General features: G+C 34.9%; 1 protein-coding gene across 2 annotated transcripts; it reads left to right on the top strand.

The window, feature by feature from the left end:
- Positions 1–84,944: 84,944 nt before the first annotated feature.
- LOC149540379 (C-type lectin receptor-like tyrosine-protein kinase At1g52310) lies at positions 84,945–140,008 on the top strand. 2 transcript variants are annotated; one of them, XM_089801472.1, is made up of 5 exons: positions 84,945–85,209; positions 85,557–85,643; positions 126,347–126,769; positions 127,006–127,576; positions 139,039–140,008. In XM_089801472.1, exons 2-5 carry the CDS (start codon positions 85,583–85,585, stop codon positions 139,607–139,609), a joined length of 1,626 nt encoding a protein of 541 aa, XP_089657598.1. In that variant the 5' UTR covers positions 84,945–85,209; positions 85,557–85,582; the 3' UTR covers positions 139,610–140,008. The 2 variants fall into 2 exon arrangements, with proteins under 2 accessions (XP_089657598.1, XP_089657597.1); XM_089801471.1 differs by having other exon boundaries at positions 85,380–85,643.
- Positions 140,009–144,179: the final 4,171 nt, after the last annotated feature.

Genomic DNA, 144,179 nt, shown 5'->3' with positions numbered 1-144,179 from the left:
ATCAATCCCTGTTAAGAAACTTTGAATCCCTATTAGGAGTTGTGCTAACCTTGTTAGAAGTTGTAGAAGGTAGATGAACTACTATCTAGGCAACTTTAGGGACAAGACAATGAACCCACTATCCAAATTATCTTTGTATTATTCCTTGCAGAATAATAGAATTGAACTGTACTGCTCCCCTCTTTCTCTTTCCTGTCAACTAAAATTCTGCTCCTTTTGATCTTAATACCAAATCACAAACTTCACATCAAATAATCCCTTGGATCACTGACTTGCATTCACCAAACACTCTGCTCCTTTTCACACTTCCTTGATTACTTTGCATTCAATACATTAATCACACACTTACAAACAAGGAATAAACTTTCCTTTATACCATATCTTCAAAATAATTCCTTGAGTCGGTCTTGAGGCTTTCCCAACTAATTATAATAAGATTATTATTATTTCATAATTATAATAACATTGTCAGATAACGATTTATACAACTTCTCACACATGAGACACTAGGGCTTGTGTCTAACATCACAATCAAACTATGTTCTATCACTAACTAACTGATGATCTTCAGATTATATCTCTGTTAGAAGATATAATGCAATCCCTAGAAATTGCTTCTTAGGTACTTGTCTCTATACTGCTTATTATAAATTAGGCATAATTTTTGTACATTTTCAACTTATTTTACATGCATTGAACCTTATCATCATGACATAATGTGGAAGATGTCCTTACGTGCGCATCACCAAAACATTAAACCTCTTTCTGTACAACCTTGATCTCTATTTTCTACTATGACAGTCTTCAAAGAATTACTCCTATGTTGACATCATTGACAAAAACAATCATGAATGCAACACGTCAATACTTCCACATGTTCACCAATGCTTAGGATAATCCCCCAAAGGAATACCATCAACATTCATGTTAACAATACATTCATCTCTTATTGCATCAAGCTTACCAATATCATCATCTCTCTTTATGTAACACTTACTTCCAAAAAATTTGAAATACTTTACTAAGGGTGCATGTCCAAACCATAACTCATAAGGAGTTTTATTTGTGCCTTTTCTAATTTGCACTCTGCTCATTGTGTATACTATTGTATTGATTGGTTCTCTCCAAAATGTCTTGGATACATCATGGCTCTTGTTTCTTATGTTACATATCTATCTCTTCTTTTAGCAATCTCATTTTTCTTGATAATCCTAGGGGTTAACAGCTGTCTCTTGATGCCATTTTCTTCACTAGAGGTGTTAGTCTCCCTTGAGGTAAACTCTCCACCTCTATCTAATCTCAAACATTTTATCTTTACTCTAGATTAATTCTCAAATCTGTTATTACACAACTTAAACTTTTTAAATGTCTTAGACCTTTTCTTTAAGAAATGCTACCCACATCATCCTAGTGAGATCATCAACAAAATCATAAAGTAACTTTCACCATAGAATCCTCTTGTTCTAGTAGGACCACTCAAATATGTATGGATAATCTCCAATTTTTTTGTGGTAGGAAACTTTTTACTAGGAAAAGAAACTTTATTTTGCTTAGCCATAACACATTCTTTGCAAATAACATTAGTAGGCTTCACAATTTTAGGTAAATATCTAATTGCAAATTCACTACTAGCCTTCACAATATTATCAAAGTTTTTATGAAAAAATATTCTATGCCATAACGAATTTTTATCCACCTATGCAACCAGACAATTCATGTTTAAGGGTTCAACTGGAAAAACATTACCTTTGGATCTTGTAGCGGTGCCAATCAACTTACCATCTTCATACTTGAAAATGCATGACTTTTCTATGAATTTCAATTGATAGCCTTCATCAACCAACTATCCAACACTCAATAGGTTATTCTTTAATCCATCAACAAAATAGACATCATCATATTAGTCTTTCCATCAAGAGTAATAGATCCTATTCCCTTGATATGATAGGTTGCATTGTTACCAACTCTAACAATTTCTCCATCGTGATTACTAAACTTAACAACCTCATTCGTGTCTCCATTCATATGATGTGAACATCCACTATCTATAATCCAATAATATTTCTTTTCAACTTTTGAAACTAGGGCTTTTTCTTCTTTAACTTCTTTTTCAAGATTTGATTCTTTTATAGCTACAAATACTAATTCATCATCACTTTCACTTTGAACTCTTTCCTTAGACTTGTCATCTTCATTTGCATATAAAAACTCTTTAGGTCTTCTAGACTTGGAATTCTTCTTATATTATTTCTCTCTTTTAGGAAACTTAAAAGCATAATGACCAAATTCATTGCATGTCCAACATTTAAAGATTCTCTTACCATTTGGTTCACTTCTTACAAGTAAGGAAATTCATTCTTCAATTCTTCTATCCTCCTCAGATCTTGATATGTTGCTACTAGCATAGTCTCCACTAGTGCTTGCACTTCTTGTTAAGATAAACCATGAATAGAAATTAAAATTACATGCAAATATAAACAATATCAAAAAATAATAAATCGCATAGAAGAGAACACAAGACACCAAGATATAATGTTCACCCAATCCCTAGGCTATGTCCACCAAACAACAAGTCCAATATTATTATGATCCAATGATTACAACCTGATTACAATCTGTAATCCCTTAAAGTTCAATATCGCTACAAGAAATAATTTTTGCATCACACCTTATGAAAATTCCTAACCCTGAGCTCTTTTATACAAGTATTTTTGTTGCTTTAGTGTTAAAATTAGTTACGACATGTTGGCCCAAAAAAGATAATAAATTATGGAGTATCTACAGTACTTCCCTAATTAGTCACCACAAACTAACACTTCTTGATAAAGAAGGGTTAACACTTAATGTACTAAACGTTGTCTCCACTCTGGGAAAATCTTTGGATTGCTTCTAGCTTTCTTCTATTTCTTCCAATCTTCCAAGTAGTGTCTCTTTGGAAAACTTCTCGGTGCAGGGTATCACTAGCTCAATCATATGTGATGTTATATATATATATATATATATATATATATATTAATGACAATGTTATATATGTATATATATTATATAATATAAGGAGGTTATTTTTATATGCATGAAATTATCCACTTTACTATCTTGTATTATGAAAAATTAAATCAGAATGGAAAGGAAAAGAAATGAAGTTGTTATATGATATGATCTAATTATGTAGGCAAAAAGCTAGGGACATATGGTATAATATAAAATATAATTAGATGGTATTGGGAGTGAATATGAATATTTATTATCTACATATCTATGTTATTAATTTAATTCATGAACCTATATTAAATAAGAACTTTGTGTACCACATTTATAAATGCAAAATTTACTTACAAGATTAGGTTGTAAAACTAAATTGATGTCTCATATCAATGCTTACACAACAAGGTCTCATAGGAAAACATACCCTTTTTGGAATCTAGTATTTAGTAGATATATTTTAACTTGAATTATAATAAATGTAAGCATTGGTGAATCATAACATAAATAGATCTCCCGTTAATTTATTGGCATTGTGATACTAGGTTTTTGAATGAAACGATTCATCCAAACCTGACACCTAACAAGGACAATCCATTCAATCCAAGGTGCCCTATAGGTACCTTTATCATAATTACATATATCCATAGTACCTAAGGCTTATTTAAGGATGTACATTAGTACAACACATGGTGTTAATATTGTTAGATATATTACTCCATGTTGGTTCAATCAATTAAAGTGATTACTTTTAGTTAGAATAAGGATGTAAGAGAGTGATGATTTAGTTCATAATGCTACAACAATGGTTTTTTTAAGACTAGAACAATTATTACAAAGCTTACTCTATCATGATTTTTTTGCAAACCTTCAACCCTCTTGCTTAGGTGTAAACACTAGGTCATTATGTATTCAACATACCAACAACCCAAACGTGATTTGTTAGATCAATGTATGATTATCCTAAGTTTCCTTTCAAAAAAAATTGTACTTTTATTTTTCCCTAAATTTTTGGGCATGACAAATTCCTTCTTCAATTCTTGTATCCTCCTCATATCTAGATATGTTGCTACTAGCATAGTCTCTACTAGTGCTTGCACTTCTTGATAAAGAAGGGTTTACACTTAATGCACTAAAGGTTGTCCCCACTCTAGGAAAATCTCTAGATTGCTTCAAGCTTACTTTTGTTGCTTCCAATCTTCCAAGTAATGTCTCTGGTAAATTTCTCAATGCAGGGTATAACTATCTCAATCTTTTGTGATGTTTTCTTGAATGTTGGTGTCAAAGTTTTCAAGATATTCTAGATAACCTCATCTTCAATTTTAGATCCATTGGAAGACTTAATACTTGCAACAATTTATGATATTCTACCAATATAGATTCATTTTCCATCATTCTAGCATCTTGAAACAAACATATCCAATTCTATAATATGATTCTTTTAGCATGTGCATTAGTATCTAAGGATTTTACCTTACTATATTCATTCTAAGGAAATGTTGAAAATAATGCTTCTTTGGCAAGCATATTGCACATAAATAGATCTCATTCAGCTTCATTGCATTCCACAAGGTTTCTTTCTTCCATAATTTTCTTTCCATTCTTTTTCATTAGCCAATACCCTAGACCCATACATATATAGAAAATGAGTCTTCATCTTCTCCTTCCAACCGTCATTGTTTACTTTATCAAATTTAGGACTTTTCTTTTTGAAGTAACCCACCATTTATCTCCTTAAGTTGTTAAGATTTTTTTTCAAGGACTTGATGCTCTAATACCAATTCATAGAAAGTAAATTCCACCAAGATAACTGGGGGGGCGAATTAGTTATCCAACTATTAAAACATTTATCAACCTTATTAATCCTTAACCATGTAAGCAATATAATCAAAAACCATTAGAAGATATACATACACAATAATACCATATATGTTAACTAGGGAAACCCTTGATAAGAGGGAAAACCTCGATGGGGATGGTACCCTCAAAATGATGCACTAATATAAAAGTTCCTTGAAAGAGGATGGATTCTATTAGGAACAAATGAAATAAATTCAGTACAGATTAGTCCATGTTAGGAGACTTTGAATCCCTATTAGGAGATTCCAACCCTATTAGGGTTTGTGCCAACCCTATTAGGAGTTGTGAAAGATAGAAGGACCCATTGTCCAAACAACTTTAGGGGAAAGACTATTGAACTCACTATCCAACTAGTCTTTGTATTATTCCTTGCAAAATAATAAAAATGAATGATCTCAAACTCCTCTATCCTCTTGACCAAAAAAATCCTCTTATGATCTTAATACCAAATCACCAACTTTGCATCCAAATAATCCCTTAGATTGCTTACATGCATTTACTAACTTTACATGTCATTTACTCAATTTATACATCACACTTTTAATCACACACTTCACAACAAGGAAAATAACCTTCCTTTATACCATGTATTCAAAATAATTCATTGAGTTAGTCTTGAGGCTTTTCTAATTAATTAGAATAGGACCTCATTAAGATATTACAAGTACACAACACTGTCATCTCACAGTCTTCACAACTTCTCACACATGCAACCACTAACCTTGCACACTTAGTGGCGTAATCATCAAGTTATCTACTATCACTTTCTAACTATTCTCATCATAATTCTATCCTTGTAAAGAGATACAATCCAAACATCAGAAACCACTTATTAGGTACTTTATTTTCTTATTGTCCTCTATAAATCATGAATAACTTTTGCATTTTTTTGACTCTCTGTATGTGCATTTGTCCACTTCATCAAGATACAATGTAAAATACATCCTCAACTGTGCTTGACCTGATCATCAATACATAATCTGTACAACCTTATTTTATGTATGCTACTCTGTCAGTCTTCATAGAAACAATATTATGTTGACATCAATGACAAACACAGTCATGAATGCAACATGTCAATCATGCTACACCATCTCTCCAATTCTTAGGATACTACTCCAAAAGGAATACCATCGGCATTCATGATAACACAACTAATCTAGCTTTAAATATTTTCTTACCTCCATCCTCTTATTTCAACCTATAAACTCATTTATTCCATAAAGCCCTTTTACTTATAGGTAACTTACTTGAATCCCAAGTCTGATTTTTAGCAAGGAATCCATTTCTTCTATCATTGTAGACTCCCACTGAATCTTAGCATCCACCTTCATAGCTTCATCATAACATTCAGGTTCACCAGCATCTATTAAAAAAATAGAATACAAAGAGGGAGAAAATATTTATGGAGGTCTACTTAGCCTTGTGGTATTTTTTGTTGCAGTTGTTGTAGACCATGAAGGATAGTTTGAATATCATCCTTTTGAGTATCATCCAACACTAGACAATCATTTTCTTTCTTATCATGTTGCTGCAACAAATCTTTGTACAACACTTTCTCATTGAATATAACATCGTTCCTTCTTACAATTTTATAATTATAAAAATCACAAAGCCTATAACTAAATCCATCAAAGACATATCCAATTAATGCACATTTCTTTGACTTAGCTTCCATCTTGGTTCTATTTTTAGAATATATATATATATATATATATATATGCAAATGCTTCACAACCAAAGGTTTTGAGAAAAGTGTAACTCACACTCTTACCAGTCCATGCTTCCTCTAGAGTACCATAACCCAAAGGAGTAGAGGGACCTCTATTGATCAAATTTATAGTAGCATTAATAGCCTCCACCCACCTGTTTAAGGGCAACCCAATATGCAACCTCATACTCCTTGCACGCTCCATTATTGCCTTGTTCATGTGTTCAACCACTCTATTATCCTGTGGATTGCTTGAAATAGTTTTATATCTACAAATACCATTAGTGGAACAAAAATATTCATTTTTTTTGCTACAATAGTCATTGTCATTATCATATTTGAGAAATTTTATCTTTTTACTAGTTTCATTCTCAACCAAGCATTTCCATTTCTTAAAAGTTTGAAATTCACCTTAAAAAATTCTAAGGAAATAAACCCATACTTTTCTAGTTGCATCATCAATAAATGTAACATAATAATGAGATCCACCAAGGGAAGACAATTGATTTGGTCCCTATACATCTACATGCATGAGCTCTAATTTTTCATCTTTCTTTTCCTTCACACTCTTCACAAAATTAACTCTGTTTAGTTATTCATAAACATAAATTTCATAGAAATCCATATTAACACATTTCAGATATGGTAAAAATTTCTTTGAATGAAGTAATTTCATACCTTTCTCACTCATGTTCCCAAGTCTGTTGTGCCATAGTATTGTTTCAAAATCTATAACAATTATTTTTTCTTCCCACTCGACTACAGCAATTGTTCCTAAACATTCACTTTTCTCTCAAATAATTAAAGTAGAAGGAACAATATGACCTATACAAAGATATAAGGTACCTACTTTCACACCTTTTACTACTACTAAGAAACCTTTTGAAACCTTCCAATTTTTATCATTAAAATTAATTGTGCAACCCTCGTCACTTAGTTTCCCTACTAAAATTAAATTCCTACTCAGCCATGGAATATGTCTTACCTCTTGTAGTAGCCAATGATTCCCATTCTACAACTTAATCTTTATTATGCCCTTTCCAAAAATCTTACAAGATTCATTATCCCCCAAATAGACAATTCCAAAATTCCCTTGGACATAATTAATAAAATAACCTCTATTGGGTGTAGCATGAAATGAAGCCTCTGAATCTAAAACCCATGAATCATCAACATTTTCTAAGGAAAGAAGAAAAACATCCTCTTCAAATTTGTTATTTGCCACATTTACCTCCTTGTTTCCATCTTGTTTATCTCCTTCATTATTCTTTCAAGTCTAGAAATCTTTCTTCTTGTGCCTTGATTTCCAATATACCAACAATCTCTTGGTCCTATGGATTGAGATCTCTTTCCTTTTGATTTTCCTCTTATTTTTCTATGATTTCCAGAATTACTTCCTTTCTCATTTGTTCTACCTCTTCTTTGATGTTCAAAACACTTCCTAATGTAGATCCACCTAAGGTTTTCCTACGATTTTGCTCCCTCAGATTAACACTAATCATGTCATCAAATTTTAGGGTATTAGATCCAAAAACATAATTACTCATATTCATTCCAACTTTTAAGAAAAGAACACAAAATCAAGAGAGCCCTAATTTCTTCATCAAAATTAACATTTACAAAAGATAATTAATTGGTAATCGTATTAAATAAATGATCTACAAAATATACACCTTCTGCCATCTTCATATTAAATAAATGCTTCATGAGAAATACCTTGTTTGAAGCGGAGAGCTTTTCATACAACCTTGATAGGGTTTGCATCAACTCTTTAGTCATATTTTCTTTTGTAATATTAAATTCTACCAATTGCACTAGGCATAAACAAATACTTTTGAGTTCCTTTATGTCCAAAATATCCTAGTCCTCATCTTTCATAGTTGTCAGTTTCTTGGATTTTCCTTGCAATGGCCGCCATAAATTCTTCTGATAAATATAGTCCTCCATTTGTATTTTCCATAATTGAAAGTTCTTCCCATTAAACTTCTCAACCTTTAGCTTACCCTCATCTACCATCACATTCACTTAACCATGAGAGCTTCCTGCTGAGGATAACTAAAAAAAATTGCTCTTATACAACTCGTTAAGATTAATGAGATAGAAATAACAATTACATGCAAATATAACCAATATTAGAAAATAATAAATTGCATAGAAGAGAAAACAAGACATAAAAATTTAGTGTGGTTCACCCAATCCCTGGGCTACGTCCACCAACCATAAGTACAATATTCTTATTATCCAATCATTATAACCTAATTATAATCTGCAATCCCTTATAGCTCAATATCACCACACGAAGCTATAATCTCATCATACATTTTGAAATCCCTAACCTTGAGCCATTTTATTCAATATTTATGCCAATTAAAAAATTAGGGCTAGAATAAGTTGTCCAATAGAAAAATAGTAGATGACATCTTTTACAATAATAAATTTGGTTGAGCCCTTGTGGGGGCATTTCCCCCAAAAACCCTCATTGGGGGCATTGCCCCTTGACCCCACCATGTAATGTCATAGGGAGTGCACCAAATAAAGTTAGAAAAATTAACCTCTGAGTCTGATTATGCTCCACATCACAACATTGATAAGGAGAACCATGTTGGCCAAACATGATGTTAAACCTATAGAAAGAAAGAACTTATTTTGAACTATTTGTAAGTCTAGAGGTAAATTTTGTGAAGTTATTATGAATGGAAGTAATACTGATAATCTTGTTTTTTAATAAATGGCTAGGAAACTTGGTTTGCAAAGATTAAAACATCATACTCCTTATGATATTAGTTACTTTTAAGATGATCATTAAGTGCAATTTAGAGAACAATGTCTTGTTAATTTTAGTATTGGACCTTTTAAGGATGAAATATTATGTGGTGTAGACATGAGTGCTTGTTGTGTTTTACTTGGAAGACCTTGGCAATTTGATACAGGATTTATATATGATTGTAGAAAGAATACTATTATAGTGAGAAAGATGGCAAGAAATTTTTTTTGATTCCTTTAAAGGATGAGGAAGTTATCAAAGAAAAGAACCTAAGTGTTTTTAGAACCTTTAGTTTGAAGATCACATAACATGTGGTTGAGGTTACTAGACAGTTTGACTTGAAGTTATTTTATCTTTTGACTGAGAGAAGAGGCAAACAAAATAAAATTCCTAATTAGATGAAATCATGTAGGAAGTATGATTCATTTGATCCTGGTAGTAGTAGTAATAGATCTGAGATTTCTAATGTTACAGTTGATTATCGCAATGAGTTTGGGAAGACTTATGTGCTAATTGGTGAAGAGGATTTATGGATTAAGAATGAGCATGGGGTTTATGTTCTAAATTATTTTAGATGTTCATAACTCCTTATGCAACATCTTTGGTCACATTAGGTGTCTGATGCATGAGAATCCTTGGGTTATTGGCAATCTTGCATCACGCAAAATTTTATTTTATTTTTTTTTTTTAATTTATTGTTACCTATCTGGAAATTTATATTGGCAAACACTTGTTTTTTATTTATAGATTTTGCAAGATTAGCTTCATATTGTCGACATATCATGAATCCTTATCCTAAGAGTGCATACTTTAATGTGACAATCAATGAAAGTTATGCTTTATCCTCTTCGGTGCTAATTTCATATGATGCCTGGTAGTTAACATGAAAAGGTTCTATAATTAAGAGTTAGCTTACACACTCTTGGATCTAGGTAGTTGGTTAACATGTGGACCTATACTTGAGGTTGCATAATGTTATCTTATGTATTATGTATTTAGTCATTAATTAATTGAGTGTTAGACCTATGTTATAATGTACGTTTCCTATTATTAGAGATTTGAACTCTAAGATGACATGTGTGTCATAATGGCTATATATGTAATGTCTTTGAGTCTTAGAAGGTGATATACAAGTGAAAAATGAGGTTACTCATCAACAAGAAGATAGATATTGTAGTAGCAAAATTTGGTCTATAATCTAGAATGTATTTGGCCATAACCAAGAAAGCATTACAACCTAACATATATTATATTTTAACATGTGATCTTTCTTATGAATTAGTGGAATGGTTAAAATTTGATGTAAGTAAAGACTTGTTAATATTAAATTTATTTTCTTGCAATTATATCTTGTATAGTTTTGTTATGTTGCATTTTTGGGGGCCTTGGTCATCTCCTTTGAAGGTACACCTAGCTTGTACTGCATCTTTTTATATCCTCCAGGGAAGTCTCAATACTTGTGTTACAAGCCTTGTTGAATTCCATATTTATCTAAATTACTCCAAAATGGTTTCATCCTATTATTTATGACTATTGACATGTCAGTGATCTACATCTTCATTTGGTTTCTAATCACTGTAAATATTAGCCCCCTACAAGAATTCTATAAAAAATGAAGAAATTTTTTTTCTCTGCTCTTCTTTCATGAACCGAGTTTTTGGTCTATGAAATTTCTTGAATCAATTTGTAGGTTGAGTTTAGTGTGAACTTTCATAGTTTCCATAGCATATAACTTAGCATTCCCTCATTTGGGATTTGAAGAGTTTTTTATTTTTTAATATTGCAAGTTCTCTTTTTTTCTTTTATCAGTATTTGGGGTTAGATTAAAGTGATTGTGATAACCCATGTGGGAACAAGGAAAGGAATATGGAGTAGATTTACCTGACTAATCATTTCCAAAGGGAATACCTACAGTACTTTCAAACTGGGACCTTAGGAACATGGTATTGCATCCATCAAAGCATTAAAGAGAGGATTTTTTTAGATATCATTGTAACTACCCTGCTAAACACACATGCAAAATGTGAAACCACATATAAGACTAATGAACTGTTTGACAAAATGCCTCAAAACATTTGTCTATTCATGTTTTTCATGATTAGAAGACAAAAAATAAAATGGAATTGAAACTTTCAAAAAAATTCAATAAGCATGTACAAAACCAAATTTGACAATCTTTTTCAGCATCCTTCCTACCTATGCCAAAATGGAAGCTTTGGAACATGTTATGGACATTCATCAAAGCATGAATGAAGTGGAGTATTGCAATTTAAAATGGTAGACATGTGTGCAAAGGGGTGATGTGGAATCTATGCATCCAACACAGTCAAGCCAGTTTATATCACTTCCTTCTTTCCTTTAAATCATATTTTTTCATCATTTCATCATCACAATTTTGTCTTTCTTGGGTAGTCTATGTTGTTCACATTTTTCTATTTCTATTTACCGTCTCATTTGTAAGTTGTATGATTTACAAATTATTCCTATGATTTAACATAGCTTGTCATTTTTTAATTGAAGCAAAAGAGAATTTATTGTTTGTGTTGCAGGTACATTTGGGGAGGTTGTTAGGAGAGGAAAATTTTGAAGTTGTAGGAATTACCAATGACGATCATCATTCTAGGTTACATGTATTTCTCTTAATTTTTAATATCATATTTTTAAAATGTATAATATTGATCACATTTGATTTTAAATTAGATTGTTAGTGAAAGTCTCAAGAATTTGATTATTCAAAATTTGATGTTATTAACTTATAAAGTAATCTAATTAGACACAGCTGGGGCTATAATAGATTAGCAAATATGATGAGATTTAACAATTGAAAATGGTTTTAAAAATGCAGAATTTGCATAGACCTTATACATTCCACCAAATATGATCGGAAGGTGCAAATTTGGACCCTATAGCCTTCAGCAACGTCCTCCCAAGTTGTGCCAAAATGAAAGTGTACAAATAGGGTATGGACATCCCCCACATTCATGAGTTTGTAACATTTTGTAGTTGCAACTACCTCGGTGTATGTATATATATATGTACATATACACATACATATATACATATATATATACATACGTACATATATGTGTGTGTGTATGTATCATATATGTGTGTGTGTGTGTATGTATCTATACATATATATGTATATGTATGTATGTATGAATGTATATATATATATATATATATATTTATATATATATATTTATATATTTATATATATATATTTATATTTATATATATGTGTGTGTGTGTGTGTGTGTGTGTGTGTGTGTGTGTGTGTGTGTGTGTGTGTATGTATATATAGGTATATGTGTGTATGTGTATATATGTATATATGTATGTGTGTGTGAGTGTGTATAAACATTGGCAGGGTGCAAGGAGTATTTGACAGAATGCGTCAAGAAGAAATACTCCCTTCCTACAAGAGTTTGGCAAATTATTTGGTGTATGCATATATTACATATACACATACATACATATACCCATACATACATACACACACATATATTCATACACACACATACATATATACATACGCACACACACATATATGTATATATATACACATATATACATATACATATTATTGAAAACTATAATTGGAACAATTGTTATGTTGTCATTGATGCCAAACCTTACTAGTGAGACAGTTGCTACTGAGTAGAGTGTCATATCAAGATGATTGATGAAGAGGATTTGAGAAGATGTGATAAAAAGAAGACCTAGTGGAAAGGTTGAGTTATGTGAAACTAAAATGAGCACTTGATCAATTAGGCTTTGACAAGATAATGTATTGTTCAATCATAACTCAAGTGAAGGAGTTAGTTGTATTGAAGCCTAGAAGATGTGATCAATGAAGAACAAATATAGAGGATAAATTGAGCTCCAAAGCATAAGATTAAAGAACTTATAGTTGAATTAAAGTTGTGTTAGAGTCAACCGAGTGAACAATAGAATCCAAGAAAAATATAGTGTCGATCGAGCATCAATAAAGATAGAGTATTAGAAAATTTGGATGGAGCGAATATAGTAGAAGTTGAGCAAGACAGTTAGTGAAGACCAAGTTATCTAGTGATGACCAAGGCTGAGGAACACAGTTTTGGCCAAGTGTCAACATTTGTTATTTTATGAAGGAATTGAGATTCCTAGCCAACATAGTTGAATTCTTGAAATATATAAAGTATGTTGAAGATGAGGATGGATGTGATCGATGAGATGGATCATTTAATGCAAGAGAAATTGTGTTTGAGCATTTCTAGGGATGGATTCAAAGAGAATTTTTGTGAAGTTTCTAGAAAGAGAAGGAAGAAATGAAATGATGGAAGGATTTGATGAATCTGACCTAAATTCAAGATCAACGGTGATGTTTAAGTGAAAGATCAAGCTACATATTTAAGGAGGCATAAAGATTAACCTAAAAGAGGTTAGCAGTTATTGATTTTATTGACTAGAAAATTTGAGAAAATGACTGAGAAGAAGGAGAAGATTTAAGGTGAAGAGTGATTTCTTGAAGGATTTTCTAAGTATATTATAGATAGTGATGGAAACATGAAGGAGTTTAGTCAGTGAGTTAGTTGTGATATTTATTTCCAAAGTGGGTTATTTTTATCAGATAAACCTGTTGTTACTTTCTAACCATTGTATCAGTTAAAATCCTCTAATCAAGGTTAACCTAATAGTCATTTGTAAATCCTTTAATAGTGTGACATTCTAGTGGAATGTTCTTTATTTATCTAAAAAGGCCACTCCTACAAGAGTGATTAAATCCTCTAATAGGGTCACACCTAACAGTGTGTATCATAACCTTTGACAGGGTTGGTCCCTAATAGAGCTCATTTCAGAAGAGTGAAAAATTGGTGACATGCTATTGGTGTTTTTCCCAAATTGGGTTTCCACATTAAATCTTGGTGTCTTACTTGTGTGGATTTTATTTGAGATTTTTACAATTTAATGTTTTACATTTTGCAAGTTAGTCATTACCAAGACAATAGACATCAAGTTTATGTTACCGATAAGTTGCTATAGAGATCAAGCTAATTAATTATTAGATATAAGTTGTTTGAAGAGTTCAAAAGTTTAATTGGTACATTTGGACATGAGGATAATTGATTCAGCACCACCCCCCAACCCCCCCCCCCCCCCCCCCCCCCCCTTCCTCTCAATTATTCTAAATCATTTCAACAATTGCTTGATCCACACTATGTTAGAATGTTTAGAATAACTGAGAGGGGAGGGCAAGTGAATAACTTATCCAAGGTTTAGATGTATTAATTGAATAAAAAACACTTAAACAACTTTAAATATTATCATTCCATTGTTTGGTCTCTATTGTAAACTATTAGCAACATTAGCTAGCTATCCACTGTTCTAAAGCTAATAGACATGTAGAATGTAAACTTTAAATAGTAAACATCATAATAACATCCACACAAGTTTTAAACTAGGATTTAATGTGGAAACCCAATTTGGGAATAACCACCAGCAACATGTCGCTAATTTTCACTCTTCTGAAGTGAGTCATGTTAGGAGCCAACCTTGTTAAAGGTTATAATACACATTGTTAAATGTAACCTTGTTAAAGGATTTAATCACCCTATTAGGAGTGGCCTTGTTAGATGACTTTAGAACATTCTATTAGAATGTTGTCTTATTAAAGGATTTACATAGATTGTTAATTCCTTATGACTATTAGGTCAACCTTGGTTAAAGGATTTCAAATACTATTAATAATGGTTAGAAAGTAATAGCAAGTTTGGTATGTTAAGTACAACTCACTTGGTATGTACAGATCTTTGTTTAGCTCTCATGTACTAATTCATTATCCGGCCTCTATTGTCATCTCAATCTCTGATTCTCTTGGCAACCCTTCAAGCAATCTTCCTTCATTTCTTCTCAGCTCAATTTAGCCTTTTTCTTAGATTCACAATTCAATAACATCAGTAACAACTCCAACTCTCTGTAACTTCTTCACAAGTGCATAGCCTCTATGCACCATACATATAATGTTTTCCTATGTGCCTCCTTAAATAGGTAATTATGATCTTTTGCCTCTTAAACACCACCATAGATCTTAGGGTTCACAATATGATCCATCAAATATAATCTATTTTTTCACAATTTTGTTTGTCTCTTCTTTTCTTGAAACTTCTCCTTGAATTTATCTCTTAGGTTGTTTGCTTAAACCTCTCCTAGAATTAAACAATCCAACTCATCGATCCTTATCTTCAACACATTTTTCATATTCCAAGAAATCAACTTAGTTAAAATGTTGTTCCTTGTCCAACACTATGTTTTGACACTTGGTCATCACTAGGTTACTCAGTCTCTATAGAACTTCTTGCTCAACACATGCACTATCACTTGGTCGATATTGATGCTCGATCAACACTAGCTTTACTCACCAGTTACTATGGCTCGGTTGACACTAGCATCATTCAGCATGTACATCAAAATTCATTAGTCTTCTTCTATGTTACTCGGTCAAGCCTATACATTTGATCTATCTTTGTTTACACTTTGAAGACTTTAACATCATTGTCTTCTCCACTTGTAACATGATTTGAAAAATCACTTTATCTTGTCAAATTTCAACTAATCAGATGTCCATTTTTAGTTTCCTCTTCATAACTCAACCTATCCTTTAGATTCTTTTGTTATGAAAAAATTATCAAATCCTCTTCATCAATCAAATAGATTTGACACTTAGATTAGATAGAAAATTGTCTCATCAATAGATTTCACATCAATGACAACATAATAATTGTTCCAATCGTAGTTTCCAACAATCTCACTCTTTGTCATTGATGGCATCACCTCTTTAAAATATTTCAGGAATACTTCAACTTACAATACAATCAAGAAAATTTACAGTCTCATGAAATACTCACAATGTATCATATATTCATTAATATCCTTAGTTTCATTCTGATTCATATCTCAAATATGGAAATTCCTCTAAAATATTATGAACTTCCTCTAAGTAATCACTTCCTCATACTTGGCATTTCTCTGCCAGCTTTCACTTTCTCCCACATGATTTTTCCTTTTTCATAGTAACTTAGATAATCTCTCACTCTAGATATTCTCTCCCACTGGATTCGAATTCTCCCTCTTTGATATTCTCTCCCTCTTGATGTCTTAGATATTCTCTCCCTTTTTGACAACAATACCAAAGACACTATCTCTATCTCATGCACCCTTATCATGTAGATACCTTCATGTCAATTTTGAATTCTTCATCTATCATCTTCATATGATTGATTTTTTGTTCTACCATTCTTCTTTACAACTACCTTAGGCAACCTCCTAAAGTATAAATTTTTGCATCAATGTGTAAGATAGTCTAATCAACACAATTGATGCAATGTGTCACAGTAGCTTAAGTAGCTTTGTCTAGGGGAATCACCCCCCAGTTTACCTCTAAGATATTCATGAGCATCCTTAGGTAAATCTTTTGTGAATATGTTAGCTATTTATTCTTTTGTATTCACATATTCTAATTTCACTTCTTTGTCTTTAACTAGCTCTCTCAAGTGATGATACTTCATAACAATATGCTTTGTCTTTATGTGCATAACAAGGTTCTATGATATGTTAATAGCATCTGTGTTATCACAATAGATAACCACTAAATCAGTAATCTCTTACTTCATACCTTTCAACAATTTATTGATCCATATAATGTTTGAACAATTCAGTGTTGCTACCCCATACTTGACTTTAGTTGTTGATTGGGAAACGCAGTTATGCTTCTTGCTTGTCCATTAAAGCTTTCCTAGAAAGAATGCACCACCACTTGTGTTCTTCCTTTCATCAACATTTTCTGCCCAATCAGAGCTTGTGAATACCTTCAATTCAAATCTATCATTCTTCTTACAAAAAAATCCATAGTCTTATGTTCCTTTTAGATATCTTAGTATCCTTTTCACTGCCATTATGTGATTGTCCTTAGGACTTGCTGAAAATCTAGCAACTATCCTAGTAGCTAATGCAATATCTAATCTTCTATGAATAACATATTATAGTTTACCAACATTGATCTATATTTTGTTTGGTTCACAGCAATAGAATCATCATTCTTAGATAATTTGTGTTTAGTAACCATAGGTGTACACACTGGTTTTGAATCTTCCATCCCAAAAGTTTTTAGTATCTCCTTGATATATTTTGATTGAGTAATGAAGATACCTTGCTTCAGTTTATATACTTTTAAACCAACAAAGAATTTGATCTCACCAAACATTGAAATTCCAATTTCCTTTTTCATTTCATTAGGAAATGATCTACATAATGCTTACTTTCCTTCAAATATGATATCATCAACGAAGATATCAAATAATAATACCTCATTTTCTTGTTAGTTTCCAATATAGATTAATGTTATCATTTTTCCTTGCAAAACCAATATTCATTCAATAGTTATGTTTTCTTTTATACTATGCTCTAGGGGCTTGTTTCAAATCATATAAAGATTTTTGTAACTTGCACACCATATTCTTCTTCCTGGGATCTACAAATCTTTCAGGGTGATCTATATATACTTCTTCTTCGAGTATCCCATTCAAAAATGTAGATTTGACATTCATTTGATATACTTTAAATCCTTTATAAGAATAATATGCAAGAAGTTTTCTAACTCCTAGTATTTCTACAGGGGCAAATGTTTCCCCATAGTCAACACCTTCCTCTTGTGCATATCCTTTACATTCCAGTCTTGCCTTGTTCGTTGTGACTACGCCTTTCTCAATCAACTTGTTCCTAAATACCCACTTTGTTCCAATAAAAAAAAATTCTTTAGGTCTAGGTACTAGGGACCATGTTTTATTCTTTTCAATCCACTTAGTTTCTTCATTCATAGCTTGTATCCATTCGTCATTATCCAAAGCATCTTTCACATATTTGGGCTCAAACTCACAAAGTATGCATGTATCACTTCTGAGTCTTTTTTTTTTGTCATAACTACATATTATTTATCTCCAATGATTTTTTCATGTGTATGATGTCTTCTCACATTATTTTCTAATATAGAGTCTTTTCTTCTTTTATCTTCAATGGGTTCATCTTGAAAATGGATTTCAAGCTCATTATCTCTCTCTTGTTTAGGTTCATGTTCAAGTTCTGCATGCTTGGCATTGCCTTCCTATTGTTCAACTTCCTCTATATGTGACTCAGCATCATTTACCTATTGCTTGACACCCACAATCTGCTACTCAACAACTGGCTATTGTAACTCAGCATTCCCAATCTTCTAACGATTTACAGCTTTGTTTTTTTATTCTGGAGTGCATGGAGCACTATCATTCACATATATGAATGAATTGTAATATTTAGGTTTTGTCTTACATTCAACTTTTTTTTCTTTGTATATTCATCAACTTTCACATTTGCACTTTCCACAACTTTGCTAGTGTTAGAGTTCAAACACTTATAAACTTTTCTCTTGGTGGAATATCCTAGGAATATACCTTCATCACTTTTAGTAGCAAGTTTTCCATTCCTATTTTCTTTAAGTATAAAATATTTTCTTCCAAAAACTTTGAAGTATTTCACATTAGGTTCATATCTATACCAAAATTTAAAAGGTGAGGCATTTGCACCTTTCTTGACTTGCACTATGTTCATAGTATATTTAGTTGTACTTATAGCTTCCCTCTAGTATCTATGTGACACATTCTTCTCCATCATCAATGTTTTATCATAGTCTATTGTTGATTCATTCCTTCTTTTAGCTATCAAATTCTGAGGAGGGGTCCTAGGTGCAAGTATCTAACTTTTGATTCCTCTATCATTACAAAATATGTTGAACTCATTGGAAATGAACTCACCACCTTTGTCAAATCTCAAACACGTTAGACTCTTCCTTGTCTCCTTTTCAACTCTGGCCAAATACCACTTAAACAATTGAAAAGCATCATATTTTTCTTTAAGAAACATTACAATCACCATTCTAGAATAGATATCAAAAAATAGAATGAAATATTTGTCTCTACAATAACCTTGAACACCAATGGGTTAACATAAGTTAGTATGAACCAATTCCAAAATATTATGGGATGAGTATGTTTTTCTCTTGAAACTAGACTTGGCCATTTTTCCCAGTTGACATTGTCTACACATAGCATTGTTAGGTTTCTTCAATTTTGGCAAACCTCTTACTCTTTTCATTTTACTACTGCTAACCAAATTGTCAAAATTTACATGACATAACCTGTTGTGCCATAACCAAATATCTTCATGTTGTGCAAACACATGTCTCATTAGATAAATCTAGATAGAATAAGTTACCTCTTGTTTGATCACCACTTCCAATCAATTTACCATCAGCATCAAATATTTTGGCCTTTCTATGATGGAATTCAACCCTATACCCTAATTTATTTAACTATGAAACACTCAACAGATTATAGTTAAGTCCTTCAACCCAATAAATATTGTCATATTTGATATTATCAGTTAGTTGAATTAACCCTTTACCTTTTACAAGACATGGAACATCATTACCAAATTCAACACAACCACCCTTCTATGGTCCAATGTCCTCAAATTTACTTCTTTCACTAGTCATGTGATTAGAGAAACCACTATCAATTATCCATCTATCACCTTTATTCACATAAGAGATTAAAGCAATTTTCTCATCTTCATCAAAATCTTCTTTCATAGAAACATAGACTAGCTCTTCATCGTTACTTTTAGATTTAGTATTAGTTTCTTCTTCAGCAATATAACAAGATTTATTACCTTTATCCTTGTAGTCCTTGTCTTCTTGAAGTCTCAATCATCTCTTCTTCCTTTGTACTTGCTCTACTTCTTTTCATCCTTGTAATCTCTGTTAGGACACCTTGCAACAATATGACCAACCTTGTTGCATGAAAAATAGATTATGGGAAGTTTTTCCTTGAATTTTCCTTTGCCTCTTCCAAATATCCTAGCTATTAGTGCTTCAAGTTCATCAAGCTCATCATCAAAAGTATCACTCTCATTTTTCACATGTTTTCCCTTTCCTTTCTTGCTAAGAACCAGTTGTGATTTAAAAGTGGATTCAATAGTAGCAGGAGTGTAATTATTAAAATTGGACACCTCAAAAGCAATAAACCTACCAATTACACCTTCCAGGGTTAGGGCATTACCTAGTATACATCTTAGTTATTGTATTGCAAAAACCCTAATAGCATTAATAGGAAGTAGAGTTCTCAATACCTTGCAAATTATTGTTTCATATTCAATCATTCCTTTAACTCCTCTAATAACATTGACAACCTCTTTGATTCTTGTAGAGTACTGAACTATGTTTTCACCTTCCGTCATTCTCATTTCATCAAACTTGCCTCTCATACTTTATGATTTGGATCTTAAGACATTTGTTGGAATACTTTACAATAACTAAGAGGGGGGTGAATTAGTTATCCAAGGTCTAGATGTACAAATAAAAAATTTCAATTCTTAGTAGACCCATATCCATTAAACCTTATTATGCATGCATCTATTAGATCATACAATACTTAAACTTTGTAGGTTATTGTCCTAGGTCAGAACAACTTTGCAGAAATGTAAACATGAAATGTAACAGATTCAATAACACATTTGACACAAGGATTTTACATGGAAATCCAATTTGGGAAAAGCCACTAGTAACATGCTACTAATTCTCACTCTTATGAAGTGATGCCCTCTGAAAGGCCAACCCTATTAAAAGTTACAATACACATTGTTAAATGTGACCTAGTTAAAGGATTTCAATCACTCTATTAGGAGTGAGCCTTATTAGAGCACTTTAGACCATTCCATTAGAATATCACATAGTTAAAGGATTTATAAATGACTGTTAGGTCAAACTTAATCCAAAGGATTTACCCTAAACTGATACAATGATTAGAAAGTAATAGTAAGGCTTGATCTGATAGCAAATTACAACTCACTTGCATATTACAGACCTCTATTTCAGTCCTCCATTATGCTTGGCATTCACACACTTCAACTTTGATAGCTTGTTCACCCTTCAAGCATTCATACTCTTAAGCCTTCTTTCTTTCCATACCAATTGCAGTCTTATGTTTGGTCACTAAATGAAGAATACCCTAGACTCCTTGTCTTCCTTAGGTTCTTGCACATAACAACCTTTATTTTTTACCATCTCTCTCTATAAATAGAGAATTAAAATCTTTGTTTGATTTTAGGGTTAGGTTTGATTAGGTAGGATACAATGAATCTACCCACTTATCTATTTGGTTCCTCTAGAAACTTCTTCCTCAATCTTCCTTAAATTTTCCACAAAATGATTTACCTTGAATTCTATGCCACCAGCTCATCATAGTTATCTTCAACATGTTTCACACAATTCAAGAAAACAAAATGGTCAGCTTAGATTAATCAAATCTTCAATCTAACATAAATACTGGTACTTGGCATCAATATGTTGTCACTCAGCTTCTATGTTGTTCTTCCACTTGACCAACACTAGTTTGCTTGGTGAACACTAACATTTATTGATGCTTGGAATCAACTAAAATTTACTCGGCATATACTAACAATCACTCAGCTTGCACTAATTTTCATCTTTTCTCGACATTTCTTGTTTTTCACTTGGCTTCCACTAATTTCTACTTGGCTTGCATTGACTACTTAGCAAGGGTTGATAGACACTTTTCTTACTTGCTCTTCTTCCAATATTAACTTGAGTAATCTTTCATTTTAGACTTTAAGTAGATAAACAATAAACTATAGTATCAATGTCTTGCTTGGTCTTATTATTTCTTTTACATACCAAATAACTCAACCTTTCTCTAGGTGTTATTACTATCTCCTCTTTTCAAATATGCTTCATCAATTAGCTAAATGGTAGCTTTTAGACCAAAAATCAATTGTCTCACCAATAAGTAGTAGGTTTGATATCATTGATAAAATAATGATTGTTCCATTACATGTTCTTCCCCTCAAAACAATCTTATACCAACAATCTCCCTCTTTGACATTGATGGCAAACCAATGCGAACAACAATATCAAAAATAAAATAAATCTTTGAAATTTCTCCCTCTATCAATGTAGTATATGTCCTTCCTTTGTATAGGGTAATGTGAGATTTTTTCATGTTCTTTTACTGTTTACTGTATCTTCTCCCTTTGACTTACATCTCCCTCTTTCTGATTTTCAAGTATCTATCTCTGTCTTTTATGATCTTATATCTCCCTCAATACTTTCTCCTTCTTACTAGGTAGATGTATTTCTTCATTTTTATATCTCCCTCTTTGAAAACAATGCCAAAGACTTGTCAGATATAATCAATTTTAGATTCTCCCTCTGTCACCTGTCATATGACTATAAATCTGCTAATTCAGCTCCTTCAATAAATTAGGCAATTCCTAAAGTAATATCCACTACATAAAGTTGTAAGATATAACATTCAGCTTGGTTGATGCAGGGCACTACTTATGCTTCTTAATTAGCTTTGGATAGGGCTATCACTACCTCTTAGATAATCATGAGCATCCTTAGGTAAAGCTTTTCTGAAGATATCAACTATCTTCTCTTTTGTATTCACATATTCCATCCTCGCTTCTTTGTCTTGAACTAACTCTCTTAAATAATGATACTTGATTTCAGTGTGCTTAGTCTTTATGTGCATCACAGGGTTCTTTGATATATTTATAGCACTTGTATTATCACAATAAAGTACCACAGGTTCAGTGATTTCCTCCTTCATACCTTTAAGTAGTTGCTTGATCCATACAATGTTTGTACAATTTACTACAGCAATTACATATTCAGCTTCAACAGTATATTGAGATATGAAATTTTGTTTCTTGCTAGTCCAGGTGACTAAACTCTTTCTTAAGAAAAATGCTCCTCCACTTGTGCTCTTTCTATCATCAATGATTTCATCCCAATCAACATCATTGTAGGCTCTCAACTCAAATTTTTCATTTTTCTTGTAGCACATACCATAGTCTTTTGTTCCTTTTAGATATCTCATAATTCTCTTAACAACCATTAAATGATTATCCTTAGGATTAGAAAAGAATATTGCAACAATCCCAAAAAATAATGCAATGTCAGGTCTGTTATGTACAACATATTGCAATTTTCCAATCATGGACTTGTACAATGTTTAATTTACATCAGCCAAATCATCTTTCTTTTACAACTTGTGTCCTACCACCATAGGTGTACTAACTAGTTTGGAATCTTCCAATTCAAAAGTTTTCAATATTTCCTTTTCATACTTAGATTGAGTGATGTATATACCATATTTTATCTGATATACTTGCAAACTAAAAAATAACTTGATCTCTCCAAACATAGACATCTCAAATTCTTTCTTCATTTCATTTGCAAATGCCTTACATAAAGTATCTTGACCTCCAAATATGATATCATCAACAAAAATTTTAGCTAGTAAAATAACTTTACCTCCTTCTATCTTCAAGTATAGATTATTGTTATCATCAGTCTTCTCAAATCTAATCTTCACAAGATAATTGTGAAGCCTTTCATACCATGCTCTTGGGGCTTTCTATAAACCATATAAAGCTTTGTGTAGTCTACATAACAGGTTCTTGTTGTTAGCATCAAAAAATCCTTGTGGTTGTTCTATATAAACCTCTTCTTCCAATATGCCATTCGAAAATGCTAACTTCACATCCATTTGATAAACTTTGAAACCTTTGTATGTAGAGTAAGCAAGCAGAGTTCTTACTCCTTCCAATCTCCATAGTCTATTCCTTCTTCTTGTGCATACCCCTTGGAAACTAATCTTTCCTTATTCCTTATGAATTTACCATTTTCATCTAACTTGTTTCTGTACACCCACTTAGTTCCAAGCACATTTTTATCCTCTAGTTTGGGAACTAGAGTCCATGTCTTGTTCTTCTCAATATGCTCAATCTCTTCTTTCATGGCTTTACTTTAGTCCTCATTTTCTAAGGTATTTTTCACTATCTTAGGCTCGTGCATGCTCAAAAAACATGTATCACTTCTCATCTTATTTCTTGTCATTGGTCTAGCATCTTAGTCTCCAATAATTTATTCATTAGGGTGATTTCTTTTGACATACTGTGATAATCTTGATTCTACTCTACTTTCCTCATCACCTATGTCAACTTTAGAATCACTATGTACTTATCTATCAGGTAATTCAACATCTCTTACATGTATACTTATCTTAGAATCAAAATGTGCCTTAGCTTCTATCTATAACTCAGCTCCTGACTACAGCTTGGTTCACGAATGAAACTCAACATTCATTGTATGTGACTCGGCAGTCACTGAAACTTGTTGTTGACTTGCAACTTGATTTACAACATCTTCATTAGTAGGTATACCTTCATAAAAGTATACAAAAGATTTTTACTCCTTAGGTTCCTTCATAGGTTCAGCTTCATGTACCTCTATATATTCATCAAACTTCACATTTGTACTTTATACAACTTTGTTAGTGTTAGTATTTAAACACTTATAAGCTTTACTTCTTGTGGAATAGCCAAGGAATATACCTTCTTCACTTTTAGCATTTAATTTATCATTCCTAGAATCCTTAAGAAAGTGGCACTTACTTCCAAATACCTTATAATATTTTACATTGGGTGAGTATCCATACCATAATTCAAAAGGTGTTGAATGAGTTGTTGAAGTTGATGAAAGATCAACCCCACAACTCCCAAGAATCACTTGCATGCCAACGCCTGTCATAGAAAGAGAGAAGCAAAAAGCTATGGAGGCTAGAATCCTCAAATCCATAGATGAGACATTCTTGATAAGAAAAAAGAAAGATTGCTATTATCAAAAGTGTGAATAAAATTAAAAAGAGATCAGTCCTTATAAAAAGGAGATCAAAACTTTAATAGGGTAAAACCTAAGTTGCATGATAATAATTAATAAAAGAATTAATTATTATATGCCTAAATTTTAGCTTAAGTAAACTAGAGATAATAATTGACTTAATTAAATCAAAATGATTTAACTAATAAGGCAATATCTTATTACTCTAAGACCCCCCCTTAAGATAAACTTAGGGAGTAGCTAAAAACCTAGAAACTACTACTGAAAGAAAATTTGGGTCCTGGTAACAAGGCCTGATGAGGTACCCAAGCACAACTAAATCTGTGCAAAGAGGAGAAACAAAGAAAACCACATGGGAAAAACCCTACTCCAAAAAGAGATGGAAAGAATGTTCCATAAGATAGGAATAAAAGGATGATCATCAAGAACAATGAAGCATGAAGTTGTAAACACTGCCAAACTATTAACCTAAAGAACCTTCACTATATAGAATATGACCAAGTAGAAAAGACTAAGTTTGAAGAGATGATCAATCAAAGATGAAAGGTATCTTCATGGCCTCCAAAAATAGGAAAGAAAGAATGTATATATGGTAAATGATCCATCTCACCAAAATGCATAAGTATCCAACCACTACAATTTCCTAGTACATAAGATCAAATATTGAATACATAGCTCACTCCATCAAAGCAAGAAAGTAATAGAACCAACATAACCCCTTATAATGCTAAGAGGTAAGACATGAACACTAAAACTGAAAGCAATCTCTCTTGTAGAAAGAAGAACCATGAACATTGAGAGTGTAGAAGAAGTACAAACACTTATAATGGCATGTGTCATTGACACATCATGAGACAAATGTCATGGAAGGAACACTCAGTTGACAAAAGAAGATGGTGGATATGGCCAACATGAAACCCCCCAAGGCACTTTATAATGTAGTGCGAGTACAACAAAACACAAAGATGTGCAAGATCCTGAAATGCAATAGAGTGGCACTTTATCTTAATGCATTTGCAAAAATACTACAAAAGGATGTCAACAAAAATCAAAAGAGATATAAGGTTGATACAACAAATAGTACAACCCATGATGCATCATCTGAAGCAATGAAATTGATCCTTGAATCTAAAACAACCAAGATATCCACTAGAATGAAAAAATGCAAAAGTCTAAATAGAATGTTCCTAGAGTATCATCTAGGTTTTAAAAAAAACCATAATCATTGGAAACAGATCTCAAATAGCTTTCCAACAATATAAAGAATTCCCAAATCAGAGACCAGATGCTTAAAATATGTCTCTGAGAGTGCAAAATAGAACTTCTAACTTTAACTACATAAATAGGAAATCAAATAGCATCAAAAGTCCAAATAACCTACACCATCATGATGGGCTTAAAAAGAGCTTTCTGACGATATAAGATTTGTCAAAAAATACTTCTGTATGACCAAGATACAGCCAAAAAATCACAAAAAATCAAAGAAGAGATGGTTTGAAGTTTGTCAAATTTTGGCTCAAAAATTGATGATGTTACACCTGTAGCTGTCAAACTTGTTGTGTCAGTAATTTTCTAATGTATGCATCCTTTAATGATGCAAGCACCACATGATTTTTTTACAAAGTAAAAATAAAAGAAAGCATGCAAGTGATTTTTATTTTTTTTGGAAAAACATGTGTTTCTATTTTTTTAAGTGCTTTCCTCCTTTTTTGTTTTGTGATTTATTTATTTTTAATAAAAAAATAGATCATCACCTTGGGAAGCATGCCCAAATCTGGGAGCAATTTTTTTGCCTCAAATTTCAACTGTGTCTAAATTGGACAAATTTAATATAAAAATAGGGGTTTTTGGGTGCTCTGAGCTCAATGGTGATGTCTATTTGGGCTCAAAGTGATCTAAAAATTAGTGACCTCCCAGATTCAATACAAAATAACTCTAAACAATGAAACCCTCTGAAAGAAAAAGCACAAATTTGAAAGCCAAGCCAAACTTCTCATAAACAAAATGGGGCATGAATATTTGGAGCTCTGATACCATGTTGAAGTTGATGAAATATCAATGCCACAACTCCCAAGAATCACTTGCATGCAAACACCTATCACAAAAAGAGAGAAGCAAAAAGCTATGGAGGCTAGAATTCCCAGATCCATATATGAGACATTCTTGATGAGAAAAAAGAAGGATTGCTATTATCAAAAGTGAATGAATAAAATTACAAAGAGATCAATCCTTATAAAAGGAGATCAAAATCCTAACAAGGTAAAACCTAGGTTGCATTATAATAATTAATAAAAGATCAATTATTACTCTAACATGAATACCTATCTTGACTTGCACATAGTTCAAGGGATAGACAATTGTACTTATAGTCTCCCTCTAGTATTTCAAAGCAACATTCTTCTCCATCATGAGTGTCATAGCACAGTCCATTACAGATCTATTCCTCCTTTCAACAATCCCATTTTTTGGAGGGGTCTTAGGTGAAGATGTTTGTCATTTAATTCCTTTGTTATTACATAACATCTCAAACTCATTTGGTGTAAATCCTCTACCTCTTATCAGATCTCAGGCATTTCAAGCTTTTTCCTATCTCCTTTTTAACTCTAGCTAAGTACCACTTAAACATTTGGAAAGCATCTTATTTTTGTTTTAGAAACATAACTGTCATCACCCTAGAATAATCATTAACAAATAGGATAATTTACTTGTCAGCCTTGTAGCTTTGCACATTAATTGGTCCATACAAGTCAGTATGAACATTCTCAAGAATTTCTTTAGAAGCATGAGTCTTACTCTTAAAATTAGATTTTGTCCTTTTTCCTAACTGACATTGTTTACAAATTATATTGTCAGGTTTCTTCAATTTAGGAAAACCTCTTACTTTTTTCATGTTACTAATTCTCACCAAGTTATCAAAGTTAACATGACATAACCTCTTGTGTCATAATCACACATCATCAAATTCAACAACAAGATAACTAGCATCATTTATATCAAGATAAAATAGATTACCTTTAGTTTGATCACCTTTCAAAATTAGTCTCCCATCAGTGTCATAGATCTTACCTATCTTGCTCTCAAACTCAACTTTGCAACCTGAACTATTCAATCGTTACACACTCAACAAATTATAGTTAAGGTCTTCAACATAATAAGCATTGTCACACATGATCTTTTCTATGAGTTTGATAGATCCCTCTCCTTTTATCAAATAGGATGCATCATTACCAAACCTTACACTATTTCCATCACAATAATTTAGGGTAATGAACTTACTTTTATCTCCAGTCATGTGATGTGAACACCCACTATCAATGATCCATCTGTCACTCTTGTTCACATACGACACTAGTGTAGTTGCTTCATCCTCATCAAAATCATCCTTCATTGCAACATGCACCACTTCATCATCATGGTCATCAGATCCATCTCTGATTTCCTCTTCTACAATGTAGGAAGATGTCTTGCCTTTGTCTTTGTAATCTTTGTTGTCCTCATCTTTTTAACTTTTGTATTTATCTCCACTTCTATTGGTCTTCTTCTTTGGACATCTAGTAGCAATATGACCAACCTCATTGCAATTAAAACACATGATAGGTAACTTACCTTTGAATTTTCCTTTGCCTCTATGAAATCTCCTTGCTAGCAATGCTTCAAGCTATTCTATATCCTCCTCATCTATATCACTATCACTAGAAACATATTTTACCTTTTTCTTCTTCTCTTTAAGTTCCTTTAATAACAATTTATCTTTGAAAGTGGATTCAACATTCTCAAATTTGAAGTTATCAAAATTAGAGAGCTCAAAGGTAGTAAGCCTACCTACCAAACCTTCAAGAATAAGATTAGAACCCAATATACATCTTAATTCTTGTATGACAAAAACTCTAATAGCATAGATGGGCAGCAATTTTCTCAATACTTTTCTTAATACAGTCTCATCATCAATTTTACTAGTAGCTCCTCTTATAGTATTAACAACATCTTTTATTCTAGAGCAATATTGAGCAACATTCTCACCTTCTTGCATCCTCATGTCATCGAACTTACCTCTAGTACTTTCAAATTTGGCTCTCAAAACATTTGCATCACCTTCATAAATGGTGTGAAGAGCATCCCACATCTTCTTTGCAGTATCACAACCCTTGATTTCATTGAACTTAGAATAACTTAAGGCAGAGGCAATCTCCAACATTTCCTAATTGTGTTCTTTCTTCCTTTTTAGATCATCAATAGTTAGGGCTCCAACATGGTTAACATGCTTAGTGGTGATGGTAGATTGTGCATGGTCTCCAAGACCTCCTAGGTGTAGCTTCATCAAACTTTTCCATGCAGGGAAGTTCTCCTTATTGAGCTTGGGTACCTCAATTTAAGACATCTTGATCTTTTTCTTCTAGTACCTTAAAACTAGTCCTCTTAAGCACTATGGCACTCTAATACCAATTGTTGGAATACTTTAGAACAATTGAGAGGGGGTGAATTAGTTATCCAAGGTCCAAATGTACAAATAAAAAATTTCAATGCTTAGTAGACCCATATCCATAAAACCTTATTCTGCATGCATCAATTAGATCATTTAATACTTAAACTTAGTAGGTTATTATCGTAGGTCAAAACAACTTTGCAAAAATGTAAACGTGAAACATAACATATTCAATAACACATTTGACAGAAGGATTTTATGTGGAAACCCAATTTGGAAAAAAACACCAATAACATGTTACTAATTCTCACTCTTCTAAAGTGATGCCCTATAAAAGGCCAACCCTATTAAAGGTTACAATACACACTATTAAATGTGACCCAGTTAAAGGATTTCAATCACCTTATTAGGAGTGAGCCTTATTAGAGGACTTTAGACCATTCTATTAGAATGTCACCCAATTAAAGGATTCACAAATGACTGTTAGGTCAACCTTAATCCAAGACTGATACAATGATTAGAAAGTAACAGTAAGGCTTGATCTAATAACAAATTATAACTCACTTGTAGATTACATATCTCTATTCTAGTCCTCCATTCTGCTTGGCCTTCGCACACTTCAGCTTTGATAACGTGTTCACCCTTCAAGCATTCATACTCGTAAGCCTTCTTACTTTGCATGACAATTTTGGTCTCTTGATCCGTTTGGCCACTAAATGAAGCAATACCCTAGACTCCTTGTCTTCATTAGGTTCTCGCACATGACAACCTTTTATTTTGACCAACTCTCTCTATAAATAGAGAATTAAGATCTTTTTCCATTTAACCATAGTCATCTATTTTAGGGTTAGGTAGAATTAGGTAGGATACAATGAATCTACCCACTTTTCCATTTGGTTCCTCTAGAAACTTCTTCCTCAATCTTCTTTGAATTCACCAAAAAATGGTTTACCTTGAATTTTGTGCCACTAGCTCATCATAGTTATCTTCCACATGCTTCACACAATTTAAGAAAATAAAATAGACATCTCATATTCATCAAATCTTCAATCTAACATAAATATTGGCACTCAACATCAATATGTTATCACTCGACTTTTATATTGTTCTTCCACTCGACGAACACTAAAGTTTATTGATGCCTGACATCAACTAAAATTTACTTAGCATATATTGATAATCACTTAGCTTACACTGATTTTTATCTTTGCTTGGCATCTCTTGTTTTTCACTCAGCTTCCATTGATTTCTACTCAGCTTGCACTAACTACTTGGCAAGGCTTGACAGACACTTTTCTTACTTGATCTTCTTCTAATCTTAACTTGAGTAATCTTTATTTTAGACTTTAATTAGATAAACAATACACTAAAGTATCAATATCTTACTTGGTCTTAGTGCTTATTTTACATACCAAATAACTCAAGCTTTCTCTAGGTGCTATTGTTATCTCCTCTTTTCAAATGCTTTGCATCAATCAACTAAATGATAGCTTTCACACAAAAAAGAAATTGCCTCACTAGTAGGTAGCAAGTTTGACATCATTGACAAAATAATGATTGTTCCATTATAGGTTCTTCACTTTGAAACAATCTTATATCAACAAAACTATCATCTCATCCATAGATGTTCTTCAGTTTATCTCACATTTCCTTTGAATTCTTCCACTTTTTTAGGTCATTAAAATCAATATGGCTAAAGGCCAAAGCAATCTCCAACATTGACTACTTATGTTATTGCTTTACTTTTAGTTGTTGACTAGTCAGAGGGACTATCATTATGTCCACATATGCATTGTCAAAAAAATCCAATGCAGCATCACTAATACTAGCTATATGTAGCCTCATCAACATTTTCCATGTGAGAAAATTTTATTTGTTCAACTTTAGTATCTCTCTTTTGTACGCTATGATCTTTAGCATTGAGTACCTTCAAAATTCTCTCTACAAGCACCAATTGTTACAATATTTAGAATAACTGGGGGGGTGAATCAATTATCCAAGGTCCAAATGTACCAATCAAACAAATAAACACTTAAACAACTTTAGATCTTATCATTCCATTTGTTGGTCTCTACTATAAACTATTAGCAACATTAGCTAGTTGTCCACTATTCTAGAAATAATAGACTTGTAGAACATAAACTTTAAACAATAAAACATCATAATAACATCCACACAAGTTTGGCACTAGGATTTAATGTGGATACCCAATTTGGAAAAAACCACTAGCAAAATGTCACTAATTTTCACTCTTATAAAGTGAACCCTATTAGGAGCCAACCCTGTTAAAGGTTACAATACATAATTTTAAATGTGACCTTGTTAAAGGATTTAATCACCCTGTTAGGAGTGGCCTTGTTAGAGGACTTTAGAAGATTCCATTAGAATATCACCTTGTTAAAGGATTTACATAGATTGTTAAGTCCTTATGACTGTTAGGTCAACCTTGATTAAAGGATTACAAATATTGTTCACAATAGTTAGAAAGTAACAACAAGTTTGATCTATCAATTACAACTCACTTTGCATTTACAGATTTTGTTTAGCTCTCATGTATTGATTCATTGTCTAGCATCCATTGTCATCTTAGTCTCTGATTCACTTGGCAACCCTTCAAGCATCCACCCTTCATCTTTTCTTAGCTTAATTCAACCTTCTACTTAGATTCATCAGTCAATAACATTAATAATAGCTCTACCTCTCTAGAACTTCTTCATAAGCACATAGCCTTTCTACACCTTACACATCAAATTTTCCTCTGTACCTCCTTAAATAGGTAATTCTAATCTTTTACTGCTTAAATACCACCATAGATTTTAGGGTTCACGATTTGATCCATTAGATATAATGTATCTATTCACCATTTTGTTTATCTCTTCTTTTATAGAAACTTCTCCTTAAATTCATCTCTTAGGTTGATTACCTAATCCTCTCCTAGAGTTAAATGATCCAACTCATCGATCCTTATCTTCAACATGTTTTCCATATCCCAAGAAATCAACTTAGTCAGCTATAAATTATAATTCCTTGGAGATAGTTAAAATGTTGTTCCTCAACCAACATTGTGATCTGACACTCGATCATTACTAGGTTACTTGGTCTCTATAAAACTTCTTACTCAGCACATGCACTACCACTTGGTTGATACTGATGCTCGGTCAACACTAATTTTCTCATAACTTACTATGGCTCAGTTAACACTAGCATCACTCAGCATGTACATCAAAATTCATTAGTCTTCTACTCTACAACTTGGTCAAGCCTACACATTTTATCTATCTTTGTATATACTTTCAAGACTTGAACATCATTGTCTTCTCCACTTGCAACATGATTTAAACAATCACTTTATCTTGTCAATGTCCAACTAATCAAATGTCCATTTTTAGTTTCCTCTTCATAACTCAACCTATCCTCTAGATGCTTTTGTTGTGAACAACTTCTCAAATCCTCTCCATCAATCAAATAGATATGACACCTAGATTAGATAGCAAAATGTCTCATCAATATATTTGACATCAATAATGACATAATAATTGTTCGAATTGTAGTTTCCAACATAGTGGACATCAAATTTATGTTATTGATAAGTTTCTATAGAAGCTAAGCTAATTAATGATTAGATCTCAGTTGTTTGAAGAGTTCAAAAGTTTAATTGGTACATCTAGACCTGAGGATATCTTATTCACCCCCGCCCTCTCATTTATTCTAAATTATTTCAACAATTTCTTAATCCACACTATTTTAGAACAATTAACTAATGCTACTACATATTCAACTTTAGCTATAGATTGGGAGATGCTTTTTGCTTCTTGCTTGTCTGTGAGACTAGTCTCTTTCCTAGAAAGAAAGCTCCACTATTTTTACTCTTTTTATCATCAACATCTCTAGCTTAATTTGCATCTGTATACACTTTTAATTCAAACTTATCATTCTTCTTTTAATATAATCCATAATCCTTTATGCCTTTTAGATATCTCAGTATTCTTTTCATAGCCATCATGTGATTCTCCTTATGATTTGCAAAAAATCTAGCAACAATCCCAACTACTAGTGCAATATCTGGTCTACTTTGAACAACATATTGTAGCTTTCCAATCATGGATCTATACAAGGTTTGATTCACATCAAAAGAATCTCATTCTTTGAAAGTTTATGTCTAGTAATCATGAGATTTCTAACTGGTCTTAAGTCTTCCATTCCAAATTTTTTTAGTATCTCCTTGATATACTTTGATTATGTAACGTAGATACCTTTCTTCATTTGATACACTTCAAAGCCAAGAAAAAAATTGATCTCACCAAACACAGATGTCTAAAATCTTGCCTCATTTGATCTGCAAATGACTTACATAATGCATCCTTTCCTTCAAATATGATATCATCAACAAATATTTATGTTAATAGTATCCATTTTTCAAATTCAATCTTCAAATATATAGTTTCTGACAATCTCCCTCTTTGGTATTGATGACAACACCTCTGGCTAACATGCAATCCAAAACACTTGACTTGCTTATGTCAACTCCCTCTATGTTTAGTATCAGGTCTTCATTAATATCCTTCGTTTCATTCTAACTCTTAGCTCATGATCCAATAATATCTTTGATCACATCTTCGTAGTTTCATTCTAATTCTCATTCATACAACTCTAATATGCAACACCTCTAGTAACAATTCTAACATCTCCCTTTGTCATATTAGAACATAATTTCCCTCTTTGATACACATCTTCTAAACTACTTTACAATCTCTCTTGATGGCAACACCTCGCTCTTATTGATAATAGTTGTATAAATAACTAGAAATCTCTCCTCTTGACTTTTTCTAGTGTTATAAAATTCTCTCGCTCTTTCATGTATAACATATTTCATCTATAATCTCATCCTTTTTTCATATGGTAACTATATAATAGATCCCTCTTTTACACTATTGATGGTAGCTTGATGGTAACTGTATATTCTCCTTGTTTGACAAAAATTCCAAAGACACTTCAACATCTTCAGATATCTAACTCATACATCTTCAACATGTAGATATCTCTTGGTCAGTTCTTTGAACTTAGTTCTTCTTCTATCATCTTGCTTATGACTCATTCAACATCTTGTGCTTCTCTCTTCACTACTTTAGGCAAGTCCTAAAGTGTGACCTTATGCATCAATTTGTAAGATATTATGATCAAAATATTTGATGCAAAGCTCAATCTTAGCTTAAGTAGCCTCAATTAGGGAAATCACCCCCAATTTACCTCTTAGATATTCATGTGGATCCTTAGGTAAGGATTTTTTGAATATATCACCTATCTATTTCTTTGTATTCACATACTCCAATCTCACTTCTTTGTCTTGTACCAACTCTCTCAATTAATGATACTTGATAGAAATATGCTTGGTCTTATTGTGCATCACAAGATTTTTAGATATTTTTATAACACTTGTTTTATCACATAATACAACAATAGGTTCAATGATATCTTCCTTCATTCCTTTCAACAATTTCTCTAACACCAATTGTTAGAATTATTTAGAATAACTAAGACGGGGGAGTGAACTAGTTATCCTCAAGCCCGAATGTACCAATTAAACTTTTGAATTCTTCAAACAACTTAGATCTAATCATACAAAGATGAGATCAAAGAGATTGTTGGATCATGAGCTGAGAATGAGAATGAAATAGGGATATTAATGAAGATATAATATTGAACACAAAGGGAGTTGATAGAAGAAAGTCAAGTGTTTTGGATTACATGGTAACTAGACGTGTTTCCATCAATGCTAGAGAGGTAGATTGTTGGAAACTACAATTTGAATAATTGTTATGTTTTCATTGACGTCAAACCTTACTGGTGAGATTGTTGCCACCTAAGTAGAGTGTCATATCAAGATGATTGATGAAGAGGATTTGAGAAGATGAGATAACAAGAAGACCTAGTGGAAAGGTTGATTTATGTGAAACTAAAATGGAGACTTGATTAATCAGAGTTTGACAAGATAATGTGTTGTTCAATCATAACACTAAGTGAAGGAGTTAGTTGTGTTGAAGCCTAGAAGAAATTATAAATGGATAACAAATATGTAGGCTAAACTGAGCTTCAAAGAAGAAGATTAAGGAACTTATAGTTAAAGAAAAGTTGTGCTAGTGTCGACGGAGCGAGCAATAGAAGCTGAGAAAATATAGTGCCAATTGAGCATCAGTAAAGCTAGAGTATCAGAAAATTTGGACTGAGTAAAGATAGTAGAAGTTGAGTCAGATAGTTAGTGAAGACTAAGTTATGTAGTGATGACCGAGGTCAAGGAGCATAGTTTTTGTTGAGTGTTAGCAATTTTTAATTTTGTGAAGGAATTGAGATTACCAGCTGACATAGTTAAATTCTTGAAATATGTAAAGAGTGTTAAAGTTAAGGATGGACGAGTTGTATCATTCAATGCAAGAAAAATTATGTTTGAGTGTTTCTAGGCATGGATTCAAAGAGAAGTTTTGAGAAGTTTCTAGAAGGAAAAGGAAGAAATGAAATGATGAAAGGATTCGATGAATCTAATCTAAACCTAATATCAACGGTCATGTTTAAGTGGAAAAATATCAAGCTAGTTATTTAAGGAGACATGAGGATTAACCTAAAAGAAGTTAGCAGTTGTTAATTTTGTGACTTGTTAACTTGAGTAGAAGGCTAAGAAGAAGGAGAAGAGCTAAGGTGAATAGTGATTGCTTGAAGGATTTACTAAGCAAACCAAACACATTGATGGAGACATGAATGAATTTTAGTAAGTGAGTTAGCAAATGAGCTACATTGTGACCTATATTTGCAAAGTGAGTTGTATTCATCAGATCAACCTATTGTTACTTTATAACCATTATATCAGTTAAAATCCTTTAATCAAGGTTGACCTAACAGTCATTTGTAAATCCTTTAATCAAGGTGACATTCTAGTGGAATGTTCTTAAGTCCTCTAATAATGCCACTCCTAACAAGGTGATTAAATCCTCTAACAAGGTCACACCTAACAGTGTGTATTGTGACCTTTAATAGGGTTGGTTCCTAACATAGCTAACTTCAAAAGAGTGAAAAATTGGCAACATGTTATTGGTGGTTTTTTCCAAATTGGGTTTCCATGTTAAATCCTCGTGTATTACTTGTGTGGATGTTTTTGAGATGTTTACTATTTCATATTTTACATTCTGCAAGTTAGTTATTATTGGGATGTTGGACTGCAAGTTTATGTTCTTGATAAGTTGCTATAGAGACCAAGATAATAAATGATTAGATCTAAGTTTTTTGAAGAGTTCAAAAGTTTATTTGGTACATTTGGACCTAAGAATAACTAATTCACCCTCCCCCTTCTCAATTATTCTAAATCATTCTAACACACACACACACACACACACACATATAGATATATATGTTAGAAATAGATAATACTGAGAGAGTGGTGAATCGGTATTCTACAAACTTTTGCCCACAACTAGATATTATTAATTACTTTATAAGTTGCATATGAAATTAAACCAACAATGTTGAATAGTAACTATAACCATACGAAAAGAGAACTCATAATATCATTATTTGTTAACTAGGGAAACCCTGGCCAAGAGAAAATCCCAATGGGGATGATACCAACAAGATGATCCACTAAACAAAAGAATCTTGTTAAGGATATTGACCCTGTTAGGAGTCTATGAAGTATATATAGTGTCTCAAGTCCTTGTTAGAGGACTAGGCCCTATTAAAAGCCTTAACCCTATGAGGAGTTGCTTCAACCCTATTAGGAGTTGGTAGATCAAATACATTGTATGCAAGAAGAGCCTATTGCCTTAACATGTAATATACAATTAAGTTTCTTCACAAGAGTATATATACATACAATATTGTCTTACTATTGTATCTCACACTTGCTCTGGTCATACATCAGATTTTGCATCACGCATGGCTCGCATATCACTTAAGCTTTCTTCACTTTAGTTTACATCACATTCATACCATGCATTATCTATGCAGATATGATCTTTACTTATATCTCGCAAATTAATAAATCTTTGCTTAGTTGGCTTTGATGCTTACACACATTTGATAAAATAACTTCAGGTTAACATCAAGGATGTTGGCCCAACATGATTAAGTAATTATTTGGTTACCAAAATAATTCCTTAAGCTATACAGTTTAATTAGTTGTTGTGTTATTTTATGCTCCATTGATTACCTGAACTAGTAATTTAACTATAACTTGTGTTGTATTGTTCATATAGGTTTGCGCATTGACCTACATCATCGTGATCCTATCAACTATCGATCCTCAACTGTGCATGAACTAACTCAAAGTTTGTCATATGTACATACCATATTTGTCTCTACACTGCTACAAATTGTCTAACACTTAGACAATTTCCTAACTCTGATAACATCATGAAATATCAAAAGTATATGTTGCCATAAATGACAATACTCATACATCTACCTAGCCATATTGCCAAAAATATATACATATATATACACATACATACACACACACACACACACACACACACACACACACACACACATAAACAAACACATATACGCAATGCCTCAAGAGGAAATATTCCCTTCCTACAAGATTTCGGCAAATGATTTGCTGATAATAATTTAAAAATTCCTATCAAACGTAGTTAGCAATGTGGAGTAATATTGTACAACCTTCTCCATTATCCTCCCAACCTATTCTAAATGAAAACGTTGGAACAGGGTAGGGACAACCATCAAAGAAAAAAGATAGAGTAATTTTCACAAAATTAGTTGCAACTATTATGGTAGAAAGGTTAGCGAAATGTAAATTCAACTTATAGAGTAATTTTCATAACATAGGTTATTCTATTAAAGTTCTCCATAGAACTAGCGAATAAATCTAAGATTAAGGGAGTTGCAGAGTTGCAGAAGGTTTAGATGAGGTATATATTTTATTTAAAACAAGTGAAAACATGTTTTGTGGACAAGTACAACACTCAAGTTGTTTATATCCAAGCTAATGTTTTAATATGTCACTTTGTGGATTTATTTGTTAGTTTGTGGTGAGTGATCAATGAACTACTAGGCATACTCCATAAGTCCTCGACAGGGTTCTTGGACTAACATGTTGTAACTAATTTTAACCCTAAAGTGGCAAAAATACTTGTATAAAATGGCTTAGGGTTAGGGATTTCATAATGTGTGATGTTATAATAGCTTCTTTTGACAATATTGAGCTATAAGGGATTACAGATTATAATCAGGTTGTAATCACTGGATAATAAAACATTGGACTCATTGTTGGTGGACATAGCCCAGGGATTGGGTGAACCATGTTAAATATTTATGTCTTGTATTCTCTTTTGTGTGATTTATTATTTTTTAATATTGGTTATATTTGCATGTAATTGTTATTTCTATATTTTTAAATCCTAACATTATTAGTCTAATATTTAAGTTCAAATTCGTGTGTAGAGTTTGATTGAATATGGACATGATTGACTAACATTAATTAATTAAATAATTGATCATCCTACTTTACTAGAGTTTTATAGTTTTCATTTAATAGAGAGAATCTTCATGTTTATTCATGCATAAATGCAGTGATTAATTTGGTGCTTATTTAGGACCAATGCATTTGCAAGACCAATAAAATGCAAAGCATTGTATGAATATGATGTTCAGACAAGTCAACATTGAAGATTAGAAATTGATGTTAAATATAGAGCCATGTGAATAAAAAAAAAACATGTATGTTTTGAATATTCATGAATACCATTATTTATGACTACCTATATTAGATAACACATGTGGAATGAGTACATTGGGCTATAGAAAAGGCATTGAGCTCACCCCCACCATAAGTCATGTCTAACTTATGAATACTTGCACCTATATCCAAATTGGACATCTATAGAGATCATATATTTTAAGGATAATTTTTTTATGCCCATTAGAGTTTTTTCAACACTTCAATATGATACACTCAATGATAAAGTATGTGCCACTAAAGATATTGTTAGTCTAAGAATGGTTTTGACACTTGAGTGCCAACACACTTAACCACTTTCTACATTAAAGCCGAGTACACTATGTATGTCGAGCCACAGCTTGTGTCGAGTCAGGAAAGCCATCAGGTGCCGAGTGATCTTCAGGTGCCGAGCAGCCTTCAGGTGCTGAGTGAAGATCAAATGCCGAGTGACTACAACTGCCAAGCATGATCCAAGTGCCGAAAAATATTCAAGTGCCAAGTCATAAACAATGCCAAGCAAGATAGGAATGATACAGGAGCCGAGTTACAGAAGGTGTCGAGCATCAGGAATCAATAAGTGCTGAGTAACTCAGAATCAGCATATGAGTTTGTAACTTCACAAACTCAGATGTAAACCATTTTCATGGTCGACATATGACAAATCTCGAAGGATTTAAGTGATAAGATCAAATCATTTATATTTCCTATGCAATCTACATGCAGCCAATAAGAAAAATGGAGAAGGCATGCAACCAATGATAAAAGTGCAAGGAATGAGCGAGAATCAAAGATTCAATATCGATCATAGATTCATGTCTAACCCAAAGTCTTTGAATGTCTTTATAAGGAAGATGAAATCTCATTGAATCATGTAGATGGATGAAGGAGTAAACGAAAACACTAGTGGAGTTCAGAGTGAAGAATAAAAAGACTTAGAGGAAGAGATTAGTAGTTAAATATCCAGTTAATCAGAACAAAGTAGGAGATACAAACGAGTATCATATCTCAGAGGATCAAGGTCAAAAGAAAGCAGATCAAGTGCCTGTATTCAGCAATCAAGGATTGTAAGCTATAAGGTTTATTATACCTAATACTCTTTAGCCATTGTATTAGAAAGGAAATCCTATGATGATAGGTTAGCTTAATAGCTATTTTGTAGATCCCTTAAACAGGTGATTAAATCCTTTGACAGGGTAACACTTCATGTAAAGTGTTTGTAAATCCTTTAACCAGTCACTATTGATACAGTGTAAAGCCTTTAACAGGGTAGGCCTTTAACAGGGTAGATCATCAGAAGTGGTCAAACATTATTACTGCAGTGATTTTGTGGGTATCATCCCCACTCCAGTTTTACCTTCTTATTCTTGGAGGGTTTCTGGGTTACCAAAATCTCAAGTGAAATGTGGTGATGCATATTTGTTTCTCATGATTTCTTAATGTTTATATGCATGCATGTTCATTTCAAAGATATGTTATTAAGGATTTTAAAATAGGTCAAAAGCTAGTACCTCTAATTCACCCACACCCCCCCCCACTCTCAGAAGCATTCTTTCCAATAAGATATTACAACAATTGGTATCAAAGCAGATTTCTCTCAAGAAGGAGCCTAACAGCTTGAGGAAAAGATCTAAAGATGGAAGTTTTCAAACTTGGAAAGATCATTGAGAACTAGGTGATAGATGTGCATCTCACTCTACAAAAAGTAGAGGAAGCTAGAGTGGAATTAAGAAAATCTTTGAAAAGAAGAAAGGATATAGCAATAGCTGAAAATGATATACACTACAAGGATATTGATACCACACAAGTGTTTGCCAATGGAGACACTAAAGAATTTGATGCAGCAATAGCAGAACTGATGGAGAAAAACAAAGCTCAAGCAAATGAGATAAGATCTCTCAAGATGGAACATGAATCATAGGCCATAATGTTATGTGAAATCACTAAACAAAAGAAAAGAGTAGTTGAGGACAGAGTCATGATGGAAGATGACAAAAGGAATCTTGCAAATAGACTGGAAGAAAAATGTACTGAATTAATAAGGACCTCAAACATGCAGATGGATACACTTGCCCAAATGATGAACCTTCATCATGAACTTAATATGAAAGATATTGAGATCTCTACTTTGAGGATGCAGAATGTACAACTACAAAATGAATTGAGAAGAGAAAAAGAAATGGCAGAGAATCTCAACAAGTCAAGCGAAGCCATAAAGTACTTTGAATAGTTGCTAAAATCCCCAAGATCCACCCATGATACATTAGGACTTGGATACAACAGCACTGGAATTGGTGAATCATCAAAGAGTGTTGAGCAAAGAAGTGACAAAGGTAAGGATTCTAAACCCATTTGTCACTACTGTAATAAAAAGGGACATACTGCTAATGTTTGTAGGAGTAGAAGGATCAATCAGCCAAACACATCCAAAAGCAAGAGTTATTGTCACAAATGCAACATGCAAGGACATATGACACAAGATTGCAGATCCAAAGTCCCAAGGACACAAAGATTTAATGGACATTTTCATAATTGCAAGAAATATGGACATAGGGCATTTGAATGCAGATCAAAACCTATGTGACAATCAAATCAACCAGCAAAAGAGAATGAAGGTCACTACCATTGGGATTATAACACCAGGTATAGTTGTCACTATTGTCAAGAGTATGGACATATACCCCAAAATTGCATAAGAACACATTTCAGGGGGAACTATAAAAGATGGTTGACCCAGACTACTTGCTTCAGTTGCTTGAAAACTGGACATGTCAACAGAAATTGACCAACAAAGGCCAAGGCACCCAAGACTGAAGTAAATAAGGGCAAAGAAAAGATTGATGTGGAACACATAAGAAAAAACATGAAGAAGACATGGCAGAAAAAGGATGGATCAAGTACATCCTATGAAAGGGTCACTTCACCCATGAGGTCAAGTGATCATTTCTCATGTAACTAATCACAAGATAAGCCTATAGGGCTAATACATAAGGAAGTATCACACATCAACCCTAAACCATGAAGAAGCACTGCAAAGTATAAATTTGAGTGAGACAAGATGCTAAGACTAAACTTGAAAGATGATGTCGAGTTGTCTTTGGATGTCAAGTGAAACTGCCTTGGATGCTGAGTTATTAAAAAAATAAGTAGATGTCGAGTAAGTATAGCTGTCGAGTGGATGTCGAGTTGAAAAACATTTGGAAGCCGAGTGACAGGTGTAGGTACTAAAATGCATTAAATGCAAAGTTTCTTTTGTCGCTTAAAAGTAAAAATTGATTCATTCTTGAGACATTCAAACAAAGAGCGATTACCTTGAGAACAACTGAGTGATTTTCAAGCTTTCAACCAGCAATTCGGCATCTACCCAAGTGATCTAAGCATTTATCCAGGTATTTCCTTCAGGTGCCGAGTTTTACAGTTTGAGAAGTTTGCTTTAATTGTTAAACTCTAGTTCAGATATAAATGGCATCTAGTTCAAAGACGACCCAAGGGATAGTGAGCCATGAGATTCAACTTGTCAGCAACGAGGTTAAGCAACCTGAGTTTAGACCTATACCAGAAGTTGCATACAAAAGTGATCCCGTTGGTGCCCTATCTGCCATCCCTGAAAAAGATGTTATAGTTCAGGATGTGCAAAAGTGTTATAATTGTAAAATAGGAGCTATAGGAGATTTGGAAATCTTTAATGCCTATGACAAACTCTATGAAAATGGTATCCTGAAAGATGAGTTTTCTGTCATAGAAAAGAAGGGTTTAACCAAAGACCTAGTTTTTCCAATCGTATTCAAAAATGAGTGGATACGCATAATACTCAGTAGAATCCATGATGGATCATTTTGGTTAGAACAAGGACCAATCAAGATTACCAAGAAAATGGTTCATAGGGTTACAGGTTTTCCAACCCTAGATCGGCCAAAGACATTGAGAAGCGAAAAGAAGGAAACAATTGAGAAAAACACAGGTGCAAAATGGAACAATAGAGGCATGACCATAGATACCATAACTAATCCCCTTTCATAATTTTTTGTAAGGATCATATCACGTAAGTTTTATCAATCTAGCAGGTTAAATAGTGTACCCTACATAGCAGTGGATGTGGTACATAAGCTTGTAAAGAAAGACCACACTAATGACCTTGCAGAGCTCTTGTTGCAACAAATCAATGAAAATCTTGGAGCTATTAGAAAGTCCAAGGGAGCATAGTGTAAATTTGATTCATTGTTGGTTTGTATGTTCTTTTATGTAATGAAGGAATTCCCTTCATTTGGCAAAATTAACTGGAGTCAGAATAGAACCATTGTTGATTAAATTAATGATTTCATTGCACAAATGGGAGATAACTTTGATGATCAAATGTCTATCTATTTCAATGATTTCAAAAATGACATGAAGAAAAGAATGAGGATACCAATTTCACTGGTAGAAAAGCATGTAAATGACATATGTTTTCTTGTTGATATTGATTATACTTACATTCAAGCAGTCCTTCCAAGAACAAGATGCCTTATACCATTGGGATATGATCTTGATGTTGACCAAGCTTCTACAGCCATCATAGCATTACTTGCAGAGGAAATGGACAAATCTACCAAGGCATTTGGAACATTTGACACTGTCAAATCAAGAGTTGTTACAAAACTCAAGACAGCCACAACAGTAAAGAAAAAGGACAAGCTGGTAAAGAAGATAAAGAAGAAATTTGGTGTTGAAGAATCAAGTGCAGTAGGCGAAGCAGAAGAAATTAGTGAAGGAGAAGAAGAAGGTGAGATAGAACAAGAGCCACTTGAATTGTCACAAAGTCAAGGTGAAGAGAAAGATGAGAGTGCCGAGGAAGCAAAAACCAAGGAAGCACCCATCAAAGGCAGAGTCATCAAAAGGAAGACAAAGACACCTCCTGCTTCTCAGCCTTCACCAAAGAAAGCTGTCGTGCAAATGCCCAAGAAGCCAACAACCAGAGCTACAACAAGGGCCTCTACCCAAAAGGCAAAAGAGGAAGCCACAAAGAAGAAGAACACAGTCAAAAAGGCACAGGAAGAGCCAAGGAAAAGGAAAAGATATGTGGCCCAACCTGATACTAATGAAGAAGATCAGACTAAAAGGGTAAGTCATCCTCCTAAATCTTCAGTTGATATATTATGTGAGAAGATTAGGAATGGAGACTTAAGTGAAATGAAAAAGATTGATTTCAACAAGTTCAGTAGAGAGGAACAAAATAGCATAGAAGAATTAGTCTATGCATTAATGACACAGTTCAAGTATACACCTCTTGAACTAGATGGACAATTGCCAAAGGAATTGTCTAAAACTATAGAAGACAGATGCCATTTCTATCTAATGATGGAGAAAGAGATGAGGGAATCAACCCTAGAAAACCTACTACCCGATTTAAAAAAGGAATAGGTAACTCAAGCAGTCAAACGACATAGTAAAAATTTTACACCTAAATATAGGGCATTCTCCATCCTACAAAACAAAATTGAAGAAGTTGTACAGAGAACTATAAGAGTTTGGAAAAACTTGTACAAGACAACTGAAGATGTCCTTGAAGAGGAATACAAAGAGGAAGCTACTACTAAACCTAAGGAAAGAAGGAAGAGGAGAGAAGAGAAGACAAAAGAAGAGAAAAAGGTTGAAGAAGAGGAAAACAAGAAAGAGAGAGAGGAGGAAGGAAAAGATGAAGACAAAGGTACTAATGAATAGCAAACTGTGTAAGACACACAACTTTCACCTCCTAGCCTACCTCACTCTACTACCACACCTGTAGAGATCATAAAGATTAAGGATGTTGTTGACACCACATGTCAAAACATCAATCCATTAACTACAGAGGATCTTACTAAGATCCTTGACCAAACAACTCTACAAGCACAATTGTGTATGAATCCTATATTGGTCAGTATGGATAATCTCCAAAAGTTAGTAGATAAACTCAAAGAAGCCAAGGTGTCACCACAAGAACCACCTCAAATCATTCAAAATACTGGGCTTACATTTCTACCACCTCCATCACCACCAAGAATAGTCATTCAAGATCATCAGGAGCCAAGTGCAACAACAGAGGTAGTCACAGGGATAACAGTTCAGACAGCGAGTATACCTCCAATAGCAGTGACACAAGAAGAAGCCAAGCAAGAAGAAGAGGACAAAGAAGAAACACAAGATAAAGAGGAGTCTGCAATACAAACTTTGGTTGAATTACCAAAAATAGGAACTCCCACCAAACCCATTCATAAGCTGAGTACTGAAACAATGACCTTACATGTCAGTACACCAAGCTCAAGCTCTACTAGGGTAGCCAGGACCATTCATTATGGTATTCTTGAGCTTGATGAAGAAATTAAAATACCCTATTATGATTCAAGCACTCTAAATGAGGAAAAGATGAATGAAATACAGAGTGCATTGGATAAGAGAAGGAGGCAAGAGGCAATGAGGAAAGACTACAAATACAAGCAGGCAATGAATGAGATAAAAGATATATTCATGGATGCTTTTAGCTTTCAACCTCCAGATGCAAACAGGCCAATACTTGAGCAACTATCTAATATAGTTGACCAAAGTGAATAATGAAGACCATGATACGAATGTTAAACTAATGGAATGGTCAGAAAGGAAGTTTGTAGGAAAAGTCAACCAGAAAATAGCTAATAACATAATTTTGGGACAGGTTGACCTAGCTAAGAAATTGGAAAATGTAAAGAGTTTATTAGGGAACATATTTTCCCTTTATAGAAAATTGTGTGATTTTTCTAGGTTCACACAAGAAATAAATCCAAAAAATTTGAACCTTGAGAGTAAATTAAAGCTCTCCAGCATGCAACTACCCTCAAATCCTGCACAAAGTGAAAAGCAATTTTCTCAAACACTTCACACTCATAGGGAATTAGCTGCATTATCAGCAGAAGAGGCCACTATCAAAGAAAAGCTGATGCAAATTTAAGCCTCCATCACTCCTCACTTGGAAGTATTACACAAGGAGCAACTATATGCAGAAACAGTTCTAAAGAAGGATCCAAATATTTCTACACATGAAGGACTTGTTGATCTAGCAGCAGAGCTTGCAATCCAACAAAAGTCATTGGATATTGCCTTAAATAATTGGGATGCAGCTCTCTAAATACTCCTTGAGGTAAATAAGACATTTTTGGCCAAGCATGGCATTACTATTTAGGACCCTTTGACATCAGTATCAAAAAGGGTAGATAATATTCTAAGGGGGAGATAATATTGTGAATATTGTGAAGATATATTAAAGAGAACATTAGGCATAATGGCACAAGACATCAAAATTCATGACATGACAAGGCATGATCAACTCAGGGGCAGTTATGATAATTTTGAGATTAGTGAATGTACTCATAAGATCAGATAAATAATGCTTAGTTAAGTGTTTTTGACACTCATGTCAAAGGGGGAGATTGTTAGTCTAAGAATGGTTTTGACACTTGAGTGCCAACACACTTAACTACTTTCTACATTAAAGTCGAGTACACTATGTATGTTGAGCCACAGCTTTTGCCGAGTCAGGAAAGCCATCAGGTTTCGAGTGATCTTCAGGTGTCAAGCAGCCTTCAGGTGCTAAGTGAAGATCAAATCTTGAGTGACTACAGATTCTGAGCATGATCCAAGTGTTGAGCAATATTTAGGTGCCAAGTCATAAACAATGCTGAGCAAGATAGGAACGATACAGGAGTCGAGTTAAAGAAGGTGTCAAGCATCAGGAATCAATAAGTGTTGAGTAACTCAGAATCAGCATATGAGTTTGTAACTTCACAAACTCAGATGTAAACCATTTTCATGGCTGACATATGATGAATCTTGAAGGATTTAAGTGATAAGATCAAATCATTTATATTTCCTATGCAATCTACATGCAGCCAATAAGAAAAATGGAGAAGGCATGCAACCAATGATAAAAGTGCAAGGAATGAGCGAGAATCAAAGATTCAATATGGATCATAGATCCATGTCTAACCCTTAGTCTTTGAATGTCTTTATAAGGAAGAAGAAATATCATGGAATCATGTAGATAGATGAAGGAGTAAATGAAAACACTAGTGGAGTTCAGAGTGAAGAATAAAAAGACTTAGAGGAAGAGATCAACAGTTAAATATCCAGTTAATCAAAACAAAGAAGGAGATACAAACGAGTATCAGATCTTAGAGGATCAAGGTCAGAAGAAAGAAGATCAAGTGCATGTATTCAGCAATCAAGGATTGTAAGCTATTAGGTTTATTATACCTAATACTCTTTAGCCATTGTATTAGAAAGGAAATCCTATGATGATAGGTTAGCTTAACAGCTATTTTGTAGATCCTTTAAACAGGTGAATAAATCCTTTGACAAGGTAACACTTCATGTAAAGTGTTTGTAAATCCTTTAACTAGGTCACCATTGATACAGTGTAAAGCCTTTAACAGGGCAGGCCTTTAACAGGGCAGATCATCAGAAGTGGTCAAACATTATTACTGCAGTGATTTTGTGGGTATCATCCCCACTCCAGTTTTACCTTCTTATTCTTGGAGGGTTTTTGGGTTACCAAAATCTCAAGTGTTATGTGGTGATGCATATTTGTTTCTCATGATTGCTTAATGTTTATATGCATGCATGTTCATTTCAAAGATATGTTATTAAGGATTTAAAAATAGGTCAAAAGCTAGTACCTCTGATTCACCCCCCCCCCCCCCCCCCCTCAAAAGTATTCTTTCCAATAAGATATTACAACAGATATGAATAATAAACATATAACAAATGTGCTTAAATTTGACTAAGGATTATTAGATATAAGGTCATTCATTTGTATGAAATGGAAGGCTACAAATAATTGTTGTGGCCTCACAACACACACCCCATTTTGTGACTCAAAATGGGGACCCCCTACTTTTAAAATTCCCTATGAGACATCTAGTATGAAGCCTCAGTCATTTTGGACCCTCCTTAAAGTGTAGGTTAAACATTGGTGATCTAAGAAATTAGTTGAAACACAATATCTGGTGACAATCAAGTACCTACAATATCAATGTTCAATTTTTGGAAAAACTTGCGAAAACTCAAAAGAGTTGTATGCAAACCAAAAGCCATCATATTATTCAAAAATGTAAGAATGTATACAATGATGTAAGATAAAAAGTCACCATAGTCATGAATTTGAAGTATATGTGGCTATAATAAATAAATAAAAATTAACTAAAATTATTCAAAACTAGGTGTTTATTTACCCCAACTTGTTGGGGTCATAACTTTTGACCTAGAGCTCGGAATTCAAAACCATTTATACTATTGGAAAGAAGAACGAAAAATCTAATTTTAATCACTAAAACAATGAGCCTTTGGCTTCCCAATTTTAGGGACTAATGAAAGTTTCAACTTGAAATTTTGAGCAGAAGACCTTTGAAAAAGCCAATTAAAAAGGCCTTAAAAAGCTTTTTAAAAAATTTATGAATTTTTTTTAAACATTTGATCATTCTAGATAATCTAGATCACCTGATCTCTAACTAGGAACGATCGAGTATTTGGAGAGAAGAAAAATCAAGGAATAGACTTCAAAGTGCATGATGATGTGCATAACACGAAGGTGTTCAAGTGCACATAACATGAAGGTGTGGTGCATAATTTGCAAGTGCACAGATTATTATAGTATCTTCATTATCAGTAGCAATAGAGATCTCACCTAAGCTGGTAACCTTCACCTTCAAAGGAGTCACATTAAGTTATGATTCATGAATTTACACTAAAGATCAAAGATACAGAGGTTGGACACATGAACCAGACCAAGCTCCTCATCTTATGCAACTATTAATGACAAGATTCAACACATGTACTTTGGGAGTTCAAATAGAAGAAGCATAATGAGTTCAATTCTATGACAAGTTGGACTATAAAGAGGGTATACATCATCAAAAAGGGAAAAATAAGTACACAAGAGTGCTCCCAGACCTCGTCTAAGAAAAACTTAGAAACTATTTTCACAATAGAGAGCTTTGATTTTTTGGTGAATTGAGCACCTTGCACAATTCCCTAAAGGTGTGCAATTTGAAGATGTGGTGAATGAATTGTCTCTAAGGTGCATAGGTGCACATTTCTAAAACATCTAGATGCCTCCTGAGGTCTTGAACATTAACATGGCTTCCTTGTCTTCTGTAGTAGCAAAGATCACACTCAACCCATGAATTTCAAGTTCTAGGGAATGCCCAAGAAGTCACACTTCATGATTTCCACAGGGAAGTAAGGGTGATGTATGTAGGTTTAGACTTATTAGCTCCTCAAGAAATGACCCATGCTATCCAAATGTTCAAATGGAAACATCCACACATCATTTTGATTGAAGGTCAACAAGACCCAGATGATGGAAACTAAAAAATTGTGAAGTTAGAAAAAATTCTAACTCTGGAAAATTGTGAAGTTAAAAAATTTCTAACCTTGGAAAATTATGAAGTTAGAAAAAGTTCTAACTCTAGAAATTTGTAAAGTTAGAAAAAATTCTAACTCTAGAAGATTGTGAAGTTGAAAAAAGTCTAACTCTAGAAAATTGTGGAGTTAGAAAAATTTCTAACTCTGGAAAATTGTGAAGTTAGAAAAAATTCTAACTCTAGAAAATTATGAAGTTGAAAAATATTCTAACTCTAGAAAATTGACACTTAGAAGAATTTTTGGATTTTGGGTCTTGTCACTAAGGTGCACAAGGTGCGCAGGTGTGTTGTTCACATAGGTGCACTGAAAATTTTGAAGAAGTAATAGTGTGCCTATTGTTAGCTGTCAGTTCCTACTTTAGAGCATTCTATGGACTGGAAACACATTTTGACGGCAATTTAACTCCTAGAAACACCTAGAGAAGGTTAAGATTCCATTTTTAGAGCTTCCAATGACTCTCAGATCCTCTTGTAACTTCCTTCTTCTTATCTGCTTCTTCCTTTATTGTTTTAAGTCATGTAAAGGATCATGCACCCATAAATTGATATAAACAACGGTGGAGACCCACTTAGCACCATTTAGAGAGTAAGTTTGTATATAATTAGATTTGTTTTATTAGTTTTTAGCATGAGTTACATTTTAAGAACTCTCTCTCCTAACACAGAGGGGGGAGATGATTTCTTATAAATACATGGACGTAATATGTACTCTAGGCCATTATTTTGATGCAATAATATATGTTATTGGTGCTCTCATTCTAAGTGTAGTTATTCTTGCCAGAGTTTGTTATTTTTATGAATGCATGTTCATGAATAATAATGATGTCAATGGTTTTGTTGTGTTGATTTGATTGTGAAAACTTCTAGTTATAGTGTTTGCCTCGTGTTAACAAATTTTGCTGACATATCGAGTTGGAGAAAAGATCATCTTATTGTTCCTACATAGCTTCTTGTCTTGCATGAGCACACTTTTTGTGGCCTTGCAATTTGATGAAAAGTGAAACATCTTTTGATTATTACTAAGTTCCCATTGATGGTTGCATCAGTGAAATTGAGGAAGTATTGCTCCTATTTTTATTGGTTTCCTACCCGATCTTTTTGATGATTTAATTCACAGACATGTTACCATGGTTTATGTCCGTTATGAATTTCCCTTTCAAGTTATTTTCTTTCATCTCTCATTACCTTATCTTTTCTATTTGTTTTTCTAACACTTGGTTAAATTAGGAATTCATATAGTTGCATTATTAAATTGCATTTCATCATAAAATAGAAAATACCAAAAATATATCTCTTTTGCGGTCCCTTTTCAAAATATTGAATCAAACATCTTATCAGAAATTGGTTCAAACCAATAAGGCCTCCTTGTGAACAAATACACGTTTATCTTCAATTGAGAAGATTCTAGTAGGTTGCAAAATCACCCAGAACCTTGGAGTTGATCCCAAATTAGCTTTTCAAGGGAGGAGTTCAAAAGTATTCCTATCATTAAGCATCGTGCAAAATGACAACTCAATAGAAGTGGTGCTAGAAGGAGGGCCTCATACCATTCAGAAGAGAAAAATAACTTGTTGTTTTGAAATTTTGAAGTTTTTGAAAGTTCAAAAAAAATTCCATCTAAAACTATTAGAAGGTGTGCTAGGTGTGCATGGTTTGTAGGTGCACTATTTTTAGAAAGTGTGCTTCTTCAGAGGTGCACTTTTCTAGAATAAACACAAGTTCCTATAACTCAATCACTTTCACAAGCATCACAATGATAAAGGGATACCAAGAACTCCACCCATTCACATTAAAAATTACATCATCATTGTTTTCTACACATTCTACTTCACACATTCCCATCATTATGCACCATGTCTTTCTTCAATGCCCAGAGTTCACCTTTAAACCTAACTAGACCATTACATGACTTGCCCAAAAATCTTGAAAAGTTTTGCCAATAGTTCATTTATGGAGAATAGCAAACTATAGAAGATTATATTAAAATTTTCAAAGAAATCTATAATCAGAACCAAATTCGGCATATGGACATGGTATGTTGCCTTTTCCTTTACACTTTAGGGGAAACAATATTTAATTGGTACCTCAATTTGCCACCAGCATCGATAAGGGATTGGAACTCTTTTGAGAGCAAGTTTCTGGAACAATTCAAGATCTATATTGACCCAACTATCCTACATCATCACTTCATCTCAATTAAGAGGGATCCCCATGAGACTATTTCACAATTTAATCATCCCTTTTATAGGATGTATCAAAGAATGGAGTTTTTGTACACTGTACCAAAAGAGGTTGCCATCGAGATCTATTTTGGAATAATGGATCCATTAGCTTCTATTTTTCTATGAAGACTCCCACCCAAAGACATTGATACCATTGAAAAAGTCTTCAAAGAGGTTGTTACATTCATGAAACATGTTGCTACTGCTCCAATGTCAACAATTACATATTCAAGGTATGAGCCCCATAAGACTGTATTTTTTGAGCAAAAGATTTCTCCACCTACTAAACTCGAGAACAATATGGCTAGAGAGGTTAAGGCCATGAAGGATAAAATGTCTCTTTTATCCAATGAACTCATCAAAATAAAGTTGAATTCCTCAAGAAACCAAGGCAATCATCCAAGATAACTTGTTGCCTAGAACAATTATTCTCAAAATCAGGTCAAATTTTTTGGCCTTTATAGTAAGATCAACAATGAGAATAATGCTATTATAGGTATGAGTCCAAGTGAAAATGGTAATGGGCACAATGATGTTTCAGATCAGCCTCCCCAATTTATGGAGCAACAACCTTTGCAGTTTAGTGCAATGGTGTTTGAATCATGTGATAAATCTATAGGAGGACAAGATGTAGATGATCAAGAGGAGTTTGTGTTTCCATTCAATGAACAGGAAGAGCATGGATGCTTATGGATACATGTTTATTGTAGCAATAATATGAACACACAAAGTTTAAAAAGAAGAGAAGAATCTATAATTAATGATGTCTCTCAATTGTTACAACCCACTCCTCTAGACGTGCAAGTTTGTAATACTCCAATGCATTATGAGGCTCCAACCAACATTACCCCAACAGTTCAAAAGGATTTACATGTAAAAGATTTCATTTTGAAAGGTTTTATGGATGACATAACAAGAAATTTGAAGTATCTTAAAGAAGTTTAGAATCTAAACATCCTTTTGCTTCCTAACTATTGTCACCTCCATCAAAGGATTCATTCAAAGTTGGAATGTGCTAGTTGTCAAGATGTAGTATCTAATGTGTTAGTACAGATAGATCAACCTACTGAAATTATTGGAAACTTTGAAATTCTTCTGAGTTTTGATGTTGCAATAAGTGTGGATATGCTAAGAAATTTTGAGGATGTGGAAAATTATGAAGTTCTAAAACTCCATGGAGTTGCAAAATTTCTCAAAGTTGCAAAAAATGATGAAAATGCAGAAGATCCCAAGGTTGGTGAGATTTTTGAGTCAGGAAGTGATAAAAAAGAAGATACAATGCTTCCTATTGTGATATTGATTCCCCATTGAGTAATGATAAGATACCTCCCTCAAAACAAGATATCTTATTAGAAGAGATGGATAGAGTGCTTAATTTGGTCTCAAGCTTGATTAAGGAAATGTTTATTTGTGTGTATTCTAGACATATATCAAACCATGTAATAACTAGGTCATGTAGAAGCCATTCATTTGGGTTCCATTCAAAAGGAAGTTGTCCTAATTTCTTGTTAGCTTGTGAGATCACAATGGAGGGCTTATATGATTTGGAACAGGTTTCTCTGGGACATGAGGGAGGAAATGCCTTGATTAATGACATTAATGAATCCTGTAATTTGAAAGGAAGGCTTATGATTGAGTTTTCTAGTCCCAAGGAGCCTAAAGGTGATAATTCATAATTTAAGGATGATGATGGTGATAATGAGGACCATAAAAACAATGTTCTAACTTTTGGGTCTTGTTTTGATAGCTATATTACATCATTGACACTAGTGTTTCCATGTGTGCATGGAGTTGTGTACCATGAGATAAGACCACCAAAAGGAGAAATTACAATGTGGGAGTGTAGCTCTATGATGGGGGACTTGCTATATCAAGTGATATCTTCCCATTATCCCTTTTAGTTTGATGATTTTCACTTTGAATATGATGTTGAAGGTAAGAGAACTTGTTTGTGGATTAATCATGGCTATAGAGAGTTGTAAGGATTAATCTTAGACAGAAATAATAGTTACATGCAAATATAACCAATATCAGAAAGTAATAGATCGCACAGAAGAGAACACAAGACACTGAGATTTAAAATGGTTCACCCAATCCCTAGGCTATATCCACCAACAACAAGTCCAATATTATTATTATCCAGTGATTACAACCTGGTTACAATCTGTAATCCCTTACAGCTCAATATCGGCACAAGAACCAATTTTTGCATTACACCTTATGAAAATCCCTAACCCTAAGCCTTTTTATACAAGATTTTTTTTGCTTACAAAATTAGGGCTAGAATAATAGAAAAATACTAGTTGACACCTTTTACAATATAAGGTCATTTTTGGCTTCAAGGGCACTACCCCCATAGGGGCATTGCCCCTCAACCCCACCCTATGCACCTAGGGCACTACCCTAAGCCCCCATAGGGGCACTACACCTTGACCCCATCTTGGAGGCGCTACCCCTAAACCCCCATAGAAATAATATGGGGAGAAAACCACGCCAAATAAACCTCCAAGTCTAATTAGGCTCCGCATCAAAACAATATCTCACTTGGAGACTAATCAAGCTCCACAACAATAACCTCCCACTTGGAGAATGATTATAGCATTGCTAAACATGTAGCTCCCATTGGAATATCAAACCACCCTGGATGTTGTTGTTCTTTTATTTTTTTTAGTCTAGAAGACCAACTAAAGTTGAAGAGGATTTCAGCTTCTCCCTTGTTACTACCTTTGTAAACATATCTTCTAGATTGTTATATATATGTATCTTGTCTAGCTTTAACTATCCATCGTTCAAAACTGTTTGAATGAAATGGTACCACAACTGAATGTGTTTTGTCTTTGAATCTAGAGTTGAATTCTTTGCAAGATGAATGACACTCTAATGATCTATGAATAAATAATTATCCCTTTGAGGGTGTCCCAACTCTTCCAAGAAGAACTAAATCCATATCATCTCCTTGGTTGCCTCTATAGTAGCAACATACTCTGCCTCTAAAGTGGATAAAGCATTAACCTTTTGTAACCTATAAACCCAGTTCACGGATGCCTCACCAATAGTAAATACATAACCTATAGTACTCTGCCTGGTATCAATATCCCCTACCAAATTTGAGTCACCATATCCCTGTAAATCAATAGTAGATCCCCCAAAGTGTAAACTTCTATTGGATATTCCTCTCAGATATCTAAGAATCCATTTTACTACATTCTAATGATCAATTCTTGGATGACTCATATACCTACTAACAACTCTCAATGCATGGGTAATATCTAGCCTTGCACATGCCATATCATACATCAAGCTTCCTAGAGCTGAAGCATAAGGTAGCTTAGACATCTTATCCTCCTCTTCTTGTGTCTTGGGACACATCTCCTTAGTCAACTTCAAATGACCAGGTAAAGGTGTACTAACAGCTTTAGCATTCTCCATAGAGAAACATAGCAACACCTTCGCAATATAATCAACTTGAGATAATGTCAATTTATTGTTCTTCCTATCTCTACAAATCTTCATACCACAGATTTGTTTTGTTGCCCCCAAATCCTTCATAGCAAATGCATGTGCTAACTGGCATTTCAACCCCTTAATATGATCCATGTTAGACCTAGCTACAAGCATATCATCAATGTATAAACATAAAATAATGTAGTTGTCATCAGCAAACCACTTAAAGTAAACATAATGATTTGAATGACACCTACTATCCATGCTCATGCATAAACCTATCAAATTTCAAATACCACTATCAAGGTGCTTGCTTCAAGCCATATAAACTTTTCTTCAATTTGCACACTAAGTTCTCCTTACCTTTGACCTCAAATCCATGTGGTTGTTCCATATATATCTCTTCATCCAAATCACCATGAAGGAAGGCTATTTTAACATCAAGCTACTCCAAATGCAAATCTTCAGTAGCCACAATACTTGAAATAGTGCAAATAGAAGTCATTTTAACAACATGAGATAATATCTCATCAAAATCAATGCTTTTTTCTGTGCAAATCCTTTTACAACTAACTTGGCTTTAAATCTTTCCTTACCTCCATTCTCTTCTTTTAACCTTTAAACCCACTTATTCTATAAAGCCCTTTTACTTCTAGGCAACTTGCATAAATCCCAAGTCTTATTTTTCAGCAAAGATTCAATTTCGTCTTTCATGGCAGACTCCCACTGAATCTTAGTATCCACCTATGCTTCATCATAAAATTCAAGCTCACCAAAATCTATTAGTAAAATAGAGTACAAAGAAGGAGAAAATCTTTTTGGAGGTCTACTTAGCCTTGTTGACTACCTAACATTCACTGGGGTGTGTGGTATTTGTTATTGCAATTGTTGCACATCATGAGGAATTGTTGGAATATCATCGTTTGGAGTATCATCCAGCATTACATAATCATCTTCTTTCTTCAAATGTTGTTGCAATAGATCTTTGTACAACACTTTCTCATTGAATATGACATCCTTGCTTCTTACAATTTTATGATTTTCAAAATCCCAAAGCCTATAACTAAATTCATTAATGCCATATCCAACAAATACACATTCTTTGACTTAACTTCCAACTTGGTTCTATTTTCAAAATCTATATGAGCAAATGCTTTATAATTGAAGGTTTTGAAAAAAGAATAACTCACCTTCTCACCAGTTCATGTTTCCTCTAGAATACCATGGCCCAAAAGAGTAGAGGGACCTTTATTAATCAAATATACAAAAGTATTAATAGCCTCTGCTCACATGTTTAAGGACAACCCTACATGAAACCTCATGCTCCTTGCACACTCCATTGTAGTATTGTTCATGCATTCAGCCACTCTATTTTCTCATGGAGTCCTTGGAACAATTTTCTATCTACGAATACCATTAGTGGAGAAATAATCTTCAAATTCATGACTGCAATACTCACCACCATTATCAGATCTCAGACATTTTAATTTCTTACCAATCTCATTTTCAACAAAGCATTTCCATTTCTTAAAATTTTGAAATATATCATATTTATGTCTAATGAAATAAACCCATACTTTTTAGTTGCATCATCAATAAATGTAACATGATAATGAGAGCCTCCAAGGGAAGATACCTGAGTTGGTCCCCATACATCTATATGTACAAGCTCTAATTTCTCATTTTTATTTTTCTTCCTAGTCTTCACAAAACTCACTCTTTTGTTTTCCATACACACAACTTTCACAGAAATCCATATTGACACATTTTAGACCTGTAAAACTTGTTTTGAATGAAGTACTTTCATACCTTTATCACTCATGTGCCCAAGTCTATTATGCCATAGCACTGTACCAAAATCTACAACAACTATTTGTTCTTCCTGCTCAGTTGCAGCAATTGTTCCTGAACATTCATTTTTCTCTTAAACAATTAAAGTAGAAGGAATAATATGACCTATACAAAGATATAAGGTGCCTACTTTCACACATTTTGCTACTATAAGGGAACCTTTTGAAACCTTTAAATCTTTATCCTTAAAAGTAACTACACAACTCTCATCACCGAGTTGCCCTGCTAAAATTAAAATCCTACTCAGCCTTGAAACATGTCTCACCTCAGGTATTAACCAATGATTCTCATTCTGCAACTTAATCTTAACTTTTCCCTTTCCAACAATCTGACAGGATTCATTATCCCCCAAATAAAAAATTCTAAAATCCCCTTGGACATAATCAATGAAATAACCTCTATGAGGTGTAGCATGAAATGAAGCACCAAAATCTACAACCCATGAATCATCAATACTTTCTAGAGACAAAAGAAAAGCATCCTCTTCAAATTTGTTACTTGCCACATTTTCCTCCTTGTTCCCTTCTAGTTTATCTTCTTCATTGTTCTTTTGAGTCCAACAAGCTTTCTTCTTATGCCCTATTATACCATAGTACCAGTGCACTCTTGGTCCTCTAGATTGAGACCTCTTCTCCTTTAACTTTCCTCTTGATTTCTAGAATATTTCCTCTCTCAGTTCTTCTACCTCTAATTTGTGCATTCAAAGCACTTCCTAATGTAGATCCAACTGAGGATTTCCTATGAGTTTCCTCAAATAATACTAATGACATCATCATATTTTACGGTATTAGATCTAGAAACATAATTACTCACAATCATTACCAAGCCATTCCAACTTTCAGGCAAAGAACACAAAATTAAGAGAGCCCTAATTTCTTGATCAAAATTAATACCCACAAAAGATAACATACTAGTAATGATATTAAACTCATTTAAATGACCTACAATAGATCCACCTTCTATCATTTTCATATTAAATAAATGCTTTATGAGAAATACCTTATTTGAAGCAGAGGGATTTTCATACAATTTCACCAGGGTTCCCATCAACTCTTTTATCAACTTCACTTTTGTAATATTAAATGCCATCGATGGTGCTAGACATAATCAAATGCTTCCAAATGCCTTTCTATCTAAAAGATCTCAATCATCATTTGACATAGATCCCTAATTCTTGGTTTTTCCTTCCAACGATTTTCATAAATCCTTCTAATAGAGATAGTCCTCCATTTGCATCTTCCATAATTGAAAGTTCTACCCATTAAACTTGTCAACCCTCAGCTTACCCTCATCTTGCATCACTCCCACTCAACTGTGAGACTCTCACTCAACCATGAGACTTTCTTATAGAGGATTGCTTTAAAAAAATTATGACAATGGTTTAGCTTAAAAAAATGATGACCGTCTAGTTCGGATACCACTTACTAGGATTAACCTTAGACAAAAATAATAGTTACATGCAAATAGAACCAATATCAGAAAATAATAGATCACACATAAGAGAACAAAAGACACCAAGATTTTATGTGGTTCACCCAATCCCTGGGCTACGTCCACCAACAACAAGTCCAATATTATTATTTTCTAGTGATTATAACCTGATTACAATCTGTAATCCCTTACAGCTCAATACCGTCACAAGAACCAATTTTTACATCACACCTTATGAAAATACCTAACCCTAAGCCTTTTTATATTATTTTTTTGTTGCTTACAAAATTAGGGCTAGAATAATAGAAAAATAGTAGCTGACACCTTTTACAATATAAGGTCATTTTTAGCTTCAAGGGCACTACCCCCGAAAACCCTTGTGGGGCGTTGCCCCTCAACTCCACTTTATGCACCTGGCGCACTGCCCTAGGACCCTATAGGGGAATTGCTCCCAAACCCCATAGAAATAATATGGGGAGAAAACTATGCTGAATAAACCTTAGAGTCTGATTAGGCTCCAACTCACAACAAAAGTTACCACAACTTATTTTTTGTGATTTGTACCCAAATTTCAAGCCAAGATTGTCCTAATTTTATTTTTCTAAGTACAAAGACAAGTTGGCTTTTTTTAGAACTATATGGGGTGGTTTATTAGTATTGCACATAATGAGAAATCTACTGACAACCACCCCACATTCTTATTATTTGAGGTTTTTTTTAGTATATAAGTTTTTGTTTTTATTTTATTTTAATAGTCTTTTTAGTTAGGTGTTAATTTTCTTTGAGTTGACTCTTTTTGTTTGGCTTTTGTATCTTTTTGCTTCTTTTCCTTTTTTAGTCTTTTGGTCAAGGAGTCATTATGTTTTGTCGGGGTTGTTCCCAACATGTAGTCCACCCTAACTAGTGTTGACTATAGGGAAGAGGTATTTCTTTATCAAAGCATTTAGATGATTTTGTTTCTTGTACCAACTGAAAATAGGTGTTTCTTGTAGTTGTAGAGGACTTCTAGTCTTAAAATAAAAATTACAAATTGATAGCTCTCAACACTTTACAAACTTAAGAATTTATTATCTAGGTGATTTTTGAATCTAGGTCGACAATAGCAAGGAATTGAAAACTTGTCAGTTTAGACAAAGGGTGTATTCAAAGAACTGCTAATATCACTGTCTAGCATGAGAGTTTCCTAACGTTGGCCACGCGGTTTGAGCATAGTTAGGGTAGAAAAGGGGAAAAAAAGAAAAAAATGAATCACAAAGGTGTTACATCTAAAGATTCCAAATGATTGTAAAATAGAATCAAATATATAGGGATATACACTCCAAAATGGCTATCTTATTCAATGAAAATACTCCAAGGATGAATTGAGTGGAAACATGTGAGCTCCACAAAGAAAGTTATAGAAGATTACCAAAGACTCAAAAGGAAAGAATTGATAACTCACTAAGAGCCCATAGAATGGATTATTTCATCTGGTCAGATAGTGATGCATAAACAAGTTTATGAGGATTCCTTGTGAATGGACCGGTCGAGCTAAAGATTTTCTCCAAGTTGCTCAATACTCATGATAGACTAAACCTCGAGACATCAAAGGAAATTGATACATTAAACATGCACCAAGCCATAAAATCTAATATTATAAAGTTTTGACTACCAAAGGACTTGAAAATTGCTTGAAATATTTGAAATCTACTTGTCATTTGACACATGTTGGAAGAATGATTTGTGATGAAGAAATGCCTTTGTCATTTCTTCCCTTTTGTTGGGGCTATTTGTTGTACCCTCACAATGAATGCCCCATTTTGAGTCACAAAATGGGGACCCCCTATTTTTAAAATTCTTATGTAGGAGCATCCTGGGTTGCATTGCTATCTTGCATGTTTTTAGTTTTTACCTTGCTACTGAAACTGTGTTTTGTTGAAACTATGTTTTCTAGTTTTTGGGTGCCTGTTGCAGACCATGTAACTAATTTTCCATAATGAATTAAAGGCTATACACTTCAATTATTGAAGAGGACCTAGAGTAATATCTACGATCCAAGGCATAAGTTCTAACTCCTTATAAGTTGGGAGATATGGCAATTCTCCCAAAGTACCAATTTATGATAGTTTTGCACGACAATTTTTTGTACTTGACTTTCAGGTTGGATTCACACTTTTTCTTGATGAATCAACCTTTGTACACTTAAGGACTTGTAGACACAATTTTAATCTTGAGCTCTAATTCAATTGGAGCTAGGATATATCACGATTTTTCTCGGATACCAATTCTTGGACATTTAATTGTTGATGTAGACCGACTTATGTATTTAATGTTAGGTTTATTTTCATTTAATATTTGTTGAGAGCTGACTTGTGGCTTCTCTATATTCTAGAATGATCTGTAAGCCATTTTGGCTAGTATAAATAGAGTGTTTAGGCTTAGAGCTAGGCAGTTTTGGAGAGATTTTTAAGAGAGAATTGGAGCAGAACTGGAAAGTGTGAATTTGCTATTGGATCTTTGAATATGAATGTATTTTGTATCTGGCCATAACTTAGAAGGCCTTACAGTTGGGCATGTATGTTGAATATTTGAAGAATCAATGAAAGTGTTTTCTCTTCCTCCTTTGGTTGTTGATTCTATGTGTTAGATTTCCACTGTGTTAACACTTGGAGGGTGGTTCAGAGAGTTGAGTGTGTCATTCGCCCTAATTTTTCTTATCCTTACTTGCATCAAGTTGTATCAAAGCTTGAGGTTCATCCTTGTGGAGATTGGATTGTGTGGAACCCTATTTTGGATATTGGTTATAGGATTGCAGATCTACAAATTTGACCAATAACTTGCAGAGGGTTACGATCTTGCAAGAACCTGATTTGTAAAGATGGTTCATGGTAGAGGAAATGATAATAATGCTATATTAGATAAATTAAGACAACTTGTAGCTAGATTAGATGTTGTGGAGATAGCCTAAAGGAGAGGAGCACATCTTAATGTAAGTGATGATGAAGTAGCAACACCAAACCATAATCCAGAACCTGAAGAAGATTAAGATGAGGAAAGATTGTTGAGAGTGTTGTTTAGGGAAAATTCAAAGCATACTGTAGAAGTTGTTCCTTATGATGGAAAATTGGATACCAATATTGTGTTGGATTGGATCTCAGATACGAAGAAGTCCTTTGAGTATGAAAACACTCTTGATAATAAGAAGGTGAAGATTGCAGTCACTAGGTTGAAAGGTCATGCTTCACTATGGTGGGAGCATTTTCAAACTAATAGACAAAGGAGAGGAAAGGAGAAGATTATAACTTGATTGAATATGGTGAACAAGGAAAAGAACAAATTCCCACCTACTGATTACCAAGTTAGCTTGTTGAGAAAGATGCAAGATTTGAAACAAAAGGATATGACTATAAAAGAGTATGTCGAGGAATTCTATAGATTGACATTAGATCTAGACATGTGGATAATGATGTTGAGAAAATTGCAAGGTACATAAATGGATTGAGATCTGGAATTCAATATGAAATAAGTTTTGTGAAGTTGGAAAGTGTAGAAGAAGCATATCAATATGCATTGAAAGTTGAGGAGATCTTGACAAAGAAGCATGAATACATACAAAGAGGTAGAGGTGGTAGATTCTAGAAAGACAGAGATAGATCTTATGGTGAAGGTGGCAGATCTGATAATTTGATGTAAGATAAAGGCATATTTCAATGGAAGAATGATGACAAAGACAACATTGAGTGTAAAGGTGGTAGTTCATACCAAGGAGGTACTGGGTTTACTGAGGAAGAGGTAATTCTTATCCTAGAAGTGGTTTTCATGGTAATTGTTTCAGATGTGGTAAAGAAGGGTATAGATCTTTTGAATGTAGATCTTCTAAAAGTGGGCAAAATAATAGAAATTTTGTGATTCAAAGAGACATTGAGAGTTCACCAAGTGGACCTGAGGCTGGAGAAAATATGATGGTAAGAAGAAACTTATGTAATAAGGGAAGTGATGAGGAACCTATCCTTAGAAGAAGTCTTTTCAAGACCAGATGTAAGATGGTTGGAAAATGCTGCAAGATAATCATTGATAGTGGAAGTTCTACAAATTTGGCAGCACAAGAGTTGGTTACAAAGTTGCAATTGCAAAGGCTAAAACATCCCAAACCTTATCATGTTACATGGATCAAAGATGAGCATAAGATATTGGTAAGTGAGCAATGTATTATGAAGTTCAAGATTGGACATTACTTCGATGAAGTTTTGTGTGATATCATGCCCATGGATTGTTGTCATATTTTTTTGGTAGACCTTAGCAATATGATAGATATGTTGTACATGATGGAAGATTGAATCAATATACTCTTTGGGTAGATAGGAAGAAACAAACATTACTGCCTTTGATTGAAAGTCTAGATGAGGTCAATTATACTACAATAAAAGTTTACTTGGTTAATGGAAAACAATTTGAAAAGGAAGTAAAGAAGAATCAAGTTTGTCTTGCTATATTTCCTAGAGGACTGAGTGTTGGTAGTAATGACCAAGTAGCAAAAGTTGGTAATGACACAGTGACAACAGAAATTGCTGAATTGTTAAATGAGTATAAATATATTGTTGCTGATGATATTCCTAATGGTTTACCTCTAGTAAGAAGCATAATTCATTGTATGGATCCAATTCCTGGAGCTAATTTGCCAAATAAAACACCATATAGATTGACACCTATAAAAAATGAAGAACTTAACAGATAAGTGCATGATTTTTTGTAGAAAGGTTTGATTAGAGAAAGTTTAAGTCCATGTGTTGTACCTATTGTATTAGCACCTAAAAAAAATGGAGAATGGAAGATGTGTACGAATTCTAGAGCTACTAACAAAGTCATAGTGAACTATAGGTTTCCTATACTAAGGATGGATGACATAATGGATTGTTTGAGTGGAGAAAAGTATTTTATCAAGATTGATTTGAAGAGTGGCTATCATCATATTAGAATTAGAGAAGGTGATGAATGGAACACTACTTTCAAGACAAAAGATGGTTTGTATGAATGGTTGGTTATGCCTTTTGGTTTGACTAATGCACCTAGTACTTTCATGAGGTTGATGAATGAAGTCCTAAAAAGATTCTTGGGTAAGCTTGTGATTGTTTACTTGGATGATATTATGATATTTAGTAAGACTAAGGAAGAACATCTTGAGCATATTAGACATGTATTGTAGAGTTTGAAAGAGGAAAAGTTGTTGATTAATTTGAAGAAGTGTTCTTTTATGTAAGAGGAGATTGTGTATTTGAGATTTGTGATTTATCTGATGGATTTAAGATAGATCTTGAGAAGGTTAAAGCAATTTTGGGATGGCTTACACTTGAGAATGTGGGTGAGGTAAGATCATTTCATGGTTTGGCTAGTTTTTATAGAAAGTTTATAAAGAATTTCAATGTTGTTTGTAATGCTATGACTAAGACAAATTCAAGTGGACACATGGAGCTAATAAGAGTTTTGAGACTTTGAAACAATAGGTTGTTGAATTACTTGTATTGGCTTTGCCTGATTTCAACAAAGTATTTCAAGTTGAATGTGATGCAAGTGGTAATGCAATAGGAGCTGTATTAAGCCAAGAAGGTAAACTTGTTGCTTTCTTTAGTTAGAAGTTGAATGATGCTAAAAGGAAGTATTCTATGTATGATCAAGAGTTTTATGCTATTGTCCAAGCTTTGAAGAAGTGGAGACATTATTTGATTCCTAAGGAGATTGTGTTGTATATTGATCATAAAGCTTTACAATACTTGGAAAGTCAACATAAATCGAATCAAAGACATATGAAGTGGGCTGAGTATTTGCAAAATTTTAAATTTGTAATTAAGCACAAGAGTGGAGTTACTGACAGAGTTGTTGATGCATTGAGTAGAAGACATTCTTTGTTGACTGCAATGAAGGTTGAAGTTCTTGGTTTTGATGAAATGAAAGAATTGTATGATGTTGTTCTTTATTTTTTTGAGGAGTGGAGAGAGTGTGGAGCACCAAATCTGACCAATCACATAAGTATGATGAGTATTTCATTCAAGAAGGTATGTTGTTCAAAGGCATTCAATTGTGTATTCCTAGAAGTTCTATGAGGTTGAATCTTATTAAGGAAAATCATAGTGGTGGATTGGTTGAACATTTTGGAATTGATAAGACATTGAGTTTACTGAAAGAGAAGTATTATTGGCCACAAATGTATAAGGATGTTCAAAAATTTGTAAAGAGTTGTGAAGTTTGTCAAATTGCAAAAGGAGTGAGTCAAAATACTGGTTTGTATACACCTATTACTATTCCTGAGAAACCTTGGAGTGACATCAGTATGAACTTTGTTCTTGGATTACCCAAGACAGTGAAGGGGTATGATTCTATCTTTGTTGTAGTGGACAAATTTTCTAAGATGGCTCATTTCATACCATGTAAGAAGACATCAGATGTTGAGCATGTTGCTAAATTTTTCTTTAAAGAGATTGTGAGATTGCATGGATTACCAAGAAGTATTATTTCTGATAGAGACAGTAAGTTTGTTGGTTATTTGGAAAGCTTTGTGGAGGAAGATGGGTATTGAATTAAAGTTTAGTTCTACATTCCATCCATAGATAGATGGATAGACAAAGGTTGTGAATAGAAGCTTGGGTAATATGTTGAGATGTTTAGTTGAGAATAAGCCAAGTAATTGGGAGATGTTATTGGCACAAGCTTAATTTGCATATAATAATTCTGTGAATAGGATTACAGGGAAGACACCTTTCGAGATTGTTACTAGAATGAAGCCTAGAGGAGTATTAGATTTGAGAGATATTATTAGTGAAGAAAAGAGAAGTGTTGCATGAGAAGAATTTTTTGATTTTATGGAGTCTTTACATAAGGAAGTGAAGTTGAGGATAGAACAAAGTAATCAGAGGTATAAGGAGAATGATGATTAGTCTAGACGACATCATGATTTTCAAGTTGGTGATGAGGTGATGGTTCATCTAAAGAAAGAAATATTTTTAGTTGGAACATACAACAAGTTGAATATGAAGAATTTTGGACCTTATAAGATCTTGAAGAAGTTTGACAGTGGGAACGCTTATGAAATTGAGTTACCTGACGACATGGATATATCTCCTATATTCAATGTTGTTGATTTATACAAGTATCGTGAGATAGATGAAGAAGTTATTGTATCAAAGGACTATCTTAAGAAGTAGATTGAAGAAGTTAAACAGATATTGGATCAGAGAATTGGTAGGAGCACAAGAGGAAAAGATTATTATGAATATCTAGTGAAGTGAAAGAATAGACCTATGGAAGATGCTTCATGGATTTCTCAATCTGAGTTGGATTTAGCTCAGGTTGTCACATCTTAATGATTTAAGAGAATCATTTCTTTCAATCCTATTTGTCTAGTGTAGGAGCATCCTAGGTTGCACTGCTATCCTGCATGTTTTCAATTTTTACCTTGCTGCTGAAACTGTGTTCTGTTAAAATTGTGTTTTCTAATTTTTGGGTGCCTGTTGCAGACCATGTAACTAATTTTCCATAATTAATGAAAGGCTTCATACTTAAGGGATTTAATAGGTACTATATTACTATCTATGGTCCAAGGTGCAAGTTCTAACTCCTTATAAGTTGGGAGATATGACAATTCTCCCGAAGTATCAATTTATGGTAGTTCTGCGCAACAATTTTTTGTGCTTGACTTTTAGGTTGGTTGCACACTTTTCCTTGATGAACCAGCCTTGGTGCACTTAAGGGATTGTAGAGGACCTAAAATACTACCCACAATTCAAAGCATGAGTTCTAATTCAATCAAAGCTAGGAGATATCGCATTTTTTCTCAAACATTGATTCTTGGACATTTAATTGCTGATGCAAGCTTACTTGTGTATTTAATGTTAGGTTTATTTTCATTTAATACTTGTTGAGAGCTGACTTGTGGCTTCTCTATGTTCTAGAATGATCTATAAGCTATTTTGGCTAGTATAAATAGAGTGTTTAAGATTAGAGCTAGGTATTTTTGGAGAGAGCTTTAAGAGAGGATTGAAGCAGAACTGGAAAGTGCGAATTTGCTATTAGATCTTTGAATATGAATGTATTTTGTATCTATTGTAACCTAGAAGGCCTTATAGTTGGGCATGTATGTTGAATATTTTAAGAATCAATGAAAATGTTTGTTCTTCCTCCTTTGGTTGTTGATTCTATGTCTTAGATTTATGTTGTATTAACTCTTGCAGGGTGGTTTGGAGAGCTGGGTGTGCCATCAGCCCTAGTTTTCCCTATCCTTCCTTGCGTCAAATTCCCTATGAGGCATCTAGTCTGAAGCCTCAGTCATTTTGGACCCTCCTTGAGGTGTAGGTCAAACCCTGGTGATCTGATTTAAGAAATCAGTTGAAACACAATATTTGGTGAGAATCAAGTACCTACGATATCAATGTTCAATTTTTGGAAAAACTTGCAAAAACTCGAAAGAGTTGTATGTAAACCAAAAGCCATCATATTATTCAAGAATGTAAGAATATATTCAATGATGGAACATAAAAATTCACCATAGGCATGAATTTGAAAAGTATATGTGACTATAATAAAAATAACAATATTTAACTAAAATTGTTCAAAACTAGTTGTTTATTTACCCCAACTTGTTGGGGTCATAACTTTTGACCTAGAGCTTAGAATTCAAAACCATTTACACCGTTGCAAAGAAGAACTAAAAATCTAATTTCAATCTTGAAAACAATGAGTCTTTGCCTTCCCAATTTTATGGACTGATGAAAGTTTCAACTTGAAATTTTGAGCAAAAGACCTTTGAAAAACCCAATTAAAAAGGCCTAGAAAAACATTTTTTTTAAATATGAAAAAGTTTCAAATATTTGATCATTTTAGATAATCTGGATCACCTGGTCTCTAACTGGGAAGGATCAAGCAGTCAAAGAAAAGAAAAATTAAGGAATAGACTTCACAATGCACAAAGATGTGCATAACACGAAGGTGCGCAAATGCAAAGATTATCATAGCATCTTCATTATCAACAACAATAGAGATCTCACCTAAGATGGTAACCTTCACCTTTAAAGGAGTCACACGTAAGTTTTGATTCATGAATTTACACTGGAGATCAAAGATATAGAGGTTGGACACATGAACTAGAACAAGTTCCTCATGTTATGCAACTATGAATGAAAAGATTCAACACATGTACTTTGGGAGTTTAGATAGAAGAATTAGAAGGAGTTCAAGTCTATGACAATGTTGGGATATAAAGAGAGTATAAGTCATCAAAAAGGGAAAAATAAGTACACAAGAGTGCTTCTAGACCTTGTCTACGAAAAACTTAGAAACCATTTTCAAAATAGAGAACTTTGATTTTTTGGTGAACTAAGCACCTTGCACAATTCCCTGAAGGTGCTCAGGTGCACAATTTCAAGATTTGGTGAATGAATTATCTCTTAAAGTGCACAAGTGCACATATCTAAAATATCTAGATGCCCTTTGAGGTCCTGAACATTACCATGGCTTCCTTGTCTTTTGTAGTAGCTAAGATCACACTCAAATCCATGAACTTGAAGTTCTAGGGAATGCCCAAGAAGTCACACTTCATGATTTCCATAGGGAAGTGAGGGTAAAGTATGAAGCTTTAGACTTATTATCTCCTCAAGAAATCACCTATGCTATCCAAAAGTTCAAAGGGAAACATTCACACATCATTTTGGTTGAAGGTCAACAAAACCTAGATGATGGAAACTGGAAAATTTTGAAGTTAGAAAAAATTATAACTTTGGAAAATTGTGAAGTTAGAAAAAATTCTAACTATGGAAAATTTTGAAGTTAGAAAAAATTCTAACTCTGGAAAGTTGTGAAGTTAGAAAGAATTCTAACTTTGGAAAATTGTGAAGTTGGAAAAAATTCTAACTCTGGAAAATTGTGAAGTTGAAAAAAATAACTCTAGAAAATTGTGAAGTTAGAAAAAATTCTAACTCTAGAAAATTGTGAAGTTGAAAACATTTTAACTTTGGAAAATTGTGAAGTTAGAAAAAATTCTAACTCTGGAAAATTAACACTTAAAAGAATTTTTGGATTTTTGGGTCTTGTCACCAAGGTGCGCAGGTGCACTATTCACAGAGATGCACCAACAATTTTGAAGAAGTAATAGTGCATCGATAGTTAATTGTCAGTTCCTAATTTAGAGTATTCCATGCACTAAAAATATATTTTGATGGTAATTTAACTCCTAGAAACATCTAGAGAAGGTCAAGCTTCCAACAACTCTTAGATCCTCTTGTAGCTTCCTTCTTCTTATCTCCTTCTTCTTTTATTGTTTTAAGTCATGTAAAGGCTCGTGAACCCATTAATTGATATAAACAAGGGTGGAGACCTACTAAGCACCATTTAGAGAGTTAGTTTGTATATAATTAGATTTGTTTTATTAGTTTTTAGCATGAGTTGCATTTTAAGAACTCTCTCTCCTAACACATAGGGAGGAAATGATTTCTTATAAATACATGGATGTAATATGCATTGTGGGCCATTATTTTGATGCAATAATATATGTTATTGGTGTTGTCATTCTAAGTGTAGTTATTCTTGCCAGAGTGTGTTATTTTTGTGTATGCATGTTCATAAATAATAATGGAGTCAATGGTTTTGTTGTGTTGATTTGATTGTGTGACCTTTTAGTTCTGGTGTTTGCCTCGTGTTAACAAATTCTACTGACGTACTAAGTTGGAGAAAAGATTATCTTATTGTTCCTGCATAGCTTATTGTCTCGCATGAGTGCACTTTCTATGGCCTTGTGGTTTGATGAAAAGTGAAATTTCTTTTGGTTATTACTAAGTCCCCATCAACAATTGCATTAGTGGAATTAAGGAAGCATTGCTCCTATTTTCATTGGTTTCCTACTTGATCTTTTCAATGATTTAACTCACACACGTGTTGTTACAGTGGTTTATGTCCGTTAGCAATTTTGCTTTCAAGTTATTTTCTTTTGTCTCTCATTACCTTATCTTTTTTATTTGCTTTGCTAACACTTGGTTAAATTAGGAATTCATATAGTTGCATTGTTAAATTGCATTTCATTATAACATAGAAAATCCAAAAATATCTCTTTTGTGGTTACTTTCAAAACAACAGATCAAACGTCTTATTCGAAATTAGTTTGAACCAACAAAGGCCTCCTTGTGAACAAATACACATTTATCTTCAATTGAAAATATTCTAATAGGTTGCAAGATCCCCCAGCTAGAGTTGATCCTAGATTAGCTTTTCAAGAGAGGAGTTTGAAAGGATTTCTATCGTTGAGCATCGTGCAAAACAAGAGCTCAACAAAAACCAAAAAGGAGATGGTCACTACCAAATTATATGTTGTTGTTTACTAATCAAAGTTTTAAGTATTAAATCAATGAATAGTGGTAGCATAAGCAAAACTTAAAAGGGCGGGCATAAGAAATTAGGGGCTAATATATGGGCCAATCAAATCAGGAATAGTGGTCGAGGACATCATCATGGGATAATGCAAAGACTAGTACAAAGTGAGTGGAGGAGATTTCTGACCAATACAATGGTACCAATTTTTAGCATGTTATGTATTCAATTTAAATAAATTTGTGACCTAGGCTGGTCAATATTGAACTAGGAAAAAATATACAAAGACTGATTTTTTGGGGTCACAATAATAAATATTGGCACATAGGTTTGATTCAAATTGTGATGGTGATGAATTCAATGAATTGAACCTAGGATATAGACCACCGACAAGATTGCAAACTTTGAAAATTGAAGAGGTAGACTTTGGGCACAAGAAGACACAATAAACATTAAATTTTACCATGCGAAACCCAAAAAATCACAATATTAGGTTCGTGTACAAGAGGAAAACAAATTGCATATGATTATGTCCATGACCCATTACATAAAACCCTAATGATAGACCTCAACCAAATACATTGAAATCAAGGAAAATTGTTCATCCATGTTAGATCAAATCATACGAGCACACCCAAAATACAAAATCAAAGACGATCCATAATATATCCTATTTTTAATAAATATTTATAGTTGTAAAATTTGTATTATGGAACAACAAAACCTTGAAACTATTGATTGAAACTATTTTCCTTTGATATACATGGAAAAAGGCTTCATTTTTACTTGGAAAATAACTAATTGATATGCAATTATAATGTGTCTATGTTTATAAACATCCATGTAAATGGACTTAGCCAAATTGACACGTTGCAGTACAATAGTGATGGAAAAAATCAAGTTGTCAAAGTTCATTAGATATTATATGTTACAATTAGTAATTGAATCTACCATTGTATCTCTTAAGGATATAAAAGTAGGAAATCTAATGTTCAAACATACGAACATAGCATGTTGGTTGGCTTCATTTTTAAAAATTAACTAACATTGTATAATGACACTATTATCTTCTACATAAAATGAATATGTATATATAATATACAACATATGGAATTTTTTTATAAAGGAAGTGAAATACAAATAATATCTTCCTTTTAAGTATGGAAAAACTTCATATATTTATAAACAAATCTAAGTGATGCAAAATGATCATATATTATTTCAAAGATTAGAGAAAATTCCTAAAACTTGTCCTATTGCAATCACACCACCATATGTAGATTTTTAGTCAACTTTAACTAGGTAAATTTGGCTGCACACTACCTAGTTGATGATCTAAGTTTATAGTAAAACATGTTATTTTTTAACTATAAAGCCATTGTATATCTATAAATATTTAACATAAGTTTCTATTTTTATTCTATTATTTTATTACTATAAAAATAATCTATTAAAAAACCCAAGAATGTTAATGAATCTTCATAATAAATTTAAAAACAATCAATTGTAATATCATTAATTGTATCTAGTGCAATTTCACGCCACAAATGGCCCTTACTCTAGCTAAATCAATTACAAAGATTTTATTTGCATTCCATCAACCACCTTGCATTCTCCTAATCATGCTTGTTTTACTTGCTAACATACACTTATATGTTGCATATACAACCTTTTGTCACACACATTCATCTAAAAAGTCTCCCAACTAGAAAGGGTTGTTAAGACACCACATATAGTAAATGATATAAAAAATAATCATAAAGTTGAATTTAACAACAACAAAAATAAATTCTAGAACCATTTTTTTATTTTTAAATTATAAGTGTTAGAAATGACTAAGGAAAAATCTTCACCAAAACTCCCTCTTCTAGATCTTTGACCTCCTTTGTGATTAGGTCATACCTATTAGCAAGTATGGGTAGTAAATCGACATCCAAGAACATAGTGGGAACTATCAATTTACACAAATCATATTCCCATGCGTTCTAAGAGTGAATTTCCCATATTTCATTGGCCATACCATTGCCTAAAAACTTCTAACCCTAAGGTTGGCATGAAGGAATCCCTAACCCAACCGTACTTATCCTTCAAATTAGTGTACATTTTTATTTCTAATTTTGTCCACTCTTCTAGAGTCAATTTCTTCATTCTGGATCCCAACAATTGATCAAGGAAGTCATTGAAAATGTGCCTTTCATTATAATTGAGTTTACCAGAATGGGTTTTCAGAGGCATGATGATAATTTTATAGATTCAACTTCCCTAGCGTTTCTTGCCACAATGGGAAACACAACTAGGAATCTAAACCATTTAATTTCAATAAGAAAACCTTACTAAAAGAAAACCCTATTATCCAATTTGTAGGAAAGGAAAATATCAAGTAATTCTGCAATGAAGGGCACCTGACTTACTTTTCTCTCTAAGATTCCTTCTTGGTTCAATGAAAAATCCTCATTTTGGAAATTGCCAAGCTCCACAAAGTTGAAACAATATAGCTGATGAATTATAACAACAAAATTTTGCTTTAAAACTTCCTTAGAAAATATTGAAAAATTGTTAAGTGTGCAAAGTTATTTCGTACATTTAATGAAATGATCATTTCTACACACCTCACTTCAACTTCAAACTTCTACCGTTGATCTCTATCTACCTCTCCATCTATGGCATAAAACTAATCTAATTGTCATTGGACATTCACTTCAATAGCTAGGACCACTACCTACAACCAATGGAAATTGAGAAAAGTTTTGAGTAAGCTATAGATTGTGTGTTTGACATTTCAAAACTCATAGGGCAAGAAATTCCATGTGGCACAATCTCGTGTTTTCATCATCTTTATCCATTGAACAACTTCACAAGAAAAAACACGGTGACCATTAGATCTTTCACAAAGTTTACCATATGCTTTTGTTTAACCTTGGTGATCATTGAAGCACTTTTTGCAATTAGATTGAAATATCTGCGTCAAAAACACCACATGAAAAAAGATGCACCTTTAGTAGCTTGTCCCTTAACCATAGTTGAATCGCCCCTCTGCCAAGATTCTAATTGAGCATTACATTGTCCAATGAGAAAAGTGGAAACTTTCACCACGAAAGGTCCCACTAACCATCATAGAATGAAGCCCAAGTCTACATGGCAAAATCTTGAGTTTTCACTAAAGATATATGTTGAGCAGTTTGGACCTCAAAAACATGACAATTGTCAAATCTTGCCAACCATTAACTCCTTTATAAAACCTGGCCCTATTGACCAAAAGATCTAATGTTGTCAAAGTTCCCACATGTCAACATTGAAATCCCAAATCCACATGGCAAGATCTTGTGTTTTCACTAAAGATATATGTGAGCAATTTGGAACCCAAAAATGTGATAGTCATCAGATCTTGCTAACCATTAACTCCTTTATAAAACTTGGCGTCAATGTTGCTCTGTTAAACCCATGAACTAATCAAGTGTAAGGAAAAGAAAAGCACTACCCATCCATCTACAAACCTAGGGACATGTGAGTGAATCTCATGATTTCAACAGATATAACCATTGAGAAGCTCTCAAGTTGAAAACATGATTGCCATTGGATTCTTTAGATCTTTAAATGACGAACGAAAGTAGAAGGCCCCAACCATGTGCCAGATGATAACATTTTATGATTTTAGGGAAGATTTTTACATCGCTTAAAATATAACAAAATCATGAGAAATGTGACACATGCACAAATGAGGCTAAACCTACATACACTCATAAAAGACTAAGGAATATCCTATGGATAAGGCACTTAGAAAAAATTAAAATGCAACCATGGGGAAACAACATTAGTCATAAGCATTAGGAAACATAAAAGGGTCCTGCTCGACAAGACTTTAAACCCATACCTTAAGTGGTATAAAAAGTAATGTTAAAACATTAAGGCCAAGGGTTTCACGAAGGTTTAAGGACTTAGGCAAATATTTTGAAGCTATGAACATGTCTAAAAACCCTAGACTTATAATATAATGAGGAGATTTTTGCAGGACTTAATTTCAAAGTTCACTTCATTTCATGACCACTAATATCATTACATCTAATCTCTCAAAAAGCTAAGTTTTCAAATCATTTGATCCACACCAAAATAAATCTCATGATATACAACAAGTACAATAATGAGAGATATGCATACATCATACGTTACTGAAAGAAAGAGTAGTTATCTAAACATCATATGTACATAAAAGGAAAAACCTAGAATTAAAAGGCATCCATAACATGCACGTCGACAAATTAAAGCATAAAATAAAGTACACAAGATAACATCAAACCCAATATCTAATATTTAATTACCATAAAGTACATGATATAGTGAGATCCAAAATTTGGGTATATTGCAATCTCAGCATGACAAGAATGTTATCATAAGCAAAATATGGATATCACGACCTAGTCCTAAGACACAATCTACATGCTACATAAAGTCTCACTCCCTCCATTCCAAGTAGGTGAAGGAGAAACACACTCTTTATTTTTTGAAAATGACAAAGTATTTACTCTTATAGTTTATTCAATATAATGCCATGTTCAAAAACATGATTGAGTTGATTTTAGAAGCAATCTTTTGAATATTATGTTGGCCTCAGATTGGTTTTGACAATTAAGTGTCAACACACTTAAGAAAATTCTAAGGTTGATGTCGAATATAATATAGATGCCAAGCTACAATATGTGCTGAGCTAGAAATTCAACAGGTTTCGAGTGAACTTCAGGTGCCGAACAAGTTTCAAGTGTCGAGTGACAATTGGTGTTGAGTCAGTATATGAGCCAAGCAAAGTATAGGTGTCGAGCAAAGTATAGATGCCGAGCAAGACAGAGTTACTATAGGAGCTTTGCAAGACATAAATCCTATATGTGTCGAGCATTAGTAATCAATAAGTTCCAAGTAACACATAATCAACATATGAGTTTGTGCCTTCACAAACTCAGATGTAAACCATTTTTGAGCCGACTCAAGATGAATCTCGAAGGATCTAAAAGATAAGATCGAATCTATTACATTTCCTATGTAATCAACATGCAACCAATTAGAAAAATGGAGAAGGCATGCAACCAATAGGAAAAGAGTAAAGAATTGAGTGGGAAAAGATGGATGAATCTCAATCATAGATTCATACCTAATCCTAAGTATTGAAAACCTTTATAAGGAGGTCGAAACCCCATAATTTAGTATTGAAAGGAAGAGTAAGGAGTCATGTGGGAATGCATAAGTGAATACTAGCAAATTTTTAAGGGGTATGAGAAGACTTGGAGGAAGAGCAGCACTGCAAAATCAAGTTGATTAGATTAGAGTATCAACACTATGAACAGAGTTACATCAGATTAGGAAGGATTAGATCAGATTGGATAGAACAAGGATCTGGAATCAACAATTGAAGATTTTAGGTCATCAAATCAAGAAATTCTACTATACTTTCTAACCATTGTATTAGGAGAATGAAAATCCTATGAAGATAGGTTGGCCTAACAGTTATATTGTAGATCCTTGACAAGGTTGTAAATCCTTTAACAAGGTAACATTCCAAGTGAGTGTTTTTAAATCATTTAACTAGGTCACTTCTAATAGGGTGTAAAGCCTTTAACAGGGAAGGCCTTTCATAGGGCAGACCATTGACTGTGGTCAAACTTTGTAATCTTAACTAGTTACATATTATTGTAGTGACAAGTTGTGGGTGTCATCCCCACCCTACTTTTACCTTCTCATTTTGGAGGGTTTCTGGGTGACCAAAATCTTGTGTTATCTATTTTCATGCATGTCTTTAATTTCATGTTTATTAGATATCTTAAATGCATGTGGTTGATCTCAATTAAAAGTTTTAGAGATAGAATACTGATGCTTCTTATTCACCCCCCTCTCAGAAGTAAACCTTCCCACTTGTAAATTCTAGCAATTGGTATCAAAGCCAAGTTCTCACAAGGAGAAGCCTTACAGCTTGGAGAAAAGATCTAGAAATGGAAGTCTACAAACTTGGGAAGATCATAGAAAACTAGGAAATTGAGATACACCTCATTCTACATTCTTTGGAAAATCCTAGGGAAGAACTGAGAAAATCCTTAAAGAGAAGAAGAGAGATTGCCATAGCTGAGAATGATACACAATACAAGGAGATTGACACCTCAAAAGTGTTTGCAAATGGAGATTCCAAAGAATTTGATGTAGCAATAGAAAACTTGATGGAGAAGAATAAAGCTCAAGCATAAGAGATCAGAACTCTCAAGCTTGAACAATAATCTCAAGCCATGATGCTTTGTGAAGTGATTGAACAAAAGAAAAGAGCTATTGAATATAAGGCTCTGATAGAAGAAGACAAGAGAAACCTTGCCAACAGATTGGAGGAAAAGTCAATTGAGCTTGCAAGAATTTCCAACATGTAGCTAGACACCCTAAGCCAGATGATGAATGCACATCGTGAACTAAATGTCAAAGACATTGAGATCTCCACACTGAAGATGCAAAATGAACAACTGCAAAATGACCTAAAAAGAGAGAAGGAGATTGCAGAGAACTTCAACAAACCTAATGAAGCCATCAAGTACTTTGAACAGCTACTAAAATCACCAAGAGCTAGTAATGATAGTTCAGGACTAGGATACACCAGCATTGAAAAAGGAGAGTCATCCAAGACTGCAGAAGAAATGAAAAAGATAAGAATACTAAACCTACTTGTCATTTTTATGGCAAAAAGGGACATACCTCTAATGTGTGCAAGAGCAAAAATGCCCATCGGCATGACAAACCTAAGCACATAAGTCACTATCACAAGTACAACAAGCAAGGACATCAAGCACATGATTGCAGGACTAGAACCATCAGAACGTCAAGATTTGAAGGTCACTGCTACAATTGCAAGAAGTACGGACATAAAGCTTTTGAGTGCAGATCAAAGCCTATGTGGACACCTAATTAACCAGCAAGGGGAAATAATCATGGGCATTACTACAATTGGGACTACAACACTAGGCACAGCTGTCACTACTGTCAAGAATATGGACACATCCCTAAAAATTCAATAAGAACACATTTCAATGGAAAATAAAACATATGGTTGAGCCAAAACACATGCTTCAGTTGTTTGAAGATTAGTCATATCACCAGAAATTGCCCAATAAGGTCAAAGGCACCCAACTCAGAGTTCAACAAAGGAAAAGGAAAGGTAGAAGTTGAACACATCAGAGGAAAGATGAATAAAACATGCAAGAGGAAATATGGAAGTAGCACATCCAATGAAGGGATCACTTCACCCAAAAGGTCAAGTGGTCACACTTCATCCAACTAAGAAAAAGAAGGTATGTGAAACTAATATACAATGCTTTATCATACATTAGTTCCAAGACAAGTAAGTACTAAAAAGGAAAGATCAACATGAATAGAGATGCAAAGTTAAGTGTTTCCAAGTTGCTTTGAGATGCCAAGTAAAGATCTAGTACATGCCAAGTTGTCTACCAAAGTCAATAGAAGCCGAGTGGTTAGTTGCAACTGAGTTAGTAGTAGATGCTGAGTGAAGGGAAATTCTAGTTGAAGTTGAGTAAGGGGAACTCTAGTATATGCCGAGTGGTGGAAAGACAATGGAAGTCGAGTAAAGTAGAATTTCTTAAGGAGTCGAGTGGACAACTATAAATGCACTAAGCATTAAATGCTATGAAACAAGGGTATATGTTTGCATTTTGAATCATTTTTCACCATCACAAACAAAAGAGCAAAGATGAGAAGAGCGCAGAACGATTTCCAAGCACTGTTCCAAGCATTTGAGTAGACTTCAACAAAGATTTAGCACAACCTCATCGATTTTAAGGTATTTATACTAGTACCGAGCTGTGCAATTTCAAAATTTCTTTGTGTTGAAACCCTAGATTGCACAAATGGCCTCTAGTTTTAGGAAACTTCAGGGGAAAGAGCCATTTGAAGTTCAGTTAGTGTCAAATGAAGTTAAGCAACTTGATTTTTGACCTATTCTTGAAATTGCCTACAAGAATGACCTAGCCTGAGCCCTATCTATAATTCCTCCTAAGGTAGTAATGGTGCAAGATGTTAGGAGATGCTAGAACTACAAAATAGGTGCCATTGGAGACATGGAAATTAGAGAGGCATACGATAGATTGTGTGAAAATGGAGTTTTGAAGGAAGAGTTCCAAATCATTGAGAGGAAGGGCTTAACCTGTGCCCTAGAGTTCCCTATTGTCTTTAAGATTGAATGGATCAGAATTGTGTTGAGTAGGATACATGATGGTAGTTTGTAGTTAGAAGATGGCCCACTCAAGATATCAAAAAGGATTGTTCATAGGGTAGTAGGCTATCCAACCTTAGATCAACCTAATACCCTAAGTAGTGACTCTAAAGAAGCCATTGAAAAGAATACAGGAGCCAAATGGAACAAGAGAGGCATGACCATAGAAACTATTAAGGATCCTCTTGTTGATTTTGCTGTCAGAGTCATTTCCCACAAATTTTACCAATCTAGCAGACTTAACAACTTACCATGCATTGCAGTAGATGTAGGCTACAAACTTGTTAAAAAGGATCATACCTGTGATCTAGTTGAACTGCAACTACAACAAATCAATGAAAATCTTGGAGCTATAAGGAGAACAAAGGGAGCCCAATGTAAATTTGGTGCAATTTTGATTTGTAAATTTATATATGTACAAAATGAATTCCCATCTTTTTGAAAAGTTAGCTAGAAAAAAAATAGGTCCATTGTAGCCTAGGTGAATGAATATATTGAACAAATGGGAGCAAATTTTGAGACATTAATGACTAGCTATTTTGAAGATTTCAAGAATTCAATGAAGTAGAGACTTGGGATTCTAGTTTGACTTGTGGAGAAGCACACAAATGATATTTGTTTTCTTGTTGACATTGATTACACCTACATTTAAGTAGACATACCAAGGGTAAGGTGGCTTAGACCTCTGGAGTATGAAATAAACATTGATGAAGCATCTGCGGCCATAACAACATTGTTAGCAAGGAAGTAGATAAGAGAGCCCCACATTTTGGCACATATGATATGGTGAGATCCAAAGTAGATATGGAGCTAAAGAAAACTTCTACACTTAAGAAAAAGGATAAATTAGTAAAGAAGCTCAAAGCTAAATTTGGAGAAGTGGTTGCAGAGGAGGAAGAAGATGATTAAGAGGCAAATGGTGATGAAGAGGAACAGGGGCAAGGGACACTAGCATTAACCCAAGGCATGGGTGAGGATGTTGAAGAACAAGAGGGTGTTGAGCAAGAAGAGGAAGCACCTAAAGCACAACCCAAAAAGAGAAAAGCACAGAAACAACTTGTTGCATAGCCAAAAGAGAAAAAGAAGGCTAAGCCAAGCCCAACCAAACCTACCACCAGGGTAGATACAAGGGCTACAACAAAGGTGGAAGCCAAGGAATAGGAAAAGAAGAAAGCTACACAACAAGGAGGGTTGGTAGAGAAAAAGAGGAGAAAATATGTGGCACCTCCAGAATCAGATGAAGAGAGGACAAAGTCTAATGATAATGAACAATTCAGAGTGGTAAGCCACACCACTAAATCTAACTTAGAAAATATTTGTGATAATATTAGGGACAATGCAGACTTGTCTGGATTGAAAACTATTGATTTCAATAAGTTAAGTAGAGAGGAGCTAAACATAGTGGAAGAGTCAATTCACACTATTATTGCCTAAACATGGAGAAAGAAATAAGGGAGTCAACATTGGCTTGTGTGATGCCTGACCTCACTAAAGGTCAAATAAGCAAGGCAAGTAAGAAACATGGGAGCAAATTTGTACCCAAATACAAAGCCTTCAGCATACTACAAAATAAGATTGAAGATGTTGTGAAGAAGTCCACTCTCATGTGAAAAATGATTTATGGCCTTCAAACAGTCAAGGAAGGACAAGAAGATCCCTTTAAGGGAAGAAATCATGATGAGAAAGAAGAGGAAAATGAAAACGAGGAAGGAGAGAAAGAAAAGGAGGAAGTTGTAGTGGAGAAGGAAACATAGAAAGGTGATATGGCAACAACTAAAGAGCAAAAATAGGAATAGAGTGTGCAAGACACACAATTGCCACCACCTAGTCCTCTACATGCATCACCTACATCTATAGAGACAATTATTGTGAAAGATGTTCCTGACACCTTAGGTCAAAACATTAACCCATTAATTGCAAAGGATCTTAAAAAGATCTTTCACCAGACTACTTTGCAAGCACAATTGTGTACTAATCTAGTCTTGGTGAGTGTAGAAGAACTTCAAAAGGCAGTAGCTGAGATAACCAAGGAGAAGGTGAATCCACAAGAACCACCTTCACAAACTCCAACAACTACAAGTGGACAACCACAAGAGCAACCAGCACAAGATGCATTTGCTAAGGTTGATTCCACAGTTATAGTAACTTCAACTGCCAAAGAGCAAGCAAAGGAGCAAACAGGATAGAAGGATACCTCTGCTCCTACAACACAAAGTCAAGGTGCACCTCCCCTTATTACAATCATTGATCAAGGCAGAGCTAAAGAAGACAAGGAGGAGAGCCCTAAGGAGAAGGAACAAGACACAATCCAAACATTAATCAATTTGCCTACTACAGGGACTCCTATTGGAACTTCACAACAGCTAAGCACTGATGCAATACCACTACAAATATCAACACCAAGCTCGAGTTCTACCCAGGTAGCAAGGGTACTTCACTATGGAGACCCTGCACTTGATGACAAAATAGTCATACCAAGCTATGACTATAAGACAATGAACATAGAGCATATCAATAAAGTGCAAGAAGCACTAGAGAAGAAGAAGAAACAAGAGATACTCAGGAATGAGTACAGGCAAAGGCAAGCACTAATTGAAATCAAGGACATCTTTTTAGATGCTTTCAACCTACAAGTACCTGATGAGACAAAGCCCATCATGGAGCAACTGTCCAACATAGTGGACCAATATATATATATATATATATATATATATATATATATATATATATATATATATATATATATATATATATATATATATATATATATATATATATATATATATATATATATATATATATATATATATAGGTACAAAATGAAGACCTAGACACCAATGCTAAATTGCTTGAATGGTCTGAAAAAAAAATTCTAGATGAAGGTAAATGAGAAAATATCTGGTGAGATAACACTGTCACAAGTAGAACTGGCTAAAAAGGTTGAAAAGATAAAAGCAGTACTTGAGAATATATTCTCACTGTACTCCAAATTGTGTGATTCCTCATACTTCACACAATAAACAAGCCAGAGGATATTGAGCTTGGAAAGGAACCTCAAAGTATCTAGCACACAACTACCAAAGGATCCAGCTCAAAGTGACAAGCATTTTGCTATAATGCTTAACACTCAAAAGGAATTAGTTGTACTCATAGTAGATGAGGCTAACACCAAGGACAAATTGATATAGATACAGTTTACCATAACCCCTCATATAGAAGTTTTGCACAAAGAAATGGCCTATGCAGAGAATGTTTTGAAGAAAGATCCCAATCTTTCTCCATTGGAAGGCCTTGTACACCTTGTAACAGAGACAACCATCCATCTTAAAGCATTGGAAATTGCATTAGACAATTGGGATGCTGCTCTAAAAATCATTACGAAGGTAAATAAATCCTTTTTGGTTAAATATTCAATTCATTCATAGGACCCTTTGACATAAGTGCCAAAAAGGGGGAGAAATACATTTTGAGGTAGATAATAAAGGGGGAGTACCCAAAAGGGAAGAAATACCCAAAGGGGGAGATAATAATTTTTTTTTGAGTTTTGAGGAGAAATAAAGAAACAAAGCCAAAAGGATTCAAAAATTGCAAGGAAGATGTGTGAAAGGAGGAGTAACAATAGAGCAAACAAGGAAAGGAATGACAAGGTAGAGATAAAGAGTATCAAATTTAGTATAAGGGATTTTGGATATAGAAATGACACATCAGCTCAGGGGGAGTTACAAGTTTTGAGGTATATAGTCTTCTACAAAAATTTTGAACAAGTTTTTGAAGTCTTGTACATATGCCGAACAAGATATATATTGTACTCATAAAAATCAGATTCATAATGTTTTGTTAAGTGTTTTTGACACTCATGTCAAAGGGGGAGATTGTTGGTCTCAGATTGGTTTTGACAATTGAGTGTCAACACACTTAAGAAAATTCTAAGGTTGATGCTGAGTATAATATAGATGCCAAGCTACAGTATGTGCCAAGCCAAAAATTCAACAGGTGTCGAGTGAACTTCAAGTGCCGAGTGACAATTGGTGCCAAGTCAGTATATGAGCCGAGCAAAGTATAGGTGCCGAGCAAAGTATAGATGCCGAGTGAGATAAAGTTACCATAGGAGCCGAGCAAGACAAAAATTCCATATGTGTCGAGCATCAGTAATCAATAAGTGCCGAGTAACACATAATCATCATATGAGTTTATGCCTTCACAAAATCAGATGTAAATCGTTTTTGAGCTGACTCAAGATGAATCTCGAAGGATCTAAAAGATAAGATCAAATCTATTACATTTCCTATGCAATCAACATGCAACCAATCAGAAAAATGGAGAAGGCATGCAACCAATATGAAAAGTGTAAAGAATTAAGCGGGAAAAGATGGATGAATCTTGATCGTAGATTCATACCTAACCCTAAGTCTCAAAAACCTTTATAAGGAGGTTGAAACCCCATAATTTAGTATCGAAAGGAAGAGTAAGAAGTCATGTGGGAATGCATAAGTGAATGCTAGTGAAGTTTTAAGGGGTGTGAGAAGACTTGGAGGAAGAGCAGCACTGCAGAATCAAGTTGATCAGAATAGAGTATCAACACTATGAACAAAGTTACATCAGATCACGAAGGATTAGATCAGATTGGACAGAACAAGGATTTGGAATTAGCAATTGAAGATTGTAAGTCATTAGATCAAGACATTCTACTATACTTTCTAACCATTGTGTTAGAAGAATGAAAATCCTATGAAGATAGGTTGGCTTAACAACTATATTGTAGATCCTTAACAGGGTTGTAAATCCTTTAACAAGGTAACATTCCAAGTGAGTGTTTGTAAATCCTTTAACCGGGTCACTTTTAATAGGTTGTAAAGACTTTAACAGGGCAGGCCTTTCATAGGGTAGACCATTGACCGTGGTCAAATTTTGTAACCTTAACCAGTTACATATTGTTGCAGTGATAAGTTGTGGGTGTCATCCCCACCCTAGTTTTACCTTCTCATTTTGGAGGGTTTTTGGGTGACGAAAACCTTGTGTTATATATTTTAATGCATGTCTTTACTTTCATGTTTATTAGATATGTTAGATGCATGCAGTTGATCTCAGTTAAAAAGTTTTAGAGGTAGAATACTGGTAATTCTGATTCACCTCCCAAGAAGTAAACCTTCCCACTTGTAAATTCCAACATATTATAATCTATTTGTAATTACAGTTGAAGTATTTTGACCTATCACTCTAACTAAATCACTTAGTTCTTGGTTAGAAAGCATATGAAGATAAGGATAAAAATAAAATTGAATTTGATCATTCTACCACATTTGGGCACGATATAACAAAAGGTGGTAATATAAGAATGACTATCAATTACATGTACAATAAAAATAATATATAACCATAATATGATGAACTAAGAACTAGGAAGGTTTTAAAGATAATTTCCTAGTTCGAATGAAAGCACATAATATTTATTTTCTTATTTTTACTAACTTTGATGCCTAGAAGAGAAAATTAAAAGAATTATTGTTTGGGTCAAAAATCATTTATCACAGTTTCTCAACACAAATCGTAGACATGTCATTCTTTATATAACAAGAGAATTTACTAGTAAAATAACTCAATGGTAGAATTATGCACAATATCTAATAATAAATCAAGGAGTATCCCACCTCAGACCAACAATTATGGATGAATTTGTAGGAGATGTTGGTAATTAGAAAGAAATAACTCCTCTACAACTTTATGCATATCCCTAAGGCACCATCGACAAACACCACTATCTATGTCATGGTCGATCAACATACATAATCCCCAGGGACTAATGCTACACAAATCAACAATTGATATAGGTAAAATAGAAAGACAAAGGTTTAACATTTACAACTATATCAAGGGTTGCATCAATAAATGGCCTTTGTATACAACCACCAGTCTCCTTGGATTGATATTACAAAATGAATAACAATCCATGCATAATTATTGATAGAAAAGAAGAGTCTTGGCTACAATATCCGTTGTTACAATGAGAAAATGTATGCAATTTTGGCTTCACCTTATGCATTATGAATTTTAATTTTTCTTTAATGGTACTTTTTACATGCACCCATCCATATATTATGTATAAAAACCCCTTAATTTCTCGTTTCAATGTGTAGGCATGAAATCAAAGAAAAATCAAATAAGTCTTCATTAAAAGCTTAATGAATCATCAACTTCAAAATCTTAATTTTTTTAATGTAATACAAGTTTTTTTTTTCATATTTCAAGCAATATTTTATTTGGATGGTTCAAATATTGAACTTCACAATAGCCTACTTTATAGGAAGGACACAATTTAATATAATGCACTTCATTTTTATAAATTTACCCTCTCACTATATTGCTTACACTTTTGTTTGAAAATACTATAGACTTCTACTTATATGTCCTACTACACAACATTCACAATCATACACATAAATAATAATAATATACATTCAATTAATAGCAAATTACAAATAGTTTCCCATCATGACACCTCTTGCACCTCTCAAGTGCTAGTGCTGCTTAGCGTCACTAGTTATTTTTGGTTTTTGAAAAACCTTCACAAGTATTTTATCCAAATCGAAGAAAAGGGTAAAATTTCATATAATTGCTGGTGTAAACACTATCCTTTTCACGAAAAGCAAGGTCCACTATAGTGTTTTTCACAACCATTTCAAAAAAATTCGGAGTGTCCGCGCTTGGTATCATTGATTGACGTGTTTTTTTGCGCCTGATAGTCGTATTTAATACATCTCAGGTAAAAGAAAAAAGTCGGTGTTTTGTACGTGTAGTCATTTAATGCTCATAAAGATTGCATTCAAAACCCCTGGTCAGATTTAAGTCTCCCAAAAGATCTGCCATAACTCTGACCACATTTCGTTCTCTCCCACTTTCGAATTAACCCATTGATTGCATGAAATGGTTATAAATACAAAACCTTCAACCTAAGTGGCCTGAATCCTGATGATTGATAGGTAATAAAAAAAAAAATCGAGTTTTGGTGTTCAGAACTTCTATGCTGCAGTACAGTGACTGAGGTACAAACATACTAAATCAACATACTATTCAACACTTCTATAATAATTTCTGCAGTTCTCAACTACTTATCAACATACTAAATGTCAATATTTCTCTTCTATAATAATTTCTGCAGTTCTCAACTTTATTTATATTTAAGAAATCTAAGCTCCGCAAAACAAATGTTCAGGGTCACCGTCAAGTCCACCCTGGCTACTGTATGATGTCAAATAGTGAAGCCCACATAATTAATTCAATCAGAGTAATCCATTGGTGGCCACATTTTACCTTAACAAATTGATGGGTAGCACTGCCCCGTGCTGCTATGAAATGTCCACCAACTGTTTGATCATATTCATTTTTACAGATTGGTAATCTGGGCAGTTGTTTTCGATGAAGTCCGCCCTATTATTTGCACTCTGCACTTTTATTGGGCTTGTAGAAGTTCACTCTGGTTAGTATCATTCTCCTTTATATTCTGATTTTCCTCTCAACTTAGCTATACGCATTAAGGGTGTTACAGAGATGAAGTCTAAATGATGACGTCTCGATTGACTACAGCAGTGCATTATTTGATAAATTAAACTGAATATAGCATTACCCCAATTCAAAGCTGCTCGTTGACTAGACAACGTGTTTATTTTGGTACTTCCTCTTAGCATCTGGAGATATATGCTGTTATTCTAACTGTTCCTTCCCTTTGGCTCAGACAGCGATTAATGCCTACACGGTTCCAATCTGATGAACATATTCCTTCGCTAAACAGCATATTCATCTCTTCTGAAAGATCTGATGTATTCAGTATACTTACCTACCAAGATACAGTAAAAAAATCTTGAGTATTATGACGGACCATTTAAACTTGAAATTCCAATTATCTTTCCCAAACAACCATGGTATAGAGCTTTAGTTGCTATTCACTCTGAGGTGGCAATTTCTGTGAGTTTAAAATGGAAAAATTAAACTAATTTGGGGGCTAAAAAGTTAGTTGATCACCCCAAGTTGGCAATGGCATTAGCATTGGCGTTTGCAATGGTATGTATATCGGCCAATCATGTAAAATGATGTCGCCAGCTTTGGTATCTGAATTTTGGATGCCTTTACTAGTTCCTTTTTTCTTTAATCGCCCTTTTTTGTAGAGTTTTGTTACGCCCAACAGGTGAACACGCCTATCGAATGCTACACTAGTCGCCAGTATCATCCTACTTGAAGTAACTCTTCTAACTGAAGAAATGGTATCATAAAATCTACAAGTTCAACTCGAGAAAACTCAGCAGAATCTGTAATCTATTCAGAGATTTTACTTTATTGTGTGCTTATTTTGGAGAGATGTTTCAGAATGAATGATGGGCAAAAAATGCAGATATTGAGCACAAGAAGAATACTATCATCAATAATCATAATGTTTGCTTTACAAGTTGCAGAAGTTTTTTATGCTGAAAGATAGAAGAATTAAACTAATGAGAGGGCTCGAAAGTTACTTTGGCATTTACAAATGTATGTGTATTGGCCAAACATGAAATAAAAAGATGTTGCAAACTTTGGAATACATGTTGTATATGCATTTTTCGGGTCCTTTAGACCGTTGGAAAGCAATAGTCTTTGATAAGAAAAGGGCACGCTTGCTTGTTTTGAAGTGTGCATTGGCTTATCAAAGACGTATGCTCTCATTTCATGCAAGATAATTTTTTAAGGACAATGGGCTAAATGATTTGTTTTCCATTGATGTTTAGGTTCAGTTTTGCTTGTTTGGAATTATCAGTTCAGTTAAGGATTCAAGAGTTCTGGGCAAGGGCACATTGTGGAAGAAAATGTGAGTTTTGGTAGCTTGGACAACTGTTCATCCATATGCAACTATTTAGTAAATAATTGTTTTGTTAACAAATTGGTTAGAGTAAGGACAATTATTTATTAAATAATTGACTTCTTTTAGAAGCAACTAGAGACCAATTTTGTTAGGGTTGGTAAGTTGTTTTATATCTCAGCCATCGATTGTTAATCGATCTTGGCCATTGGTTTACCAATGAGAGTAGTATAAAAGGGGGTCTAGGGGGCATTTGGGGAACAAGAAGTTTGGAGAAACCTTTGCAGTGCTAGCAAATGAGTTTGTAAGTTTGTAATGTTAGTAAATAGTCTTGTAGTGTTAGCAAGGGCGCAGTGTTAGTGCGAGAAAAGCAGTGGGAAATATCAGCGGGAGAAATTAGGAGGTTGTTGGAGTTTTACTAGTGAGAGGCAAGGAATTTTGTATCTTTTGATTTGCTGAAATTTAATATAATTTCTCATTTGTAGAATTGGTTTTCCCTTAGGGGTTTTTCCAGGGACAATTTGTCCAAAAATATTGTGTTCATTGTGTTGTGAATTTTTTTCATTGTGTTGTGAATTTTTTTCCGTATTTTTATTGGTGAAGTTGCACTTGTGTTATTTTTCGATATTAGTTGGGAATTTATTTTTGGCAGTTTAATAATCGTTTACAATAGGAGATTAGTAATCAGTGACTGTAATAGTTAATTTTCACATAGTATCAGAGCATTGTTGAGGGTAGAAGAGTTTTGCCCTAGGAAAGAAATTTTGATCTCTTTAGATTTATTATTGCTTTAATCCCTTGAGATGGCTTCAACTGGTTTGAGAGATCAGGACAAATTGGATGGTGCCTCGAATTTCGGTGTTTGGAAGGCCTGAATTTTTTAATTGTTGGAAGAGAATGGTATCAAGAATTATGCTACTAGTGTTGTGAGGATTATCCTTGATGGTGTCAAAGATCATATTGTTCCACATATTGGAGAGCTAGATACGGCGAAGATGTGGGATGCCATTCTGAATCTGTACCAGAATGCTATTACCGATAGGAAGATGATTCTCAGAGAGAAGCTAAAGAATACTCGAACGAACCAAGGAGAAGACATTACAAGTTACCTCACTAGGCTTAGACTTGTCAAGGACGAGTTAGTAGCTATTGGAATTAGTCTCAGTGATGATGAGCTAGTGAGAATAGCCCTAAATGGGTTTACTAAGCAGTGGAGTGTCTTTGTTCAAGTTATTAGTGGACGAGATACTTTACTGAGTTAGGATCGACTATGGACTGATTTCACTCAAGGAGGAGTTTAGACTAAGTCTTGTCAATGGGGCCAACAAGAGTTAAAAAAATGAGGTGGAACAAGAGAACATTGCCCTAGCAGGGAAAGGGAAAGCAAAGAAGGGATCTAGCAAAGGATCGAACTCACAAAGTGAGAAGAAGAAGGACCTTTCTAAGGTCAAGTGCTTTGGATGTCACGAGTTTGGCCACTATGTCAGTGATTGCCCAGAGAGGAAGAAGGGTAAGAAGCAGGTGGCAACTTTAGCAAGTGTGGAAGAACTCTCCAGTAGAATGGAAGATGAGTTTGCAGTCATAGCTTGTTTGGTTAGCTCAACCTCACAGTGTGGTTGGTATATAGATAGTGGGGCGTCATTTCATATGACAGGAGTTAGAGAGTACTTTTCCAGTTACAAGGAGGAGGACACCAACATCCAAATTTCTATGGGAAACTTGTCCAAACTCAACCCAGTTGGGAAAGGGACTGTTTAGTTTCGGAGGGAGAATGGAAAGATAATTCCACTTCATGATGTGTTGTATGTGCCAAGCTTAGGTATGAATTTGATTTTTGTATCTATTCTTCAAAATAAGGGGTATAATATACTCTTTAGAGGGACAAATGTGTTGATTAAGCACAAGGATTGGAAATCACCCATAACTATTGGAGTTAGGAGTGGTCGCCTTTAGAGGTTGTAGTTTGATACTCCTAAAGGCACTCATGAGCAGTAGTAATCCTAGAGATCTTGGAGAGCTATGGCATTGGAGGATGGGTCATATTCATCATGCAACACTTAGATTGCTTTGTGGGACGGTGATAGGTGTTCTAGAGGTGAGCATAGAGCATGATGATGTATGTAAGGGATGTGTTTTGGGGAAGTTCACTAAAGCATCTTTTCTAAGGAGTGACACCAGATCTGAGGGTGTTCTTGATCTAGTACATTCAGATGTTTGTGGACCGATGTTGACGAAATCTCTTCACGGATATGAGTACTATGTTACTTTTATTGATGATTTCTCTAGAAAGACCTGGATATATTTCTTGAAGACTAAGGATGAGGTTTTTCAGTGGATTCTAAGAGTTCAAGACTCTTGTGGAGAATTTGACAGGAAAGAAGATAAAGGTTCTTCGGTCAGACAATGGAGGCAAGTACAAAGGAAATGTCTTCCAGGAGTTTTGCACCAGAGAAGGAATCAAGAGAGAATGGACTGTTCCTTACAATCCACAACAAAATGGAGTTGTTGAGAGGAAGAACCGTTCTATATTAGAGGCAACAAGAGCTATGTTACATGACTAGGACATGCCCCATTACTTATGGGCGGAGGCGTGGAATATAGCAGTCTACATCTAGAATAGAGTTCCACACAAGGTGCTAGGGAAGATGACACTAGAAGAGGCTTTCATAGGGAAGAAGCCAGATGTTAGTCACTTCAGGATATTCGAGAGTTTGGCATATTGTCATATTCCTGGAGATACACGTACAAAGTTAGATCAGACTGTAGGGAGGGGGTACTTTGTTGGGTACAGTGAGACCTCAAAGGCATATAGGATTTTCATCCCAGGGACTAAAAGAATTATTGTCAAATGTGATGTCAAGTTCATGGAGGACAAGGCATTTAGGAGATCTAGAGATTTGCTAGTAGATGATCAGAGTGAGCAGCCAATAGAAGCTCCAAGACCAAGTCAAGGGCAGCAAAGCTCAAGTACAGTTACCAGTACGAGTGTAGACTTAGGTAGTGAAGATTCATAGAGTATGGAGCAACAGCTGCAACATAAAATGCATCTAGAGGACTTAGAGGTTGACATTTCATCCTCTACAGTTGGCAACATGAACCATGAGGTTCCAGATACACAAAGGGATACTCAGGAGTTTGTGGGAGCTCCTAGGAAGAGTACCAGACAGCGGAGACAACCAACCAAGTTCAATGACTATGTTGCATTAGTTAGTTAGTTGGTAGATAGTGAGCCTTCTAGCTATCAGGAAGCTACAAAACATCAGGGATGGCGAGATGCTATGGTTGAGGAATATTCCTCAATAATATAGAATGATGTGTGGGAGGTAGTGCCCAGACCAATAGATAGGGCAGTAATTGGATTACATTGGATGTATAAGATAAAGCACGGTGCAGATGGTCGCATCGAGAAATACAAGACGAGGTTCGTGGCAAAGGGGTTCTCTTAGGAGGGAATAGACTATGAGGAGACATTTGCTCCAGTTGCCAGGTATACTTCTATATGAGCTGTAATCTCACTTGCAGCACAGATGGGAGGACAGATCCATCAAATGGATGTCAAGACAACATTCCTTAATGGTGAGTTAAAGGAGGAGGTATACATAGAACAACCAGAAGGCTTTGTAGCACACAACAAAGAGACCCACGTGTGCAGATTGAAAAAAGCATTGTACAGACTCAAGCAGGCTCCTAGAGCGTGGTATGAGCGCATTGATACATACTTGCAGAAAATGGGCTTTGTGAATAGTGAAGCGGATGCTAACCTCTACTACTTGATGGTTGGGGGTGAGATTCTCATTCTTGTTCTTTATGTGGACGACCTGTTTCTTATAGGTTCATTAGGGCTCATAGTGGATTGCAAGAGGAACCTTGCAAAAGAGTTTGAGATGAAGGATTTGGGACTTATGCACTACTTTCTAGGCATGGAAGTGTGGCAGACAGATAGGGAGATTTTCCTTGGTCAAGGGAAATATTGCATTGAAATCTTGAAGAAATTCGAGATGGAGGATTGCAAAGCCATGTCCACACCCATGATCACAAATTGGAGGAAGGTAGATACATCCAGGGAGAAGGATGCAGATCCCACTTTAGAGAGATAGTTGATTGGTTCGCTTATGTATTTGGTCAACATTAGGCCAGATATAGCATTTGCAGTTAACTCTCTTAGTTAGTTCATGGTCGAACCAAAGAGAATGCATTGGACAGCGGCTAAGCATGTGCTGCATTACTTGCGTGGTACTGTTGGGTATGGGATTAGATATGTTCGAGGTGAAGGTATCAGGTTGATAGGCTATACTGACGCAGATTGGGTAGGAAGTACAACGGACAAAAGGAGCACTTCAGGGTGTTGTTTTAGCTTGGGATCAGGAGTTTTTCTTGGTTTAGCAGGAAGTAGAAGTTTGTGGCCCTAAGTTCAGCTGAAGCAAAATACATAGCAGCTAACATGGCGACATGTGAAGCTATATGGCTTTGGAAGTTGTTAGTAGCTTTGTTTGGTCAAAAGGTTGAGACTACTGTGATACATTGTGATAATCAGAGTTGCATCAAGTTGTCTGAGAATCTAGTGTTTCATGATAGGTCTAAACATATAGACATCAAATATCACTTCATCAGAGATTGTGTACAACGGGGGGTTATTCAACTACAGTACATACTTACAAAGGAGTAGGTAGCAAACATTCTGACTAAGGCATTGGGGAAGACAAAATTCATCTTCTTCAGAGATAAGTTGGGTGTCATGCAAAACAACTTCCTCGCTAAGAGAGAGTGTTAGTTTTGGTAGCTTGGACAACTGTTCGTCCATATGCAATTATTTAGTAAATAATTGTTTTGTTAACAAATTGGTTAGAGTAAGGACAATTATTTATTAAATAATTGACTTCTTTTAGAAGCAACTAGAAACCAATTTTGTTAGTGTTGGTAAGTTGTTTTATATCTCAGCCGTTGATTGTAAATCAATCTTGGCCGTTGGTTTACCAACGAGAGTAGTATAAAAAGGGGTCTAGGGGGCATTTGGAGAACAAGAAGTTTGGAGGAACATTTGCAGTGCTAGTAAATGAGTTTGTAAGTTTGCAGTGTTAGCAAGGGCACACTGTTAGTGTGGGAAAAGCAATGGGGAATATCAGTGGGAGAAATTAGGAGGTTGTCAGAGTTCTACCAGTAAGAGACAAGGAATTTTCTATCTCTTGATTTACTGAAATTTAATATAATTCCTCATTTGTAGAATTGGTTTTCCCATTAGGGTTTTTCTAGGGACAATTTGTTCAAAAATATTGTGTTCATTGTGTTGTAAATTTCTTTCCATATTTTTATTGGTGAGGTTGCACTTGTGTTATTTTTCGATATTAGTTGGGAATTTATTTTTGACAGTTTCATAATCATTTACGATAGGAGATTAGTATTCAGTGATTGCAATAGTTAATTTTCACAAAAAATGGGTAGAACTTTGAAGAGAACAATTGCTTTTGTTTGTAGATGGATCCACACAAATCAATTTGGTAAATCCAACATTGGTGCAGCTTTAGAGAGACTATAGTAGGAAGCATCCTAAGCCTGGGAAATTTGGCATATGTAACCTGTTCATCTAGTACAGTAGTCAATTCTTTTCACTAATTGATCTCCTCTTATGCCATGTTTGGTTATTTACTTCCCAGTTGGTTTGATATTACAAAGGCTTATAAGTGTGGCAAATGCTTGAAATACGACAAACCCAAAAAGTTGAGAAATTCATTGAAGTAATGAGGCAAATGCTTCTCCAAGTGCATCAAAGGTTGGACTAGTCTCAAGCCAAGTATAAGTTATAACATAATCAACATAAAGATGAGCTCAAGTTCCAAGTCAGGGACAGTGTATAACTTTATTTATTTAGAGAAAGGCTTTAAGGTAAAGCAAGGAGGCTAAAATCACTTAAGAGTTAGGTGTGGTTCATCTGACATGCCGTCATATTAAATATGCTTCCATATATATATTATACTCTATCATGAATGTTGCAAACAAACATTTCCTTGAGTCTTCTACGCCACATGAAAAAGTTCCATTGAAAACTTTGGACGCTATTTCTAAGAGTTGGAAAAAGATATTTGAGTAAAGATGAGAATGCAAAGAGACCAGTCTAAGGAAATTGGCTCAAGAAAAGTTGGCAAAGATGTTTTGCTAAAGATGAGAATATCGACAAGAACAAAGCTAGGAAACTGGGAAGTAGGGTTGAAATTTCATTTGGTGAGCAAATCCAAGTGGTATTCCAAGAAGAAAAAATGGGAAAAATGTGGTCTCATATAAGTTCCCAGACTTATGGGGGCCAGAATTTTCATAATCGGGGAGATGAGATCTAGTTTAGATCATGAAAAGTAAGTTCAGCTTATTAAGTTGATATTTTTGTTATCTAGTTTGATCAGCATGAAACTTAAGAACAGTCTCTATATCTTTAATATAATGAATTTCAGTAAGAATAGAATACAGAAGATTGACAGAGGTGTCTACAAGGATGTAGAGGGTTCTTAGGTGATTTGGATACCTTGGAATTATAAACTATTGAGCTCCCCTAAAACATAGGAGAAACAATAAATAATTTGCATTGTCATAGAATCTTTAGTTATACAGGGAGAGGAGCACATATGAGCCGTGACATAGTGAGTATGCTTCAATTATGGCAGTTCGGCTTTTGTCATGGTGGATTCATGTGTTGTGCCAGTTAAGGATATGCCATGCTGACTTGACCCTGACATGTGGCAGTTCTGCCTCTTTGGAAACACTTGATATGGTGGTGAGGATATGCTATGGTGTTTTTACCCTGACATGTGATGGTTCTGCCCATGTCAGATGAAAAAGAAGAGTAGGTGTTGGAAAGTGCGCTCTTCAGTGTTTGGGCTTCTTGATTTGAGTTGTTATTGATAAGTTCTGTATTTTAAATTTTAAACCTTCGGAGGATTGTCTTATTCATTGAATGTACCTTGGCAGCATGTTTTTCACAGGTTCTTTGGTGTTTGGACTACTTGATTTTACTCTTTATTGGCAAGTTCTGTTATTTACACCCTAGGGGGCTTGTCAGATTTCAATTTATCAAATGGTTCTTGGCTGAATGTTTTTAGTCATAGCAACTAGCAAGCACAGTAAAAGGGTGTGTGTGGAGTTTTTCCACATTGGGTTTCTTCTAGGTGAAATCCCTTGTGATGAGTTCATTTTTTTCAATACATTTGTAATTCTTTTTTGTTCCTTTCCATGCATACAACAGCTGATCTCTGTTACGACTCAAGAAACTTATTTTCAAGCTTAAACTGTTGGTTTGCATAACTGAATATCATAGGGCAGTGTACGTAATGAAACTGTCTTCAATGCTTCTGCTGACATGTGCTTTTTTGACAAGCTTAGATAATACTTGTCAACACTTTCCAACCTTCGAATCTAAATGATCCTATCAGCACCTTTGTCATGTGCAGGGACTAATGCGATTCCTGATACTTATGTAAACAACTTATATAGAGAAAGATATGCTTTAACAATTGTCTTGATATCGACATTCTTAACAACAGCAGATTGGTGATCTTTAGAGGGATTCAACTTATTCTTCAGCCTCACAGATGTTTTCTTTATAAGCATTCCAAAAATGTTGGATTATTTGATCATCTTCAGCGATTATCTCTTCATTGATGGTACAAATTTCTTTCTGAATCAACTTCTATGCTTGGTCTAGTTTCAAATCATTTTTCTGAATTTTCAAATTAAACAAAGTTGCCAGCTTTCGCTCTGGGGAGGCAGCATTAGATGTTTGAAACAAGAAAGGTATTGGCCTTTTTGTATCCCTAGCAAAGTCGCCAGAAATCTGTTAGTTCAGATCTTTGCCTTTCCAAAATAACTAAACAAATGACTCGCAAATGTCCCAAATTGCAAGACAAACATCGAGACTGACATTTGGATAGATTTTTCATTGAATGGATGATCTTCCTCTGAAATTTTAGAGGTATAATTCCCTCTTATGATGTAATTTGTTTTTTCAGGGCATGCTTTTAACCAAAAAGCAGAAAGGCTACACTAACATCTGCATATAGCTATGCTACAGATGCAAAGAAAGATTGAAGAAACATTATGAGAAAATAATTTGATGCACAGTTCAATTCATTTACTATGCAACATGAAAGGACAAGAAAAAAATCTTTGATAAGTAGGAGATAATTTCCACAGCAAGTTAAATTGTGATATTGTTATCAGGATTTAACTGTGTGATTTTTGAGTCAAACTCATTGACCCATGTTTCATGAATAGTGATTCAACATGAATCCATCTCTGATGAGAATAAATGGAACACTTAGCACTCATTGGATCTAGGTGATGCTCACAGGGGTGAAGCACCGGGACTTCTCGGGAGGTCACCCATCCCAGAAAAATCTTTCTCAACCCAAAACATAGAGTTTCTAATTTGAAAGAATAATGACCATTCCAAGTAGGCAAACATCATATGGTACTGTTATAACACAGTTTAATCCATAGTATGAAAGAATATGACAATTACACAACTTTGAACTTACACATTCCCATTCAATGATAGTTGTAAAGAAATTCATGATAAAATGTTAGATTTATTTCCACTACCAAAAACAGCTACATGCCAAAATTTTCTCTTTTTGTCCTTATCTTGTAAAATAAAATAAAAATCCCTTTTCATGTCCATTCTAGAACCCATATATACAAAAAGGGCATAAATCATTTTGCTTACGAAATAACAGTCTTGAAAGCAACCAATTTCAAGAAAGATTTAAAAAAAAAACAAAACTAGAAACAATTTCACTAACCCCAAAATTACCAAGATTCCATGCAAACTAAAATAAGGGATGTCGTCATTCCGACAGTATGGGAGCTTGTTCAATTTCCAACTGGATCTCCATAAATAGGTGATGAAGCTCGACATTAACCTCCTCTTCCTCTAAGATGAAGATGTCCTTGATGCAGAGCAATCAGGGCTTTCTGGTTTTCAAACCAAAGCTCGTCAAAATGTTCACAATGTTGTGTTATTCCACAATGTTCCAAATGCAACTAAAAGACTCAAATGTCCCAAATTATGAACTCAACCTTCCCAATGACCCACACAGACTCTCAGGGCTTCTACTTACCCAATTCAACCAAAATAAAAAACTTTCAAAGGCTCAAGTGCTTATCTCCTTTGCAAACCCAAATTGCTGTCCTAAGAGTCCCAATTCTCTACTATTCCTCCAAAGAATGTTTTTCACACTTTTCTCAGAAACGTTTAAATGACCCTGGGAACAAATTACATATTGGAGTACCCATTTGGGAGTACTGTGACATATCAAAAACTTAATATAGGTTGTTTTGGTCCAATTCCTCTATTTGACCAACTATGACTGTTTTCAAGCCTAAATTGCCCCACTTTTACAAAGTAACCACAACAAATACTTATCCCTTGACCTTGGCTCTTTCAACAGAGTTGTAATATGACTTCAATTAGGGGAACATGCAATCATTTTGGCTCTATGGACCCTCCCGAGTACAAAAACCCCTAATTGCCCTTCTACACCCTCATTAAACTAGGGCTTGGTCAATGTCAACCCTCCAAACCCAATCTCAACCTTACAAAGGTTAATTCACCTTTAGAATGACATCCCCTAGTGGAATCCAACATAAAAATATGCCTTCCTTTGAGGAGAACTTCTACTGCAATACTTTAGCATCAAGTTTGGTGTTCCTTCAACCAATACTCCACAGTGATCACCAAGTTTTTAGTCACTTTTCTGCCAATTTGGGTTAGTCACATATTATACAAGTCATTTCATGAGAATTAGATTAATACACTCATGAAATAATCATTGATTGTTGTAGGAACTCAATTGTTAATAAGAACGCAATGTTCTTAACTTTGTCAGCAACAACTTTGAGAAACACAAAGATAATATTACCTTAAATCATTCACAGGGCTTGTAAAGTGTTTAATCCTAGTATTCAAACCATCCAAATGCCAAATTGAATCAATATCTTTATTCAATTAATGCATGTACATAAGGAAGATTGCAAAAATGTTGTTTATTCAATCACAATCCATACAAATGCTGTCACCATCGTACTATATTGCCTCCCCATGCCTTGACTAGGTTTTATAGAATGTTAATCTATTGTCTCACCCGATCCAAATCAGTTTCAAGTAATTACAAATGCATTAAGACCTTTAAATAAGATTTCCCTCCAAAATGGCACTAGCCATTGGGATACAAAAATTTGAATTTGGAATTCTTATTTAGTTAACTTACCTTCTATCTAACCTATTTAACTTTGGAATTTGATCCTCGTAGGATCCATTCAACTTGTCTAGGACCTTATGAACCTATCTTGCGCACTATTGGCCCCTATTACAATCATTAGGTCCTTAGGACTTCTAACCAATACATTGAACTTATCAGTACAAAATTTTGTAATGGGCTTTAATATGATTGATGTGCTCAAGTCTTCCTTGATGCTTTGGTCCTTCAAGTTTCCATGTACTTGCCTAGGTGCCCTTGCGCAAGTCCCTGTAGTACTTTACCTAGTTGGTATTTTCCTTCCATGCTAGGGAACACCAATCAGATGCAATATCAAGCTGGCTTGATTTAGGCTAATTTATATCCTGTTTTACCAGAGGCACATATTCTTCATTCCATTTGTCTTCAACTGTGGCAAGCATCCTTCTAGGAGCACCTATTGATCATTCTCTATAGAGAAGGATGAACTCAAAAATCTCCACCACCTTCCTTGTTAAGTAAGATTTTTAACTCATTTAATTTTGATGGAATATTATAATAATTTTTGTTTGGAAATAAGTGTTGCCACCTTAGTAAATTCATTATATTACACTTCAACATGTAAGGAACTGCACCCTGCCAGATTCGAAGAGATTTGCATGAGAAAACAAGCCTTGCAACATGGTAGAAGGTAGGTGGGATTATTGCCTTCAAGCATATCGGGAGATTGGGTACTTTTTGAAATTTGGAACCTTCCCATGTTATGCTAAGGGGACAAGGAGGCTCGACCTTCAATAAAAATCCTTTAACATTGGTGGATCGCAGGAATTTGGAACTCTGTTCAAAGTCACAAAATGTCCGATGGCATACTAAGCAAAGGGTCTCACAACATGAGAATTGAGGAAAGACATCGGGGGTTTGACCATTTCCAAACTTCAATAAAAGCTTGACATTCAAATATAGTGAAGAACCTTGAATTACCTTGATGCTTATCAATGCCATTAATTGGGTCCTAACTTGACTTATGAATTTAGTGGGACATTTCTGAATTTTTGGAACAGGGTCTAAAGTTTAAAATCAGCCATTTTCAAATATGGGGAACATAGATGAGTCATCATGCTATTAAACCCTCAACTCAATGTTTAAGTTTCAAATTCAATTATATCCATGATTTCACTTTATTGGATACTTCTTTTACTGCCTACAATCTTTTCGAGCTGGTCAATTATGTTTCTTCTTAGTGTTGCTTTGATGACTTTTATGGTGATGCACTCAAGCATTTAGCACATGAACAAATTACCATTGTAAGGTTAACTTCTTTTGAACTGCTGATAATTTGAGCACCAAAGTGCTGCATATTTTTTCTTATCTTGAGACTTAAACGGAACTGTTAAAGAACTAAACTTTTTTGAAGCAGTATATTCTTATCAAGCAACATAGATATTATACTGTTTATGTTAATTTTCTACTTATTAGAGTTTTAGGTGGCTCTACAGCACCCCCGAGATCAAATGAAGACCAAGATAACTTTCACAAGAGAATGGCAAGACAATTGCATTAAGATGCAATAATGATATTATTGATAATGGACATGGACATTACATGATTACAAAAAATGTACTTAATAGGTCTGCATATATAGGCAAGGCGATAAGAGACAATGATAAGGAGTCAATAAGCTATCACCCACGCAAATTGGAATCACATATCCACCAAAGGTGGATCATCCTCCATTGTGCAATGAAGTACGTGCCATGATGAGGATAATAATGTGATATGTGCACTAAAGGTGAATCTCACACATTAAGTGGAATGAGATAACAATTATCACCACCTAGAGTGGAACTCTTCAACACTATGTGCTTAATTGAGGTGCAGATTCCTAGGTGTCTCAATTGAAATCTATTATGCAATGCATTATCCTAAGTGAATTGTAATTAGTGAATATTTAATTGCACCAACACCCCTTGTTAAGTGCAACTTAGGGGAATGCACTTAAAACTCATAGTGCAAGATAGGTCTTGACTACAAGGTCATGTTAGGTACCCATGTACAAAATGCAATGCGATATATGAAATGCAATTCTTATAAAGCAAAGAAAGAGGGAAAACCTCATGGGAAAAATTCTCCCCTAAAAAGTGAGATGAAAGTGCACAAGATGCATGGATGGATGGAGTACTCAAGACCCCCTAAGGACTACATACACCATGTATATACAAGCAATGATCCGCCCATAGGAAGGATAGTAGGAGATAGGATATCCCCCCATAATGATGAATCTCATACATAAATGGTGAGTGTTTTAAGACAAAACACTATCCTATGCCTACAAACAACATTTCTGTTGGCAGTTTGGCTAGGTTAGATAGTATGATGTTGTCATTTATGACAACATATATTTAGCATGAAGTAAGCAAAATGTGAGGATACAGTTTTGATAGATAAATTTAGAAAATTGTCCAAGTTTTACTCAATTTTCCTGTCAGCAGTGGTAAAGATTTGATTGGCGAGCTTCACCGAGAGATGATCAACATGTGCGAACTTGAGGATAGATAGAGTGGAGTCTATTGATCATGCTTGTAAGAGCGTGAGGTTGTACGGGCAATACGAACGAAGACATTACAGTTTTACAGTGACAGTGTCAATTGAGCTAACAAAACAGGGTAAAAGACATGGAATTGAATATTTTCTATTAAGGAATTTTTTTTATCAAAATAATTACTTGATTAATTAGGGACAACATCCTAGATGTTAACCACCCTAAGTCAGCAAGAGTTAATTTTGTATTTTGAGAAGCGTGCAAAGGTAAGAAGGCCAACAATATAGTTTAATTTGAAATAATTTGGTATAAAGGACAGAACTTGAAATACGAAGTTTGTTAATGTATTTTTTGATATTGATAAGCTATTGTTTTGAGATGCGAATTATGATGTTTTGATCATAGCAGTGCGAAAATATGATTAGTTTTGTGAAGAGCAACAAAAGGCAAAATCAAATTTGAAGATATCACCAGCAATAAAAGGTTTTTGTATTTATCTCTTGTATTGAAGAACATTATTATATATTGCATGTTTGGGCAGTGGGCTCATCTTGCATACTTTGTGATTATTGTAATAACTCCTAATAAGGTTGAGGCTTCTAACAAGGACCGAGACACTATACAGATGTAATAGACTCCTAATAGAGTCAGTATCTTTCACAAGATATTTTTGATTAGTGGATCATTTTGTGGGTACCATCCCCACTGGGGTTTTCCCCAGTTAACCAAATATGGTGTTATGTATTGCATTGTTTTATGGTTGTGTTTACAGTTCAATATAATCAATTTAATTTATATGCAAGTTATAAGTTTGTTAATGGTATCCATATTTAGGCAAAAAATGTGAAATATTGATTCAACCCTGCCCTTTCCCTCTCAGTATTTTCTATTTCTAACAATTGGTATCACAATACAGTTACTTAGAGAAGGCGTAACAACTTGAGTAAGATCTCTATGGATATGGATTAGTTATAGAAGAATATTGAAGAAGCTCTTGAGCAGATTGATATTCTTACCGAAGAAAGAGATGCTTTGAAAGACAAGTATGAAGATGTGAAAGATTGCATTGAGAAGTTGAAGATAAGATAGATCGTCTTATGTCCAAGAAAGAGCATAAAGATCAAATCAAGGATAGTGATGAGGTTTCAACACTGAAGAAAGAGAATGTGATCCTAAAACATGAACTGAAGATTACAAATCTAAAGTTGAGCTTGAAGGATGATGATAGTAAGATCGAGTTAGATTTGAAATCTAAGGTCTAACCTTACCAAAGTGACATCTGAGCTTGAGATTGCAATTGAGAAGTATAATACTACCGTGAAGGGAGAGGTAACTTAGTCTAGGCAACACCTTGAGAAATTGTATTTGAGTATTGAAAAGCTTGATGAATAGATCTTTATATAGAAACCCTCTTATGATAAGACTGGTCTTGGATACCCTAGAGAAAAGTCATCTAAGAAGTCTGAAGTAAGTAAAGAACCAGATCTTGTGATCCAACAACCTGATTATAATGAAGAAAATCAGAACAAGGTTGAGTCTAGTCAATCTAAAGATGTACCTAAGCAACCTGAATCATCTAAAGAAGTGAGGAACCAATTCAGAGGAAGATGCTATGCATGTAATGAATCTGGTCACATGAAAAGGGACTGTATAGGGAAGTCATTTAAACCCTTTTCTAGTTATTGCTATAATTGTCATGGTTTTGGTCATAGAGCTATGAATATTAGAAGCCTAAATTTGATAATAGTAGAATGTTTAGGGGTACTAACCTTGCAGCTATTAGGCCTATTGGAGGAACCAATATTGTAAGGAATGACATTATGTGTTATAAGTGCAACAAGTTTGGGCATATTGCTAGAGATTGCAGAGCACAGATAAGTCAGTTAGGACCTATAGAAATAATGTTATAGTTTGTCATATTTGTAACATGGGACACACAATGAGATATCATAGGATGAATGATATGAGGATGTCTAACAATATGAGGAATAACACAAGAAACCCAAATCCTAGAAGGAATATGAACAACGACAAAAGGAATGAGAATAACAGAAACAATCAAAGAGAAAATGTGAAAGAACTTGTAGGAAACCTTGATGAATCATTTGTTAAAGCTAAGGAACCAACAAGTTCATATGTTGTGCTGGAAAGTTAGTCAAATGAAGCATCTGAGAGTAGATTAAAGTTAGTCATAGTCTCCAACCAATCCACAATCTGATTAAGTAGTTTATTTTATCAATTATCATGACTGAATTAGCATCAAATTAGTTTAGGAAACCTTAGGGTAGGAATTGAGACTTGCAAAGTTAATATGAGGTAGCAAAGGGTGTAAAGAAGTTATGGTTAAGAGCGCATGAGATTTTTAATTCATATGTGAGTGCGTGAAGTAAAATAAGTTTATTGGTAAATAAAAAAAACTTTTTGTCACTTGCGTACTTGCGCAATGAATGTAGAAGTTAATTGGAGGTAGGAGTCTTTGGAGCGAAATTATGAGCAATGTTAAAGTGTTCAACAAGCGCTCTAGTTTCATGATTTTAAGGTATTATCGCTTGCGCAGTTGTAATTTTGAAAGTTTTAATTGGAAGAAATGGTAACACCAACTGTTTGTGATGTGAGCGAGAGACCTAGGTACAAATTTAAAAAACATGCATACATTTCATTGGAAGATGACCCATTAGGAGCATTCTCATAAGTGCCAAGTAGGGTATTGCACATAAAAGACATTTGTGCGTACATTCACCGTAAGTTTGAGTCGATAGGAGATGATGACTTCCATGAAAACCTGAACTTAGTATACAACAATGACCTGGCATTTAAGCAAGGATTTGAACATCTAGGAGAACCTAAACATCACTAGGCAAATGTTCGCTACAGAATTTGACAATCACGAATGGACAAAGATTATTGTGAGCCGCATACATGAGGACATGTCATGGGTAATGATTCACAAACTAACTAGATTAAGCAATGAAGGTAGCAACCATGTGAACGTCAAGAATGTCAAGTAGTTAGGAGAGACAATTCTGAAAACAAGATCTAATGGAAGAAACATGAAATTGGATATGATCAAGGAAACTGATGTTAGATTAGTAAGCAAAATAAATGGCTATATGATGAATTGCAGTTCAAGATTGAACTTAGAATGCGCTGGATTTATCCATGCAGCCTATATGATGACAGTAGAAAAGGAGAAAGTAAACATGTGAAATTCTGAAGCAACAAATTCTAGACAACATTGATAGAGTTAAGAGAACAAAGAATGTAACATTCAGGTTTGAATCCTTGTGGACACATTTGTTTTTCCAAGTGTTAAGAAAGTTCCCTGGAATTTCCCTGGAATGTAAAACACTGAGTGGAACTCCAACAGATGCACAATGGACCTAATAACACACTACTATAGAAAACAACTCGAGGATATAATAATTGAAGATATTACAAGAATGATGAAGAGCTCTCAAGTAGAGATGAAACAAAGATTTAGGATACCACCATCATTAGTTGAGAAATACAAAAATTATATATGTTTATGGTAGAAACAGATGTAACTTGCATGAAAGCAGTCAAACCTAGAGTTAAGTTTATTGATCCCATGGGATATGAGATGTCAAAAGAATTAATTCAAGGCTATGCGAAGATCATCCTAGAGTTAGAAAAGGATAACGAGTATCTTAGATTGGGCACCTATGAAGAGAAAGTTAAAGAAGTAGATACTTAGCTATATAGTAAGGACATAAAGAAGAGAATTGACAAAATGATGGACAACATATTGAAGGAATCAAGAATGAATAGAGAGGAATGCAGAGAAGCCGCAAGAATTGCAATGGAAATGAGAACAAGTAGGCAGTTGGACATTCTCATTGTCAAGCCATTAGCCATTGACAGTTCAATAGGAGTGACAGTTGTAGTACCATCCGCACAGACTCCTATTGCACCCTATGCAACACTTGCACTTGTGCAACCACCATTTTTCCACCAATTCAATCTAGAGATGAATATGTCAGCATAGTCAAAGTTCAGCCAACCACGCCACCTAGCACCAGAAGGTCTGCAAGGCTAGTTGAAGTTAAATAGGAACCATTTGAACCTCCTAAGCACAAAAGGGTAAAAGAACTTGCAAGTGGACCAGGAAAGAAGAGGAGGACACTTGTCACATATCAGGGAAAGCAGAAAAGGAGAGCACAAGTCATTGAGTTAGAGTCTGAAGAATCAGAAAAGGAGGAAACAAAAGCAACAGAGATAGAGACTCTAAAGCCAAAACAAAAACAAAAAACAAAATGAGAAACCCTTGCTGAAGACAAGAAGAAATGGAAGCCAAGAATTGAGAAAATCAATTGTGCAATAATTAATGATGGAAGTTTTGTGCAATTGAATAAGTATTACTATTTGTACATTGGTATTGATAAAATTCAGCTAGAAAATGCAGTCATTAGGCATTGGATATTGTCTAATAATAGATTTGAAGACATACAAGGACAGATCCCAAAAGATCTTTATGAGATGATAGTAAATAGAAAGAAAAGAGTTGTTGAAGAGGACAAGAAAATAAGAGAAAACTTGATAAGGAAATTATGCAAAGTGAAAGATGAGCATCTTGCAAGAATTATGAAGAGCATTGAGCCCTTACTGAGAAATAAGAAGAGCAATATTAATAATGGGAGGAAACTATGAAGAAGTCAACAAGGAAATTGAAGAAGCTATTGTGAAAGCTATGACTTTAGTTGAACCCAGCAAGGAAAAGGAAAGAAAAGAAATCCCTACAACAAAGAAACAAGATAAACCAATGCCTACACTAGCAGCAACAACAAAAATTGTAAAGGTCTCAGAAACGAAAGAGGCAACAAAATCATCAGAGATACCACAAGTAACAATTGGCATTTATACTATGCAGATAGACAACACAAGCATCATGTTGGACACTGCAAAAGATCCCTTTAAGGATTTTGGCCAATTTGGTGGGTTACACAGGCTCTGAAGATAAGGAGGAAGAAGAAGAGAGGAGAAAGAAAGAAAAAGAAAAGAAGAAGAAAGAAGAAGAAAAGAAGAGAGAAAATGAAAGGAAGATGAGAGAAGAAGAAAGGAAGAAGAAAAGAAAAAGGAAAAGAAAGATGAAGCAATAGAAGAAAGGAACGAAGAGGAGAAAAAGAATGATAATGTGGCTACTTTAGTCGATGAACTCAAGAAAATTGATCAAAATTTGTAAGGAAATTGGATGGTGATTACCCATGAAACATCTTTGACTGTAATCCAATTGAAACACACTTTAATTGAGGTAAACAAAGTTATTTTTCAGCATGAGGAAGTCACCCTACTAGCCACTCCAGTCAAGAGAAGTACAGAGACACCTGGTTCCTCTAAGTCTACATTAGAATCAGTTTTGGCTACATTGCCTAGAGATAATGATGATGATGATGATCACGTGAATTGATATCAGCGGTAAGCAAAATTATTGAGAAAAACAAAAGGGTAAAGAGTCTTCAAAGCTCATTGATGGAGGTGATAGAGAAATTGCAAAGCATCATATCAGAGAAAGTGATTGGATCAGAACCACAGGATAGAGCCAAAGCATCAATCAAGGCTTTTGATACTAAATTCACTCAAATATCAGAGGTGGCAGCTACACAAGCATAGATGAAGCATGATGCTCAATGATTTCAAACAATGTGCAAAAATATCAGGAATTATTTAGCTGGACTTGACTCTTATATCAAAGAGTTAGGAGGTGTTTAAAGGAAGGAAGAACATTGTATGGACAATGCACCTTGTCATACAATTTTATCAAGGATGTGAATGAGGAGTTGAAAGAGAAGCAGACAGAGCTACAAAACTTGGTCAATGAGTTACGACTACTTGACACCAAAACTGAGGACTTAGAGAGTAGAATTGAAAAGATTTATGATAATATAAATCTTATAGAGTTGAAGAGAGAGAATCTTCAGAAAAATTTCATTGTTGAGAGAACATTTGACTTTGAAGATCAATAATGTACAGAAGTAGCTTGATGAATGTCTTAAGGCTAAGACATTATATGACAAATTTGTATATTCAGATTTAAATGCAATTGAAGTAGCATCTTATGGATTGTGTGCTTTAATCACTGTATCAGAAGCAGTCCAAGACACTTGGGAAAAGGAATTCAAGAATTTGAAAGCAAGTTTTGCTGATTGCATTGCAAGAATATCATGAAGATTGAAGGTAACAAAATTTTGACATGTATATAGTTTTTGTCACCACCTTTGTTATTGATGTTAAAGGGGGAGTGAATGAGGAAACTTGTATGTAGAAAATCTAATATGTAAGGGGGAGTATAGTGAAGAAAATTGTATGAAAATAATATAATTGTATAAGGGAGTTATAAGTAAGAGTATAGTCAAAGGAGGAGTAACTTTTTGCAAAGATGGTATAAATAAAAACAATGATCACAAGTTTTGAAATGTTTTGTAATGGCCATATAACAGATGTTACAAGTTTTAAAGTTTTGGAATTTCGAGTTTTGGAACTTGGCCTATTTTGCCATATGTTATTATTAATGCCAAAGGGGGAGATTGTTGGCAATTTGGCTAGGTTAGACATTATGATGTTGTCATTTATGGAAACATATATTCAACATGAAGTGAGCAAAATGTGAGGATACGGTTTTGACAGATAAACTTAGAAAATTGTCGAAGTGTTAATTTTCTTGTTAGCAGAGGTAAAGATTTGATTGGCAATATTCACTGAGAGATGATCAGCACGTGCGAACTTAAGGACATATAGAGTAGAGTTTGTTGATCATGCCCGTGAGAGCACGAGGTTGTACGATCAGTATGGACGAAGATATTATTGTTTTACGAGTAGTATGTACGAAGATATTATTGTTTGACAGTGACAATGTTGCGCTGACAAAACAGGGTAAAAGAGATGGAATCAAATATTTTATATTAAGGAATTGTTTTGTTTATCAAAATAATTACTTGATTAATTGGGGATGACATCTTAGATGCTAACCCTAAGTCAGCAAGAGTTAAGTTTGCATTTTGAGAATTGTGCAAAAGTATGAAGGCTGACAGTACAAGTTAATTTAAAATAATTTGGTATAAAGGACAGAACTTGAAATGCGAAGTTTGTAAATATATTTTTTTGATATTGATAAGCTATTGTTTTGAGATGTGAATTATGATGTATAGATCAGAGTAGATAAGATACGATAAAATTATTAATGTCCATGAAAAACCAAAACGGTTTATGGGACTGAGCATACAAACAGAAGAGTTGGCCAAAGCAGAGGCACTAAACGGTGACAAAGAAGAAACAAAGCAAGAGAAAAACAAGAAGCAAAACAAGGTAAGGACTAAAGGTCCTTCTTTGCCACAAAGAAATCAGTAATAGAGAGGTACATTCGTGGACAATCCATAGTCTTCGAATGCCGCGAAGAACCACTATAGGACTGTTGCTGCCTGGAGAGATTGGTACAATGTCTGATTGATTTGGAATGAGAAGTAGTGGAAGGCCTTTTCAAACCCCATGGAGGAGACAAGAGAGAAAAAAGTGGTAATGAGCTGATCAGAAGTCTGTCTTTGAGGAAAGGACTGCAGGGTATTCTCTCGAAGATAGGTGGCCTCTTGAAGAGAAAGTGCTAGACACCGCTGATCAATATAGCTGAAGAACATTGAGAGAGAAGAATAGTCTCTGAAAAGGCAATAAAATCTCCCTCTAATCTCATAGTAAAGAGGACAACGAAATATGAAGTGAATCTCAGTCTTAACCTCCATTAGAGTGCATAGCTGGCATAATCGATCAACCCGATCCATATGGTGGTCAGTCCGAGCCCTGAGGCGATGAGAACCAACTCTAAAAGAGCCCAAAGAGAATCGTAATGCATGATTCCAATGCCGGTAGAGATAAGCAAGGCGAACAACAATACCATCTTGAATATCAAGAAAATGCTCAGCATAGAAGGCCATCTTAGGTCGCAGACCACTCGAGGGATGACACCAAGTAGTGGTAATGTACTGTCTATAAATATCCTGTCTGACATGCTCATTCAACTCCTGACGAGAGGGGAGAAGATGAGTAGTAGCATCCAACGAAAACTGATAAGGAGGAAGACGATCAATCTCAATCCTGATCGAACCCAACAAAGAGGTGGCCTGAGCGTACCAGCATCTAGACGTAGTGGAAGTGTCGGATCTCATAATCTCCACTGAAAAACAGTATGCCAGATGAGAGTATCTATGCCGATCAACACATGTCTCCATAAAACTACGAAGCCAATGAAGAAACCAAATCAAGTCAAAAATGATAGCAAGTTTGAGAGGATGAGCACTAAACTTTGCCAAAACAATGCTGTGAGGGGTGAGTCTGTGACACCTAATGATACGTCGCAACAACAACGTTTGAACCCGCTCAATAGAAGCCCAATCAGAAGCAATAAGAGAAGGTCCCCAAACCGCGGAACCATAGAGGACTGTCGGACGAACCAAGGAGTCGAAAAGGGACAACTTGGACAAAATATCCTGAAAATGATGCCTGAAGCATTGTCTCTCCAGCAAAGCTAGGGAACCCATATCCTTACTGACTTTGGATTGAATAGCAGGTCTCAAACTAAAACGCAGTCTCGAGAACTTCACACCAAGATACATTTAAGAGGGTGTAATCTCAATCTCCTTCCCCTGGAAGAAGAAATGAAGATGAGAGGTCTTTAAACAGTTAAAGACCATAACTCGTGTCTTAGACAAATTGACCACAAGCTGCCGCTGAGCACAAAAAGAAGCGAGACCATCAAGGGGTCTCTGTAAGCTATTAGGAGAAGAGGCCAAGAGAACCACATCATCAACAAAGAGGAGAATAGAGATCAAGACCTGATGTAAATAACACCCATCTCTTCGTTGAGAGGATTCCATACAGAAATCCTCCAACTCATCAATATACAAACCAAACAGTGTAGGAGAAAGAGGACAACTCTGCTTCACTCCAATGGTGCTCTGAATCGGATCAAAAGAGCCCTTTGGAGTTCTAAGCCTACCAATTACCTTCTCATAAAGCCTCATTATAGCAGTCTGTAACATATCTGAGATCCCAATCTCTTAAAGTCGCTGAAATAAAGCTAACCTAGGAATAGAATCAAAAGCCTTACGGAAGTCCACAAAACAACAATAGACCTTTTGAGATCGGTGTCTAGCCTCCTCAATGATGGCTTGCAGTGTAAAAACATGAGCCATAGTCTGATAGTTTGCTCGAAAGCCAGCCTGACCTCTAGCCCCCTACATCCCCATCTATCAAGCTCGCTAGATAACATGGTGTTCAAAGCAGTCGCATAAAGTTTGGCAAAAGTATAACCTATCATAATAGTTTTGTAATTTTCTGGATCAGAAGCAGGCCCAGACTTGTGAATAGGGTAAACCACATGCCTAGACTAGGAATTAGGAAACCCGGTGCAAACCACTCTATTAAAGAGTGTAGGAAGGTAAGATCCAAGAACTGAAGCACCAAATTTGAAAAGTTCTGCCTGGAAACCCTCTTCATCAACTGCTCTGCTGCATCTCAAAGATTTGATGGCCTCCATAATACTAGAATAGGTGAACAAGTGGCAGTGGGGAGGTGGAGTGGAGTGGAGAGGAGGCTGCCCAGGAATGTCATAAAGTGTAGTGATATGTGGGGTTAGAGAGCGAAAGTCTAGAGTGGAGGATAGGGGGGAGCAACGAGGGAAAAGGGTACGCCAGAAGATCTGCGGATTCTGAATAAACGTGGAGCAAAGGGCTCTGCACTAAATGGAGGCAAAGGAACATTTCTTATGACGAAGAAAACAGAGGTACGAAAAGCGCAGATGGTTAAAAAGAGGAGACTGTGCCTCAAAGGCGACACGAACAGAGCGATGGAAAGCTTTGCACTCAGCATCAAACCATTTATTAATAGGACAGGTATTCCGACGATTAGCTGTGAGAAAGAGAGGGGAATGGTGGAGAACATAAAGGAGAGCAAAATCCCATATGGCAGAGGCAAGCGAATCAAACATGTTCGAGGCTGCAAGTGACTCATTAAAGCTAGCGAGTGACGAAAGTCTCCTAAGGTGATACGTAAAGAGCTCACCATCACTCTCAAGGTAATGAAAGCAGATAGGAAGGGAGACGGTACCAATCGAGTAGAGCAAAGGTGGGGATGGATGGGGTGAAACTCAAATAGAAGAGCATGATCGGCCAAGGGGAGACGTGAAATGGTGAAACTGGGTATGGAAGAAATGAAAGAAAGAGAGGAAATGACATAGTCAACAACACTCGCACCACCACAATGCGGCCAACAGGTAAAGAGATCCGATCCAGGAAGGAAGGATAAACCGTTCAGGATCAATAGCCCAGAAGACTCACAAAGCTGGAGCAGGTGGTGACCATAAACAAAGAACAACCCAAGAACATCCTCCGAAGTGCGCTGCAGGCCCATAGTAGTTGGATCTAACTCAGAAATGCAGTTTGAATCAGAGCCACAATCATGTAAAGGGATCTGACGATCCTTGGTACGAGCATTGAAGTCTCCAAGAATAATAATATCACCCAAAGCCTCGAACTGTGATACTCTCTTGAAGGTCAAAATAGGGATCTCCATTCTTCGGGTCATGAATGGCACAGGGAGAGAAGGTTGGAGGAAAATAACAAATAGCAATAAAAATCTTTCTATCAATATTTTTGCCGACCAATTCGGACCCACATAAATTTGGCAAAGGCATCAGAGTGAACAACAGAAGTAACCCTGAAGATATCATCTCAAACCAAACAAGCAACACCCCCAGACCCACGAACCCCACTAGATGTCCGGACCTCATCCCTACACACTGACAGCCACTGATAACCATGATAACCTGGAAGAGGACACATAGGGCTCTTGTGAGTCTCAATAACAGCCAAAATATCTGAAGACCCCACCACATCCTGAAAAAGACCAGGTAATGACCATAAAGAGCCATTACCATTCCAGCAGTTGACAAGAAGAGAAGAAGGTCTCTTCTTGTCAGACTGCTATCGAAATCGTCACGTTGATTTGGAGGTTGTCCTCTTCTTGTCAGACTGCTATCGAAATCGTCACGTTGATTTGGAGGTTGTCCTCTCTACCCAACCAGTAGGAGGAGAATCACGAATCACCGCCTTAAGATTCCTAATAACAACCCATTTCCCAGCACGCCTAGCCTCTGCCACAATACCTTGAGCTTGTTTGAGTTCTGTAACCTGTGCCTTAGTAAGATCTTCGTCTAGGTAAATTTTAGAGGGGAGAGAGAATAACTTTCTCTTCGCTCTAAGGGCACAAAGCCTATTTGGAAAAGAGAAGAATTTGATAAAAAGGATGTCCCCCGCACCAAACCAGCATCTATCCAAGGTAATGTCCGAAATGCCAAGTTGATCAGAGAGAAAGGAATGTCTAGCAGTAGCAGGGTCAGAAGTGGGTGAGAGACCTCGAACACGCAAGTTGAGCTCATGTGCCCGCTGTACTCTCTCGTCATCAATCTTACCTTGAACAATCTTGTCTATACTCAATCTCAGAGTAGTAGTATCAGTATTGGTGCAAAGTGAAGCCCATGATTTCACCTTTTGTTCTGTTTCCGCAATCAGAGAAGAGTGTATTGTAGCCATTTCGGTTTGTTGATCCTTGATTTTATCTAGCCCATCAAGTTGTTCAATAATTGTCTCGATATTGGATTTCAGCACTGTTGTTTTAGAGATGAATGTGTTTGAGAAATGTTTGATATTCGATTCAGTTAACTGTTTGAGGTTTGAAAGTTCCGTCGTCAAGGTCCCAATCTGGTCTCTCAACATGATGTTGTCAGCCTTTAGCTTGACCACTCTGTCACATAGTCTCTGATAGGTCAGAGTATGAGCCTGGGGAGGATAGTTGTCTCCTGTAGTCATATTAACAGGTATCCTACACCCAACCAGCAGTGGGAACAGTTGCAAAAATGATAGGTGCAATAAAACAAAGAAACCCACACCCGAAAAGCCATAGAATCACATGAACAACAGCATTCAAGAAAGCCAGGAAACCCACACCAGTAAAAATGCCTGGATCCACCAGTAAAAGGGTCGTCAAAAATAATCTTAACAACCCAATAACCAGCTCTGCAAAAATCCACTAAAAAACCCTTAGATCTGACACAACAGTGGAAGAACTCCGTGTAGGTGGCCTTTAGATGCCATGGAGGAAGACAACAAACCACAAACAGTAAAACCACACTGGTAACCTTAATACCAAAGCACAAACAGTAAGACCAGAGCTGGACGGAGGTCTCTGAAACTTGACACCGCTGGGAGAAGAAAATGGCGACGGAAGCTGTAAAAGCTGGACGGAAAGCGCAAAACGGAAAACACAGATCACAAAGAAGGCAAAGAAAATGGCGACGACAACCTCCAGTAGCCCACACACAGTCACCCGAGGCCATTAGTGCAAACACAGGAGGAGAAAGGCTGGACCAAAGACGTGATGTGATGGGACGAAAATTGCAGGAGAAAAATGCCGTGGGAGGTCATCATAGCTCTATTCATTCATGTTTGGGTTCGTTAGTACAAAAACATGGGGAAGTTATATGTACATACAGATATGTATGCAGCCCAGAAGTAGAGGGAATATATGATTAGTTTTGTGAAGAACAACAAAAAACAAAATCAATTATTGAAGATATCAATAGTAGTAAGAGGTTTTTGTATTTATCTCCTGTATTAAAGAACATTATTGTATATGGCATGTTTGGGTAGTGGGCTTATCTTGCATACTTTTTGAAAATCATAATAATAGCTCCTAACAAGGTTAAGGCTTCTAACAAGGCCTAGTTCTCTAAGAAAGACCGAGACACTATACAAATGTAATAGACTACTAACAAGGTCAATATCTTTTACAAGATACTTGTGATTAGTGGATCATTTTGTGGGTAACATCCCCATTGGGGTTTTCCCTTGGCCAGGGGTTTCCCTAGTTAGCAAAAATATGGTGTTATGTGTTGCATTATTTTATGGTTATGTTTACTGTTCAGCATAATCAGTTTACTTTCATGTTCAAATTATAGGTTTTTTTAATGATATCCATATTTGGACAAAAGTTTGTGAAATACTGATTCAATCCCCTCTCTTAGTATTTCCCATTTCTAACAATTTCTTCTGTTGGGAAGAAGATAGACCAAGTACAATTGCATGAACGCTCCCATTTTGGATAGGAACTAGGAAGTGGAATCCAAATGAAGTATGATGATGCTATGAACCAATTCATATCCAAATGAAAAGAGGAATAAGGTCTCCAAATATGCATCTTTGAAGAATGAATAGGTCTCTCCAAACTCAAGGGATGTATAACATCATCAAACTGAACCATAAAATGCGACAAACCAAGTCAAGAAGAAGAATCAAGAATACCAATCTCCAAAGAAGGTGAAGAACCATCTCCAACTGTGATGAAACTATCATCAAAGAGAAGAGAAACCCCCTCAAATATTGTTGATGTTTGGTAGCTTCAGTTGGATAAACCTATGAATATATATAATTATATATGAGATATAATTTATATATATGTGTTCATTATATATGAGATATAATTTATATATGTGTGTTCTATATGATATATATATATATATATATATATATGTATGTATGTTCATTATATATTTACATGAAGGGACATGTCTCTTCATGGCTTATGCTCATTATAAATACAAGAGGTTGCTGCCTTGGAAAAACACATACCAAAAACATGGCAATACATTTGTAGTGATCTCGGAAAATAACATGGTATCAGAGCAACTGCAAATGTAAGAAAGCAACTGAATGCATCGATTCAAGTTCAAAGACTTAGTAGATAATAACTAGAATTACCATCAGTGAATCTGCTATGGACCTCATAGAAGAAGATTATTACCAATGTTAAAATATATAAATATGTAAGCACCAGCTAGTTAGATGGAAGAGAAGTTGCAGAGAGTAATTATAAAGTCATTATCCACAAGCAATATCGAACAAGCACCCGTCGTTAACTTTGATTTTGAGTCGATGTGTTCCATTTATTCTCATGAGAGATGGATTTGTGTGAATCACTACTCATGACACATAGGTCAATGAGTTTGACTCAAAAACTACACAGTGAAATCTTGATAGCAATATCACAATTGACTTGCTGTGGAAAATATCTCCTACTTATCACTTGATGAGCTTAAGGGGCTTTCTAATGAACGGTTCATAAGGCACAATGCTTGGTGAAGGTTTTCCAAATGTGGTTGCAAGCAAAGTGGGTTTAACCTTGGAGGAAACTCCATAATTAAGTGCGCTCAAGTTGGACTAGTACTGGGATGGGTAACCTCCCGGGAAGTCTCGGTACTTCACCTCTATGAGCATCACCTAGATACAATTAGTGCGAAGTGTTCCATTTATTCTCATGACAGATGGATTTGTGTGAATCAATACTAATTGTTACAGCCCAATTTTAAATACTCCTTTATAATGGTCGTTTCAATTTTAAGTTCATTGAGGACAATGACCCACAAGGGGAATGGTATGTTACATCCCAATTTTTGACCTAATTTAAAATATAGCCATTGAGGTTCACACAAAGTCAGTTGACAGTTAATTTGGTTATAAAACTGTGAAATGGTAAGATGGTTAGTCCTTATAATCTCAAAATGAAGATAACAAGCTAGTTGATTATTTGTCACGAATTCATGGAATTGAGAAGATGGTTAACCGTTATGATTAAATAATTTATTATGATAATATAATTTAACTGCAGGGAATTTCTTTGTAGGAAACATGTTGAAGGGGTGGAAGCATTGTCAAAAAAGAATTAGGCACAAGAGCATCACCATCACTGGGCAGATGGGTCGAGGATCTAGCGACTTGAAACATGATACATTTGTGGGACCCGCATGAGCTTTTAAATAAAAAAAATGAGAAACATAAATAATTGAGTTAAAATGGGAAACCTACCTTAAAGAATTTAAATGATCTTTCATCATATTATTATAATAAATATTTATATACGTACATATAGATATAAAAACAAAATGACATCATTATATTATAATAATTTAATAAATTGATGTCACTTCATTAATATATTTACTTGTACTTATATAAATATAAAATAATAATAATATTCGAACTATAATCTTCCAACTTTATTTTTCCATTTTAATATTCTTTGCTTTTAACTGATAAACATTGGCATGATAAATTGGCAATAATCAAATTATAATCTTTCCAACACTTTCTTCCAACCTTTTTAATTTCCTTTCTTTTGTAATTGATTTAAAACACTTGGCGTTTTGAATGGGCAAATAATCTTTTTAAATTGATGGGAGCCAAGAAGTTACGGCTTGCTCTTTAAATGGAAGTCGTGAGGGAGGCAGATGGATATACCTATTCTTTCATTCACTCAACTACCTTTTAGAAGATTGGCCTTCTTTTAACTATGAAGTTCGGCATGTATTATTTATGCTTGATGGCCTTAACGTCGAGTCTTATTCTTTGAACGATTTTTCCACATATCTCAACTCGACTTTTAACTACATTTCTTATTCCATCAGCCTTCCATTTCTATTGGGTTCATTGCTCCTTTAACATTTTCGGCATTGAATCCACATAACCCGTGGGCCGAAGTTCCTTCTATTTACTTCCAGTCTATGCATCCAATTTCAATGGTTATTCTGTTGTAAGAGCTCAGACTTTGGAGTAAGTATGCATTCATATGTCTACGACAAAAGTGGAGAAGATTCCAATTCGAAATTTCAGGGGACTCAAGCATATCCAGTGATTATATTAGGTCATGTTATGACATTTCCATATTATTTTATTTACCTTCCAAAACAGCCAGTCAAGCGTCTAAGATATCATTTCAGATTTATTTCCAAGAATCAATATGAGATGCTACTTATTCAATGTCCTTATTATCAATCCTTTTTCCTAACTTTCGTAATAAATTAGATACAACCCTTATGGAAGCGTATTTCCAAATGCATTAAAGTTTGGAATGAAATATACTATCCAAGGATATTTTCCAAATAGTCTCAAGAACGGTGAAGAACCTAATCTTTTGGTCATAGTTGTGATAAACATACTAAGCAATGAATCTATGCATAGAGCTGATTGCAGCAAGTTTCAATATTTATCATGATGATATCTTGTTTGAAATTACAAATTGAACTTCTTAAAATTAGCCTCGTTCATAACAGGTGATAACCAAGTAACCATGGTATGGATCCATAAATCATTATGCTACTGGATATTAGAATCAATTCTGAAATCTTTAAAAGAACATAATCATGTAATCATAGATTGTGAAATGCTGGATGTATGAAACCTTCTTGTATAATTGAAAGAACCGGTTGTTCTCATAATCCCAAACACCTAGGATTCACCTGGCTGTATAGACAAGGAAAAGGGTGAAGAGGTGAGAGAAAAGAAATTTGCAATAACATGAAAATAGTATCAGTTATGTCATAACAATGTTTATCATTTTTAAAAGGAAACATTTAATAGTTCATGCATGATCCTGTTATTGTAACTCCTTCTGTCAATTCTAGTAGTGTGGTTAGATACCAGGATGCTCAATAGATGATAGATGTTCCAAGTCCAATTCCGGGTAGGGAGGGCCTTTCTCATTAGAGATTGTGTGAGGATAAAGTTATGGTCTGAGGTTGGGTGGTTAAGCCCTTGACAATGTTTCACCTCTCCCCAAGTTGTCAGACGAACAACAGACAAAGATAAGCTCTACATTCAATTGTTGTTAGAAAACAGGTATTATCACTTTTATGATGTATATGCAAGAAGGTAAGATTGATTGAGTTGTATTATCACTGTTGTTATTTTTACATCTAGATGCAAGAGATAGATTTATGGATTGTTTTCATTTATATGAATATTAAATATGAGCATATTTCTAATCTTGAGTTATTGCCACAGTTAAGCAATCAGAAGGAAAGAAATGATACAATGGTATCTAAGTCATAATTGACTCAATGGTATCGGGAGCCCTAATTGATTCAATAGTATTTGAAGCCCTAATTGATATAGTGGTATCTGAAGCCCTAAATGATCCAATGGTAATTGATGCCCTAATTGATACAGTGGTATCTAAAGCCCTAAATGATCCAATGGTAATTGATGCCCTAATTTTATATAGTGGTATTTAATGGTAGTCGTTATATGATTTTGTTATAGTGGTATTTGTGGACTAATCTGGGTGATTGCAGAAGCCTTCTTACAATGATTTATCGGTTCAAATTTCACGATATGTGGATTTTAATTTCTATGGTAAATTCATTAGTGGTATTTAAAGTTCTTAGTTAAGAAATTTTGTCTAATTGATTTTAACGGCAAATCTCATTCACATGAACATGACTGATATAACTGTCTTCCTATGAAACAAAGTAATAACTGATTTTTTGTGAGTATGTTAGTTGTCAATTAAGACTCGGGAAAACTGGATGTTACACTAATGAAACATGGGTCAATGAGTTTGACTCAAAAACTATACAGTTAAATCCTAATGGCAATATCACAATTTGACTTGTTGTGGAAAATATCTCCTACTTATCAATTTATGAGCTTAAGGGGCTTTCTAATGAATGGTTCATAAGGCACAACACTTGGTGAAGGTTTTGCAAATGGGGTTGCAAGCAGAGTGGGTTTAACCATGGAGGAAACTTCGTTGTTCAGCGCGCTCAAGCTAGAGTAGTACTGGGATGGGTGACCTATTGGGAAGTCTCGGTGCATCGCCTCAATGAGCATCACCTAGATCCAATGAGTGCTAAGTGTTCCATTTATTCTCATGAGAGATGGATTAGTGTGAATCACTACTCATGAAACATGGGTCAATGAGTTTGACTCAAAAACTTCACAATTAAATCCTAATAGCAATATCGCAATTTGACTTGCTGTGGAAAAATCTCCTACTTATCAATTGATGAACTTAAGGGGCTTTCTAATGAATGGTTCATAAGGCACAACACTTGGTGAAGGTTTTGCAAATGGGGTTGTAAGCAGAGTGGGTTTAACCATGGAGGGAACTCTGAAGTTGAGCACGTTCAAGCTGGAGTAGTACTGGGATGGGTGACCTCCTGGGAAATCTCGATGCTTCACCTCTATGAGCATCACCTAGATGTAATGAGTGCTAAGTGTTCCATTTATTCCTCACGAGAGGTGGATTCTTGTGAATCACTACTCATGAATCATGGGTCAATGAGTTTGACTAAAAAACTACACAGTTAAATCCTGATAACAATATCACAATTTGACTTGCTGTGGAAAATATCTCCTACTTATCAACTAGAATATCATCAATGGAGGGAATAAAAAATTTGGAATATGGTCAAGAACAAATTATCCATGGCTTGTTGAAAGATAGTTGAAGCAGTCTTGATGTCGAACAGGAGAATTGCCTATTGATAGAGCCCTTGTGCTACAAAGAAAATGTCATGTTCCCTCTTTTTAACTCCGTCTAGCAGAGATTTGTGAGTCAACTTATTATGGGGTCTTGTAAGCTGACAGAGTTGGATAGAGACCCAGTATGGTTATATAGTGTTGGGAATTTGGTGTTTTGGCAGTTGTTCAGTTTGGAGACGTTCCTTGTTTTTAGGAGGCAGTTCTTAAAATTATGGGGTTATTCCTACTTTTTAGGAGAGATGATTCCTTGAGTTCAGTTTTAGAGGAATAGGGTTTGTTTCCTAAGTTTTAGGAGCATCCCTAGATTTTTGGGATGAGATTGCCAGTGGATCCTTGTTTTTTGCCTTCAGTTACAGACAGGTGATAGGATGATTTCATGTTTTGTGGTGTCATTGTGGCATTTTGTAGCTACTTTGGTTATATTTTTAATATTTCCTAAGTTAGCATTTAATAATTAAATAAGACTTAGTTATAGCCATTTTGGAGTAATAAGGGGCTTTTGGCCTCATCTGGATGCATATCCCTTGGTGTAATAGCTCGTTGGAAAGATCTTGAACTTTTCTAAATATTTCTCTTTTGACTCAAAGCATTTCGGTGAACAGATTTCTTTCTATTGGGAAAAAGGTCAATTTTTGGATACTTGACCACTTAAAAAATGAGAAATATATTATTTTATAACCCAATGTCACATGGAGACACTTTTAGGGTTCAAGCTAAGTATGTTGGGTTATAAGGAGGTAAAGACAAAGTTCTAAGGATTATTGACATATTACATCTTGGATTTGTGATTTGGGCTTTGATTGAGCTTTCAGCACTTGGGACGCGAACTCCACTTGCTTTTCCTGTTTGGGACGTAGCCCCCAAAACAGTGGTTTGGATTTGTTGCAGTTAGAAGCATCTTGGAGATTGTGCATTGTTTCTTCTGGGGAATGCAATATTGAGTCAAAGTTTTAGCTGGGGTTTGGGCATTCTATCCACATGTGGGCACTTTGCAGCTGTATGACAGCACCTAGCAGCCATATTCTTTCCCACGTGCAGCATTTGAGAGCTAGAACCTAGCCGTAGCTTCCTTTTGGGCTTATATTTCTCTTTCATGTCTTCAGGTTGGGTTTATCCTTGGTTGTAATCATTTGGATATTATTGTAAATTTCCATCTGGTTACAAATTAGGCTTTATATTCATAAATTTGCTTTAAGTGAAATTGCTTTGGTTGTATTTGGAATACATTTTCAGAACTGGTTCATGTTATTGTACTTTTGTTATTACTTATTGAAAATCATCAAAAACATAAAACAATCAAACCCTTCTACAACTTTCGTCTAGCTCTGCAAGAAAATTTTAATAAATAGGGAAAACCAATTTAAAAATAATAAAATTACAACAGATCAGCATAAGAGATCCATTAGGGATCTTTTAGAAAACAATCTTATACCGGTCAAATTCTTTGAGCCTTATTTGCTAGAAACCCTTTTACAAATCAAACTTTGAATAGATGTTAGCACCACAAATACATTACCATATATGTTCTCTAGAGGGAAGAGGGTATTGATAATCCAATAAGCAAGTATTTAAAGGCTTGAAATTAACTACTAACCTCTTTTTAGGTAGTTCACTGTTGTTTTCATCCTTTTTTGGAACATAGATAGCATGGTAGGAAAATGATGAAGATGAGGGCTTGATGAGACCTTTAGATAGTAAGTCTACAATTTCCCTTTTGCACAGTTCATGTTCTAATCTTCTCAAGAGAAAAGAATTAGCATGCCCCCGTGGCATAATCTCTTTTTACCATTTGCATATGTTTTGAGAGGTGGACAACACTCAAGATTTTGCTGAAGTTTTGTTATATCTTTGGAAAACACCTTTTCTTTGAAGAATTCTTGTATTTCATGAAATTGAGATTGAACTGATTTAATTTGCGTGGTAAACTAAACTCAATTGTGACTTCTTTTCTTCTGAATCGATTTCTTTTGTAGTGTTGCATTGTACTTGAGTAAGTCGTGGGACAAAAACTCCTTTAAACTGAAAAGAATCCTTAGTGATAATAAAGGGTTACCATTTAGCCAGAGCATAATTGTAGATAATCCCATCATAACTGTCAAGTTCAAAATGCATAAAATTGACATACTCGACCTGATTGGCAGAGAGGAATGGGTATTGTATAACTATCAAGTTCAAAATGCATAAAATTGACATACTATACCTGATTGGCAGAGAGCAATGGGTATTGTATGATTTCCATTTCCAAAGCATAGATTAGTCTAGGTGGCTTTCCATTGGTCTTTTGGGAAACATCAATAACGGGCAATATTAACATTTGCAATAGTGTCAAGCGAAAAGTGAAGACTGTATGGTTTGATGGATGGAAAATAGACCGAGAGTGTGATATACTAGGACATGTAGTAGAAACCACATGTATTCTATGCAGATTTGTTGCTGAATCCATTTGATTAGATATTGCAGCCTTAAGCACTTTGTCTAATAAGGAGAATAAGGCTTCTCTTTAGTGTAACAACGCTTCATCTAATAGGCTATGGGAGCTTTTATGAGGATCTTCCTGAGGAGACATTCAACTAGAGGATGGTTGTCCTTCTATTTCCTCAATGTATTGATAGAGTTTAGTTGTTGGTTCTTGCGTAGCCTCTCGTTGTAGGCATTCAATTTCACCTTTTGCTTGATTAATGACCGTATTCAAGAATTCACAACATTGAATGCGCCAAGTTTGTTGTGATAATTATCCTATAGAGGTGTGGATTTTGGTTGAAGAAGCAGAAGCCAATGTCCAAGGAGAAAGATCAGCTTCTGGATTAAACCAAGGCCTAAGGACTGATGGTCGAGGAGGTGATGAAGGGGAAGCAGCTTCCTCTCCTAAGTTGTTCATTTGTAGGTAAAGAGTAGCAAGCCTTTGTTTATCACGTTGCCAAGTACCTTGAAATATTAGATTGATTTTTGTTCTTGTTCTATGGCCTTGATTTCCTCAATGATGTCAATGAAGGTCTGGTGCTTATATTCATAATATGGTGTTGAAGATATCAATCGACAAAAGAATGACACTTCTGAACCAGAGTCGTCAGAAGATTCGCTATTATCCTTAGCAATTGGTGGTATTTGAGAAGTGTGCAAAACATCAAAAAATTCATCTTTATCATCAGATGATGATTCCAGAGGAATATTTGAGGGTTATGTTGGATAACCATTAATATACTTATATTCTTCTTTGTCAGAAAGCCCAAGCCGATGAACCCTATTAACTTTAACTTTTCTTTTTTTGCTTTGCCTTTCTGGACATTTATTCGCATAATGAGGACCTTTTGCAAATATAACATGTAGGTTGCCAATCTATTTTTTTTTTGTTGAAAAAAATCTTCTTTTGGAAAAATCCTTTTGTTTTATTGGATTTTCCATAGGTAGGGGTGTCCAATTTGTAGGAACAATCAGTAGCTTCCCTACGAGTCATCCTACCTTTCTTATGTGAACTAGAGAAATTATCACAACCATAATCAAGTACCAATTGCTTACATATTGATTTTGCAATTATAAGCCTTATCCTTTCTTTAAGCTTTTCTTGTTTATAGTCTCGACCAATTTCCCTCACTTTAGGAATGAAATCACAAATTTGTGGAAATGTGATGTCCGTCATTGTGGTTGGTGAGAACTAAACGCTCCAAACACTTTTGCAAGCAATAGTTTCCAAGCTTGTTCCCAAAACTCTTGAGAAATGTAAAGTACATAGCATCAAAAAAATCTCATGCCTAGAATAGTTGAAATTTTGATATTGATAATCGAAATATTTGTCTAGTCGTGTTAGATCACAACGTTTGGCTTCCATAAAATTATTGTAGGCCATATGTTGAATGGTTTCAATATGACCGACAAACATGAGAATAAGTTGACTACAACTACATCTAATCGTGCTGCTAATAGGTCCTTATATTGAACATCCAACCCGTCCCATACTTTTCTAGTTAGTCTGGTCATTCCATTTAAGGCTTGCAAAATATTTTATATTAGTGGGAGTGTAGGATTGTTGCTGATATTATTCAGAGTCCATGCTCTTAGGGCCTCAATACTTCTAAGATTATTGATAGGATCAAAAGAGTCAAAGTTTGACAGTAGAGGAGTTTCGGCTTTGAAATTTGTGTAAATTACAGAAAGGACTTTGATTACCATTTCCATCTCCATTTTTTATATTTGTCATGAGAACTTGTTGTTTTTTGGCAATATCGTTATATGTTCTTGTGGCTGGATCCCCTTTAGAGACTGAGGTGCTTCCTTTCTAGGGATTAAGTTAGCAGGGAAGCGTGAATATTCTTCAATTTCCATGCTAGTTGCTTCCAAAGGGAAAGACACTGATGTGCTAGAATGAGTTTGGGAAACCATTTTAGAAGTCATGTTCAAGGTTTGTATGACATCAGAATTAGCTTGCTTTTGTGTTTCCCACCATGCTTCTACTTTAGCCTTAAAGGCACAATAATCAACATGTAAAGCGGCAAGGTCAGCTTGAAGAGATTGAAAATGGGAATTGGATAATTGTTTTTTAAGTAGGGTTAAGAGAGAAATGTCATCATGGTTATGCTGCATCCGCTGGGCTTGAAATTTCTGTTGAGAAAGTTCAGCAAGCTATTGAGAAACGCAAGCATCATTGGAAATGAAGAGTTGTTTTCACAAGCAAAGATTTGTCTAGCTAAGCAATTCAGATCTAGCGGGGATATCATCTCCTAAGGGAGCAACATGTTGCGGACAATAGGGAATGTATAACTTTTGGGGCTCATCAATGTGCATAAAATCTCAAAATTTAGGAATCAATCCAGGAATATGAGATATACCATGGGAAGTTTTTGAATCGTGGGCCTTCGATAATGCAAGCTCGGAGTCTACAATGGAATTAGGTTTAGCAGAAAGCATTCGGACATGACCAAGACGAATCCTATATGGACAGTTATTGCATTTAAGCCATCCAAAATCATCAACCTCAGAATAAGAAGCATGCTTCTTGGTCCACTCATCATCTCTCTTTTCTTTCATCGACACATTTTTCATAATCCAATTTTGGGATGCTTCTTGTGTTAACATCATTTTTAATGCTAAACACCCTTCATCTCCTCAATTGAGTCCCAAAATTGCTGCATGTTGTTTTAAGATCATCAACAAACTACTAGCTTACAATGTTTCCTTTCATTTCCTCTTCACAATTTCTTTGACCATCCCCTTGTAATGGGATATCTCCTTAGTTACTTTTTAATTATCATTCTTTCCAATTGATTAGTTGGTAGATTTAAATGGATCAAAGGGACAAACACTATCAAAGTAAGTCCCAAGCTTGTTTGAGTGTCATGTATGAAATATAGTGTTTAATGTACTTGCATACAACCCTATACCAGTAGATGGCTAAAGTAAGCCCCAAGCTTATTTGAGTTTCGTGTATGAAATACAGTGTTATTTACCTGCTTACAACCCTGTACCAATAGATGGTTATATGATTTGTGTCATTCAATCAAATATTTTCCATCTCATTCATGATAAGGGTTTGCATATTTCCTATTTCATTTGCTACCTCTTTTGATTTTAGTCCTACTTGAATTTGCATGTGTTGTATGTACAAGCAATATAAAAAAATTATATAGAAATGATTAGCGAGAAATAAATTGGACTAAAAAGCTTAATTAATTTGTGTATTATATACATTGGCATACTACAAAGGGAGATGAAGGATGGTTTATATAAAACCATAGTAACACGAAGACACATCCACCCCTCTTTGCCCCACATCTCGGAGATGAGGACGCACTGGGGACTCTGTCCCCCCCGTTCCCAATGACGACACCAGATTCCGCCACCTCCACCAAGGATGGGGGACGTCCCAATATTGACTATTTGCTGATCTAACTATTTATGTTCAATGTTTGATGTTCCAATTCAATGCAATGCTCAAGTATTTACTCTTTTACATCTTTATATCTTATATTGCAATACATATTTTAATAACTAGCATTTTAAGTACCATATGTATAGTATATACAACTCCCCTTGTCTCCTGCCATCATCCCCCCATTGTCTCCAAATTAAGACCCCTCTATCCCCTCGTCTCGGGAAACTTGTACCCTCGTTTTGTTGTCCCCCAGGGCGGTGCAACTATCTATTCGGCTAATTCTGTGTATTATTTGAAATCTGATGATAGTTGTCTATTTAGATATTTATATGTAATGTTCATGAAGTTGCAAAGACCAAAGTATTGATGGAAAATGAAAGATTATCCTTCCATTTGTCGCTCTTCATCTTCCAAGGTTGTTTTGAGTTTTGACAAAATGTAGTAGTTGGATTGACTTTCTATGGATGAAGGCAAAAGCACTATTTACACTTGCTATTTTGTGATTTTTGAATGTCTTATTCCCATCTTTTCGATAGGTCTTCATTTTCCTTATCTACTGATTCCCAAATTAATTTTTCGTGTTGCTCTAGCTTGGTTTTTTGAGATATCTCAAAAATCACTTGTAATAATGTCTCTTTTGTTGAATTGAACCTTTCCTTTGAACACTCTCAGGTTCGTGAGTCTTGAGTTCAAGCCTCGTAAATGGTTATTACTTGTCTTCATTTGTCAGTAAAAGGAAAGGTAAAGGGTAAGTTAGATTGAACTTGAACTTTGTACCTGTTTTGTCGCAGTTCAAGGTTCAAGGTCCATGTTGGGTTCTCGATTGTTGTAAATCTTTGTTAGTCAGTATTTCTCGAGTCTTTGGTTGTGGTCATATAAGCCCATTACTCAAGATCATTAAACTTGAATCTTCGGACCCACCTTATTTTCAAAGTTCATGGTTCAAAGTTCATTCTTATTTATATCACAAAGGCAATCATTACAAAAGAAGTTGGAGAGATACTTGCAAGAGGAGAAAAATATAATATAGCTGTAAGTTTGAAAAGTTATTTTTAGAAAGTAATCATTATAAGGTGAGCTTATGGTATGGAAAGGATGTGTAATAAATTGCTTTGTCAGATTACTGTCATTTGAATAATTACCTCCCCATGAACGAATTAGCTGTCACTCATGTATTTATCACCCTTAGTCATTTCTGCCCTTATATGAGTAAAAAAGTAAAGTAATTGCCATAACAAAGGGTTGCGGAGTGGAGAATAGCGAAGGTAATGACAGAAAATTCTGCAATTTAAAGGGATTTGATGAGTCCAGAAGTTGAGTTTCAGTGATCCCTCTTTAAATTGTTGTTTATTCTTAAGAGAAATTTCAGCAGCTCTACCTTTTGTTTACTGCATTGTTATTTCATTCTGTGTAATTTGTTGAGTATGTAAAAGAATATCATGAGGCCTGTTCTTCCCAAATTGGGATGGACATCCTGTTTAGTGAGTACTCTTCCAGAATTGGGTGATACCTAAATGGAAAAAGCAAATTTAGATGAATTCCTTAAGAAAGTTAGAAGTCTGGAAGAGGGACTATAGTTGCGCAATGTCCGGAGCGGGTATTGGACTGCATGAACAGGAATGACTTTGAAAATAAGTGTATCCACAAGTCTGATGGAAGTGACCTTGTAAAGATTGATAGAGAAACCGTTATGGCTGCGATGAACCTTGTAAGGAGCCATATGAGTTCTGGTCCATTTCAAATTTGCACTCGATTTTCACAGAGAAAAAGATTGTTTATAGAAGTGTCATTGCCCAGAATTAGGGCACACAAAATTGGGTTTGACTTTCTTACAATCCATGGAACTTATAGTTAAAGACTTGAATCCTTGAATCAATACAATTTGTCTGGCTTCTTGTTCTAAAGAGTGATCTAAACTTTCCCATATAATACTAAAGTTTCTTCCCCAACTATAATGAACCCTGGGTTTGCTTCAGACGAATATCAATAAATAAATGTACCGTTTCTCCTCAAGATCTGGAAAATCTGTTCTTAATCACAGCAAAAATATTCCATAAGCAAGTATTGTTCTTAACCCTTGTTCATTAACTTCTGAGGAAGAAACTGCTCAAAATGATGGGAGTATTTAATTTGTTGTAGAATTCTGAATATCACGTTGGATGTCATTATTTGTATATCTATTACCTGGATCCCAATTTGAATATTAATGCTTCTTCTCAAGACAATAACAGAACTTTGGACACCTGTTCTGTTGCTTCTGTTTTGTACTTTTGATATTGTATATGGAATCAATGAATTATTAAAAAAATTGTGGTAGCTGTATAATGGCTAAATACTATCATTAATTCTTACAGGATTGTGCCCTGAAGGATGGAATGGTGCACCAAACATCAGAACATGTTTTCTTCTAATATCAGAAGTGAGTTCGTGGGATGATTCAGAAGCTGTCTGTCAGAATCGCAGTGGCCATTTGGCTGCATTGACATCTGTCCAGGAACTTCAGCATGTGCAAGCTCTTTGCAAAAATGTTAGTTCTGGGTGCTGGGTTGGAGGCCGTGCCATTAACTCTGAGAAAGGTTTTAGTTGGCAATGGAGTGATCAGTCACTTTGGAATAACTCTGTTTTTCCTGGGCCACCATCCCCCCTCAGTTGTTCAAACTCTTCCTGTCTCAAGACAAATCTTACTGGGTTTTGCACTTTAGTGACCAATGGAAAAGTTCCTCTAGTAGGTGATAGATGCAAAACTTCGCATAACTTCATTTGCATGCTAAGCAAAGGTAATAACTATATTTTCATTTTGTGAACTAAAAAGTCTCTGATAACAGATTGTAAGCAGGAATTGCGAGCTTGCACTCTTTCTAGTCCAATTCCCCCTTTTCTTTTCTGTAGGCTATATTTATTATTACCTGAAGCAAGTTCCTACTCTTGATTTGAATCTTAAAGTTATGTTTCCTTGTAAATATTCTTTTACACTATATTCTCTGACCATTATCTGACACATCTCTTATACCAGGAAATAAATGTGAACTCAGACCTTGTCATAAGGAGTATATTGTCATCCTTGCAGTAGTAAGTGGGTTGATCCTTTTTACTACGCTTGCTGTGGTGATTTGGCTTCTGGCTTACAGACGAAGCAAAAGACGCAAGAGATCTAGGCAAATATCTAGTCCTTCTTCGGCTGCTCTTGTTCCTCCTTCGTGGAGAGTGTACAGTAATGATGAATTGAGGGCAATAACTAAAAATTTCAGTGAAGGAAACAGACTCTTAGGGGATAAAAAGAAGGGTGGAACTTACAGAGGTACCCTACCTGATGGCTCATTAGTAGCTGTCAAAAGGCTAAATAAGTCTAGCTTCCAAAGTAAGAAAGAGTTCTTCTCTGAGATTGGAAGGATAGCACGTCTTCGTCATCCCAATCTTGTAGCTGTCAAAGGATGTTGCTATGAACATGGTGAACGGTATATTGTTTATGAGTTTCTAGCAAATGGGCCTCTGGACAGATGGTTGCATCACCTTCCAAGAGGAGGCAGGAGCCTGGACTGGGGAATGAGAATGCGAATTGCAACTACACTTGCCCAAGGCATTGCGTATGTTTCCTTTAGCCAATCTAGTTCCTTTATAATTTGGCATTCAAGGGGAACATTGTTGTTTATGTGTCATTGGAATGCTAGGGAACTAATTCATTGTGTAAGTCAAACTGGATTATTTCAACATATTAATAAATAGATGTTATAGTTATTTTATTCTGTGAAAATATTTTAACGGACATTGTATTAATGATGTATCATGGTGTTGAGACTCAACCATATCTTAGAAAGAACTTATGTCCAAATCAGGCTTAGTGAATCTGAAGCCTTGAGTTGCACACTTGCCCAAGTCTTACAGTCAAGACCCACAAGTTTACAATACTCAAACCCTAGCTGTCAGACTGAACTCACTCTGAAGAAAACAGAAAATCAATTTGAAATTTAGAAAGGAAAAAAAACTAAAACAATAAAAGCATCTTTCACATATTATATGTATACTTTGTTGACAAGTTTTGGCTCAGTTTTTCCACTTGGCTCAAGTCAGTATCAAACAATTTGATAAGTTTTGGCTTTCTTGAACACAAGGGAATAATCTCTTGATATGGCAGAAGACTAGATATATTTTGAAGATGAACTTTGAACTCATGTTAGTTAATAGGAAACTTTGTGTTTCTAAATTTTATGCAAGTTTCCACAGACTAACTAGTCTTATTCGAGTCTGGAAAAAAGAGGGATTCAACTTGATTTTGTTTTGCTATGATATGCTTTTTTTAACTGCCAAAGGATTTGTTGAATGTTTTCCACTGAGTCGGAGGAGCCACAAGACAGCTTGCAAAGTTTTCACAGGTCTCAGTCTCAACACAATGGTATATCTAGACATTTCCCAGCATTTTTATTTTGGTTTCTACAATAACAAATTCACATTTTTAAAGGAAAAGATTGATGAGAATATCAGTTACCTGTCTTGAAATTCCAAGGAACAATCTTTTAATATTGTACTAGACTAGGTATATTTTGAAGATAAATTCTGGATTAGTGTTAGACTTTTTTTAATAGGAAACTTTGTTTTTGTACATTTTCAGATAAGCTATTCTTAGTATTCTATGAATTTTCAATTATCTGATTTCCTAATGTGCTTCTTACATTCTTAGGATTGCATTGAATTTGTATCAATTTGTGAAATTAACTAGGATATATTTTTTTCTGCACTTTTAAAATTTAGCTGCCCAGATGGTTTGTTGGAAATGTCAGGCTTATGTGGGAAGGGTCTCCAGCATTTCTGAAACCTGGGAACACACAATAAGATTGCTCTCCTGCTGTAGAAGTTCTTGTAAGCTCCTGGACATGGCAGATCCCGATCAAGGAGTTTTTAGGTCACCTAGAAACCCCTGTTCATCTAAAGAAATTTTGAAAACACCAATTTTTCAATAAGGGCCTGAACTGTAATTATTTTACCTAACTTTTCTTCGATAGGCCAATTGAAATCCAAAAGCCACCAACTTCTAAGCTTAAGTTCTTGGACTAAATAAAAATAAGAAGTCATATAACAGTATAATTATTTATCTCTAGAACTCAAAGTTACAAAGAAAAATTTCTTTTAAAACGTATAATACCTGAACTAAATTGATCTGCTTGCAAGTAATTATGTTGGATCTTAAATTGTAAGCATATAATATCAGCCTTTCAGTCATATATATTGACTTGGTATATTCAGCAAGTCCACTGTACTCAAATAAAACAAGGATAATTTTGTTGGCATTTCCATGCATGTCAACATGGGTGAGAGATACCAAATTCATATTGGACAGTTTATTGTTGAAGACAAGGATGTGTCGGTAATCTGGGTTATTTTGAATAAGCTTGATTGTGCTACCAGAAGGTTAAGAGGTAAAACATGTCATTTCAAGGTTTCAGAAAGTTCTTAAGGAAAAAGAGCTTATAATAAAATGAACAATGCTAAAGAAACCAATAGATGCATCAGAGTAGCTATTTTTAGCTATGATATTTTCAGCAGGCTGCTATTGTTTGACCTGTTTCTAGATCTCTTTTATTTTCAGACAATTTGTTTTAATGATTTTGGTATTTAGAGATTGCTTGGTTTTCATGCAACTAATTATGTACAAAACCTTTAGCCTTTAGTTAATTATTTTTTTAATCTATTCTTAATAAGCATTATCATGAAAAATTTGAGAACTATTTGATGCAGGAGTAAACAAAGATTTTAAAACACTCACAAGTATTTTTTAACCCTCAGATTAGAGGGAGAATGATGAATTTTGCTACACTTGGGGCACAAGTTTGTTGTTCAAGCTCTCTTTGCGTGTGATGAAGTTCCTAGGCTTCATTAAATTGTAGTGTGAATGGTTTCGTTTATTTAAGATAGATTACCAATAATTGCAGGCTGTGTTGCGATTATTGTTAATCAGGTGCCTGTAGCTTTGTGCACTTGGGTGTTTGATTCATGAAACATTGGAATCTAGTTGTGTGTATGTAATCAAAATTTTTTAATTCAGCTCTTGCATGCATAAAACTACTGGTGTCTGCTTTTTAAGTTTTTAGGCACAAAGTTTGGATGTTTATGTCAAACAGGTTAAGAAGTTTGTAGAAGTCATAAAGGATATAGTCAAAATCTCTGCGAGTCCGAGGCAGAGTCCATGTTTCCGAGGCAATTTGCCTCTGGACTCGGACTCGGCCGAGTCCTGGCAGAGTCCACATGGACTCGCCGAGTCCAAGGACGAGTCCTGGGCGAGTCCAGAGCCCAGGACTCTGATTTTTTTTTTTTTTAAAATTTTTTAAATTTTTTTTTTTTAAAAAGATAGAGATTTCCGGAAGATGTTTTTTACAATGTATATGAATTCTGAAAATGATGTGGCATGTCAAGAATCTATTAAGGATTGAATCTTAAATCTTAAATCTTCAACTTTATATTATGCTATTCATTTTTTTCCTTCAAAAGTTCGTTATTATACTTGTATGATTTTCCGAGTCCTTGCCGAGTCCGAGTCCGAGTCGAATTTTGACTTTCCGAGTCAGAGGCGAGTCCGAGTCCCATAACACTGGTTCATATCCTAGAACAGAAAGATAGGGCAATTCAAGTATGTTTGCATTCATGTTTAAAACCTAGAGATTAGCCTTGTGCATATTGCAAAAAACTGTAGATTGTCCCCATGGATTAGTTTTAGAGAGTTTTTTGTTCACGTTTTTCCTTTATAAGGGAGGCTCCTTGTCTATTCAAGGAAGGTTTTCTCGTTATATGTTCCACTTTTTGTTGTTCCAAATGGACAAATTGAAACTCTAACATAGCCAAGAAGCCATTAGTGTGTACAATGTTTTTCAATGCACATGTTGAATCACAATGATTGGCTCCTCCATGGTTGCATTTATGTCATAGATTTCTTAATACATTGCACATTTAATTTATTTTTCTTTGATTTTTCATCTTAGAACTCACATAAAGCTGCTTCATAAGTCTGAAGATTTTATCCAGGCTTCATGATGAATTTTACGCTTAAGAAAGTCATTAAGCAAATGACATCATGTTGGTTTACAATAAAAATTGAAAACTGGATATTGTTTTCCTAATGTGTGTGTTTGAATCACATATATATCATAAACAATTTATCCTTTTTGGGAAGCTTCTTACCTACTTAAATAACTTGTAAATTTAGATCGACTAATTAAATAAGTCAAAGATTGAAGTCTCAGAGATAAGTTTGAAGGCTTCATTGACTTTTTAAAAGTTAAAGCTAAGTTCTAACCATGAAGAATGGAGTTTATGCAGCTATATTTCTTTTGCAAGACCAGGTGATACATCTTTCAATATTATTATCAGATTTTCTAGGCTCTTACTTTTTTGCTTGATATTGAGTTTTCATCCTTTTGGTAAATCTAAGTTTTGAGGGTGGTGTTGATGCGAGTTTTGTATCACTTACATAACATATTAGGATTTGAATATTCAATATGGGATATCAAACATGCAACTCCTCTCTTGAAAAGTTATTACCTATGAAGACATAAGCAATAGCTCCAATGTTCCTTCCACCATTGGATACTCGCTCAGTTTTATCGATGTGATTTGCTGATAATCACGTAGGCGGCCTTACGCTTTTCTTTCGAGGATGACTTGGACTTTGGTGGAATGAAGGTGATGGTGACTCGGTTTGTGAAATGTGCAGAGGCAGATAATGTTGATGGTGGTGGTGGTGATGGAGGATGTGTCTGCCAGTGATGATGTTGATGGAAAGCGGTGGTGGTGGAAGGTGAATGGATGTGCTCTGATACTTAACTTACTCCTCTAACTTCCTTCTCTCTAAACTTCGACTACCCAGCTACTTACTATTCTACTCCTACTCCTATGAATGGAAGGTTAGCAAATGGACGGGGATCGAACCTAATGAGAGCTGACCAATGGCCTCACTTCCACAGGTGCAATGATTCAAAGGAATAATAAACTAGCTTACCACACAAAGCTTCCCAACCAGGCGCTAGGGTGCTAGTGGCCTAGTATTGACCCCTATCAAACACTTACCAATGCTACCATACCTCTATCCATCTACTTTACTCTCACTTAAACAACTTGAAATGAAATTTTCTTCAACAACTTGAAAGGAAATCTAACTAAGTGGAAGTAGAAAACATGCAATAATACCCAATGTTCTTAATCAACATGCAAATCGCAACAATGAAAAAGAGAGCAATTTTGGTATTATCTTCGCAACAATTTCTCCAACACTTTACAAATGAGAGCAAATGGCCTTTTATAGGGGCCAAAAATACAATGGATGGTGGAGATCGAAACAAGATCAACGATCCAGATTGGATCCTCAAAACCCTAATTAGGGTTGCCATCCCATCGGCCAATGAGAAGCTGCCACCTCATCAATGGACCAATGATAAAAGTGCAAAAAGTGGCAACCAATGAGAAGGCACCAAAATGGTGGCCAACCAGAAATAGACACTTGTCCTAATCTAGAAGAAAGGGAAATTGCCACATGGGCTTACATCAAATGATCTTCTAATATAAATCTTCCCTTTTTTTTCAATTTCTTAGCTAAGGCAATGAACTTAGCTAGCCTTTCGTTAACTTCTTCCATAGGAGGACAAGGTGTGTGCTTTGCCTCGAGTTCCACTGACTTCACCACGCTGCTTGTTGCTTGTAGTATCCTTTCGTGATCCTTCTCATATTCCTTGGCAAATCCAATAAAAGCACTAAGAGAGGAAAGGGTGCCCAAATGCTTTTTCTTAATAGCAACCTTTCCTAACTCATCCAACCTTGATCCAAAATTTGTCTCATTGATATCCTCTTCTCTAATATTCTCAAAATCAAGTGCCACCCCAACGTCGCTCATCATGGCTGAAATAGAAGTGTCGACGCTTGGACTGTGTCGTGCAATCTCATTATGTATTTCCTCAAGTGTTCTAAATCTGGTAGTTAATGCAACAAACTAAGATTCAACTATACTCAATCCTCTCTCATCAACCAGCCTGTCCCTTTGCAAATATGCCTTTGGTAGCCCAAGGAATGCTTGTAGCCTAGGAATAGCCAAATCTCTGATGGGAAGGAAACCTTTCCACTCTTCGAATAATCTCAACTTGTCTCTAACAGCCACTAATGACTGGAATGTCGAGATGAAGGCAAGAAATTTCGCCCATCTTGGATTGTATCATGGATCCAATCCTTGACTTCGTGTAGCTGAGCTGATATCTCTTCTGAATTGCTCCCGCTATCTTGAGGAAGGGCTGCCTGGTGCAGCTGTTGGATGGGCTAGCAATCTCTCCAATATTTATTCTTGGCCTCCAACTTTACTATCCTTTCATTTGCCTTCCTTAACCTTTCTCTTATTGATGCTATACCTTCCTGGACCTCCTCACACTCCATATCATCTGTATTCCTTCCCAAGTTATGTTCCACTATCTCATATTCTTGGGCCACAATCTCATTCACTGCTTTGTTGACTGTTGGAATAGCAATTTGAACCTTTCGGTGACCATCATTGTCGCTCCTGATTACCCTTTCCACCATTCTTTCCATTTGTTTTTGGTTCTCGCTATCACCCTTTTCCATTAACCCTTGGATGTCCTTAGCTGTATGGGCCATTACCACCTCGCCTCTTGGCAAAAGCATTTGTCTTAACCATAGCGGTGCAGTGCATCTCCCCAAATCTGGATTTGGCTAGACTAACAAAGCATCACCAACGGCCTCGGGTTCTTGACTTATTGTCTTGGTGTCGATTGGCCCATCTTCTTCTCTACTAGTTTCTTCCATATCATTTCCTTGCTGGTTCTCCGAAAGAGGGGAGTACTTGGTGCTTTCACTATAGCCACTTGATCCCGAATCAGAGCTCACCTCTACCGCGGCCCCTTTATCATTTGAATTGACCTCTTGGCTTCTAGCCTCAATTATACTCTCTTTTGATGGCACTGCATGTTGTCTCTTGGTTGGAGGCTTTGGATGTTCTTTGCCCTTCTCTACCTCCAAAACTTTCTTCTTGCTATTTCTAATCATTTCCTGCTGCCGACCACTTCCTTCATTCCTGTGTCCGACCGATTCTGCTTGTCTCTCCTTTGGCCTCATCATCTCATAGGTAAGGGGGATCTTTTGCCTTTGCAGCTTCCTTAGTCTTTCATTATACCACAACTCAGTATGTAAATCCACTGCCCTTGTGACTGCCTCCAAGGAAGGATCCGGATGGTCATCCCAATCCACTAGATTCAATTCTATTCCTTCTACTGTATCATAGTCTTCTCTCAACACATTTCCATTATCCTCTAGTAGATTCGGAATATCAAGGCCTCTCCATCTAATAGCCCTCATCATGTTCACCGATAGCCTTGAGAAAGCTAGCTTTCTCACATGAAAGTCATCTTTGGCGTTGGCCTAAAAGTCTTCTATGGTGGGAACTTGTTTGAATTCATTTCCATGAGATACCTTGATAAGACCATTAGGATCGAATCCTTGCCTTGCTTTGTACCATCCTAGATGATACCATTCCAATTCCTTCTCTGCGGCTTCAAAGGAGGCCCGATTTGGGCAACTATCATTGCCAATTACGATTGAGAATGAAATGCCTGTTTTCTCTTCGTTTCTCATTATTCTATCATAGTGCTCAAGTTGCCTAGCCAATTCTAACAAAACTACCTTGTCGGGTGGGTACCTTGGAAGCCTCTTGGGACAAACTGTACTTCCTGCCACTCTAATGTATGTAAATTGCGGAAATTGGATGAACCAACTCTCATACTTTTAAATTCTTGCTTCTACTTCTGGTGAAAGTCTCTTAGCAGGTGTCCCTTGTAGTACCCTTACTGTCTTCATAGAAAAGGCATCACAAAATATCTTGTAATCCTTGTTGTTGTGCAAATGGAGCTGCGGATAGCATTCATGTACTAAATATTGTCCCGGTCCACTACCAACTTCTCCTAAGGCCTTAAATCCCGGACTCTTGTACAATCTAGCAATTAGGTAGAACAGATAGGAGCCCATGTAGAATTGCCTTTGGTTTTGCACGGTTCTGAGTTGCAATTCTAAGTTCTCGTTTATGATCTTGCCCAATCAAACCTTCTTTTCCCTTTCTCGATCTCATCAATGAAGTACATCCAATTTTCAAATTGCATCCCTTGAGCTAGGTCCATGATCCGGCTGAGTAGAACAATGAGATCAACATATTCTGGTTTGAAATCTGCCATTGTGAGCCTCGATGATTTGTTAACTCCCTTCCTTCCCTCGTGTATCCAATTCTGCTTTAGATGCGTGTAATAGGCCTCTTGGTTATCTTGAAATGATTAAGTTGCTTGGTCCATCATCACAACCGTCATGCCCTTGTACTGGGGAATGTTGAATGTTTCCTCGATTGCTTGTTCGCCAATGCTGGCCAACACTCTCTTCCCTTCATCAAAAATGATGGATTTACTGTTTAGATCAAATCTGGATGCACATTCCACAATCAATTATGGACAGGGCAATGTGGGAGGAAAAGCCGCCGCATGTACAATTCCGCTCTTGTATATCCTTTTTGCCAAGGGGGATTGTCTTTCCTTTAGTCTGTCCCTCATTCGTATCATGTCCACTGTACCGATATTGGTGTCAATTATTCTCTTCATTTTCGAGAAGAAGGGAGTTTTGGGCATCATATCCTCTTTGTCTTTTTTAGTGTTTGCTCGCATGGGATTCTTCCTTGCACTAACATCCTCCATGCTTGTCACCTTATTACAGGATGGTAGAGTGGTGGACCAGAAGGGAAGAAGAACCAAGAGGAGCAATCCTTAGACTAGAACGAAAGAAGGATGTCAGCTTAAGGACCCCTTGCAACTCTAAATGATGAAAATTCACCTTAACCAATAATCTTACAATGACTTTTCGAAACCTAGGACAAGACCTCAAGAACTTCAAATCCCTTTGCAAATCAAAAATTTAAATCTTTAAAGCTATCCAACACTTGCCCACAAAGAAAAAATCAGACTTCCATATGCATCCCTTCACCCAACAAAATCGCCTAAGTCTGATATAAAGAATGCAGTCCCAAATGGAGGAAAAATCAGACCTTCTCATAAATCACCCATGTCACATAAATCAGATCTGCCTCAAAAAAAAAATGCTAAGAGTGGAAAGTTCTGCCCTCAAATCACTTTTTCCAAGCATGGGAAGTCTCCAATTTGCCCACAAATGTCACCTAGGGGACAAATCGCAGCCCACAAAAGGAGAAAAAATCACCAAATACTGCAAAAAACTGCTCTCTTGAGAAATCGCCAAGCACTAAAAATGGCTAAAAGCAAGCAAAATCGCCCAACAAATGCAAGAAAACTGTCTTCCACAAAATTGCCAAGTACCAAAAAATCTGCTCCCAAGAGAAATTCGCCAAAGCAATAAGAAAATCTGCCTTGAAACTTAATCTTCAAACACCAAAAATCTGCTCTTTAGGAGAAATTCGCCAAAGCATGGAGAGGAGAGAAGAAGTGTGAGGAAGAAATGGGAGAGGCCTCTTCTTATACCCAATTTCTTACCTCCTCTAAGCCAGCCGACTTGGTCCTGGAGGAGACAAAGAAACAAAAATTAAATCAAAGTCATGGCCCATAATTAAATACCTAGCTCAAAATTTAATTTTGCCAAAAGGAAAATTGCACTTTAAATTGCCATTTAGCTCCAAATTGCAAAAAAGAAATTAAATAATGCCTTGAGGATGTTAAATATTTCCATTTTAATGAGGGTTTAGTAATTAATACGTCGTTAAATTTGGATTTTGGCTAACCAAAAGTCATTTTTTCAATATTAAATTACCAATTTCATTAAAGGCAAAAAGCTTTCAAGGCAATTTTAATCTATTAAAGCCAATTTTTTGCAATTTCTCTCTAAATTGATTTTGCTAAGCCAATAAAAAAATAAAATAAAATAAAATTGCATCTAGAACCAAAAATCGATTTTTTGCAATTTAGCCCCATTTCAACAAAATTAAAATTTTCACCAAAGAAAAATTTGAGATTTTCCAAAACTTAAGTCTAGAAAAAAATTTTCTTTTGAAAGTTTTTTTTTTAAAATTTACACATTTATATCCGGATTTTCAAAAGAAAACATCTAAGTACAAATTTACAATTTTATCTTGCCAAATATTGCTCTTTAAAATTTTGTCCAGTCTAAGGATGAAATTAGTGGCTCTAGAAAATCAAGTGGAGCCGGGTGAAAATAAGCTAAGTCTCCCCACACTTGTCTTGAAGGTGTCAAGGCGTGAAATTTTCAAAACTCAAAATTTGGGCAATCCAAAATTTGCCGAGGTGATTAAAAAAGAGGGGTTCCCCAAAATTTTGGGGCGACGGTGTGAGAACCTTGCAACAGGTGGCAGACTAGACACCTTGAGCTGAAATATTTGAGGCGCAGAAATCAGCTAGTCACCATTTTACATTTTATAAATCATATTTGAGAAAAACTCAGTAGATATTTCTTTTAGGACCATATTAGCAAAAGCCTCTACCTTAAAGAATTTTGTAAGTTCACCTCTTAATAAGATCCTCTGGGCTAGTGTGTATAACAATCAATAGATATATCACGGATTTTTTTAATAAATCCAAGCTTGTGAAAGAGTACTTGCTAGAGAAAACAGCTTAATAAGATCCTGTGGGTTGTTGGGTAGAGAACATTTATTTAGAGTTTTAATATCCCCATCATATGCATTTTTGCTCACTTAAAGATATCTATGTAGATCCACCAGCAGAATGTCCTCTCCACTGGACTCAGTTTGATCTGTCTATTCCACCCTCTTCGCATGTTAATAATTGGTATTTTACCCTTGGAATCTTTCTTAAAAGCTTTTCAGTCATATACTTATATGTTTTGACAGTCATCTTCTTATTGGACATTTTGTTATTTGTGGTGTACTTTGAACCCCATGTAACCATGGATTTTTTTAACTAACGTCCACCCTTCAAAGACATGCTTCAACTGGGAATTTTAGATTGTCCATAAATTTTATCAATTAGCCTTCCCCATTTTTCATATGATTTTAATACTAGTTGTAGCTATCCTCCTATCATTTTGTTCCACATGTCCTTGTCCTCCAAAAGAGAGGTTATGGTGGAGCATGGGCATTTGTGGACTTAATGATAAAATTTATATATAGACATTAATTGAACATATGGATATCATTTTACATGCCATTAACGAATCTTGTCTGAGCTCTGTGGGGTTGGAAAGATTGCTCTTAATTTTTACTCCTTGGATTTTGTTCCACATGTCCTTGTCCACCAAAAGAGAGGTTATGGTGAAGCATGGGTATTTGTGAACTTAATGATAAAATTTATATATAGACATTAATTGAACATATGGATATCATTTTACATGCCATTAACGAATCTTGTCTGAGCTCTGTGGGGTTGAAAGATTGCTCTTAATTTTTACTCCTTGGATATTGTGAAAAATACTTGGTAGAATGTCTATCCTTGTTACTTGATACTCTTGATGAATCTTGATCAGCATTCTTTCTCTTGTATTTAAGTTTTTTGCACAAATGACTAGTTACAACTGTAGTCAGTACCATATATAGTAATCATGCTCACATCTGCAATGTAACATTTTATAACCGTGGAAAAATAGAATAGGGAGTGGAAGCTAAGATACATTTTGATGTCCTGAACTTTGATTGTTGTTGCCATGGTTACATTTAAAAATGTGTTCAACCATGCAATACTGCATTTGAATAGAAAATTAACTGAGACAGTAGTCTTACAAATGTGAATGCTAAGATAGACAATAGATAAGTCTCAACTTCCATGCAGCAATTATTTTCTCCTGTATATGTTGTTCGTGTATTTTAAATTTCATTATCTGCCATTTATACAATTTTCATGTTATATACTTTGATATATATTTTGGGTATTCAATTCCTGATCATAACATTTTGGCATCATAAATATTAGCAATTTTTCTGAGATTCCTAAGGATTAGCTAGGAAAAAAAAAGGTTCAAACTTTTCCCTTGCATATGCTGTACTGTGTACAAATTGACCATTTGTTACATTTCGTGTGCTGTGTTGAAACAGATTTCTACATGACAAAGTTAAACCTCATGTCGTGCACCGAGATATTCAAGCCAACAATGTTTTATTAGATGAAGAGTTTGGAGCACATATTTTGGGTGTTGGCCTCTCTAAATTTATACCATGGGAAGGGATGCACGAGAGGACGGTTATGGCTGGCACTTATGGATATCTTGCTCCTGAATTTGTTTACCGAAATGAACTCACAACCAAAAGTGATGTATACAGCTTTGGGGTTTTGCTTCTTGAACTTATAAGTGGACGCAAACCAACTCAAACAGTTGAATCTGTGGATTGGCAGGGTATATTTGAGTGGGCTACACCCCTTGTTCAGTCTCACCAGTATAGAGAATTATTAGATCCTGTCATTACTGATATTCCTGAGGTTGGAGAAATTCAAAAGGTGGTCGACCTTGTTTATACTTGCACCCAGCATGTTCCTTCCATGAGGCCACGTATGTCATATGTAGTTCATCAGCTACAACAATTGGAACTGAAAGTGGCACCAGAGACTGGCAGGGGAGCTGCAGCGAGCTCCTCAACAATGGCTTTAGAAGTGGAGTTGGTGGCTTGATTGGAACTGGCTATAAAACTAGAACACGAATGCAAACAAGATACCATGCTTGTCCAAGGAGGCTAACGTTTAGCCATTTGGGATTGGAAACAGTATATGCAATTTTTGTTATCTCCTAAACCTTTGTCTTATAGTCATATATATATATCGTTATATACAATGCCAAAGCAACTCTAGCTCAATTCCCTTCGTTTGGGAACATAATGACTATTATTTTTGTTTGTGTGCACTTATTGTCCTCTTCAATTTCAAGATACAGAGAAAGTAACTGAATGGATTGGGTGTTTGCAACTCATTGTAAACATTCAGCCGCTTGGGATTGGAAACAGTATATGCAATTTTTTGTTCTCTCCTAAAACTTTGGCTTATAAATCATATATATGTTCATTATATGCAAAATCAACTCTAGCTTATTTGCCTTCTACTTGGGAACAAAATGTCTATGTCTTTGTTTGTTTGCGCTTATTGTCCTCTTCAATTTGGAGATAGGGAGAAAGTAACAATGTACTGGGTGTTTGAAACTCATTGTAAATCCAGTTCCTTTGAAGCACATCGTGGATTTTTTACATCTTTTTATCGAGTGGCAGTTAGTAGGATAAGTTTGCATTATTACTCCCTGTCTTTATAAGGCAGGGAACTAATGTTTTCGGTTGCCCCTTTTCTATATATTTTTTTTCCCTCTAATCATGAGATATATTACAAAAGGTTTGATTTACAAAATAATTTTCAAATTTTAACTACTAATTTTTGATTGGTAGGCCAGTAACCTGGGGTTTAATTGATTTATTGCGGAGGCAAACATGGAAAAAAATTAGCGGATATAGGAAGCATTTATTGTGCGACAGGTGGGGCAAAATATCAGTAGAAAAAGCAAAGATCACTAATTACATTAAATCGTTGGCAGCACCGACACATTTTTATCCTTTAAGGAGCAACTGTAAGTGACAGGAAACCAAAAAACTGAAAAAATAGGAAAGTAACCAGTCTGACGTGATAACAGTCAAAAGACAATTTTAGCAGGCTTCATTGTTAGCAAACAGGTAACATTTAAGGTTTAAATTTTGAATGTGTCATTCTATAATATAAGTTAGGAGCTTCGGCATGATCCCGAGTATAGACAAATCCGTTGCAATGGCAAACTGAGAACCCCTCTGAATGCCCCGCTTCTCTTTTCGAAAATGACAGGAGTAATCTTGAAACAATCTTCAATGGTGCTTTGCTCAAACCCTTCCGCCTGTGTAAATTTTTTATATTTCTTCTTCGTCCAGCTGTAAAAGCCCGGCAATTTCCACACCAGTCAGTTTACGTGCTTAGTTTAATACTTCCGTAATTGGCTACAGATATACCCCGAATTACAATTTTCACATTTAACATTTGCCCCACCCACCGTAGATGTAAAATCATAGCAAATTGTATAGACCTTTATCGTCAGTTATCAAGAAAACCGGTCAAAAAAACCCGACTTAAGAAGATTTCAAACCACTTTCAAAAGCAGACATGTGCAGCGGCATTCTTATCGTTTGAGGCCAGATTATAGTACAAACAATGTCATAATTTGCTTCCACAGCTTACAACATGCGATGGTATAGATTTTGATTTTTTCTAAACTGTTCTGTATTGGTATGTACATATTCTCCGTGCCCACTCCCTTGAAACGCAGGGACTCCAGCTCTTTCAAGAGCTATTGTTAGAAATTGTTTTCCTGTGTTTACTGGTTGGAATATTTATTATTATGTATATCATCTTTCGTGATATGAAACACAGTTCTTGTTTTGGGATAAGGCAGAAGATTTTAATCGGGCATATTTGAACCGTTTAACCACAAAAAATTTGGCGAAGGCATTTCCCCTTTTGACCATCACCTGTTCTGTTATGGCCCGCACTTCAGAAAACATTTTACCTTGTCTTGCTATCGCACAACTTGTCATTAATAATGAATAATACAGATACAAGGTGGGGAAAGTTGTAACCACTTAATAGCTTCAACAACGAGTATCTTTCAACAAATTACAACTAGCAACAATAAGTTGCTCCATAATAAAAATAATAATTTTATTAATATAAGCTTATATGGACAAATTAGAATATTAATAATTTTCAATTTAAATTACATAATGTTTACTAAAATATTTTAAATAGATTAATAAATATTATTTATTTAAATTCAATTTATCAAATATGAAAAAAAATCATTTAAAAAAAGTCCATCAAAAAATCAATTATGAAAAATTAATAAGAAAAATATAAAAAAATAATAACAAAATCTTTAACAAATATTCTATTGACTAAATAAATTATAGAAACTAAAAAATAATATTTAAAGAAAACATTAAACTAATATAAAAAATAAATAAAATAATTTAAAAATCAAAGCTTAAATCAATTTTAAAAATAAAAAATTAAATAAATAGAGATCACAACATGAGCTAATATCAAAAGTAATTTTTAATTTTTAATTTTTTTAAAAAAAATATTATATATTGATTGATAAAAAAGATAGGTAGAAAAATGGGAGGGGAGGTAGAGCCTCAACTTAGCAAGTTTACATCATAAGAAGTAGATACAAAATAGGACTAGATCAAAAGAAGATACAACCGATGTCGAGAGAGAAGCACCCGAAAGGGAGCCACAAAATATCAGTGCAAAACATCACTAAAATCTTCAACTCAGGTTGTCCACCCTTGATCACCTTCCATCCAAACAACTTTCTTCGTATCAAGGACACGAGCAAATAACTCCAGCTTGTCAAAATAGGGTCATCTGGTATCCCTAATTTCCTAAATCAAGCTTTAGAGAGCATCATCAAATGTAGCTTGAACTTCCGCAATAGTGGCCCATTCATAACCATTCTTCATTTCATAGATGAACATAGTGGCATGGCCATAGTGAAGAAATCTTTTTAGCTTCTCCCACTCAAGCTGCATCACAAAGTACCCCTAATAAATGATTTTAAAATGTGAGTTTCCTATAAAACCAAGTAAGAACTTTGCAAATATTTTGAAAGATATCCTCATTTCTAAATTTCCAAGTAAACCAAAGAATGTAAGAGATAGAATATGCCAAAAAATGTTAGCATCTTTTTTGAGACCAAGAATAGAGCCAGTAATGATATCAAAAGGAAAAACATGATCAGTTAGGGAGATTCCAAATAAACGTCAAATATCTTTGGCAAAAGAACAATCAAAGAAAATATGCCACATACTTTCAGGCATAATACAAACAAGACAAGTAGGAGATCCACCATGTTGAGTCTTAGTTGGTAGCCTATCCAGCATGAGCTGCCATCTGGAGCATTTAACTTTTGGGGGGGATCAAAGATTTCCAAATTTTACTCAAGATTTTTTTCCAGTCAGAGAGGTTAATATTGATAGACCAAGGAGAGTTAAGGTGATTTGGGATCAAGGAGTCCTTATTACAAACCAGATAAATGTCTTTAGCCTTGACTTGAGGGAGGAGGGATCCATCAAATCGACGGAAAGAGAGAAATATGTGGGAGTCCACATCAATGTTGCAAGGAAAATTAAGGAGGGAACAAGCATCTTTACTAATGCTGTAAGTTCTTTTGTGGGTAGCAAGGAAGATCAAAATCATTAACAAGAGAAGGCCAACTGATAAGGTTACCATTGACCATAATAACCATAAAACATTTAATCCCTTTATTATGCCAGTATCTAGCAGAACATCCTTGGGTCAAAGCAAGGGGTTTACCATTATGTTGGAGGTTCCACCAAATAGAACGTTCACCATGTAGGGAATTGCAGTTGTCAAACCCAGAGTTATATATATGGCCATGGACATGTTCCCAAGCTCTCTAAATGGATTTGAAAACCGAAGTACCTTGAACAGAAAAGATGAAAGGAACCAGTAATAAGATCACTAAATGGGAGATTTTTCCAAGATTTGGCATGTTTAGGAACACTAGCTTGGATATTGTTTCTAACAAGCACTTTCCAAGGTTCATGACCATCAAGGGCCTGAAAAATCCACTTAGCAGCAAAGGAGATCCCCTGCAATTTAAGATCCTTCAAACCCATGCTGCCAAGAGACTTATCAATATGACACTAGCTCCATCTAATAGCATGAATTTTCCTTTTCCCTTTTCCATTAGACCACAGGAAGTTCCTAATAGTTTTTTGGATTTCATAGATCTGATAATTGGTAAACATCCAAACAGATGAGTAATAGATGATGTATGATGAAAGGATTTTTTTGACAAACTTGGATTCTATCGGCAAGAGAAAGCACTATATTATCCCTTTTAGTAAGCTTCTTACTAATCCTTTCCTTAATCCAAAGCCACATATCTTTGAGAGAGGGAGAAATAGTGAAGGGGATACCCAAATATTGAACAATTTTATGGGGGCCACACCAAGAGAAGCTAGTGTGTTGAAGCCAATCCAGGGGGGATCTCATCCCAGCCCAAGAGAATAGATTTAGAGGTAGAGATAAAGGCACCAGAAGCCTTTTCAAATAAATCAAGTTTTTGGGTGAGGTTTTGAATATTATGACGGGTAAGTTCAAGAAAGATCGAGGTGTCATCAGCGAATTGGATATTAAGAAGTTCAGAATT

Source organism: Cupressus sempervirens, chromosome 9 (assembly GCF_028749045.1).
Source record: "Cupressus sempervirens isolate cs-2001-9-10 chromosome 9, ASM2874904v1, whole genome shotgun sequence".
Taxonomy (NCBI): Eukaryota; Viridiplantae; Streptophyta; class Pinopsida; order Cupressales; family Cupressaceae; genus Cupressus; species Cupressus sempervirens.
The sequence above is the reverse complement of the archived record's forward strand: the minus strand, read 5'-3'. Positions and strand labels throughout refer to the sequence as shown.

Coding starts and splice junctions, on each gene's coding strand:
- LOC149540379 (XM_089801472.1), top strand. CDS start 85,583: ATGAAGTCCGCCCTATTATTTGCACTCTGCACTTTTATTGGGCTTGTA. Junction 85,644..126,346: donor GCTTGTAGAAGTTCACTCTG/GTTAGTATCATT, acceptor TAATTCTTACAG/GATTGTGCCCTGAAGGATGG. Junction 126,770..127,005: donor CATTTGCATGCTAAGCAAAG/GTAATAACTATA, acceptor CTCTTATACCAG/GAAATAAATGTGAACTCAGA.